General features: G+C 38.5%; 3 protein-coding genes and 1 long non-coding RNA gene across 14 annotated transcripts; 1 reads left to right on the top strand and 3 right to left on the bottom strand.

Moving 5' to 3' along the window:
* Positions 1-2,188: 2,188 nt before the first annotated feature.
* Positions 2,189-20,711, bottom strand: LOC125690795 (opsin-5-like). The gene is made up of 6 exons (XM_048939511.1): positions 20,559-20,711; positions 18,721-18,808; positions 15,734-15,896; positions 14,569-14,696; positions 12,539-12,873; positions 2,189-2,800 (listed from the first exon to the last, which is right to left on the bottom strand). The coding sequence occupies exons 1-6, from the start codon at positions 20,613-20,615 to the stop codon at positions 2,189-2,191; spliced, it is 1,383 nt and encodes a 460-aa protein (XP_048795468.1). The 5' UTR covers positions 20,616-20,711.
* Positions 20,712-51,991: 31,280 nt separating this feature from the next.
* On the bottom strand, positions 51,992-101,072 carry TRAPPC8 (trafficking protein particle complex subunit 8). 4 transcript variants are annotated; one of them, XM_048938498.1, is made up of 31 exons: positions 100,785-101,072; positions 94,760-94,954; positions 92,722-92,805; positions 89,156-89,245; positions 87,636-87,810; positions 87,096-87,249; positions 85,541-85,628; positions 84,529-84,776; positions 82,916-83,031; positions 81,799-81,949; positions 80,554-80,654; positions 79,582-79,687; positions 78,169-78,300; positions 76,802-77,026; positions 74,968-75,076; positions 74,061-74,255; positions 73,765-73,895; positions 72,706-72,780; positions 71,954-72,080; positions 70,803-70,960; positions 69,913-70,355; positions 67,637-67,784; positions 66,547-66,643; positions 65,713-65,781; positions 65,565-65,605; positions 64,113-64,298; positions 63,470-63,571; positions 56,505-56,552; positions 55,030-55,175; positions 53,393-53,482; positions 51,992-53,038 (listed from the first exon to the last, which is right to left on the bottom strand). In XM_048938498.1, exons 1-31 carry the CDS (start codon positions 100,939-100,941, stop codon positions 52,804-52,806), a joined length of 4,422 nt encoding a protein of 1,473 aa, XP_048794455.1. In that variant the 5' UTR covers positions 100,942-101,072; the 3' UTR covers positions 51,992-52,803. The 4 variants fall into 4 exon arrangements, with proteins under 4 accessions (XP_048794455.1, XP_048794456.1, XP_048794457.1 ...); XM_048938499.1 differs by lacking the exon at positions 56,505-56,552; XM_048938500.1 differs by lacking the exon at positions 92,722-92,805.
* Positions 101,073-101,131: 59 nt separating this feature from the next.
* RNF138 (ring finger protein 138) lies at positions 101,132-130,971 on the top strand. Of its 8 annotated transcripts, none has more exons than XM_048938503.1 (13): positions 101,143-101,239; positions 108,771-108,889; positions 111,709-111,791; positions 113,892-113,919; positions 115,410-115,491; positions 116,201-116,319; positions 124,042-124,207; positions 125,221-125,382; positions 125,688-125,803; positions 126,809-126,877; positions 127,368-127,473; positions 128,301-128,408; positions 129,738-130,971. In XM_048938503.1, exons 5-13 carry the CDS (start codon positions 115,489-115,491, stop codon positions 129,804-129,806), a joined length of 918 nt encoding a protein of 305 aa, XP_048794460.1. In that variant the 5' UTR covers positions 101,143-101,239; positions 108,771-108,889; positions 111,709-111,791; positions 113,892-113,919; positions 115,410-115,488; the 3' UTR covers positions 129,807-130,971. The 8 variants fall into 8 exon arrangements, with proteins under 8 accessions (XP_048794459.1, XP_048794462.1, XP_048794461.1 ...); XM_048938508.1 differs by lacking the exon at positions 125,221-125,382 and adding an exon at positions 110,899-111,040; XM_048938502.1 differs by lacking the exon at positions 108,771-108,889 and having other exon boundaries at positions 101,132-101,239.
* Positions 130,972-136,398: 5,427 nt separating this feature from the next.
* On the bottom strand, positions 136,399-139,360 carry LOC125690780 (uncharacterized). The gene is made up of 3 exons (XR_007375791.1): positions 139,318-139,360; positions 138,969-139,063; positions 136,399-137,220 (listed from the first exon to the last, which is right to left on the bottom strand). It is a non-coding gene; the product is annotated as an uncharacterized LOC125690780 (long non-coding RNA).
* Between the last annotated feature and the right edge of the window lie 4,819 nt (positions 139,361-144,179).

Raw genomic sequence — 144,179 nt, 5'->3', positions numbered from 1 at the left:
CCTTGTCCTATTACCACAGACCCTGCTGAAGAGTCTGTTCCCATACCCAGCCTCCCGTCAGCTGGGAGTGATTTTCTGACTTCTCTGGTCAGGATTAGACTTAAACCTTGCTGAGCAACTGAGTTCCCCTAGAAAACTAGTGTCTTTCCTCCAAAAACAATCTGATTTTATCTTTAAAAGCAAACTTTTTTTTCAATTCCAATTATCTACTGACCTTAATTCTTAATATCAGTGAGCTCCTGCAACTGCAGACATTTCATTTACATAAACACTTACTAGCAATAACTTGTGACCAACACAGAAGAACAAATGGGAAAATCCAAAGACTGGCAAGTTTGAGAAGTTTATTGGAGATTGCAGTAGCTGCAGAAAAAGCCACTTAGACAAGAGGGAAACCTTCCCATATAGAGAAGGGAGCAATCCAAGTGCATCATTTCTGATGTCTAAGCATATGGGAAATTCATTGCAAAGACATTATGTTCTTCCTGTTAACTTATAAAAGGAACTGGCACGGGTTCTGTAGTAAGTTTTAAAGCATTACAATTTCTGGCCAAAGCTGAATGCGACCATTTACGCAACTCTTTTACTCTGTACAAAGAGCTGACATAGATTCCAATGTGAATTTGGAAAGATATAGAGTTTTTTATTTTATTCAAGTCAACTAACAGGCATTGTGTAAATATACAGTCACATATTTCCCAGGCTAAAAATGTAGCATCTCACAAGAGTCAATCCTGGCTTCCTCTATAGGGAATGCTGAACTGAAAGTGGCTTTAACTCTCAGCATGGAAACTCTAAAACTTCCTTCCAAACATTATCTCACCTTGATTCTAACCAGTGCCACAGCTCAAAGAACAGTCACAGCGCAAAAATGTCCATTTATGTCTGATTGTTTTAAACAGCTGCATAGTAGAGCTGGGATTTCAAACATCTCTATAGAACCCAAGCACGCAGCCCCTCTGCACAATACAGATTACTGTGGGGTTTTTTTTTTGCCTTTAGATAGTGTGACATTTTTAGACTTTGCAATGACATATCAGTTTGAGCCTCCAAACATGCGACTGTGTTGGTGAATCCTCCAGAGACTTATTCATATATCCAACTTTATGCACTGACGTCAATGGGACTCCATACAGGAAGGACCAAATGACCTTTGAACATCACTTCCAGTCTTGTTTTGCATTGATCCACCACTGGAAAATTTCAGCATAACCTGAAGTTCTCAAAGCTGGATCCTACGTCACTGAGGTCAGTGACAAGTTGCATTGACGGTGCAGGAATTCCTGCAGGAATAGGTTCCCACTTGGGTCCATGTATCTTAGGAAGCCTTGGAGAAATTACACACTGAAAGGGCTTTCTAAGTATTTGAACTCCTGCTGCCTTTTCTGATTGCTTCTTCTTGGTCCTTGAAGAGACAGTACTTTTGACCGTAGAGGATGTGTTTTCTGTAATGCCTTGAAAACCTCTACACTAGTCAATATTCTTGCCCATTACGATATTTCTGGGCCAGGTCTTTGCCATCCTAATGCTGATGTCCAACAGAGGAAACTGGGCATAACAAATAATGTTTTACAGCAACTTCCTCTCAAATTATACCAAAAAGGCAAAAAACAATCTTCAAATTACCAGATATATTGTGATTTCATTCATGTGGAATGTGGTCAGAACCTGCCTGTTCATCTCCAAGCAGCCTGTGACTCCCAGGAAATACAGGATGTGGCCATTTGGCATCCCTTCTTGGAAATGAGGCATTTCAGTTGATATTTCCATTTTCAGTTGTTATAACAAGTAAAACATCATGAGATCATTCTTTTAAAACTCTACATTGAGTTATTTGTTCTAAACACGCAGGATATAAAATACATAAAGACTAGAAGGGGTAATAACTCCACAGAGTTATTTAGTGTGTTCTCTTGAGAATGGAGTACACAGAAGTTGCAACATGCAGAGAGGATTTGTCTGATGTAGTGTTTGCTGTGAATTCATTTATCACAATACACTTAAGTAAGCATGGCAAGAGTCACACATTTATAGCATGTCCGTGTTGCAGCACGTGTGCCATCAAAGAGTGCAATAGAAAGAGGAGGAAGATAGTGTACAAAATGGGATAATAGAATGGCTTTTCCAAAGAAGTTACATTCATAAATCCAGTATAAGATTACTGCCAGATTGTTTCATATAAGCAGCTCTAGAGATCTGTAAATGTACAGTGCACAGGTACTGCTTCCAAGGTGATTTCCAGGTTTTCAAGTTCAGTGCTTTTTTCTTCCTGCTCAGCCACCTTCATTGAATTCCTACTGCCCTGCGTCACTTTCACTTGAAGGTCATTTTCCAAGGACTCACATTCTTGAGGGTGACATCTCATTGTGCTAAACCTCTCCTGGCAGCATTTTGGATAGCTTTTAAAGCATACAAAAGTATGACTGCCCTTTTCAGAGGGGAAATAAGAACATCCTTCCATAATCGGAAGAGCATTACAGCTGGATTCATTTTTGCCCTTAAATGTTCTCAAGCCAGTGTTGAAAGTTGATCTGTAGGTCTGCAGCTCCTTGACACAAAAGCAACACCTGACACATAACTGTTGGAGAACTGTGAAATCTTTGGCAACGATAGTTCGGAAATTGGGCTTCAGAAGAAGATGGATAATGGGATTGTAGAGAGTGGAAGACTTTGCGAAGACAGCTGGAATAGCAAAGGCTAAAGGAGGAATCTTATCTATCGATCCAAAAGCTGCCCACATGGCAATGATGGCATAAGGGCTCCAAGCAGCAAAAAATCCAATGCACATGGCAATACTCAGCTGGTAGACAAAAAAAAGAGAGAGAGAGAGAGAGAAAGCAGTGAATTAAAAAACTGCATGCATGAGAAAAATAGCTGCTGAAATAATATATGAATAAAACACTACCTGCTTAGTCCTCCCAGTATATCTCAACTGCTCTCCAAACATATATTAGCCTGGCAACTTAATTCTGACCAAGACTTAGTTCTGATTATAACTTCTAGAGTTAAAACATATCAGCTTTTACATTCCATTTCTTCTTCACTAAACTATCACTAAAATACATATTATACCAAAATAAAATACAGCATAAAAAAAACAAAAGATACCATTCTGAGGAAACTTTGGACTGTATTGCAAAGTTGTTTGTATTTACTTTCTAGTTCACAAGCAATGCTAGTTTTCCTGACTAGGGAAAGTCTTCCATAATTTTTCTGTTTGTACTCAACTGGAGTCATGTGCAGACATACAGCAGCCAAAAACCAGATTAATCATGAAGGTGAATCAAACTAATGAATTTAAATTAACCTCTATCTCAAAATTATGTGTGCTACTAAGCTTTATCAAAAAAGCTTGACAAAGGCATTAAAAAAAAGTTTTTTGGTATAAATTATCACAGAGATGTGTGAAATGAAACAATAAATATTGGGTTTATAGTAAACTCTGGGAAATCTAAACTAAACTGTAAGCTTGTACAGGCAGATGAACATCCAGGGCATCATTCTAGGCCTGTTTTATAAGTGAAGTACATGTACATTTTATGGACAGAAGTAAGAATATTCATGCTTCTGAAGGAGCTTCAGAAGTCCATGTTTGCCAAAAGTACATATTTACAAATGAGGAAGATAGTAGAGAATGTATTTAGAGTAGTATCAGATATAAAAAAACAGATAAAGGAAGTACTTTTGTTTCAGCTGCTAATTGTGCCACCTGCCTGAGCTGCCCTCTGCAAGTGTGAGTACAGAGCTGCTAACTAACTCCATTAACTGCAAATCGAACACTTTTCTCAGTGAGATACTGGCTGTAGATTAAAGGTTGCAAAAATTGTAGGTTTTTTGATTGTGAGAGATTGCATGGTTGTACTCAGTGCGAGTCTGAGACGGGCATTGAGAGCTGAACACAAGCAGAAGGCACATAAGACTCTTCTAAGGCATAGAAAGCCACTCAAAATGCTATTATTTTCTCCCTGACTTTAGTAGTTTCACAATCTTTATTTTGCAAGAAGAAATGTATGGCGATTATCAAGAAACATATAACAAAAGTTTGCTGAGGAATGTCTGTGGTGACTGTTTTGGCTATCAGGCTAAAATCTGTTCACGAATTTGCATATGTCTCTAGGAAATAATTCACTCCAATAGTTCTGTTGAAGAAATTTCCCTTTCATTGGTAGTAACCACTGGTTCACCTGAATTCCAAAGCTAAATATGGCAGAATTGAGAAACAAGACATTTTGATAGAATGACTAGTTAAAAAAAGGCAAAGACATACGATGGGATTAACTTGATTTTTCTTTCTGCAGTGCTCTATTTCATTACATTAGCTGAAGGTCTGGTTCTACCTGTGGAAAAGCCAGCACCACGTCGATTTTGTGATTCTGAACTATCCATGGCCAGTATAAAAGGCTGAGACAAAAAGCAGTTTCTGTGGTAAGCAATATGCCTCGGCCCTTTAGAGTCACATTAAGAAGAAATGGATATTAGAATTGATTGGTTCATTTCCCAGATGGCTTATTTATGGTAGCAATTAATCTTCAAGATTGCAATAGGTTTTGCTTTGTTTCTGTGAGAAGGCATTTGGCACGTACTTTTAAGGCGCTCTCAGCCAAGTTCCCCGAAGGCATCAGTACAGCATTTAAAACAAAAACATTCATCTTGCATAACTTTGGCTATCCAAAACTTCTGTTCTAAGCCAAAGCCAGTAAAGGTTCTACACAATGTCAAAGGAAAGAGAAAGCAAGTGATATCGTACAAAGATATGTCTAAAATAGAATGTGATGGATGGCTTTCAGGTCTTTGTCACTGTCCAGTTCAAGGATGAACTTAAGACACCTAATTTTAAGTGAAGTGCACCTGAACAAAAGGAAACTTATTTGAGATACTTGAGCATATCAACAATGCGTATGCATAGATGCATCCAGAAAGAGACTTTATTACTATTGTCATGCCACATATTGAAATGTCTTGAGTTTAAAGTGCCTGCACAGCACCTGATACTCTCCCCACAGTAAGAAGTATGAGGAGTGGTCTAATCAGTGATGTCAGCATCACTGGTTAGATGGGATGAGATGGTTAGACTGGTGAGATGGAAAAAAACATCAAGATTTTCATGAGTAGAATAAAAGAGGAGAGTGTTGGTGAGGCAATTATAAAGCAAAATAGTGAGCATTCACAAGAAATACAAGGAAGGATACCTTGATGCTTTTGCAGGCAAATAAACCGACTGTCACTATTGCCACTGCTGAAATGCATCATCCACCATCTCACTGAACTCACATCCACTGTCCGGCCTCCATAAAATTTCAGCACTGATGAATGTCAGTAGGTGACATTTTTTCCACATGGAAGAATTCAATTCCACATTCACTCTTCTATATCAGACACCATTGTGTCAAACTGAGCCTCTGCTGCCATCTGTCACACAGTAACAAAATGTAATGGAATACTGGTGGAAAGGTTCAACCCCTACTGTCACATCACCATCTGCCCCTGACATACTGGGCCAGCATAATAAAATTGGAGGTATTAGTTTTAGATCAGACCCCATAGATGAGGCAGTGAGAAAGCCATTAGAAAAATCTTTTTTTCTTTCCTTTCACTTTTACAGTAATTGCTATGTGTGAAACTATTCTTCTGAGAATAGAAGTCGTTCCTAAGAATTGTTTCTGAAAGGGAGTGTGGAACTGTTTTCAAAATCTGAGATTTGTCCAAATGCATGCTTATAAACAGCAAATTAATTCCTTTGATTCAAATATTTGTATGCCTCAAGGGACTATTACAACCTCTATTTCTTCTTCTGTAAAATAATAAACCAGGGAACCAGTGCATTGCTAAAATGGAGCAAGTAGAAAAAGAGATGAGAGATTCACAGGCTAAGTTTTGAAAATTCATGCTGTGAATTTTACTCCTCCCTTTAATCAACAAAGCACCAAATAATAAAAATTAAAATAAAAATGGTAAAATACTGTTACAGTACCATGACTCAAAGAAATAAATCCCCACCTAATTCATATTGATGTTTGTTCCCAAACAAGTCAATGGGCCTCTTTCCAGTAATCACCCTTCTCTCAGGGACTTGGAACAGACTTTTGGCTGGGCTGTTTTCAAGCAGCCTGGCATTATTTTGTTCACCTTTTGTTTTGTATTTAAGACAGTCTCACGATATCTGCTCAACTTCACAGTGCTGAGTTGTGCGATATGATGGCAATTCTTCAGCTGTCTTGCTAAAATACGATTAAAAACATTCTTAATTCTATCCAATTGCCCAAATTATTTTGGTTGCTTTCTATTTTTTAAGTGAGTCTAATCTTCAGCACACAGCTTACAAAAAGTACACGTAAGTGATAACCCCTCTCCTGTGCTCAGGCTAACACATATTGGCTACAGCTCTCTGTAAAAACAATGTGCTAATATAGCATCAGTTTTTATTTAAAATACATACAGCAGCTATGTATCTTCAGTAAAATCCATAGCTCTTGCTTCATAAAATAAATTGGTCACTATGTGGATGGGCCAGTATACAGAATCACAGATACATACATATAGAATTATGATGAATGAAATACAGAATAAACACAGCCTCCTTTTGCACTGCCCTAGGGCCATTGAAAGCACAAGGGTGAGGAAAATCTGGTTTCTGCTGAGGAGTTAGTGCTAGATCTGGGGCCAGATCACCTCATGGTGGCTTACACCTGCAGAGCTCATCTAACTCTGGATGCTGCCCTCACCATTTTTCATTAAAATACAAAAGAATATAGCGATGTCACTATATCATTCTTTTAGTGTCCTCTTAAAATACCAGGGAGCTGCACACCCCAGAGCAAGGTACAATAAAGTGTGCCATAGAGAAACAACTACTTATCCAAAGTTTCTGAGAAGCGCAGTCATTTCAGTAATGCATGAAAAGGACAGAGGATGCTACTCTGAACCAACTAGCATGGCTGGCATGGAGCACACAGGAGGAAATGCTCCTTGCCCTTTGAGACAGCCTTTCAGCACCCCAGACCTGCCAGCTCATCCCTCAGCCACTGCTAAGATGCTTCCTCCTCCCCACAGTGACTCATAAAGAGTAGTACAGGCTCTACACATCACCTCTCCCCTCTGCTCACTGAATTTATGTTAGGGTCAGGTAGCACAGAGCCTGAACTCAACATCTGGGTCCTTGAAGACTGCACGTGTCACACACATCCAGCCTGGCAGCCCAACTAGGCTAACCTCCTTTAGTAGCACCTTCTTCAAAAGCCTGCAAGAGCAGAAGCCTTCAATTGAAAATGGCAAATTGTCTCACTGAGCATTCAGAAAGAAAAAAAAAACAAACATACCAGAGCCCAGATACAAATATGCAAGAGACAGAAGATAATGAGCTAAGCACCAGGCAAAGAAAGAATGGTTCCTGAGTGTCAGTCTTGTGGCTAATTAGGATTGCTGCAATAGCCTTGGTTTGGTAGTTCAACCTTGCTCCAGTTCTCAACAGTAAGGGAAATATCAGCCCTAACTTCCAATCTGGCAGGATTTCTCTATACAAAAATAATAAAACTAGCCAGCTAAACACTCTGCAGACTGGCAGTTTGTTGACCTGTAAAGCCAAAGTATATTGCAATTTCACCATGCAAAATATCCTGAAGTTACAACGGCAGAATCTGAAAAGCAGCTGACAAAAACAACTTACACCAGAAGGAAAGGACTTAAAATGGTATTTCAACAAGCAGAAGTTTGATAACCTGGGAGATGATTAGAGGCCACCTCACACCCCTGATCTGCAAAACTTCCAAATTTAAAAATAATAATGAAAAAAATTGCATAAAATACCTGGCAATTTTGGGGGTCATTTAGATCTGTAAATCCTAGGGGTTTTATACTCACTATAAATGAATTACTCTTATATGAGCACAGACAAATGAAATCAGCTTTTCCTGGGAGGTCTATAATATTCTGGAAGAGTTTGTTTTTTTGGTTGGTTTTGTTTTTTTAACTGAGCCATGTTCACATAGGCACTTAAAAGCACATGTTTTTGAGCTTTCCACTAGTAATTATAAATTTTTATGCCACACAAAAGTAAAAGCCAATCATAAATGTGATTGTCTATATTACCACAACAGAGTCTCAATTTCACCTTCTCTCCAAATGAAATGTCTGTATTTCATCACAGCAATCCTTGAACACAAGACACATTTAGCACTGATTTAGTAGGTTAACCATGTTCTCCTATACTTGTCAGAAAGCTGCCTCCACCTTGAATCAATATATAGCCAAGAGTGTAATTAATGCAACTGTATGTTTGGAATTAAGACTGTGGCTTCACGCAGGTGCTCTCCCTTCACAGTGGCAAATCCAACGTTCAGAAGCAGCACGCTGACCACTAAACCCTAAATGGCTTTGAAATGCCTGCAACAAATTGTAATGTTGCTGCACCTGAAAACTAAGCATCTATTTGAAGTAAAGAAAATCAAGAGAGGCATTGAACAGCCATAACATGCCTTTAACTTCAGGAGTAGGTTTATCCACTGCAATGAAGCTTTCAAGCCTGGGATCATGTATTCTAAACCATAGGTCATGTTTGAAGAGCAACATTTATCCAGTTTTATTTCCACTGTATTTCACGCTAAGTCCATAGGTCTCCTCAGCCGTAACTAGCTGCAGTTTTCAAATCTGTAACAGTGGATGTGCTTCCAGTTTCAGAAGAGTGTAACAACCTCAGTTTTTTTGTGTGGTAAGAAATCTTAATGATAAATAATTTAATTAGGATTTTTTAAAAGTACTGTAGAAGCCCAGTTTAAGCCTTCTTAACCTCCAGGATGTGTATATTTTATTGTTTCTCTGCCAATCATTGTATTTCATGTTAAGAACAAAATCAAATACTGTTTCCTCAATAAACAATTTTGAATATGAAACAATGCAAATTTTTCAGCCTTCCAGTCTACCAAATGATATTTCAGTATTTTAAATCTTGTGCTTCAAATCCATCACAAATTACAACCTCAAAGGAATAATAGTTACACGCTATAATATCTATCCAAAGGCATGCATAAAGTCTGAATTAGAACAAAAAATTGAACACGACTTCCCAGGCTAAAGGTCTATCCCTTTGTGACTTTAATCTTAGTGTGCTGTAGAGCATTGGGAGATGATATTTGGACAAATATTTGGTGAGATGTGAAGTTACACTCCCAGCATTTTTTCTCATGCAACATACAGGAGGAACTTGGATGTGTTTCTGAAACTGCTTAATCCCAAGGAACTCCTGAAGAAGTGGTAATTTTCTACGTCTCAGCTTGCATTCATAATGTTTATCGGCTTCATCTGTATGCCTAAGAGCCTGCTTTGTCCAGAAACTGACATACTCATGCACTTGTGAAGAAAGCAGATGAGAACAGCGTCCTCTGTATGCATTTTAATTGATATTTACGGTACTCTATAATAATAAAAGCAATTTCAGTAGTTAGCCAACCTTGTAAACTCATGAGCACAAAAACACTAATAGCACTAGACATCTCGCATTTGATTTTCTAAAAATCTTGCTACTGTCATTCTAAAGTAGCACAGAAATAAGCCTAACAGATAGATCTTTTAACGCTGCAAGTACGTTAGTAATAATGAATGCTATCTGCATTTTATTGCTCTTTTTTATTAAAAAAAAAAAATTCAACTACTACTAAAACCAACAAATACATCAAAGTAGGACTGAACTTGATGCTATGACCTAGTTACGTTTACATGGCTTAGTGAAGAGGTAGCAGCTAAGTGTACAGAGCAATATAGATTAAAGCAAACTGCAGGAACCTCAGAAATGCTTTCAGTAACAGAGGAACCTATCAACAGCAATTACTTGGAACCTTGAAGCATCAGCTGCCAAGCTTTAGGAATCATATATGTGGGCTTAGAATTATTGTAACGGTTTAAGTCTTGCTTTAAGCAACCAGATCACTTTCTGGATTTAGTTTTTCAAGACTAACACACAACACTCAAGCTCTTCAGCTGAAGTTGGATCAGGGGTAGAGGTCAGATCTGACTAAGACTCCTAAGTAACACTTCCTTGATTTCAGAGGCAGTATGGTAAGATCAGAAGAAGAATGGGCTTGAAATTGCCACTAAACTGACAGAAACTGCAATTCTTCCAGCTGGAAGATTTACAATTCAACAAATAATCATTCCAAGTTAACCACAACATTGATGTATTTGGGATGGTTTGCTTTTGCAGAATTTCCTAAGCAAAAAATAAACCTAAAGGAGTCCTCTTTTCTCTTCTCTGCTCTTAAGAGTTTGACTTAAATCATCCCTCTATCAAATGTCTCCAAAAGATTATTATTTATGTTAAACTACTTATTTTTTGGATTATTATTTCAGGGTGAGACATCTGCAGATAAGTAGTTTCAGAGCAACCCTTGTCAAAGACTATATAATCTAAAAGTGAAGACCAAAGCAGTTCCCAGGATAAAAAAGTAGATAAAAATAAATAACTAAAAAAATTAGAGATGATAAAGAATAAATACTTGTCAGTAGATGGCAAGCAATATTCCTAGTGATCCAGCATCATACCAGCATTAATCTATATGATATTTCAGAATGAGGTTGTGTTAACATCACAAAGGAAGTGATGGAGAAGACTGTACTCATTTTTCCAGTTTTTATTAGAAGGAACTCATAAGAATGACAAGTAATGCTGAGCAAAATATGCATGACATTTTTGAGCATTTACAAGCCTATAGAGTAAGCAGAATCTAAGTCTCATTGACGAAGATTAGTCAATTAAGCTATGAAGAGTATTAAAAGTTAAAGAATTAAGGGATTGTATCCTGCAGTTCAGTGAAAGATGTCAGAAAACAAATATGTACTGCAAATTTGGACTTGAGGTGGGGATATACATAATATACATAAAAGCTTTAGTAGGAAAATGTTTCATCTAAGGGTTATTGCAAATAACGAGTAGGTAAGACAAGGGAATACTCCTTGGCTCTTAAATTGCTTGTATTGAGGATATTTAGGTTACAAAACCGTGCCATAGACAGGAGGATATCATTTCCCACAAAGATTAAAACCAAGAAACTCAAAGAGCCAGACCAGGCAGACTAAGATGTCTAGAGCAGCTATTCTGGTAATTCGAAGAGAGATGTCAGAGAGTTCAAACTTGTTAACGTGGAAAAGAGAAAGCAGATGGTCTGTGTAGAAGCACATCTCAGAATATCAACATTCCCAAAAACAGTGAAAATATAAAGGCAAGCAGACTCCAAAAAGAAAGTTGATAAGAAAGAATACTTAGCATGTAGAAATAATGAGAGAAATTAGAGAAGGGTTCATGGAAATAAAGAAAAGACAAAGATTAGACACAATTAACAGAATCAAGAAGTAACATTCTCTATCCTTTCAAGAAGCATATTGTCTACAGAATGAACTACACCTAATGCAAAGCTACTCATAATACAGTATATTTATTGTTTAGTTTATTTATTTACTTCCTGGAATGCAGTTTGGCAGCAAGAAACAAATATCCAGAACAAATTCTGTGACTAGATTTAATTTTGCTCTATGAGCCAGTGAAATACAAACCCGAAAAGCCTTTGGTTCAAAAAGTATTTATGAAGATACACTGTTATGTGACTTTTGTCCTGTGTTCAGTTATACAGAAATGAATTTGATTTTGTTTCTATTTTTAACAGTCTTTAATGATAATGGATCCCATGAAATGTCTGTAACTGGGCAAACAGAATTCACTCACTCAGAAACATCATGACTTTCATAAACAATGGTGCATGCTTAGCATAAGGCTGAAACTCTCCTCCAGAGAGGGCTCCAACCTTTCTTTCAATCAGAGATGGCATTACCAGGATTTTATTAAATGATTTTACTAGATGCACACTTTGCTGTCAACACCTGACAGAGTTCCTACTGACATCGATTTTAGAGTATAAATAGATACACTTCTGTGTGAAATGGCTTTTGAAGGTCTACTACAAGAGGGAACGACTGTAAAGCTTTAATAAAATAGGCTCCAGGGAGATGCAAAATAGTAGAAGCTAAAAAGAGGCTGATTATGGGAGACCTCACAAACATGGAGAAATAAAGTATTTTGGGAATATCAAAAAGACAGCCTGAACACCAAGACCCAGCACTAGAGATTCACTGTTAAGAAATGTTCCTTATGCTTATCACTGATATCTGAAAAGGCAGTCTTTTGTACAGTAAAGCACTTACTGTTTCATTTACTGTTTCCAAGTTTCACTCCATGTTCAATCATTTTCAAGGCATTTAAAAGTCTAGATTTTTTACAGAAATGTTCCAAATAATTTCTTTAAGGAAAAGTATTAAATCTCAGTTTTCACCAACAAGGAAGCTTAAGGTGAACTTAATTATCATCCCCCAGAAGCAGCTGTATTACTTGCGTGTTTAGCAATTCACTGCCATAGAGCGAAACTGCACAAGACAATTCTGCTTTCTGAAGTGAAAATACAGTAAGGACTGAATTTTCCTTCTTTATTTTCTTCTCTGGAATTTTTCTTGCTGCCCAATTGCAGCAAAAACAGTTTGTCAAAGACTAACTTTTAGATACCTTGACCGTGATGGTTTGCACGTTATTTATCCTGGTGGGACCAGAGACATGCTGCTCCACTGCTCTCCTGGATTCTTTCACAGTTACCAGAATAAGTGAGTAGGATGTGAGAATTACTCCGCAGGGGAGAACAAAGCAGAAAACAAAAAGGACGACAGTGTAAGACATGGACATGACTTCTACATTGGTGGATTGCCAGTCAATGCAGCAAGCTGTGCCATAGGGCTCCTCTCCATATTCTCCCCAGTGAGCAAGGGGTGAACAGGCAAATATTGCTGCATAGGTCCAAGCACAGGCTATCAATATTTGTCCGTGTTTTCTCCTGAACCTGTTGCCTGGAAGACACAAAACAATCAGTGAAGACCAGCATACAGCAGTACTGTAAGCTCCAGTTAACTGAACAAGTCAAAGGTCGATTGAGAGGATCTTGTATTGCCCACTGGACATTTCCTTTTTTTCTTTTTTCCTTCTCTCAGGAATAATACTCTGTAACCTACAGAATGCTTCTCAAAATATTGTCTGCAAAACAACTAAACACAAGTAATTGATCCACAGAGTACACCAACCATTACACTAAAAGAAACTCTCATTCTTTTTTCTATCTGAATAAGATGTCAGATTGGGTTTTTGTTTTAAACACAAAATTCAAGCATTTTGAAGAGCACAACAGTACAATGGAGCCTTGCTATACAAGTAGAACTCACAATGGACTGCAAACTTCAGAGTTGCAATATGACTGGACCAAGACTAAGATCAGTTTTGGTATTTTTTTGGACACAACTTTCAGAGTCTTTACAAGAAGTGCATATCAGGACTACTTTTTTTTAAATAAGGAAGCAGGACAAAGGTGTAACAGTACCCTCCATTCAAACAGTAGTTTAGAAAAACAAAACTCTCAGCAGAAATGTATTTATTTCCTGACTTAGGGTTAATATTATTAATAATGCATAACTTTGGGAAAAGAAAAAATGAGTTTTTACTATAACAACAGATCTTAAAGATTTGTGTGAATGCTCTAAAGAAGACTTTGTTTCTCAGGTCATGCTTCCAAATTTACACACACACTATTTAAAAAAAAAAAAAAGGCATGTCTTATAAAACTATATGGAAACACTGCTGAAATCTGAGCTCTTGAGAAATGTAAAAGATATAAATAAATATATGAAGATATTTACTAAAACAGAAAAATATTTAAATGCAAGTCTGTACTTGAAGATTGACCTATGCTGTGCTGAGAAAACAAGTGGGTAAAGGTGACAATTAGATTGTCTTTAAATCACTGTTAGCTCTGCATTTCCCTACTTGCAGCTGCTTGCTTCTCAACCACAACAGAGGGCCTCACTGTAACAGACAAGCAAAAAGTATTACCCCTAAAATGTAAGACTTACAGAACATGAGGGATGTGTTGCCAGATGAATGGTGTACCAGAAAAATTTAATCTGTAGCAGTATTTATATTTGATCCAAATTGTTCAGCTGCTAAATCAGCATTTAGAATTCCTATGATCTGCATTCCTCAGATGCTCAAAACCATTAACCAGCTAGCACTTTTCTCTTAAGTAACTCAGTCTGTCTGCCAAAACTCACTGATCCTTTTAGTCTGACTTTTTATTGATTGTGAAGTTCTGTTAAAAAGTAAGGATGTTATTTGGAATAGAGGTTGGCAGAAAGAGGAATAGCACCAGTTGTTATATCAACATAAATCTAAATGACTAAATATCTAAATGTAGCAATGAACTCTGAAAACATTCATTTACTCAGGCTAGCCCTGCTTTCAGCTCAGAACTCATTTCATGCCACCAAATTGACACCCAGAATGAAAAGAGATTTAGAGTGATTACTTGCACATATAATTATGCAAGATGGGCAATAGCTGTTATAGTTAGATCTTAATGATCAGAGGAAAAACACGTTGTTTGACCAGATGTAAAAGAGCTCTGCTATAAAAGTAGTCTCTAGGATACAAAACTTGGAAATGATCATCTATGTTCACATGAAAAACGGAGATCTTAGACAAAAACAGTAACTCACCATAAGATGGAAAGCAAATTTTGAGGCAGCACACAACACTCAGTAATGTCAGTGTCGACAGACTGCAGATCCCAAAGAATACCCCACAGAATGCATAGAACAGGCAAATGTGTTTCCCATACAACCACCTAGCAAATAAACATGAAATTGACAGTTAGATGCTATCCTTCTTTTTCAAGCATAATACAAAAGTGTAGAAATACATTTATAGCTGTTTTCTTAAAAATAAATAAATAAGCTTGCATTATCAAATTATTTGCTGATTGGTAATCAACTACAGAAGAGGCTCTCAGTCGAAAAATCTTACAGCCAGCACAGTGGTCACATCTTCACTTAGTATTATGATTCACACTTAAGCCTTTTTATTTTTAAGAAACAAAGCACTGTTTTAATTATAAAGATTCTGAAAAGAAAAAAAAAAATCAAACTTCTCATCATAGTAGGCCAAGGTTATAAGTTAATACTTCTTTAGGTATTTTTTTTATGTTTCATCAAACCAACAAATTTTGTTGTGAAGGTTTTCCAGAGGAAGAGGAATTTGATCTGAATCACTGCATCTCCTCATTTTCTACTCAGAAATACACAAGATTTGTGGTAGTAGTAATCAAAAGATTGTGAAGACAGACTCCACTTAGCACAATTAGCAATATATTAACCAAGCTTTAAAGAAGATCACAAAAATCAGATGTGTAACAGTGATTGTTGATTGAATTCATGTGGATAAAGAGGAAAGAAGTGGGAAAGGAATTGGAAAGTTCTAAATTCAGAGTGTTGGCTTAAAATATTTTTAAATTTAGGCATAACAAATACATTCCATTTTATTTTCATGCTACCAAATTTTACTGCACAAATTAAGAGGAAAAAAAAAAAAGCATTTCACCATCACTGCCCATGAAAAATAAATGCAGTATGTAGAGGATGCTTAGAACAAAATCTTTGCAGCCTCTCAACCCCGCAGAAATCCAGATGACAGTAATCTCAAATAGATATGAACATTAACACCAATAGCCCACATATCTGCCACTAACATAGCATACTTCTCTCAGTCCCTCCAGTTAATTTCAACTATTACAAGAGAAGTAGCAGAGTAATTTAGTCTTCCTCACAGGCACAGACCTCCAAAGCCTGCAGAGGGTGTTAAATATCACGTGTATAGTGAACAAACCTGTGTGAAAGGCTGGAGGTTACAGCTAGTGGGTACAATGTCAATGTCATTGCAAGGTCACTGATGGCAAGATTAATAATGAAGTATTCTGCTGGTTTCAACAAATGTTTTTTCTTGTAGGAGACATAAAGGAGAATACTGTTCCCACACAAGGAGCATATTCCTGCAGAGAAACATACAACATGGATTTAGAATTGACTGTAGAATCTAGAATTGAACTAGCTTGGATATAAGGCAAAGATTTTTATGGTAAGGGCAGTGAAGTGCTGGAACAGCTTGCCCAAAGAGACAGTGGATGCCCCATCCCTGGAGACGTTCAAGGTCAATGTAGCTGCAGATGTCCCTGTTCTTTGCAAGGGAGTCAGACCAAATGATCTTTAAGGATCCTATCCAACTCAAACAATTCTATGAAACATTTACTTCATCCATCTTTTATTTTCCTGCACAGAAATGATGTATTAGCACAGCCACCATAGTTAGCCACTGTAGTTATTTATTAGATTAACTTGTCTCCTTTATTATGTTTGTGACTGTCTCATCTTTATATTTCAAATATTTTTAGAAATTCCTTACTATCCATCCTGTTTTGTCTAATCTATCTACAGAGAGGTAACCAATAGTATGAGAGTGGCCATAGGTCTTTAATTGAATTTTATCCACTAAATGACCTGTCAAAAAATGCTTTACTATTAAGTTGGAGATGTTACTCAAGTGATGCTGCTAGTGTTTCCCCAGTTTCAGGTCTACAGTTCTCCATATGGTAGCCCTTCCTTTCTCTTTTTGAGACCTCTCAGAGGTGCCTGTAATAGTTTCTAGTAGTAACAAATAATACAGCGAGAATGTTGATTAATACATGAAAGAGAAAAATGTAGTTAAGTAATGTTTTTACTGAGTGCAGATGCAACAATTTTCTCTGGGAGTAGCACTTCCAGTAGGAGACTGCCAAGAAACTTAAGAAAGCTACAAATGGACAACAAAGCTACAACATTAGACAACAGAGGACAAGCCACTCACTCCTTACCTTTAAAGTACCCACTAAACCCTATGAAATTTAGACAATTTCAGAAAATGAGAGAGCAGTCAGAAAGCAGAATTTCAGGCATGCCTAGTGAACTGAAGGATCCTATCATTAATATAGCGTAAAGTTAAGCCACTGAGAAGAGCCCAAGTGCTTTTGTGGACCTGTTTGTTCTGGCTATGGAAAAAATATTGTTTTACCTGTAGAATGCAGGTAAGCATAGATACAGAAATTGAGTTTAGCAAGTTGCCTAGATACCTACAGCACAAACCATTGGCTCTTTATACATATGAGAGAATATGCCTCATTTAATGACACTTTCATAGGAAAAAGATAAGTATTTTCCAGAAGTTCTATAGACTATGATATTTTCTTTTAAATGAAATGTCAGACTAGCAAGTTATGTTAGGCAGTGATTCTGAATTCATCTCCATTTCTGGTCTCTTTAAGCCATTTCTTTTGAATTCTAATTCTGAAACTGTGCAAAAATTTTGCAAATAAATTTATAACAACATTTTTGCTGGTGTCAGCAAACAGATCCAAGTACTCAGTCAGAATCAGGCCACTTTCTGTAGTCTTATAAATGCACTGTATCTGTCTTTTAAGCTTTTCAGAGCTTTGACATGGCTGACAGTAGATGCTGGGGGAAAATCTGACAAGTGACTCAGTTATCTGGATGTGGTTGTTTGCCATGGGATTCAGAAAAAGAAAGTTTAAAAGAAAGTTATGAGGAACACCATGTTGCATGAGTAGCTGCGCACATATGAGGGAGGAGGTACATGGTGTGGGTACAGATGAAATCTTAGCTATTTTAACAGGCAGTTATTTGTTGTTGATATCAAAAACTGAAATAAAGCTACATCAGAAAAATTCAAGTATCTCTGGGAGAAGAAATAGAGTATGATATTTCTGCTGGGAAATTACTTTATTGTTAGCTGAACTAGCTCTGCAAACTCAGGAATGCAAACACTTCAAGAACTTCTCCCTCTAAATTGATCTACACTGTTCAGACAGTTTCCCCTTGAAGTCAACTGTCAGCATACATCTACAGTCTAACAGGAGTAAGGCTTACATTCACTTTTCATTACTGAAAGAACATACTGAAGAACTTGCTAATATTTGAAACCATTAAGATGCCAATATTCATTGACAGCTGATAGGGATTAAAAGTCACAGATTCATTTTTTGTTGGCATATTTATCTTGTATTTGTCCCGTATTTCAGGGTTGATATTAGTAGCATTTTTTTCTTTCCTATTAAGGCATTCATTTAACTTCTACATATTTTTTCACCATCTTGCAAAGCACCAGACAGTAGCCATGCTTTGTGTCCTTAGCCAAGGGGTCAGTCATTGCTCTCCAGATGTCAGGGTTGCCTTTCCTTTCCTCTGACTCATGGTTTATTGACCAATACCATTAGGATTAGATCTGAATTTGTTTTCCTCAATTGGACCAGGACAATGGAGGAGAGATTTGCTTCCTCTGTAACAGCAGAGCCCATTTCCCAGAAATCTCACTTTCTAACTCAGTGTCTGTAAACACTGGCCATAAGCCTGATCTTTCTGGCACCTTATCCAGGCCCGTAATGACTACAGCTCTTGCTATTTTACTTCAGATACTATAAGGAGTCAGGATACACTGTTCTTTGTTTTGCAACAAGGTGTGGAAAATGAAAACTCTCATTTAGATGCAGTGACAGTTATGCAGATACCAAAAAATGCCAGTCTCAAAATCTAGCATACCTGTCCAGTTTTATACACCTAACATTGAATACAGTTTTTATTCCTAAAACAAAACAAAGGATAAAAACTTCTTAATTATGTTACCCTGTGCTTTTTCCCCCTTATAGAATACAGAGAAGCTTGTCTCTTGTCAGAAACAAATCTGACTTTCAAAGTTGTTTATTTCTCTTTGTTGCACCAAACATAACAAAAGTTCTATAAACATATGTCCCATAAAATCAGGCTTACCGAAGACCATATAACATGCTCCAACAACAATATCAGCTGTTTCTGTTATTTTGGACTGGAATGTTGAATTAGCAAAAGATGGGTCCATCTGAAAACAAAAAAAAACAAAACAGGATACAGTATTAGAAATGCAGTAGAAAAGCAAATATCTGCAAGCTCTCTGTAAGGCTATAAGCTGTCCTCTGCATAAAGGACAGGAAGAATTTCATTTTGTTTTTTGAATTAGCAATTAATTTACCTAAATAAAGATTTTGAGGAAGACAGAGCCAGGCTCCTTTCAGTGCCAGGACAAGAGGCAATGGGCACATATACAAGAGGATCTCTCAGAATATCAGGCAGCACTTCTGTGCTGTGCAAGTGGCGAAGCAGCGGCACAGGCTGCCCAGAGGCTGTGTAGGCTCTGCTCCTCAGAGACCTTCAGCAGCTGCCTGAACGTGGGCCCCTGCTCTGGTGTCCCTGATGGAGAGGTGGTTGAGTCTGATGGACTCAGAGGGCACTGCCAGCATCAATCAGCCTGTCTGAAATCACAGATGAAATCACAGCCAAGAACTGATGCCTAGATAAACACATTTCAATTAATTTGAAGGCCTCATCTATATTTGAGATCATCACAATAACACAGCTGCAAATGGTAAAAAGTGCCTTATATATATGTAAGTACTTGTATAAAGTCTTCAGAAAGGAGGCTGTGTCACAAGTCAGTGGGATCTGTTCAACTTTCCCTACTTTGCAAAGACAGTTATACTGATGAAAAAGAGCTTCTGTCAACTGTATTCATGATGGTCTGAGAGACACACTTGGCATAACTCAGAAAAATGCCAGAATTAACATCTTCTGTCATCTGCTATTCCCATATTCCCTTAAGTAGTCTGCTGTGGGGTCAGCCCTGTGACCCAGTCCAGACCTTTCTGCCTATGTGAAGTAGCTCAGTAACAGAGGGAGGGCACTAACTTCTGTACTGCAATACTCGTGCTAGAGGCAGACTCAGCTCTTAGATGCTCTCACAAACAGGGTTTAACATACCATCTAATTCAATGGAAAAGACCTAAGACAAACTTTTCTAGCACAATATGTAGTTATAGTTATATATATGTGTGTGTGTTTTCTCACAGGCAGGTTATTCTCCCTATGGTCCCATCAGTTTTTTTCCCACACAACCCCCTGTTTCCTCAACTGCCCTAATCCAGGGCACTCCTACTACTGACAACAAAGGGCTACATATTTCTTCACCAGGTATTCCACCATGAGGAATGTTAAGCCTACTGCTAACACCACAGAAGTTTATGCTCTAATCCTTTTGCCAATATTTATTCCATTCACTAAGCAGAAACAGGAAGATTTCACATCATAAGCCTCATTGTTTCCTAGTGGCCAGTGCTGCTGCATGTGACTGCCCTCAAGAGACAGCAACTAAAATAGCAATGGGACGTTCAGCTGCTGCTTCCCTGAGGCAAACTCTTCACAAGGAAAAGCCAAGCTCCTGACAGACATTACTACTTCGTTCCCAATGCTTTATCCTATCAAAAGCAATCTTGATATTTAGTAAAAGGAAAAGCAGTCTACCCTATAAAACACAATTCTTCAGCTGATTATGAACTCTTGAAAACTACTGAAACTCTTGGTTTTCCATTGAGCTATGCTCGTTCATCAAAGCTAGGTACTCTTAGATTTTATTCATATTGCTTCTATCACAGCAATACAGACAACAAAATCACACGCTGAGAAAAAGAGAGTTGTCTTCAAAGTGTGCATCCCTGGCTGGGCTGAGGCAGAGCAACATTTAAGCCACAACACTAACGTAAAGAAGGAATAGAAAGACATTTTAAATAAAATCATACCTCCTCAGGATGAATGAAGCCTTTTAAAGTGTGAAATCCCAAGCTCAAAGTCTCCATAAACCTATCCTCTTAAGCAGTATCCAAGCATCTACCTTCTTGACAACTTTTACAGTAATTTTGAAATTAGTTACAGTGATTAATTTTGCACATCAGCAGTCAACAGCTCTGAGGGGGTTACAGAAAGAGAGGCTCTGTGGAAAAGAAAAAGCATCACTTTCAGAAAACGTGGATGAAGCCATCTTCAAAGAGGAACTGAAGAAAGAACAGGACTGCATGCTAACTGCAAGAACCAGTTGACACTTTCTTACATGCTTTGTATGGCAGAAATGTTATGTGCTGGAAAGCAGCAACAAGATTTACTGGCTTTTCTTTTCTTTTTTTTTTTTTTTTTTTTGTCCGAATTTATGAGCTATATAATGATAATTTGGAAAAAATACCCAGATTTTTTCCCTCCATCCCTCACCAGCTAGATTGACTTACCACACAACAGTTGTGCATTTAAACACTAAATGAGCTCCATTAAACTTCTGATAGCATGCTAATGACATAAACCAACTAACAACTAAGGCATCTGCATTCAATGAATCAATTTCAATAAAATGGTCCTTAAGTAAACTATTGTCACTGTGCTTAAATGCCATAAATCTTTTGTTTTCTCCCTTCCAATAGTCTTTTCTTGACTTCGAATACTCTAACCTCAACAAATCACATTTTCCCTACATATTCAATGCTTTTTTCTCTTCCCCCATGCTATACATATTATCATAAAATGATAAGCAAAGCATGATAAGTATTCATCAGATTGCACAGCACAGCAGGATGAGGTTAAAACCAACAGATGAAGAGATTTTAATAACTTATCATTAAACGTAAATGTATTTGTGGTAACTGCTACCAGTTTTATTATATAACAGTATAACAATACTGTTACCAGTATTATTTCATATCACTTAAAACAAGGAGCATACAAAGAGCTTTATCAATAAACATAACAATATTTTGGGTTTTTTTTTTGTCATGGCTATACTGACAAAGACTTTGGATTTTGTAATGTAACTTTGTAAAAATGCATTACACTTTGCTCGCTTGTGTGAATAAAAATTTCTGGCTGCAAATTTCTATTCACTAATTTCGTTCACCCACGTTGCCATTGCAGCTGCAATCATAACATGAGCTGGCTATGCATGCATGCACGGATGCACCGAGATTCCATCATTATTCAGCCTTATGGGGAATTCTCTTGGAAATTAACTTGTTTTTCACTCTGATTATAAAAAGCCATCTTTTTGGAGCCCAGGATTAAAATCATACTCATCTCCAACATCATGTCAGTCCACTGTCTATAAATAACATTTGCTGGAAGGGCTAATTAGAAGTCAGAGAGCATTGTGTCATGTGTGCAGTAGATTATCCATGAATGTATGAAGGCTAGATCTGCCAGAAAATACAAGGAAAATCTGATATTACAAATCAATAATATTTTTCTTTCTTAAGTTGTCCAGTGCCAGCTAATATGCCTCCATTTGTCCTTCTAACAACATTAAAAGCATCCGTATGAATCAAATACATTAAAACAAGTAGAGGTCTACAAAGAGAATGACCACCTACATACGTCTGAATGAAGTGTGGCAGAAGGAGAAATCCCTAATTACCAGTACAGAAACACTGCTACTTTTCCAGACACAGAAAGTAAAGAAAATCTGATAATTAGTAAATAAGAACAAATGAAAATAGAGACAAAAGCTGTTGTGTACTTCAGCATGATCGGAGCAATCTCTATATTCCCTATTTAAACCAAAATCTAAGTCTTACCATGGACTTCCCTATACTAAGATGTTGTCCTAGATTCAGATTTATAAGCGACTTCATAAAAGACCTCTCATAAGAGGTCACAGGGAGTCATACATCAAGATCACTGTATGATGGAAACAATTGGACTTGACAAAATTAAACCAATCACCCAATCCTCACCAAGTCATTTAGAGGGTTAGCTGGGGAAGGATGCAATAATTTGTTTTCACCATTTGTCTAGCTCCAATTTCCAGCACACCAACTTCCACATCATCACAAAATGACCAAAGAGAAGTTTCCCTTAACCTCTCCATGGCAATTTAAATAGCATGAAATTAGGATAGAGTCTATTCCTATTCCAGAAAACTCATTTCACTGACATAAGCTGAAGATCTGGCACTCCAGAATTTGGTCTTTCACTACAGTAGGCTAATCCATTATCAAAAATTTCTTGAGATTTACACCATATCCTCAGAGTGCTGTAGCTACCAACCTACATTTTCAATACCACCTAATGCCTTATTATTAATGCCTCTACGCTCTAGGTTTCCTCTGGTAAAATACATCTGATCAAAATCCTTCAACTTTCAAAACCAGCAGAATGCATGAGCTCTTACTTCTTCCAGGATCACCAATAGACATAAAGTATATTAAAACAGACATCTTCCAGCAATGCAGTGCTATCTGCAGACCAGGCAGGAACTGACCCTGTCACTTTGAGGTATTCTGCCATTTCTTTCAGACCTCAAAACACTTTCTGTCCTTAATTTTACACAAGTACAAATAGCCATCTAGCTTGGAAAATGATATGGAATTTGCTACCTGTTTCAAATCAGTAGCTGGTAAGAATCATGAAATCAATTACAGCTGATCAGAGTAGAGGCACAAAGGGGCATACACCGGGCTATTCCCCAAATTCTTTTCACATGGGGGTCCTCAGTGTAGAGGCCTCAGGTCACACTCTCATTCGGATACCAAAGGGATAATACATGCCAAAGGATATACAGTTCCCATGTGTAATTCCTCTTCTTGTAGTGAATTTGTCACTTTTCACATAACGGCGACAAGAGGGAACTACTAAGCTTAAATGTGAGCATGACAGCTCCCTAATCAACACACACATCTAGATGCAACAGCAACAAAGATACATCATAGAGTTCACTGAGTTACACAACGACTGTGTCACAAACCTTAAAATCCTTTACCAGCTCACGGACCAAGCTTTGAAGTTGCAAAATACCATCTCTACAATGCACACATCCCATTTCTTATAAAACAAATTATTCTTAGCAATACACTTCTCTAGTGCAGTCTGAAATCCTCACCCATTCAGTGGGTTTACATCGAATTTTCCTTTCTGAGTTGCAATGTAACACAATCACAGTAACAAGAAAGTTTACTCTACACTTCAAGTTCACTGGAGACAGGCTCAGAAGCCCCCAAAGTTTCCACTGAACAAAACAATGTTTTGTTTCAGGAATAAAAGTGCAGTCAGTCAGAAAATTTCACAACTGGAATTAACACACAATTAACTAGGAGTTAATTCCTCATCTGATTTAAATTTGTGTAGCTCACATGCTGTAATCAGTGTGTGAATACAGAGATTACACACAGAACAAAGCTGACAATTCAGTGACAAGTTATAGAAGCACTAATTTTGTGTCTGAAGAGATCATAAAGATGACCTGCTACATCACCGTATCTTTTAAGCTGAACCCCCCTTTCTGAAATTTTAAAAAGAAATTATCAGTACTGTATTGCTTGCTAGAAAAAGACCTGACTACAAATTGAAGGAGTGAAACAATATTGATTTGGAGTTCACAGGACAAAAGATCTCATTGACCTTAACTAAGGTCACAGGTATCCAGGTCCATCGGAATTTATTTTCATCCACATTTGGTGAAATCATTGTTATAATGCACACAAATACATGCTGCTCTGTTAACATTTATGTTTTGGCAAACCAGGGAATACAGGAAGAGAAACAAAAAGCAGGGGCTAATGAGAAACGTGACCTCATTACAACAGGCATGAAATGCTATCCTCAAGCACATTCACTAGAGCAGTATGAAATGCTTCTGACAAAATTTTATGAAACGCTCTAGTGAACAACCTCAACATGCATCTTCCTTTATTGATTTATTTATTTGTAAATTATGTAGCTTTCTTACTCTTCTGCTTAATAAACAGCGACGAAGAAAAAGGAAATGAAATAATGGAATATGCTGAATTTAATAGCTTATTATATATGGACATCAAGATCTACTCTTTTATTTTTAAATTACATGCAGAATGCTTTATTTTACTGAAATCATTGAACAACTCGACATGTTTCAGGTTTTCTGTTATTTTGTTGTTGTTGTTTTTTCCCATTACTGCAAAATAAGCTGGAAAAATAAGCACACAAAATTCTTACCTCAAGGCCTGCAGTTCACAGAGGTTACCCATTACATTCTGTAAGGACTTATACTCAGTGGAAGACTCAATATTTGCAGTCTGATTACCTGAGAAGTCTCATCCCTCCCTGCAATAAACGCTTGCAGCAGCAGTGGACTGTTGGTTTTGTTTTGTTGTTTTTTTGTTAATGCCTTTGCTTTAGAGCAGATGGAACAGATCCCACTGTGTTTTGTGCGAGCTCTCCATGACTCTTGGAATCATTTACCTCTGGGTTTGCCACCACCTCAACTGATCAGCTTCTTAAGAACTTACAGATGCATTCTGACTGCCTTCCTTTTCTTCCAGACGTTCATAGACTGGATGGGTTAAACAAGATGAGCTGCTCATACCATCTAAGTAGTTAACGTGGTAAATTCCTGACAGCATTAAGGAAAATTAAATGAAATTACAGATATTTCCAGAGTATTTCATAGTCACACAGATAGTAAAAATACCTAGAATTATTATGAGGAGCCTTAAAAGCGAAATTCAAATCAATCTTTCATTTGCCTATTGAGCACATCTATTGATGTTCCTTATGATTATTCAAATAATGAATTGGTCTGCATTTGCACAAATAGTTTCATTTACTGCAAAGCAGAAATCTGCATCATCTATATTATGTTTATATTTGTACATTATGTTCTTAGTGTAGTATCTCCGACTAACAGTAGTAAACTGACATGACAGGGCAAGGAAAAAGGTCTGATCTAGATGGGCTCTATTTCTTCCCATTTTCACTTTTTCAGGTAAAACTGCCCCTCGAATTATGGTTATTTCTCCTCAGCTCCATAATGTATTCTCCTCATTGCCTTTTTTCTTCTTGCAATCCATTTGTAATGTAGAATTTACTAGGGAAGTCACATCTTCATATTTTTTTCAGTTAGTATTTTCAAAACTTCTTTATGAATCTCGGTTGTTTATGAAGCCAGATGAGAACAGGAGGAATTGAAAAATAAATGCTTTGTTTGTGTATTGCTTCATTATGAATCTGAAGATAAAGCACACAGACAAAAAACATTGCAACAAGACTATAGAAAAAAACATCCATGAATCTACAGCAGGAATGATCCATGCTCATAATAAGGCTTTTTAATAACAGTATTTATATAGGAGTTAACTCCTCATCTGATTTAAATTTTTAGCTCGCATACCGTAACCAGATGGAACCACCAGCCTCCAGGCTAACCTCCTGAATTACGAAGTATAAGCACATTAGCATTTCTGTTTGCAGAAGCTTTGAGATTTGTATCCTTAGTCAGTGTTTTCTGCAGGTTAATTATTCTCAGTACGGATTTTTTTTACATCTCTCTTTTCCCATAATTAACTAGAATTTGTCTAGCATTAACTACCAATCACTGACTTGCATTTTCAAACTCTACCACTGAAAAAAAAACATCTCATATCAGGAATCTGTTCCCCAGATATATATTTGCAAAGCACAATTAAGTCATGTTCATCACTGGGTTTACATAGATTTCTTAATTATCTTATGAGGGAATTTTTTTAAATCCCTCTTGAAGCTTTCTCTGTCTTTTACTCAATTCTTCAGCCTGTATTTCTCTTGCTTGGGACAAGGATTCTAAGCACAAAATACCTTCATGAATGCAGTATCTATTTCCCTTTTAGATATGCAAAGCTATTCTTTCTTCTCAGTCACAGTACTGTGATGGGAACTCATTGGTCAAGCATAAATTACCACTGTCATTAAGCCCTTTTCTAATATTTTGGGCTGTTTGATGCTACATTTGCTTTTGTAGTTGACTAATCCATCTCAACAGATCTGGAATGAAAGGGAATATAATTAAATTTTATGGATGTCAGATTTTTGTCAGCTCTAGTGATGTCCAAGACTCCACTGTGAGCTGACTGTGCTTTCTGTGACAAAGCCCTTAAATTCATCCCATCCAGCCCTGTGAGAAACTGCTGTCTTTATGTGTTTTAAGACAGAGAAACTGCAACATAGCCTCAACCAAGCTGTATACTAGAGTTTCTGTAATTTATTTTTATATCAAATTTGTTTATGCCACAACCACTTCCCAGTTTTTGGCAGAATGCATTGTGTGCATCACACACAGATCTTCAGAAGGCTGCATAATATGCACAATAAATGGAAATACAAAAAAAAAAAAATCCAAAGTGGTTAGAAGATACACCTTTCTGAAGAACATTCAGGCAAAAAAGCATTTTACAACCTTAAAGTACCAGATATATTGCGGAAAAGAAAGAGGTGCAAATACATAAAGAGATGATGAAACATTTCATGGGTCAAAGCCATATGACTCAACCACAAAATGGAAAAGGAAGAAAAAAAAAAAAAAGAGAGATGAAGATGATATTATCAAGGCAAAGTCTGTGTGTTTTTTCATGACTGTGTGGAAGAAATGGAACTGGGGGTATTGGTTGAGGCTCAGGAGGCCAAAGAGTTGAAAACAGGAACAGGGAGGTGATCACCATCCCCCTGTACTCAGCTCTGGTGAGGCTGCACCTTGAATGCTTCATTCAATTTTGGTCCCCTACTACAAGAAAGATAATGAGGCCCTGGAGAACATACAGAGAAAGGCAAGGAAGCTGTGATGGGTCTGGAGCGCAAGTCTTATGGGGAGTGACTAAGGGAACTAGAGTTGTTCAGTCTGGAGAAGGGCCAGGGGAGACTTTATTGCAATTTATAATCACCTGATGGAGGTTGTGGTGAGGTGGAGGTCAGCCTCTTCTCCTGTATAACTAATGATAGGGCAAAAGGGAATGGCTTCAAGTTGTGCCAGGAGAGGTGCAGATTGGATATTTGGAAAAAATTCTTCTCCAGAAGAGTGGTCAGGTGCTGGAATGGGCTGCCCAGGGAGGTAGTAGAGTCACCATTCGTGGAGGTGTTCAAGAAACATTTAGATGTGGTACTGAGACATGGTTTACTGGGGAAATACTGGTGTCATGTGGACAGCTGCACTGGATAATTTTGGAGGCCTTTGCCAACTTTGGTGATTCTAAGATTTCATAAAAGATAATAAGCACCACTGCCATTGCATCCTGTGAACTGGAAAAAAGGTTTATTCCTTTTATTCCTTGAATTGAATGAAACTTGAATCCTCCCCTAAACAGATTTAGAGGGCTGGCATAAAAATGTTTTGCAAGAATTTGTTGCCAGAAGAAACACTGGCATCAATTAAACTGTGTTCGGCCAGCTTTTAGGAGAAAAAAATATATTATGTCATACAATTTGAAATTTTTAATTGAATTAGGTCTGTCTGATCTAAATTGTTGCTCCTGTCTCAAAGTGATTCCAAAAATGGTATAGTATTTTGTGGTTCTACAATCAAGAGATCAGTGACACTCTGGATTGCTCTTTACATGTCTGTGAAACAAAGAATGAAAGTGAATATACAAATATAACCCTCATATTAGAATTCTGTATCTGCTTTAAGAAGAGATTAAAATGTTGGAAGGCCTTATAAAATAAAGAAAAAATAACTTTCAAATTGGCAGTTTCAGGTGCCACAAGACACTTTGACAGCCAAGCTGACAGCAGACAAAATTCAAAGCGTTGTTGGAGAGCTCATATGCTGAAATACCTCATCACAGCTCTGCCCAAAATCTCTAATTTCCCACTAAAAGGTCATTCTTCATCTTAACTTCCCTTTTTCTGCACTGTGTTTTTCCATTAACATTATATAACTTTGTGCTACGAGACAAAAAAACATTATAAAAAAATGTGCCAACACCAAGCAATTTACAACACCACACATACTGGAACAGCATCACTCGAGATTTAAGAGGAAAAAAGATAACATTTTTTAGTTTCATTAAAGCCACTAAAATAAGACTTCAGAATACTTGGAAAGTATTTCACATACATGATTAAAAGTACAGAAAGCAAATGGACTTACTAAGAAGCCCTATAAGTACTTAGTATAGCCAAAACAAGACAAAATCACTCACATTTGGAAAATAAATCCATTGCTGATATTGAAAGCCCTAGCAAGAATAAACTCAACCTTGTGCTGAGCAAAGACAATGTATGGTTTGTTTCAGACACATTAAAACGTGCTGCAGCCCAAAAGCATAGCTCACAGGGGCTGTGTTACTTGCTAATTGCCCTTGGAACAAGGGAGATGTGAAAAAGTGAATACACATCTCATTGTCTTTTTCCTTGCCATAACAATCAAAGAAACATTTGAGCTATGAATTAACATAATCTATCCACTCTATAAAGAAGCACAATACTGTACTGTCAAATAAAGAAATAAATGTCTGTGACAGCAACATCATCACTTTGCAAGCCTACAGTAAGATAAAATTCATCTACAAAAGACCATAATATTAATAATTCATAAATTATTTCTGCAGAAATTTTATTCTGCAAGTACCATTCTGAAAGCAAACTAAGGAGAAAGACAGTAGCTACATGTTTAGATGTTTAGTTTCAAGCCATTAAATGATGCCCTCTAAAGAGGTGGAAGAAATATTATTCAATCATAATGTCACAAAATTTACTGACATGTTTAATTAAATTAAATGAAGAGACACCACTCAAGATAACACTGATTAGTACTCGCTACGGCAGGAAAACTTGGTTCCTGAACAATTTCCTCAGCACACATCACATTACTTTTTCATTCAATAACATTCCTCACAAATGACAATGGAAAATGAATGGAAATTATCTCCTCTCCCCTGCAAAATGAGAATAGAGCAGGGCAGCCTTGCAACTGATATTTTCCCGAGTTGGCAGGTCTCAGATTTACAGATCTCCAAATGCTGTCGTGTTAGGACTACCTTAAGTTAGAAATTGTAACAGAATATTTCCAGCAGCTAGGAAGAATTGTGTATTTCTCAAAGTAGGCCCCAGCATTTCAATCAAAGGAAGAATTCAGGGGTATCATTTCTGTACAGACATCAAAAAACATTTTTGTTTCCAACTAACCTACTGATCAAACACTGAGGAAAGGGGAGAGTTTTCCTAGAAATCAGCAAAAATATTTTGGAAGGAGTTATTACATCACTACCCAAAGTTAAAGCAGACAGAAATGAAGAATTGCAGAGTTGCATGATGAAACTATATGTGTTTTTGTGACTCATGACAAAGTGTTAAAAAAAATGGTTTAATAACATGGCTGTGTTCCAAAAATTTAGAAAGTTACCATTTTTTTTAAACATCAAAAACAAAACCTAAAGGTATTTTCGAGGTTATTGCGGCTCTATATTCTTGCCAGTGTTTTGAATGAATCATTGGAGGAAAGGAATCAAATGAAAAATAGGTAAAAGAAAGCATTTGTGGGGAAAATAAATAGATAGATAGATAGATAGATAGATAGATAGATAGATAGATAAATGTACGTTCACCAATGTGCTGAAGGTATCTGTCAAGTAATACGCATTCCTCCTTCCCAAAGGACTCGGTGCTGTATTGTGATACTCACAAATCATTCTTGTTAAAAAGAACTTATATTGCCTTCTCCTCAGGGACCAGAGGAGACCTCCCAGCTTGGCTATAATGCCAACGAAGTTACTGTGACAAGAGCAAGTGAAAACAAGAGACAATAAATTGTACTGCAGAATCATCTGTTCCATGATTTGCTCCTGGGACAACAAGTGATAACAAGTGGACTTCTCCAATCCTAGGCAGGTGAAATGGAAAAGGACAAAACCTATGCTGCTTTCTCTCCATTCAGCTGGAGTGGAGGCAAAGCGGGTTGCGTGAAGCCTGTTTCTCCCCTCCACAGCATCAAAAACCAAACATTAACCTTAATTTCTTTACTGTTTCAATAATATACTTCCATGTTTGAGTCCCCTGCACGTGTTTGCTGTTAATTATATACTTCAGTGCCAGGAGGATTCCTGAATATTATTGTCCTCCTTCGCTCATCACTGTGGCCTTCTTCATGCTACACATTCTTTCTTGCACTTACCTGTGCAAGCCAGAGAAACACCTGTAGTGAAGAAAGAAAAGCTCTTAGCATGAAAATCACTCAGTCTGCTCTCCTCACCAACACCACTCATCTCCTACATGCCTTCCTAGCACCTTGCACCTTCCTAGCACCTTGGCATCTCTGGAGTGGAAGACGTACTCCATCCACTGCTGGGCTGCAGCTGAGACCTTGTGTCTCTGAACACACTCCCAGATCAGTAATAGTGATTGAGACAGCAGAGTGGAGAGGAAAGAAAATATTTTCACAGCTGTCCTTTCAAATAAACGTTGAGTGTTCTCAGATCTCACCTTTTATGTCTGATCACAGGCAGATCATCTGCCCTGCAGCCCTAATGCCAGGGCAGCCAGGCAGTCTCTATGGGAAAGCACTTGTACAGAATTTATTAAATGTATATAAAAATAAATGGTTCCACCAAACATTCTATTTTTGATTTTCCAGGGGAAAAAAATAAATAGTTCTGCATAAAAATTCTTCTGAGTTAAGCACACTAGCAGGTAAGTGAGAAAAATAGTGTTGAGTCCCTGTTTTCTTTGCTTCACTGGTACATTTACCTCACTTTGCAGAATGTTCAACTCATATTTGTTTTGTTAGGGGATATCTACAACGTATAAAATTAGGCTCATAAAAATGACTCTAGCCCATTAGTTGCAGATAAGCATTAGTCACCCTGTTGTGGGAACAAGAAACAGAATGCCTATACTTGGAAAAAGTACTGCTGTAACTGGATGGTAAAAAAAATTCTTTCCAGTGACTCCAGAGTTAATTTGGCAAATTATCAAAATTGTCATATTTCTATAAACCACCTATAATTTCACTGCCTCTTAACATGTATATACACGTTTTTTTTTCCATATAAAGTCAGCTTATGCTCAACAAAATAATGGCAGAAATGTTTATGCATACTGTGGCATAAATGTATTCCCATCTTTTCTCTCTTTTTTTGATGAAGAAATTTGAAATAATCTTTCATCTTTGGAAACAAAATGAATTCTTTTAGATCTCCCACCATGTGGGCATGCACAACCATGTGGAAAAAAGAAAAGTTTCGGTGCACAGTAGGTGTTCTGAAGGATAGTTCTGAAATACATCACTGAATTTGTGCAAATGGGTGCATTTTTACCAATTGCTCCACAAACACCAGGCATGTTTCTCTTTCTGATCAGAACCACCAACAAAATAAAGTCAAAACATCAGCTATCCTGGGTCTTTTGGATGCCACACACTTAGAAAATGCCAGGAATAGATACAGCTTTTGGAGATGGAAGGGATCAGGAGCTGCTGTATGCACAGATGGAAAATACTAGCTTTAAAGTTAGTCACCTTCAATCAACTGTTCTTTTTTTCCTTTAGAATGTTCACACTAACTCCACTTAATCCCTTTATCCAGTATAAAATCTTTGTTACATTGGCACTGCTTCTTTATCAGGCACAAATTCAGAAATTGTGTGTGCATGTGGGTTTTTTTTAGTCTATTTATAAAAGCTGGAATCTCTGCAATCACTAGTGGCTTTGAAAATAGGCAGTTTTATAGATTTTCCACTCTTTCAGCAAGAGCTTTTTCCCTCCATACATGTTTAAAAGAGATCATTAAAAGAAACAGTGGGTTGTAAACACAAGTACCTCCTGCACTGATCAGATCCCCATCTCTCTGCTGTTAACAGTGCTGATAGATAAACATTGTGTGGAGCTCTGAGAGCAGGCAGCACCCTTGCCACAGTGGCATCAAAGCTTATTTTTTTTCTGAACAGCAGGGCATTTTAAAGCTATTTAAAAAAAAAAAAAAAAGTTGTCTAACTCACAGGATATGTTAGTTATGAGCTGTTCTTTCAATTCTGTTTTCACTATGTCTCAAAAGTTTGTCTCTGCCAACACTACTTGGTGAGGTGAGATTGAACTCTGCTGTTGGCAGTGTCTTCGGCTCTTTATCTAAATGAAATAAATTGGGTCAGCATCCACATCACCTCATTTATTAACCTTGTACAGTAAGAATGAGCTTATTCTGCACACCTCTGCTCTGCCAGAAAGGTCCTTAAATGTACGAGATGGGAAGCACCTTGAGAAAACCTCACAACTCTCAGCAGGGATCTCATACGTCTGTAAAATCACAGAAGGCATCATTTGAAGATGCTTGTAAGTAAGCAGAAATTAATTAGGAAGCGTGTCCAGCACAGAGGTCCACCCACAGCCTACAACCAGGGAATCTGTCCATAAATAATGGTTTTCTCTAGAAGCTTCATAATTTTGGAATCTTGTCCACTGAAAGTAGTGAACGGAGAATACTGAGAAATGGGAGAGGGGTGGGAATAGTGCTACAAGCAAGTTCCTTCTTCTTGTAAGTAATTCTTTCTACAACTTTGATCTTCACTACACCTTTTCCAGTTCTATAATGTACTTTTGGGACATGGAAACCAGAATCACAGTCAGAATCACCAAGATATGGTGGGATTTGCAGTGAAATAATCAAGTTGGTTTTCATACTATGGTAGCTATTCACACTGCTTCAGAATCAGTTTTATTCTCATCATTCATCATTTCCAAATGAAACAAGAAAGGTTGTTCTGTCTGTCTGCCTGCCTTCCATTCTCCTCCCAGGATTAATCTACCTTTGAAAGGTGTGTCCTCTTTCCCTACCAGAAAAACTACACTCTTGTGAAACCATTTTGTGCTTCATTGGTTGGCTCAGTACCAGTATGTTATCATAATTACCCATCACAGTCTAGGGTCACATCTGATTCCTCTGTATCAGCCCCACAATCCCTTTTTGCATCCTCTCCTTCAGAGGGAGAGATGTAGGTTTACTCTCAAGAAGTGAGGTGCCATCCACACATGGCTGTCACCAGGCTGCTAGCAATACCCAACCTAGCCTTTGTTGTTCTCTACATTAAAATGCATTAGCTCTTTTTAGACAGCTAAAATGTACTAAGGCCACTGTCCATCATATTCTCTCTCTAAATCAAAATTGCAAAGCTCAACCCCAGCAAAGCCCTTCCTTTAAAATCAGCCTTTCCTGTTCTGCTAAGCTTTCTCCAGAGAACATCTGATTTATCCTTGTGATTTTTCCTCATTTCTGTGGAGCTCATGGCTGCTTTTCAAGAAAGGACTTTCTTCAGGCACATCTTTCCATCTGTCCTTAGTGACAAAGAAATATCCTTCCCTGTCTGTAGGTGGGTCAAAGCTGCTCTCACACTACGGCTCCTACAGACCTTTAAAAACTTCGTTTAACAGCAAATACTCAGTTTTTCACTTCAAGGTCTTTACGCATATAATCAAGGATTTCTGTTATCTCTCATTTACCTTGTCCAGATTCTTGCCAGGAATTATTCTTTCTAACTGCATCCTTTCTATGTCTGCACGGTCTTCAACTGTTTCTTTCAGCTGTCCCTTAATTTACCTTCTTTCCTCCTGACATATTTTATGTTTTTTCTTCCAATTCACCATTTCATGTGTTAAAGCCAGATGTGACGATCACATACATATCTATCCCTTCTTTTCTCGCACATTGTGCTATTGAAACCTTTTGTTGGCTGTAGTATCTTCATATCATAGGACTCATACCAGATGTTTGGAGAAAAGTGTAAAAAGCTCCAGCTCCATGAGCTTCCCAGCGGCAGCTGTAACAGATCTCCCACATCTTCACAGCATCAGGCTCAGGGGCTTTTGCTGCCTGAAGACTCTTTCCTATGTGGACTAAACAGTGTGACTCAAGTGATTCCTGACTCAGTGACATAGGGAAATGCTACAGAGTGCTAAAGGGAACACACTGCAGACCTACATTAAATCCCATAATAAATTTTCAGCAAAATGAATCCCTTCAGGATTATATTTCCTCCCAAGTGTTTCTGTAGCTATTTCTTGAAGAATTGCTTCCTCAGTTTTGGAGAAGAGGAGAATGGGTAGGGCCATTATGGTCCCTTTCAACCCAGGCCATTCTATGATTCTATGATGAAAGAGCAAATCGATCACAGAACATCCCTGCTGCAGCCTGCACCTGGCTGAGGCCAAGTGCACTTGACACGTGACAGGCAAAGTAATGCATACAGAACTGTTTCCCTCCTTATGATCTGTTTCAGAGCCCTGAGAAAGTTTGCACAGAGCAGCTGTGCACAACTCCCTCATTTCTCACCACCACACAACAGAGATCTTGCTTCTGTATGCAAAACAAAGTTAGAACATATTAATGTAAAAAGTGGTATTGTTGTTTTCCTATAAGACAAGTTGCAGAAAAGTGAAGGGAGACACGAGTACTAGCACTTGCATTTTGCTGATCTTTTATCAGATAGTTTAAAAATTCATGCACTGCTTTGCCCTACAGATCCTGATTTGTTCCAATGCTACACACTCTGCGATGACACCAGCCTTGCAAGAAAGGCTGGACCTGTCCCCAGGATCCCCATATTTCTGAAATACATGGTAGTTGAACCAGCATAGAATCACTTAGCAATATCACTGGTTTAGTCTTGGCATAAAATGTGTATCCAAATCCTTGTGGTTGTTAACTGGGCAATGAACAATTGATTCAATACAAAGACAGTGGTTACCTCCACAAGCCACCACTACCCACACAGGCTGCACCACGCAGTGCTGCACAGCACCCTAATTCAGAAATCACATACTTTCTGACTATCAGAGAAAGGTAGACACTGGCCTGCAGACTAGTACCAAAACCAGTGATTTATCTGTGTAAAGAATAAAACAACAGGTCAAAGCATCACCAAGTTTATGAGGCTGAAGAATGAGAATCATCTGATTTGGCAGGGACCCTTAAAGGTCACTTAACCCAGCTCCCCTGCAATGAACAGGGACATCTACATAAGGAACAAATCCATATTCCATACCTACACTAATCAAATGTCAGCTTCCCTAACAAATGCTCAAAGACTCAGAGAAACAATTTTCAAAGCTGTCACAGGCAGCAACGTATTCAGAATCAAAAGACTCAACACCACTGCAAATAGAATAAATTACAGCGACCCTTCCTCCGAATCTCAGGAGCATTCCACTCATGCACTACAGCTTTCTGCTACCACTTCATTTTGTATAGACCACGGGATTTTCAGAGAGTACATCGCAGATTTTAATTGTTTTGAACCATAAGAAACAACATCCATAGCCCAGTATTTGGCATAAGCTGGACAGATAGCAGCCTACACAAAGTCAATCTAGGGTTTTCCTGCAATTCCCTGAATCCTGGAACTGGCATTCCAAACACGGGAATGCAAACAAATAAATAAATAAACATAAGGATGAAGCAGATGCGCAACACAAAGTATCTGTTTTAAAAGTTCCGTCGCTCCCATACCTGTATCATCGATGCCACGTGTGCCAGCCCTGACTGGCGACAAACGCCCTCCGACCCCTGTGCAGCAGCAGCACCTGTGGAGCCGGCAAGGGTAAGCGTGGAGGAGGTACCGCGGGCTCCGGGCTGGAAGCCGGGCCGCCACCCAGGCACCGCCGCCCCCCGAGGCGCTGACCTCGGGCAGGTAGAGCCGGTCCGCGGCGCTACTGCCGGGCGGAGCGCTGCGGGAGAGTGGGGAGGCAGCGCTCCGCTGCGCTGAGCGGTTTTGGCCGTGTGGCTTGTGCCCGGCTGTGGGGATGTTCCGCTCCTAAAGACACATGACGCGACTCTTGCAAGGCAGATCTGTAGCCGTCCCTATCTCGCTGGGAGAAAAAAAAAAAAAAAAAAAAAAAGAAAAGAAAGAAAGAAAGAAAGAAAAAGTAATAAGAGAAAGAAGAAAAAAAAGAGAGAGAAAAAGGAGAAGAGGAAAAAAAATGAAAAGAGGGAAAAAACAGAAAGGAAAAAAAAGAAAAAGAAGAAAAAAGAGAAAAAAGAAGAAGGAAAAAAAAGAAGAAGGAAAAGAAGGAAAAGAAGGAAAAACAAATCTCGACCCTAAATTTCAGAACACTGGGGTAAAAAAAAAGAAAAAAAGCAAAACCAAACCAAACCAACCCCCTTATGTTCACTGTAAGAAGTGGGATGTTCTCCGTGCTTCTTTAAAGGCTATCCCTCAAGATCATCCACTGCATATGGAGAGGGGAAGAAGCAGCCTATCTGATTGTTATAATCCAAACTCAAGCATGCATGATTCAGACTTTGGCTCTACTCATTGTTAAACAAGGACCCAAATACTCCATTTTGGCTGCAAAGAAACTGAGGCTGCTCACAACCTCTTGCAGGGAGCCGTATTTCACCGAGCACCCAAGCAGCAGTACCTGTAGTCTGCTGAAGACACCTCTTTGGGATTCCCCATGTTCCACAACAGGCCAACCGGTCAAATACAGCAAAACCATGAAAGTGACACTCACACGTCTAGCAGCAGTAAAAACAGCTAGCAGGGGATAATGGAGGGGGTCGTGCCTACCTCATCAACCCCATAGAATCATTTAATAGCATCACAGAACAACTAAGGTTGGAAAAGGCCACTATTATTATCCAGTCCACCCATCAGCCCAACCCCACCATGACCACTAACCATGTTTCTCACTTGCTGCATCCACACAGTTCTGGAACACCTCCAGGGACAGTGACTGCACCACTTTCCTGGGCAGACTGTTCCAACAACTGACAACCCTTTCTGAGAAGAAATTATTCTTAATATCCAACCTGAACCTAATCTAGAGCAACTTAAGTCCGTCACCTCCCATCCTATCATTGTTATCTGGGAGAAGAGGTAGAACCCTCACAACACCAAAACCTCTTGTAAGGTCACCCCAGAGCCTCCTCTTCTCCAGACTGAGCAGTGCCAATTCTCTCAACTGCTGTTCATAAGGCTTTGCTACAGAGCCTTCACAGCTTGATTGCCCTTCTTTGGAGAATCTTTCTGAGTCTCCTCCAAGCAGAATACACAGATACAAATCTTAAATACCTGCTCCTTTTTAGCCATATAGTCCCAAGTAATTTCAAACAACTCCTATTAACTCTACTGCTCTCACACAGATTTCATGGGAAAAAAAATTGCTTATAATATGCATTTATTCCTGTAAAACTCAGATGGTGAAACAGATGAGGATGCTAGCTGGAGCCTTTCTCCACTTCTTTATTTTCTCTCCATTTGGATATGAATTTATCTTAATTAATTCTCACTTCTACAAAGGAAGAAGTCAAGTAGGCTGTTGATGCTACAAAAATAACTAAGGGTTAGCATGCAAGTCCCAAATCCAAGCACATCTCCTAGAAGACATCAATCTTTTTTCAAACCAAGTACACACCTGGGAACTGCTCTGATTCTTCCAACTCTGTCAGCTGCCTCCAAAATACAACCACCCTCTGAACCTCACCTTGCAAATACCCAAACATTCTCTTGCAGCTTTTCACAGGACACCAGCACGCTCACCAGTTTTCCTCCATGCTTCCACACATGGTTTTTCCAGAGCCTTTCCAGATTCCCCAGTCTGTAAAACCAGTTCTCCTTAGATTAGCAGCATTTGTTCCTTCCAAAGTGAGCTTCTTCCTCAATCTCTGCAACTGCAGTGGCTGATGCTTTGCTTCTCCATATCAGACCTTAGCAGGCAGACAGTAACATCTAGATGCTGAGTCTGGATGTGAACAGCAGTTCTCCATCCCATCATGAAATGATTGAGGCAGGCCAAAGGCAGGAGCATGTAGGTGGTTTAAGTCATCTGTGCAAGCAGTTGTGAGATACCAGCCAGAAGGGCAGGTGGGCCTCTGATGTGGAGCAGCTGCCTTCACCCTTCACACTCCTTCACAACTTCACAGAGTTCACTTAAAAATCAGTCCTCAGCAGCATGTCCAAATATGTGGGTAGTCCTGCATAGTTCAGTTCTACACTTTCAGTCATGCAGATTTCGTGCTGTTTCACAGAGGATGATTGCACCCATTGAAATAACACCTACCATTGGCTTTGTGAAATGCAGAATTAGGGGGCTGCTGTTTGTATCAGCAGCAATTCAAAGTCAGCGGTAATTCAACTGAATAAAACAGATGTAAGACTCAAATTAAGTGCATAGCATTCAATCCCAGTTTGCTATTTCTTAACCAGCTTTTCACAGTTTTACCTCTTAAAATGTAATTTGAAAGGCCATGTATGTCTTAGGTAATTTACTTGAAAGTAAAATATCTGAAGTCACATATTTAAGGTGAGAACAAGTAACAAGTCGTTTTTGTTTTGTTTTGTTTTGTTTTTGCTGCTGTAATGTTGCTGAACTTCCAGGCTGAAAATCTGAAGAAAAAAAAGTTAAATGCTGCTTTTTAAGGTCCTTTGGGAGAAAAAGAGATCATAATCATTTACTAAGTTTTAAACAGTTAACAAATCACTGCTATGGAAACGTATATAACCCAGTGCATTGCTTTGAGAAGTATAGTGACATATATACTACTTACAGACTTTGTAATAGAATTGTCAATGTATTTCTACCTTTCAGACCATGAATTACCACAGAGCCAGCATGGTTAGCCATGGAGGAGCTGTGTTTCTGGTAGTTTCATTAAACCAAGTGTAAATTTGGCCTCACTCTTACCAATCCAGATATATATATCAATTTGTATTTCCCTTTTTTAATATAGATTGGTTTTAATGGGAGGTTATATATTTATTGGCTTTTGTGGGAGGATATCCACACACGAACCTATAGCTCATCTCTCAAGCATGCTTCATTTTCAGCCTTTAAAGTCCTGAAGAGTGAAGATCCTTTCATTCACTCACACTGTAGACACCATTCTCAACAAGTACGCTGATGCAGACTATTTAAGATAATTTAGTCAAATTACATTCATTTTCAGTCTATTTGAGGTTACGAAATTGGGATGAATTCCACTATTTAAAAAACTGGGAGGTGAAGAAAGGGTAGGTTTCATAGCCTCAAGCACTAACTTGAAGGTGGTGGTCAGCTAAAGCAGTGCAGGGATATCTGCTCTGCACCTAGCAAGAACTGTCCCGAGGCCAGAAACTCCTGTGTGCTTCAGCCAGCTGAGATTAAGTTCTCCTGTACTTTCCTTCTGGCCTGGGGACCTGTTCTTTCTGTCATAGTAATTGAATTACTTAAACTGCTGCTTTCTTTCCTCCTTCTATAACACAGAGGCACTGACACTCACAATGTGTTAAAGATTTCAGAGGGATGCACGTCATTACCCAGCACGAGAGAACTGATTTGCCAGTGGCCTGTGAGTCCTTATAGTCAGGCATAGAAATACATTTCTATTTGGGGCATGCATCAGTAGCACCTGGAACAAATTGTCTAGCATGTTTTTATTACCTTCTAAATCTATCTAATCTTCACTGGAGAGTAACCAGCCTCAGGTGGTGCTCGCTGTTGTCGCAGATCCTCACATTTCCTCTGGATTTTAAATAATTTCAGAAATAATTAGCTGGAAGTTCTGTACCCTTATTCTCAGAAAACGTGTACAGATAGAGAGCTATTTTCTGCACAGGAGAAAACAGAAGACACATTAGATCCCCCAGAGTGGCTCATGTCACAGGACAGTTACTCCACGTTCCGGTGGACTGTAGCTGGGTTTATCTGAACAAGATTATGTTTGTTGCCAGTCTTCCAGACAGCTATGGATAACCTTACTTCCTTGTAAATTAAACGGTATTTTTCCTATGTTTGTAGATAATTACTTATGTAACTGACTTTCCCATTGTCATAACTTGAGGCTCCACTTTCTTGCTGACTTCCACTTCATTCATGCAGTGCTAATAAGATCAAAATCTCCCATCCATGTGTTCTGTAACCTCCAAGAATAAGATGGCATACATCACAAAATGTTTTGTGTTTTAGACTCTGGTGTGATTTCTCTTATTTAGTACATTTACATTTTTCAAATGCTAAAAAGAGGTTTGAAAGGTTTTAAACCAAAGAGCTATCCACGTTGCTTCTGCTGTTAAGATGATGTACTGCTGATGATGCCATTTTATTCTCATCATTTACCTCTGTTGGATGCATCAGTGTTCAACAGAAACATTAATGGAACAGTCTTTCATTTACTTGAATGATTTTACCAGTTTTTGCCAGCTGAAGATCCGTCTCCTGCCAAATGCAGCAAATGATGAGACATCTGGCATCTGAAGTGGCAATTTTCAGATTTGAATAACTAGACTGTAACAAACAACAACCCGTTTCTCAAGAAAGAGCAAAAATAATACTGCGACTCTATCTTTGGAAGCATTTCAATGATCTTAAAGTCAGAGATCTGAACTATTACTTCTGGACTTTCCTTCTGTGCCCACAACACACAGACAAAATGAAAGAGAGCGCCGTCAGACAAGGATTGGAAGGTTTCCCTGGGGAATATATGCTATACATATTGCTAAAAATTTTTTATATATTGCTGAAGTTAAATATTTTGAATTATTTGGGTGGCCAGTTAATGCTAGATGACATACAAGTAAACAGAACCTACAGTGTCATAGAGAAATACACTGCCTGTGAAGAATAGGTATAGCGAAACTACTTTTCCAGACTAACTGCCAGAGGCTGTAAAGTTCTGTAATTAAAAACAACATTTTCTGGACAGTTACATTAGTAAATACAAGAAATTTTGTGGATTTTTTGCTTTATCACGTGGAGAAAAATAAAGATTTCTTTTGTTCTCTAAATTTAAGTTCAATAGCTTTCTCATTCTCTCTCTGAACATACAGATCCCAGGCCTGAAAATGACAGTTTTCTCTCATATCCTTCTTCGGTTTGAAAGCTTTATGTCACCCAATTTAAGGTACCACCTCTTTTCAGGAGACAGTTCTGTGGTTACAGAAGTCACTACAATTATGTGGTGTGACGAGCAAGGGCACATATTGATTATTTACATATTTGTGGGTTTATATTTAAGTTACTAGGCCCTTAATTTCATTCTTTGGCTAAAGACTTTATTGGACTCGCACATATGAACACAATGTGAAATGGACCTGACTGGTTCTTTGCATATCAGAGGTTGTATACATCCACATGCACATGTTCTTCTCAAGAACACAGAACCAAAATGAGTATCATCATTACAGGCAGTCATTCAATGTGTTAATACTTTTGTTCCACTGTGAAGATCAGAGTGATCTATAGATCCTTTCATTTCACTTTGAGCAATGTTGCATCATACTCTATAAAAAATAACATCTCTACATACAAATATTGAGCTCAGTATAGAACTACTCACAGTACTGTTCTTTCTCAAAAAATATCAACAATTAAAATCAAATATGAAATATGGATCAAGAATTGATTAAAAATAGTTCTGTCTCAGAAATGGCATGTCATTAGCTCTACCTCTATGTTCTTAGCAAAATACAATGCAAGTCATGTCTCTTAAGAAAAGAAAAAGGCAACTAGGGATAAAATCATAGTATAATCTAACAATGTATTTATGTACTTTATAATGTATGCTCAGAACAAGTTCTGTTTTGTGTTTTATTACCATTTGTACTCTGCAACAATTTCCTCAACAATCATATGAGTACTGTAGCTGATCTCTGAGAGAGCCTCTTCTGTCTGTGAAGTTGCATCTCTACACAGTGTAAAGAAAAGGAGCATAAGCTAATGAAAGTTTAAAATGCCTGGCTCATTAAGGTGTTCTTAATCTCAGCCTTTGAATTGAATGAAGAATTACATGCAGAAAAAAAAATCAAGATGTTAGGAAAACAGAAAAAAATTGCTGAAGGGAGAGAATTACTGTGGCTGCACATTGCTCCAAGTCTTGAATATTTTAGTCAACTTCCATTGAGAGAAATCTCCCTTTGAAAAAAACTGAACCAAAGAAAGGACTTGGAATTTCTTCCCCTTGTTGCTTGAAGAAATACAACAAATTTCAAATTCATTTTATAGAAACAGGGACTCTGTCAGTGGCATCCAGTGTCATACCACAGTAGAGTGTCAAAGAGTTGTTTTTCCTTGACAGTTGGACCAGATGATCTTAGAGGTCTTTTCCACCCTTTATGATTCCATGATTCATGCATAAAAACAGGACCTTGAAATGACAATACTGACATTTATTCTCCTCAGCTGGAAGTCAGTGCCCACTGCAGAGCTTTCAGGGTTGGATCTATTTCTCATTTATGTGTCTTTGGAAATGCTACACTGATGGACGCATCTATCATGCAGCTGCTGTGTAAGTAACAGCGTGCTGAAATTGTATCATCATTCCTAAGAAGCCAGACCTGACTAAATCCTCCTAACAAGAATAATTACCTATGTATTTAACTTAACAGTCTACTGCAACAACTTGGATTTTTGCTAAGATAGTTGGTGTAGGACAATCTTAACAAGCAGAGCCATATATATTTTCAGGAGACAGTTTTATTCAGTAAACTGTTCAAACTAATTGAGATTATGGAGAGTACGTTCCCCTTGTATTTACCACCAGACAGAGTAGCAACTAAGGGACAAAGGTTGGTGGGCATGATGATGATTGCATGATGGGTGGACTAGATGATCTCTTCCAACCTTAATGATTCTATAAGCTCTTCAAGCAAGCATAGCTATCTGGACTGCTGTCCCATATGCTCCCAAGCATCCTTAAAGATGGTGTGTTGTTGGATACAGCTGGCTCATTGCAATATAGGCTGAATATAAGAGCAAGATCTTGAGCTCTTGTTTTCATGCTCTTGTTAAATGCTGCTTGGCACTGCAGTGCTTCTGTCACTTCTGTCACTCAGTGTTCTTAATCACACTGAGATTCAGTGCACTGACAGCTCAAGCAAAGCATTACCTCAGATAGATTTAAAACTAACAGACTTCCTATGCACTTAAATTTACAGATTTGCGTTGTATATATTATGTTCAAGACAAAAGAAAATAGGTCAAAAAGGCCTCTTTTTCCTCAAATACCCCTCATTTCTATGAATACCTAGCAGTCAAAGTGAGGAGAAAGACAGTGACTTGTGTAGCAGAGGCATATCAGCTTGCAAAGACCTTCAATGAAACATCAGATTCTCTGAATTCTAGCTTGCAGAGAAAAAATTCCTTATCTGGTAGAAAAAAAACACAATGAAAACCAATTAAGTAAATATTCCCTGTTTCCTTGTGATCTTTTAAGGCCTCATTACTGAAAAATTTTACATACTATTTCAAAATATATGTATCTAACTAAATGGCATTTCAATACGATCTGCTTTAATTTGCATCTATACAAAAATAAAGCAATTTAATAGTGCATATAGCGTAGCTGAGAATAGAGTTCATTCTGAATGCTTAGGGCTCTCTTGACCTATAGATAATCAAAGTGGATTTGAAAAGCAGCCAGAAACAGAACATGAACCTCTGAGGCATCTCCCCCTGTGGTCTGGAGAACAAAACTGATCTTTAAGGACAGATGTAAAGAAGAAAACTTGTATTAGTTGTGATTCCTGAGCCGTCCCCTGAACTCGACTGATGCATTCAATCCATTCTGTCAAAACAGGAAAACATTCTGAGGTCCTCTCTGCTCCTACTCTTCCTCCCAGGCAGAACCAGAAGTGCTTTGGGCCATCACTGCCCTTTGCCTTCTACAGCAGCTCCCTTTGGTTGCCTATGGCAGTGCAACAGGGGGAGATGCTGTGGGTTTGTTTGTTTGCTTGTTTGTTTTTAATTTGTCTTGTGGCCACAGAACTTTTAGTACACTCAAATTGTTTTTTCAAGTGTAAGCATTTATTTTCTTGGTCATAAGTGGCTGTGACTTTCCCTGCAACCTCCTCAACACGCACAAAGTATGTTCAGAATCCTAGGGCTTCAAAATGCCTAGCGCTTGGGAGACATTTGTTTAAGGACTATCACTACATTATTTCCTTCTGGAAGTAAAATCTGGACACAGAGTAGTGAAAGATGTGGGGCACACTACACCTATTCTAACTTAAAAAGATGACAACCCAAGGGACCTACACTGAAAAGCATCAGCTGAATTGATTTACACACTGCTGTGTTCTACAAGCAACATTCTAAAAACATCCATTTTTCACTTTTTCAGCCACTAACAAAGCAATTAGCAGAACTCATTATCCAAGTGACATTTTACAAATTAGTGATTCATTCATGTAAAGTTATAGGAATGCACAGTGAATAAATCTTGATTTAAATGGGACCAGGAAATCACTCCATCCTGGAATATGTTTAATCAGCACTTGTGGTTTGAAGAAACAAAGTGCTCAGATAATGACTATCACAGTAAATGCTGAATTTAAAGATTTTCAGGTTGAACCTCTTGAGTAAAATTGGAAGCCCAGTTTAATATATTTCCTAAATGTATTTGGCAACAATTTTGAAGAGAAATTCTGTCCCAGTTAATCTGAGCATACCTATGGTTTTGCCGCATAGAATTCCATCTCCTCCAAGCAGTTTCTCTGACAGGAGAACTGCTTTCCATCAAGGAGCCATGCTTGCATTTTCCATGAGAAGAATATTGGAAATCTTGATTTTGTGTTTTCACCAGCAGAATGAAAACGTAGATCAGTAAGAAAGCTTTGGCTTATTACTCAGCTTCCTCACAATGCAGAGTTATGATGACCTTAGGTTTAAATAATGAAAGCCAGTCAAAACCAGTATTCTTTCATTTTCATCCTGCTATTTTATGCATTCATTTCTAAATCTATCTGGGAATCTTCTTTCAGGTAAGCTGGACTGCAGGTGAAGTCTTCAAAGCTGCCAAGCTGCTGTCATCTGAACATCAGCAAATGCAAGGGATGCACCCCTTGTCACCTCATGAGACACGAGACTCGGACTCACAGCAATATAGTTGGAGGCTGTCCTACAAGATGACAGCAACGCTGTGCTCCAACTTCAGCTTGAATCACATCCTTCTTTGTGCTAATTTAATTGTACATAAAGAAAATCAACACCCAGAAGCGAAGCTGTACAATGGAGCTGTACTCAGACAATGACTGAGAAGTAAAGGAGGAAACCATGCTGCTGAAGAAAACCTCTTTAAAGGCAACTCCTCTTCCTTTAAGAGCTCCTTTTCTCAGCACATCTTTGCCCCAAACCAGCCAGCCATTCCCACTCCAACTGCCAGGCCTAACTGTCAGCAGTGTCACTTGTGGCAACCCTCAGCCCTACAGCTTCCAGAGACATGGCATGATGGCCCCTGTGGGACAGATAGGATGCCTTGAATTCCAGCCACTGGCATCAGATGTACTCGGTGCATCTTGGCCTCTAGGGGAAGTTGGCAAGAGGCACCCTCATGAGCAACCACAGTGACAGCCCCATCATCCTGCAGCACCCCTGTGAATTGCTTGGTTCTGGTAGGGAGCCAAAGGTATCTGTACCAGGGGAAGGATGTTTTCATCAGCATAAATGCTTTTGAGAGCAGCCTCTTCCCACTCTCCACCCCAGAAGAATTTGAGGCCAAGGAAGACACTGTCAGTGTAGTTGCCTTGTGCGCACAGTGGAAGTTGCAATGGTGGTCAATGGTTGGGTCTACCCGTACTTCAAGAACCTCAACAGGTGGTCTGAAAAGCAGGAGTCAACACTCTTGTGTCTGAACAGTCAAATTCCCATTGCTGCTACTTCAGGAAAGACTCACAGTGCCAGGAGTTCAGCTAAGCGTTCTGCTTACAACACCAGACAGGCTCCAACAATCACATCTTCTTTTGAAAGGAAAAGGGTTACACTTTTACGAATGCCAAGAGCAATACGAGAGAAAGGAGTGTTACTCAGGGTCTATAACTTTACTGCCCTTTCTGTGACTGGCCTGCTTATCAGTGGAACTGGAGATGAACAAGGCAGTGAAGGTAGCAACAAGGACCTGTTCTAAATACAATGGCACCACGAACAGCCACATGTCCAGCCATTAGCTCTACCTCTTTCCACCTGCTGCCCAAAGGTTCCACTAAATTTTGGAGCATCTCAAATCTTATTTTGACTATTATTCTCTGGACTAAATATACTTTGTTCGTATCCTCTAAGGGTGACTTGGTAATGGAAGAACTGACTGTCCTCAAACTCATCTAAAAGCACTGCTTTCCCAGACAATGATTGCTACTTTGTAACCATTAGCAGCTCCCAGATTGCTAATCCAGGATGGACAGTTTTTCTATAGCAGCACTGGTTTGATCAGTAGTGTAGTACAGTTTGCCCTGGAAAACGGCATAGATTTCAAAAACACTGGGATCTTGTTTGAAGAAAAAGAGTGGTTGACCTTACTCAGGACTGCATTCAGAAGTTTTCCTCAGCTGCATGACTTCAATTAACGCAAACTCGGTGTGCCGTTAGCAGTTTGGAAATCTCAGCAATCCTGTGCTGTGGAACTCCTCATAACAGATTTACATAACAAAATCTATTACCTTGACGTGCTATAAAATATATGACTTTGAGCAGTTTATCTCTGCTCAACCTAAATAATAATAATAATGCCTTTAGTGACAGTCACCAATCCCCATGCAGTAGTGTTCAATATATATACACAACAGAAACGGGACTTACACATGATGAAAACATCAGATACATCTTGCATATAATTCTGGAGTAGCAGCATTTCTCTGCATTTGTTGAGGCTGGTTTCCATGATGGCATGGGCAGGGGAGAGCAGTCTTCTGTTGCTGTGGACATCCCTGAAAATACTGTTGGCTGTTACGATGTGAAGTTGCCATGACTTCAGTTATTGCAGTTTCCTGCCCACCTACAAAGCAAATTTGAATTTTTATAAATCTAACCACACATGAAAGAAAGAAAGAGTTTCAGGAAGAAACACTCAGACATAATTTCAGTTATACAGTCAGCCATAGCAGGTATGGCCCACAGTTTCCTGTTAGAGAAAACATACAACAGGATGAACAGATAAAATATAACTTCACAAATCTGGAACAAATCTCTTCTGGCATATTATAAAAATCCTTGGGTGCTTATTCTTGAGCTATAGGAAAATGGTAAATATCAGGATTGTGTCACTGCTGACATCATTTGAAATACATGGAATGCATGACTATGATTATCTTCTGACTGCATATGATGCCAAATGTTTGTCTCAACCTCAAAATTGGATTTCTTTGCTAGCAGAACTGGAGTTGGCAGACCCACATATTGCATGCACCAGAAGAAACTATTTGAGCTGTAAGAATAGGAGCAGGCCTGAGAAGTAGCCCTCAGTCAAATATCAGATTCTTTGTGATAAGAGAATTTTCCCTCTGTGCAATGCTATGCATATTTTTAAAGCCACCGTAGTTGATGCATCTTACTGTGATTTATCCTTAGCCTTCTCAGTATATGTACACAGTGCTTTTCCCATGAGCTGTTAAAGATTTTGGGTAGCACTGGCAGGCAATCTGACTTCATTTGTGATTTTGACAAGATACAACTTACATCATTTATTAGTCTAAAAAAAATGAGAACCAAAAGTCAAAAATAAAAGGGCCAAAAGTCAAAGTATTTTCAGTGTTTGTTTTTTGTTTGCTTGTTTGTTCGTTTTAAGTGCCTGGGACATCTAATTACAAAGTTCCTTTTTGTTTAAGAAAGCTTTGTTGTCATTATATGTACCTGATGGAGAAACTAGCCCAATGTTCCTTTACTAATTAGGAAGATAAAATTCCATTATTTTGAAGATGTAGAAAGAATTCACTTACTATTTTTAATTTGTTAATCAGTTTTCTCCTTTTTCCCCCCCCTCTTGTTCATCATTCTAAACTTGTCCCTGACTCTGTGTTGTCCTACCATTTCACCACAGAGACGGTGTACAAGACTTTCCAATACAACCACATGACTTCAGAAATATGACATATCAGTAAGAATGAAGGCTGTGTGTCAGATCAATTGTCTCCAAATTTCCAAACTCAAAGTTGTAAACAACTAATATGGAGACTACAGCTTTTTCACTTGTGCTCAGTAGCAGAACCTGCCTAATAAATGTATCGTGAAAGCACTTGGTACAATTTCTAAGTCCATCATACAGATGGACTTAATGTACTTAAGGGAAATTGGTAGAAAATACAAAATGGTATAAAAAAGTCATTTTACCTCTAAATCAGCTAATTATTGCTATGAATTTGTAAAATATGACTTTTTCACATTTATTGCTAGTTAAAGCCTTAGTCTATTAAATTGTATGTTTAAAGAAGATTTAAATAATGTACTTGAAAATACAGATATTAAAGATGTGCTTCCATTACAAGTAATTTAGATTGCAATTTAAAGCAGGCTATTTTTCTTATTTTAATGCATAAGAGTTTAATTAAAAAATTAAAACAAGGCAATAAGTTCTGAAATTCCATAGCTATATAAACATAGTCATCACTCTTTGGTTATTCTTTCTGGTGGGATTTTTGCGTTGCTATTTTGTTTTTAAACAAACACAATATACAATTCAAGGAGAATACTCAGTGTTACCTCTATCATTTGACAAGGGATTGATGCTCAACAACAGAAAGGACTCTATACCTTGCTCTAATTTCATAGAATCAAACAATCATCAAGGTTGGAAAAGACCTCTAAAGATCATCCAATCCAGTCACCCATGTACCACCACTGTTTTCCACACTGATCCACATACCTCATACCTCAGCACAACATCTAAACGCTTCTTGAACACCTCTGGGGACAGCAATCTAACCACTTTCCTAGTCAGTTCATTCTAATGCATCACCACTCTTTCTGAGAAGAAATTGTTACTAACATCCAATCTGAATCTCCCATGGTGCAACTTAAGTCCATTCCCTCTCATCCTACTGCTAGTTAACACAGAAGAGGCCAATCCCGCACCTCACCACAACCTCCTTTCAGGTCGTTGTAGAAAATGATAAGGTTTCCTGAGCCTCCTCTTCTCCAGACTCAATCACATCTCCCTCAGCTGCTCCCCATAAGATCCTCATAAGACTTGTGCTCCAAACTCCTCACCAGCTTTGTTACCCTTCTCTGGACACTCTCCAGAACCTCAGTGACTTTTTTGTAGTGAAGGGGACTAAACTGAACACAGGACTCAAGGTGCAGCCTCACCAGAGAAACGATCACTACAGAGAAACAGTCACTTCCCTGCTCCTTCACAGTCGTGTGCCTTACCAGTATTATCTAGGAAATCCTCCTCCAGGTGAACACTGTAACTGAAGCACAGAAGGGAGCCTTCTTGTGAAGCTTACACGGGACATTCTTGCCATTATTCTACCAGCCAGTCCAGTTGCATTTGAACAGCCTTCACTTGCTCACAGAATAAAGGTTTTATTTTTCAGTATGCACCAACTATGATGACTTGTGACTGACAGCCTGAACAACAAATTAGATAGGTCTTCAATATTAATACAAACTTTGAATTTATTTTTTTTTAATTGAGAAAAGGTACTGCATATTGCCTCCCTCACCTTGCCCTTGTGCTGCTCAGTTTGTTTCTTTTTATTTGGTTTCACTAAACTTGCCCCCTTCTTTTTCTCTGGCACACTGCACACTTGTTCACTTTCACTTACCTTACCTGACTGACAGCAATCACCTTCTACCTTCTCTTTTGCAATTACTGCTACAAGATTTTAAGTGCTTTACAGGAGAATTAGGAATACAGAACCAGCTGCCTGAATTACTAAGGAAAGTGAGGAAAAGACTGTAAATGAATTGTTTAGCTGCAATACTGTGAATGCCATTTATTCATATACACAATGGACCCAAATACTAGCATTCCCTCCAGAGGGAAGTGATGGAAGAAGGAGGAAGTGATGCAAAGCATAAAAACCATTAAATGCATGGACTGATGTTCTCTCCAGTCTCAAACTATGCCTTGAAAAGTTGCATGCTTTCTAAGTCTCATTCAGGGCCTATTGAAGATATTACAAAACCTATGAGGTTGAAACAGCTTGTATTACTGCGCTTTGCCAAGCTGAGCAGTCAAGACTACTTAGTACACATAGAAAAAGTTCATGTCTAGATACACAAAGCATCTCCTAAATGCATGTTGAAAACACTGCTAGTTTTATCCGGGCTGCCTGACATAATACTCTAGCTCCTATAACCTACTGCCACATCAGTACAGTAGTTTACCCTAATCCTATAAACACTGAGAAATATGAAGGGTCTGCCTAAGCACTATTTCTTCAAACTAAGCTACATAATCACAGAATGGTCTGGGTTGAAAAGGACCACAATGATCACCTAGTTTCAAACCCTCTGCTATGTGCAGGGCCTCCAACCACCAGACCAGGCTGCCCAGAGCCACATCCAGCCTGGCCTTGAATGCCTCCAGGGATGGGGCATCCACAGCCTCCTTAGGCAACCTGTTCCAGTGCATGGAATAATAATATAATACATCTTATAACAGGGTTTTTTGCTTGCTTGTTTCTCCAGAACCTAGATACACACTAATAGAAACAGTGAGCAGTATTTCACTCAAAGTTAGGATCACTGACAAGTGATAGACCAGGCAAACTCAGCCTGATAGCTTCTGTAGTGCAGCCTCCAGTAAGCCTTCTGTTTAACAACAGTAGAACTTCCAAATCACAAGGAGGTAACATTTTGTTGTGTTTTCTTCAGAGAGTCTGAAAATCAGTTAAATTCTGACTGACATCACAGAACTCTTGTGGAAGCATCCTGTGAATAATGCTACTTCTTCAAAATACTTCAGTGGCGGAAGCGCTGAAAACACATCACCTGTGATCTAAAACACTGCGACCTGTAGCTGCTGAGCACTAACAGGCATGATGATTTCTTTTCTAAAAGGAGTGCCCCAACTCATGACATAGTGCAAGACTGCAATGCCCAGAAACATTTTGAAAGGGTATCCTTCAAATCTGCCCAATAGCAGAACAGCACTCAGTCTCAGAAGCAACACCTTTGTTGTTATATAATATCCACCTATTCCATTGAAGAGTCAGCATAAGCCAGAGTCATTAAGTAAGACTACAGAAGGTCACATACTGTGACCAGATTCAAAGACTTCTCAGGAAGTTTTAAATCCAGGAGACAGTCAAATAGTAGTACTGGTTAAGAGTTGAAAAAAGCATCTAAAAAACTTTTATGAAACAGTCAATCTACCTCCAGAAGTCACTGTCATCCTATGATGGAATCTTCTTCAGCAGCAAGATATGGTAGATAGCCTGAAGTTTAGGTGCCATTAGGTACTTCAGATTTCCTTGTACTCAGGTAATCCATCATAAGCCACACCTCCTAACTCTTCACTGGTTTTGCTGCACTTGACTACTTCACACAGCAACTCCCCATCACAAAACTGACATTCCCCATGCAGAACTGAGGTTTGCTTCCAGAAAGGGCAAATACAGCAACCTCTGTGATTCGCCATGTACACCAATGCTACAATGACAACAGGAAAAGAACTTCACCTGAGCAAACAAGACAAGGATGAAGTAGTACACAATGGAATTCTTATACAAAAAAAAAAATCAGCACCTGTAAATTGCTACAGCTGTATAAAAGGGAAGTAAAAAAATCCAAGGCAACACTCCATACAGTGAATATGATGTATGTTTTATTCTATTTACAGTACATTTGTTATAAATATAATACATTTCTTGAAAATCTTGAGTAGATTTAATTTTTAAAACAGATCAATTGTTATAGTTACATAATAAAGCAGTGACAATTTAAATGACAATCTCATGGTTGTGACATAGTGCATTCTGTGTTGAGATGAGTGAGAAAAATACTGAAACTAGTTGAAAAAATTATTTTTGAAACTTATTTTTGAAACACCCTCGGTGGGACTTGTGAACCTCGAATGGTCACCAGTTTTCATAGACTTGAAAACTCAAAACAAATTTTTAAACCAAAGAATTGAGAAACAGTTTGGAGACACCCTATTAACTCACAGTAAGGTTGGGATTTATTATGACTAATGGCTTTTGACAGGAAAAAGCCAGTGAGGGTTTCTTCCTGAACCATATCCTAATACAGCCACAAATATTAAACACGCCATGCTGGAAGTTGTAACAGCAGCCAAGCTGCATTTTTGACAGGGCATAGGACACAGAACTATGTTCAGATCTGGAGCTGAAGATTACTTTGTGTTATGAATATCTTAATTACCAGAGAAGAAATACATTATACAAAAGGATAAACGTATTTTCAGTCCAACGTGCGTTGCATTGAGAAACAAATTGACAAGTCTGAGTATTTTGCTATTTTCTTTTCTACACGATCTCTAGTAACAAGTTAGATGTTCGAGGTGCTATTTCAAAAAACTGCAGCAAAATGTCAACCAGCAATATAAGAAAAGAATCCAATTTATTTTGTCTTTTAGTATGATTTTTCAGAAGTGGTCAAACATTATTGATAATAATCAGTGCAGGCATAGAGTTCTGCTGACTTGTTTCAAACAAGGTAACTTGGTCCACTAGCTTGGCAAATACTCTAGGGGTTCCAAGATTATAGACACCCGTATGAACGAAGCAAGCTTTCAGCTGCAAGCTATAGACCTCCTGGCTTTTCAGTTGAAGCTTATACTGTGTTTGCCCAAGCCACGTAAAGGATCCATGGATTTCTAGTGCCTCTGGGCTGAAAAAGAAGATGAACATTACTTGTCTGCATTTGAAACATATTCACAGATTATACAAGCCCTTTATTTAACATTTATCCAAAGTTTCAGAAAGTACTTTGTGTCCATCATCAGTTCTTTACAGAAATTTGTTTACATTCTCTCAAAATTTCTTCTCAAAAGTCAGGAATTACAAAACTAAGTTACTACTCCCGCCACCTTCAGATGCAAGAGTGCCAACTGTCAGCCTTCTTTGGAATCCCAGAAGTTACTGAGTCTTTTTGATTGACTGCCTACAATAATTTCCCTTAAAACTTGAAAGACTTCCTAGAACTAAGAAGAAAAAATGTTTGTAATCAACATAAATACATTACCTTGTTGTTTTATGCCGCAAATCAATCATCACATCTACAACAGCCTGGGAACAATTGGAAAGTAGGAGAGTAACAGGGACCAGACAGAGGCTGCAAAGAGAAGTAAGTAGTTGCACATCAAACAGTGCATATGTTTAGTGTTAATTAAAGCCCTTATCCTGAATAGAGCTCATAGGTATGTTTGTCCACAATTAGTATGATTGTTTTTATAAATAATCCTGCAGAAAGAGCAATCCAAGATATTTACAGACAGCGGTACAAACTATTGCAGCTGAAATAGTTATTTATGCAACCAGTGATTTGTTTCACTGGAAGCCCTTGCCATTGCTGAACAGTTAAATATTCTAAACTTGATCAAAAAGAGAAGAGCTACTAGAAAAAATGAGATTTCTTTCTGGTCTTGTTTCTGGAATGATACACGCTTCATAAGTGTCATTAAAATATGCCACCTTATGAAGTGTTGAAAATGTTAAGATTTTGTAAATAAAAAAATACCTCTGGTGGCAACTTACACAGCCAGAAACTAAAGTAAATGCTAGTATAAACACAGCAGAGCTCTCAGAAAAACACAACTCAAATCTAAATAGCTATAATTGCAAATACTTTTTGTGTCTGGAAACGAACTTGAGGAGTTCGTGCACACCATTTTATTTTTGGAAGAGCCCAAGATTTTACAGGCTGCAGCTGATTCACACTAGCATTTTAAACAGATTAATTTTGAGATTATTCCAAGAGACAAGACACAAGTGACCTAAACTGTTACCATTTCCATTTCTAAATGAAGTTCCAGCCATAGTTCAAGTTATCAAGTCTGGTACTGTAGACATAACAGTTCTTAACATAAAACTTAGAATTACCTGCTAGTATTCAAGTAGTTATGCTGCTTCTTCCTTTGACACTCCTCAAAAATACACATAAACTCAGAATATTTATTTTGCTGTTTGAGAACAGTTGTAGTTAAAACTAGAACTGCAAACTGTAATACCACAACCTGTTTTTCTACACTGAACTTGCAATTTACCTATACCTTCCTGAAGCAGCACATTTAGGAACTCAGCAAGCTTTCCCTCCTGCATATCAGAGTTGTAGGGGTTAGAAGGTACCCTCTGGGGATCATCTAGTATAACTTTACTGTTAACTCAGGCTCCCTATAATAGAATCCCTAGGAAAGCATCCAGGCAAGTAGTGAATACCTGAAGGAGATTCCACGAACTCTCTAGGCAGCTTCTTCCAGTGCCCTACCACATTCTAAGTAAAGTAGTTCTTTCTCACACACCTTCAGAAACTTCCCGTGCTCCACTTTCGTGCCCACTGTTCCGTTGCTGTGCACCACAGAAAAGAGTCTGTCCCCACCTACTTGATACCTGTCCTTTAGATATTTACAAGAACTGATAGGAGTCCCCCCTCCAGTCATCTCCAGCTGAACGGTCACAGGTCTCTCAGCCTCTCCTCATAAGGGAGGTGGTCCATGTCTCTCATCATCTTTGCAGCCCTCCACTGAACTCCCCCCCGCCTTCCTTGAACTGAGGCACTCATACTGTTTTATCTTACACATTATGATCTATGTTCATCTCCCAGTAGGATTTATATCAAATTAATTATATTCTCAAAGATTACAAAAAATCCATCCTGCTAACCTCTTTTGGTGGAAAGAGTGATTGAAGGACTCTGGGTAATGAAGACTTGTCTTGATAAGATTGGAAAGCTGCTCTGGTGTTGGTCTTGCAGGTACTGGTGCACTTTCGGGTCGAAAAAACTTTAGGAGTGCTGTTTCTGGTAATTCCTGGAATAAATTCAGAATGACACTTAAAGCATTGAAACAAGGCATTATGAAACAACACAAAAAGTCCAGTCTCAGAATTTACAAGTTTTTAATTATGAACTGTAACTCCAGGAATATAAGCCCATGACATCATAGTAACTTTTTACCAACACATTCTGTATTTAAGCATGCTAAATGAGAAGCAATACAACTTCTGCTACCTTCTCTTTTGAGAGGTTTCACAGGTGCACGTGAACATCTGTGCAAGTTTCACACAAGTATTCTGCTAGAGTTGTGGTGATTTGCTGGGATTTGGTTGTTTTCTTTTTAAGAAACAGGGATAGCATTCAGACAGTTCCCTAGTTCAAAAGCTGTAACTTAAAGAGCCTATCACCTACACTGGGAAGTTAAAAGGAAAGCCAGTAGCCAAGTTTTCCAGACAGATCCACAAGAAAAAAAAACAAAAAACGAAGTTTATGACAACATGCTAACAATGACAGAAGGATTTTAAAAGGCAGACTACCTTACAAATTAGATTTGCAAGAATGTGCTATACAAGTTGCCTTTCCTCATTCCCAGCTGAAAGCCCAAGTAAAGCACGGACACTACTTTAATTCTGCTTGTAAGATTGGGATCCAACCTCTGAAGCAGAAGAAATCAGATGACAGAAAGATGCAACACCAAATGAGTTAATCAGGCTGCATTTGGTCCAGCATTACATCACTACTCTGTTGAACAGCGTTCAACATAATCTATTTTTCAAGCAGGATTTACTGAGAAAAAGGCCTTATGAACCTATTCTGTAAAAAAGTCCACCTTTAGAAAAAAAATTGCAGCAAACAATGCCATTATTAAAGAGAGTGAAGGAAGACTTAGACACACCAATAAGTCAGTACACTGCACAAAGTAATATTTTTCAATTAACACTGCTGAGCTGTACCTTGTAAGTTGACAGACAACAAAACATGACTCAAACATACACACTGGGCTCAATGAAATCAGCAAACAATCTGTAAACCTTTGCTGAAATACTCAGGAAACTAAACCAATCAGGTTTCCAATCACCCCTGCAATCCTTCACTACTGCAAAGAAGATTAGTTTGAAAATGAATGAAATGAGTTTGAAATGTATGAAATACACTTCTCCCCCATCATATAACTTTAATGTTTTAATGAATTGGGTATTTCCTCCCTACCTAATGGGTACCTAATTTGATGGAAATTAACAGAAGGATAAACACTAGCTTCTAGAGTTCACATTACTTTTTTGTTTTGTTTTTTAATCTCAAACTCCCACTTCAACCACATGCCAACATCCTACACACTGTAATGTGCCCTAGAGTGAATTACCTGTTCCAAGTCCTCCCAATCAGAACTCCCGAGTATTTTTTTTAAACCCTACAAGAGACAAATATGAAGGTTTATCTCTACAAATATACAAAGACATCATGAAACACAACAGGAACATTCACTGGTGAAAGTGCAAAATGCTGTTAATATTTCAAAGCCTTTAGTTCCAATACTCCTACTCTGCTGAAAGGCAGCAAGATTAACAATTTACCATAACAGGGCTGAATTTTAATTCCAGTCACCCTCTAGATGTCAGATTCAACTAACAATGTCTGTTCCTGCAATGTGAGCTGCTCAATGTCTAGTTTTTGTAATTTGTTTATTTTTAATCTGGAACAAAGACTACAACAAGACATTTAGCACATATTTCTCTCACCTAATGCTGTTGGAGAGAATTAAGCACTTCCAAATGTTAACCAAGATCTGCATACAGATCAGATAGCTACTTAGAGACATCTAATAAAATGCCAAGTTTAAAGATGCATTAAATTCCTTCCCTACTTTGGAGCTTCACAAATTGAATCAAGGCTGCAAAAAAGATGCCCATATCCACCTGGGACCTATACCTTCCCCTCAAAAATGCATGAAGTAAAAACCTCAAGACATTCAGCTATTTACACTTAGAAGTAAAGCAAAACTAAACTAAAAATTAAACAGGTGGCTTTTTGTTGCTCAGCTCCTAGAACAACAATTCAAATGAAGTTCTGCCTTTAAAAATACAAAAAAAAACAAAAGTTGAGACCTAAAGCCAGCCTCTTAACCTACTCCAGTTTCTTAGGTTCATGGAGGCTTTGCCAGGAGACAGCAAGCACCACATATTCCATACAAGAAGGCCATAACAGTGTTCAAGGTGTTCCCCTTTAAAAATGGTTTAGATGTAATTGGAAAATCTCATCCATACATAATGGTAGTGGCACAGACAAGATTGACCAGAATGTCAAGGTATACAGCAACATTCAAGTTCGTGGGTTTCTTAATTGGAAGCATGAAGTGGACAGTACCAGCAGAACCACAATGTTCCCAAAGTAGTCTCCCAATGGCTACAAATGGTACAATTTGTGCTAGTAAAGCTGTTTTTAAGAAAGCTTTTTGTTGCCCAAAGCCACGATCTACATAGGCCATAATTCAAAGATATGCACTTAAAATAAAAACAAGATTACTGTTTCAAGTACAAGGATTTCCCCACCTTCATATATTCAGTAGTTGCAAAAAAAAAAAAAAAAAAAAAAGACCATAAGTGTTAGAGGTTTTTCGCTACTCTGAAATAAAATTGTGTATTATCATTATTTATACTTCTGAAATCGTGTATTTTTCACATCAGTTTTAGATTTTTCCTGCAACTAGAATACTGAGGTTGGAAGAGTCAAAACCTACACATTAATCAATGCATCTTTTGAATTATATGACAGATTTAATAGGCAACAAAATATATACAGATATACCCATAATATATAGCTCAACCTCAGAGGACACTTCCAACATGAGAATTTCATCCTTTCCAATAGATGCATCAAAATGGTATATTCACATATAAATCATTTTGAAGAGTTTAAGGAATATCAGACAGCCTAAAATTTTCGATTTCAAAAACAATCCTTACAATAATTAGGTTAATGTGCTTTTAAACATGATCAGAACAAAAAATTAAATAATGTTTTCAAATATAGAAATTAAAAAAAAAAAAAAAAAAAATCAAACTCATCCACTTAAACAGATAAAAACCCTGCAGTTTTAAAAAACATATCTGTATCCAATGACAGAAATATCAGTAAGCTCCAAAGGCATAGTTGTCATTACTATTATCAGAAGGAAAGAGGTTTAACATTTATAATTATATACTGAACATCCAGTTCAATATAATTACATACTGAATTCCTAGTTGACAAGCTAGAGTGAAGGGAAGCTAACCAGAGGGACCTGGACAGGCTTGAGAGGCGAGCCCATGCCAATCTCATCAAGTTCAACAAAGCTAAGTGCAAGGTCAGGGAAATCCCAAGCACAGACACAGGTTGGCTTGAGAGCAGTCCTAAGGTGAAGGATTTAGAGGCGTCAGTTGATGAAAGATTCAACATGAGCCAGCAGTATGCACTTGCAGTCCAGAAGGCCAACTATATCCTGGGTTGCATCAAGAGAAGTGTGACCAGCAGGAAGGCAGTTGAGGAAGGTGATTCTGCCCTTATACTCTTCTCTCATGAGACCCCATCTGGAGTACTGCATCTAGTTCTAGAGCCCCCAACAAAAGAAGGACATGGAGCTGTTGAAGTAGGTCCAGAAGAGGGCCACAAAGTGATCAAAACGCTGGAGCACCTCTCCTATGAGGTCAGGGTGAGCTGGGGCTCATCAGTCTGGAGAAAAGAAAACCCTGAGGGGACTTCATAGTGACCTTCCAGTAACTGAAGGGGCCTACAGGAAAGCTAGGGAGGGACTTTTTTTTTTTTTTTTTTTTAAGGGCAGGTAGCAACAAGACAAGGGAAAATGGTTTTAAACTGGAAAAGGAAAGATTTAGACTAGGTAGCAGGAAGAAATTCTTCACTGTGGGGGTGTGAGATATTGGAACAGGTTGCCCAGAGAGGTTGTGGATGCCCTCTCCCTGGAAGCACTCAAGGCCAGGCTGGATGGGGCTCTGAGCAACCTGGTCTAGAGGGAGGCGTCTCTGCCTATAGCAGGGGTGCTTGAACTAGATGATCTTAAAGGCTCCTTCCAACCTCAATCATTCTATGATTCCTATGGGAACAAAACACATACATTTGAGCTTCCAGATAAAGCGCTCACAGAATTTCACTTTACTTTTACCATTTTTAATGCAGGTACATACAGAAATTTTAGCCGGAAGCATTTTAAACCTTTCCTCAACTCTGCTATCTTGTGTTTTACAGAAACCAGACAGGTTTTTTTTTGGTTTTTTGTTTTTTAAATCAAGTACTCTGGCAAGTTGTGCTGTTATGGAAAACAAATAACCACATCATGCTTCCTATTCCATGTCTGTGGTTGTATGCATTAATGTGTTCCACAAAAACCAAACAGAAGTTACCTGTCCTTGCATCTCAGTCAGACTTAACATCATAGCTTAGAAACCTTAAGATGATCATGCACACCAATTACCAGTCTGCCAGCAACAGTCTGAAGAACTTGAGAAACTGTCAAAAAAACACCAAACAAATCTAGTGCTTCTCTACTACAGATGTTTACTAAAGCTTTGTTTTTCTGACAAGTCCTAGAAGTTTGGGCAGATCCAAACCAAACCCCTTAAGGGCAGGCAAAGAATTAGTCACAGAGAGACAACAATTGACAAAGCAGAAGTCATTAAGTACATAGAAATTAACCCTCCCCAAAATTAAGAGCAAGTTATTTGAAGAATCCAGTTAAGATCAGAGTAATTGTTTAGAAGGTTAAAATAAGTAAGATCAAGGGAAATGAGTACTGTCTTATGTTTTCTCCAAATCTACTGTGAGACCGTTCTTGGTTGGTAATTGCTGCACTGCCAGAAGCAACAGTTCTGCTGCTGGTTACTAAAGCATGAAGAAAAAGCTTCCTCAAGTAAAGAATAAAAAAAAAAAAAAAAAAAAAAAATCAAAGAGCAACAATAACAAAGGAAAGCAACAAGAAACGCACAGAGCAACAACGCCTGCATCCTAGTTGACTCCACTGTTCAGAGCTTGCACACAGATTTGTTCTGCAGAACTGAGCAGCCCTTTATCAAACTGTATAAAGTAGAAGTAAAAAGCATGCATCTCCATCTCCCTCTGCTGTCTAATCCTCAGAAAACAGACTACTTCTGTGTCAGCCCAAGACACCCAGGAACAGCCTAGTTTCCAACCTTGCTGGATGACTAGTACAGAACACAGATTTACAAAGATGCTGTTTGACTGTTGGAAGTCTGAAAACATTAAGTCACAAATACAGTTTGAATTTGGGATTTCCCTCATCCCCTTTCACTGCTTGGATAACCTTAATTCAAGAGCTAAGTATTTCAAAGAGAATATGCAAACGTTAACAGATGAAGTATGTTATTTCCTCCGCATAGCCTAATTTAATCCCATTTCAGGGGTTCTTTAAACTCCTTACTTCATTCATTCCACATATTTAACTGCTGCAAAGTATCAATCATTTATTATACAAGATAATCAAGTGATCAGAAGCAGCCAGCACAGGTCTATAAAAGGCAAGTCCTGCCTAACTAACCTAATCTTCTGTGAAATGCTGACCTGCTTACTAGATGAGGAAAAGATTGTGGATGTTATCTGGATATTAGCAACGCTTTCGGAACCATTGTCTCCAGTTTCTCCTCCACAAGAAACTGTCTGCTCACAACTTGGACAAGTATGTAATTTCCTAGGCAAAGTGGCTGGTTGGCCAGGCTCAAAGAGTCATAATGCATAGAGCTCAGTTCAACCACTTGCCAGACACCACTGGCACTCCCCAAAGCTCAGACCTGGGGCTAGTTTAACATTTTTTATCAACAATCTGGATGATGTGATCAAGAGCACCCTCAGTAAGTTTCCAGGTAGTTAGGACTGATGATCTGCTTTAGGGTAGGAGGGCTTTGCAGAGAGGCATCTAAACTGATGAGTTGTCATGTGACTGGACATTTAACATTGCTAAAATGTTGGTATGACTCAACTGTGGGACCCAGCAATTATATTTTATATCTTTCCAACTATACTCTTAGAAAGAGAGGCTAGAAAGTTGGCCAACAGAAAAGAATCTGTAGGTTCTGGTCAACAGTCAATTGAGTATGAGCCAGCAGTGTGCCCAGGTGAATAAGAAGGCCAATGGCATTTTGACCTTCACCAGAAATAGCCTGGCCAGCAGGCCTAGTAAAGCAATTACCCCCTCATACACAGCACAAGAGAGATCAAAGTCTGCATACTGCATAGAGTTTTGGGCTCCTCACTACAAGGGTGAGGAATTACTCAAATGTGTAGAGAGAAGAGCAAAACTGATGAAAAGACTAGAAAAAAAAAGACGACTTATGAGGAGTGGCTGTAGGAATTGAGATTGTTTAATCTGGAGAAGCAACACCTGAGGTGACACCTCATCACTATCTACAACTACTTGAAAGGAGGATTTAGCAAGGAGAGTGTCAGCCTGTTTTCTCAAGTGAAAAATGACAGTAAGTGATCTCAAGTTGTACAAGGGAAGCTTTAGATGTTATAAATAATTTCTTAATGGAGAGGGTGGCTAAGCACTGAAACAGGCTGACTAGGGAACAGGTGCACTCTCTTTCCCTGGGGGATATTTAAGTAATGCATGAATAGGGCAACAAGGGACATGGTTTAGTGATGGAACTTGGTAGGACAGGTTTATGATTGAGCTGGTAATCCTGGATATCTTTTTCAACCTAGATGACTGTAAGGTTCTACTTCATCTTCCATCTCAGGAGTTTCTTTTCTCTCCTGTGACAAAACATGCCAATCAAAACAAAGTGAGTGTAAAAGACTTCAGTTCTCAACAGTCCTGACATTATGAGCTACTGAAGTCTAAGTTCAGACTGAGCTTTGGTTACCATGAGGATGTACCAATTAAGCATATACTATAAGAATAAAACAAAACAACACTATCCTCTTTATAAACTAGATTTCAACTGCATGACAGTGCAGAAAGATTTCTGCTTCAGAGGCACAGAGTGATTCCAAATAAGTTCTGAAAATTGGCTCCTTACACTTAAAGCAAATACATTAATCAATGCAGCTTTTATTTGCAGTTGTAACAAGAACATTGTTGAGAATGTGGTCTCTATAATCTGTAGAACAGTAGCATTCAACCATCAAAATCAACTGTGGATACATCCCGATCCTTTTTGTTGCTGGTGGCAGGATTCATTTCACTTACTTTGAAGTAACTAAATTCAATTAAGCCATCTAGATACAGTCAACATAAAAAAAGCAAGTCCCCATCCCTACATGTCTACTGTTCATGCCATGTTTGTTTTAGGATACAAGTGTGATTCGTTCCTATTGCTTCTCTCCCCAATGACTTGCAAGAACCAGACCTCAATGAGGTCAGGAGCAGAAGTTCACAGCATTCTACTTCCTAACTTCAGATATTTAGTGCTATTGATTGTTCTACATACATCTTAAGAGAAGGAAGAAAACACCAGTAAGAGTAGACGTAATTAGACCAATACAGTAAAATAATGTTCAGCATAGCTTGAGTTCATACATGCAAAGGTTTTGGTTTTTGCTTTTGCAAGAGGAAAAAAAATCCTCTTCAGAAATTCAACCTTGATTTTCCTTTTATCCCCAGTGGGAATTAAGAGCAGGCAATTTAGCTCAAACTACATGTCCCATCCCATCTATTCCATAGTACAAAAGGACTAAAAGGAAAATCCTGTAATGCTGGAAGACATAAGGAAACTGGCACCAAAACAACAAAACTCAGCATTATACTGGTTAGCAGAACTCTAGACATATTGCTCTGCATATTAATCATAATGCAAAAATTGTGTCTAACATACATATTTTTACACCAATTTAACTTCCATTGTTATTACTGTTTCACATAACAAGAAATACCCACAAGTTTCTTACAGATGTTAATTTCTCTACATAAGCAAATAGGCTATGAAATAGTACATATGGAACATGAAATAGTAAACTATTAGTTGATATATTCCATTGAAACTTCCAATGCCTTGCTACTTTCCCCCAGTGTTTCTGCTCTTCTATTTAAGACATTACAATAAAGATCTTCAATTAGAAGCTGTGCATAATAATTTTAATTTTGTAACTCTTAAAACAAATGCATCATTTCACTATCAACTTGACATAATACCACTAATAACCGCCTAGACCCAGCCTGAAATAACAGAGAACAGTTAATGAAACAACCAAACAGTGGCACCTTACTCAAGTCTTATATTTTACAAGAAGTGGTTCCATTTTTTTCCGTTTACAAGGTGGCACATCAAGTCCATTTGGGGGAAAAAAAAGCATCTGCTAAGAAAAAAATTCATAGTAGATTACCTGCTTCTGAGGAAATGAAAACGCCTCCTTCCCAACTGTGTTAAGGGCAATATGATGTTGGCCTTCCAAAATAAGCTGTTTGTTATCTTCCACAACATATGCCTACAAAATACAAAGACATTAGCAGACAATTTTTTTTTAAATGATAAGCTTCTTAATACAGAACTACTGACTTTCTCCAGAAGTGGAAGATGAGTTGTTCCAATGCTAGTATGACTCATGTATTTATGTTTATGCTTTTAACTTTGTAAGCACACATAACTCAGGTTCAGACTGTTAATTGCCATACATATTATTTGTATTCTGAATAATTGTGTCCTCTTTTAAGCAAACTGAGTCACACTCTTACAATTCTCTGATAGAAGCAAGCATAACAAAATTCACAATTTTCAGTTTAATTTTTTAAAAACAGAACATTAAGAACTGGATACATTTAGGACATTGGAAAAATCATTTAAGTACAGTTGGTAAACTAACAATATTAAGACTACCTCTGCTTACTTTAGTTCATTAGTTTTATTTTATACAAAACTTAAAGATACAATTTTTCTAAGCATGCTTGAAAGTTCAAGGTGCCATATTTATTATTTTCTACATCTACCTACTTTCATAACCTACTTCCACAAAACTTAAAAAAACATACCTTCCATAGTACAACAATGTTCAAGTCCACTTCACTGCATCTTTGTATCAATCTGACTGCCTCATCAAATGATTGCTTCACAGCCCTTTGAGATGCGTGAGTTTGAGATTGTACATGAGTTCTTCTCAATTCAGAAGATAAGCTTTGAAAAAAGAAGTCTGCACAGGGACTGGCTGAACTTATTATCTGCAAGAAATAAAGAAAAAGGACTCAGAACAGGATGTAAGCAGACGTAAGTATATCCTTTAACAGGAATCATAGCACTTGAGTTCCAAGCAGCTCTTTGCAAACCTAGAGGATTCCACACATTTTGGTTTCTATGTCTGAGATTAGCACTATGCAGAAACACCTCCAAGGAAACACAGTGGAATACAGCTAAAGATATTGGCCTAAAACCACAAAGACTGGATTTAAAAATAAGATCTTTAATTATTTCCACCAGACATGCCACTACGTGATCAAGTACGGTGAAGAGAGTTGGCGTGTCCCCTATAGGCTAACTCACACGCAAATCATTATTGCTATAATACTTTCTTCAGGTTAATTAACAAGAAGCATTTGCTAGAGTTAGGGATGCACATTTAGCTCACCATAACAGAGACTGCAGAGTATATTTCCTACTGTAAGAAGCACAGCCAGAAGTACTGGGTCATCACTCGCGCTAAGCATTTCCAAACACCAAAAGCTTACTAAAGAACTGGTGGTTTTAAGATTGACAGCAATATTACTTGGACAAAACATGGCAAGTAAACTTCAGGTTCCTAATCCCTCCATTTAGAGGAATTAGATTAGAATATACTGTTGCAAAGCTGCTAATTTCAGCAGAATATTCAAACTCAATGAGAAAATTATGCCAAAAGTAGTTAACTTGCTAGAAAGGAGGGACCCCTCTATAACACCCCAGTGAAGAGAACCTTTTCTTAGAAGAAAGTTGAAGTCCATTAGGGAAGCTTAACTGGATTTTTTAGTCCTAAACTCAATCTGTATGCTTATAAATTAAATTGTAGTAAGCAGTTTGACTTTTAAAAGGCAGATGTACATGTAGAAAACAAGTAGTCTAGTACTGACATCCACCTAATCACATCCACTGTCTCAGTGTAGATTTCTGAACTGATACCAAATGTTCTATTTTCTCAAGTCTTGGAAAAACATTGAGTACCAAGAGTAATCTGAAGTTTTAACTTACCTTAGTAAAAAGATAATTGAGAAAAATGAAATTCAGATTTCTACCAGATAACTACTAGAAAACTGCTCTTAGGAGTTGGAAAAGAAGGAAAAAAGCTAGCATCTCATAGCACTCCTAAAAGACTTCAACTGTTAAGTCAGCAACCAAAAATACCAGACTATCCTATAATCTTCTTTGTGCAAGGAGAGCTGTTCATACTTTTACATTTAAAAAGAGGCTTGCAGTAGGATAGCTGCACAAGTATGTAGTTCCACCAGTTCACTTGCCTGTTCATTTCCAAAGACGATGTCTGCAAACGTGTAGCTTTCTAAGGGATAAGAAAAGAAAGCACCCTCTCAGCATCATGACAAATCCCAATTTCAACACAAGATTGACTATTTTTTCATAAATGTTAGCATATTCAGAAAAACTTACCTTCAGAGTTTTTGCATTTCACTGCTTTAAAGCACAACTTTGCTTTCTCTCTGCTAGCAAGTTTAGTGTCTGAAAGAAAAAGTAGCAAGTTATTTTTTTGCCTCTAACATAATTACATAGAATTCCTTATTAACAAGCCAGCCTTTGAACTTCAGATAAAAAAAACACACTGATCACACTCAAGTAGCATATCTACTCAGGCAAATAATCTTCTGCTAACCTATCCTACCTATATGACTAAAGGAGACTGACAGAAACTGAAAGAACTGAAAGATGACAAAAAGTATGCCTAGTTCACCTTCATTATTAATGTAGTAAGACAACACGTCTAGATTCATTTTTAAGCAGAAAAAGCATCAGCATACATGTAAAGATACCATTTGTTAGATGCAATTAACAGTTGACTTTTTGTTGCCTTCATTTTGTCTTTTCAAAAAGAAACAATTATATTAGCTAAGGGAGGATACACAATGCTAGCAATTGTGCATATTTCTAATAACTGAATAGAAAATTTGTCAAATATTCTACTGATGAGTTAAACACAATGATAATTATAAATAAATTAAAATAAAGGAAGGCTGTGAAACATTACTCCTGTGCGGCAACTTATCAGCCAATCTAGACACGTACTTCTCTATAACAGCTAAATAATTTACCTGTAAATTAAACTCATTTTTTAAAATTAAGGTTTAGCTTAAGGTCACTTCAATATGTTCGAAAGGGACATACAATTTTTACAACTGAATTATTCTCAAAGTTCAGCTCCTTGGAAAACTAGTTTCCTCATCAGGCAGAAGCTGGACTTACTGTCCTTTTGATAATAGGGATACACACCTTTGTCTTCAGAAACGTTCACAGATTTTTGAAGCTTCCAGTGCTTACTATTACTTGAAACTTGTACTACGTGAAATTCTTTAACACCAGTCTCACTCTAAAAAGGAAACAAAAAAGATGTCAGATAAGATCAATCATAGTTGATCAATCAAGTTCTCCATTGCAAAGTAAGCATTTGTCACAAAATGGCACAGCTAGAAACTCTATTTAACTCTTCATTTCAAACCACGTGCAATACAACAATATGCACGAGAGATAAGGAGGGATTGAGGACCCACTACAATGTGAAACAATCTAAGACATTTAATTCTAGTAAATAAAACTACAGAAAGAAAAAAAATCTCAAAGAAAAACTCCCTCCAAGGTGGCATTTTAGCAACTATAAAAAACCTCCAACAGAGACCATTATCCACAACAGCATTTAGTTTCTAAAGATTACTCCAGCATTCTTGCAAGATACTAAATCCCAGGAATTTAGGATTTTTATTACATATGAGAAAAAACAACATTCAGGGTTGGTTTTCTTTCAGGGAAAGGAGATGACAATGGAAAATTAAGTTTCACATAGCGCCATCTGCAAATTTGATAAATGCTTTATAGCACATTCCTTCCTCCTCACCTTAGTAGCTGAAGAAAAACCAAAGCATACACACAACACAAAATGTCAGATCAGCTCTGTGATTCTACCACCATTTATGTGTCCAGGAGTTCTAATAAGCAATGCACTCAACTACTTTGCTTTACGGTTGAAAAAATGGGAACAAATTTTAACCAAAAAAGTTGAGTAAGTTTGAAATAGCATGGTGAGACTGAAGTAATGTCACCTGCTCTGCTAAGAGCTCAAAGAAAAAGGCTCGAGATCACACTTAGGGATAGAAACAGTTACAGCAGATTCCCACAGTTTTGACACACAGCTTTACTGTTGGAAAGAAAGCACTAACATTAATTGGAACAATTAAGTATGAAAGGCTCACTTAATATTTCCAGTCAAAGTTATAGTACAAAAAAGCTTTAAGTATTGGCTCTACTGGGGACATTAACACATGTGCTGAACTGAAGAACAGTATCACTATTAAAAATACGAACTTACAGTATTGATATTTTCTACATCCACAAACACCAACATGTTATCCCCTCTGCCTTCTTCATCTTCAAGTGCATTACTTCTGCAGACAGTAGCTCGAATATGCAGAGACCGGCTAGTACAAATAACTGCAGTGTGCCTTAGTACTCTATGACTAGGAAACGGGAAAGAGAGGAGAAAGACATTCTGAAGAACTGGGACTGGTGTCCAGAGCACTTCACCAAGTCCAGCTTTTACATTTCTCATCAACATTAAGGTCATTAGATTATTTATTTCCCTTAGTCATCAAGACAATATTTTTCTATTACACACTTTTGACAGAAAACTAAACAATCATACTGCACTGGACAGGCACCTATCAAATACACAGATTCTTACCCAGTTCAAAATTACTAGAGAAATGGTGGTTTCATGATACCATGTTGAAAAACACCTTGTTAATATTCCAGGTAAGACACAGGGAAGTGATTAGGCCATTTAACGTTACCACAAAATACAGTTTTTCCAGCAAATAAACCATAGAAGGCCCTCTAGTAATTAGTCACATCTCCTGCAGAAACATTCACTAAAGCTCCCAGAATACTATTGCATTCAACAAATTCTGACAAAAGAGTTTTCAAAGTTTACTTTGAGAGCCAGCACTATTCTGCTTCTTTCCAGATGCAGTCAACCCTGAGGCCAGCAAGACCTTCATAAAAGTTATCTTCCTGTATTACTGAAGATATGTAAACTTCTTGAACCCCATAAAAACACATAAGCTTTTTCACTACAGTAACATTCATATGGAAATAGAGATGTGTATACATTTGACATGTACTGTCTGCTAAATACATGAGTGTAATACTTCTGTCTCAAGAGAATAAAGATATCGCTGGTTTCCTAAACTGCATTTCAATATAGTATCACAATCCATAGGATAAGCTTAAGATTTGCAGACAATCCTCAGTGATATACGGGTGTCAGCATAACTTACAAGTGGTACAAATTAAACCACCCTTCAGAAATTTAAGAATCATGGTCAGTCTACGGAACAATTATTAGACAATTTCACATATTTAAGTCTCCCTGGAAACTTCAACACAGTAGAGAATAAATACAGTCTCTAAGTAACCATATCCCACTCTCTCTAACACCTCACTTCCTGAATTCTATGAAATCAAAGGAGAAATAAGCTCCATTCTTTGGAAAAAAAGCCACAACAAACAAGAAAATCTGTAAGCTGACCTGTAGGAATAAGGAATAAAGCCAAATGAAAATTTGTCTGTATTTTCTGAAATGCCAGTTTTAAGTCTGAAGGAACAACTTGTAATTTAATTCCAGGAAGATGTTGATCTACTCTTGACCATCTTCAGCTTACTTTGCTTTGGTTTACATGATAAAGCAGTCTCACAATGCGAGTTCAGCTTCCTTGTCAGAAATAACCAGGAAAACAAGCTCCAGCCACAAGCTGACATTAAGTACACTGGACTACACCTCACCTAAGGCACCATTATCCTGAAACTGTATAATACGACAGACAGATTCCCAGTCCTGACTCAACCTGCATTCCTTCTAGTCTGTGTTCCTACTTAATGCAGGCTGAGGCACATTTCTCCCAGCAAACAAATCTAACAATCTATGCAGCTCCCCAGTAGAATCATCCTCAGAAAATTAAATAATTACATTTATTAAGTCTGCAACCAGTTTTCCTACAAGGCTGCAAACTAAATAAAGCTTGTTAAAACTTAATTTTCAGCTCTAGACTTGAACTGTAACAACTGTAAGGTAGTCTTGTAAAAACAGTACAGAAGGGTTGAAGAAAGGAGTAAGAGAGTCTTCATTTCTTAATGTAACTGTTCCATAAAACTATGCTATGGCTTTCTAAACGCTGATGTCTTCACTTTCCAGAACAAATAATTATTTACTCCAGAATCTTTGAAGAACTAGTTTCTCGGAAAAGTTCTCCTGAGCCTTTATAGCCTGGGACAAGGACAGAACTTGAGACTAAGTAATAAGTAAATTTTAATTCAGTGAAAATAGTGTTAGCTTGTGTTATCAAACTCAACTGCCCAATGTCTCAAGAACATTAAAAAAAAAATGAAAAAAGAATATTCCATAAAAGCGTGTAAATCACACTTCATGTACAACTTCACACAAATCAAGTAACACTATAGAAATATTATTTTACAATTACAGACAAGCCACTTGAACATCTTCACTGCAACTCATTAAGTTTAAAGCTCATGTTTATGTGCTTATTAACATCCCAGTGAGTAGGTCAGCAAAAGAAGTAGATAACTTACCACATTTTTGAGTGTCTTTTAATACTTTCATAGTAAAATAAAAAGTTTATTTCATGAACTCCTTCTTCATCTGGTCCCCGTAACCACATTGGCAACTGCACTGATGCCCCAGGAAGAAGAATTGAGTCAGGAAGTGGGACATGGATTACCTCAGGCTGACCTCCCATGCCAACCCCAAAGTCTACAGAAGAAGCTGAAGATAGCAGCGCTGTACGCACAGAGGTAGGATCTGTCACAACAGTCTTGTAAGCACTACAGTTTTCAGAAGCTGAAGGACTTAGTGGTGTTAGAACAGCAGTATTTGCACCAAAAGTAAAAAATCCTGGATGCTTGGACACAACTTTCAGCGCTGTAAGAGGACACTTGCTCACATTCACAAACTCTACATATGCTTTTCTGATTTCTCCACAGAGAAGTCCTGTAGGAAAGTTTATAAAGAACACCTGTATTGGAAAGAACAGGAGGAAAAGATTCTGAACATCAAATCAAATTACAAATAGACATAAAAAAATAACAACCAAAACACTTAAACTGTAAGTGCTGTCATTAACCAGGTAGACCACTTTAATAACTCCAAGAAGAACAATCACTTTTTTAATTAACTCACTTGAAGTACTCTGGACATATGGCAAACAAACCAAAAAAACCTTTTCTGCCTCTTGCCTACACCCCATAATAATTTGGCTACAAATACTGCAAACTAAACATTCTAAGACGACTGTGACAATTTCAAAACTTAATTTGAAGGCCATAAGTTTCTCTTGGAAAACAAGATACAGACTTGGCACTAACAGGTCATGAATTAGCAGGAAAAATTTAAACATTAACAAATTTGTGGCTCTACATTCAGCAATTTGCTCCATACTATGAATAGAAAAATAACTGCATACCTCCAACAAAGGCATTTCTTCCGTAATAATGGGATCTAAACGCCGATCAGGTCCATACTTAATAGACGTTTTTTCTTCTTTTGTGTTATTAAGTCGAGGCCCTTGGATTTCTAAGTCTTGTCGTCCTCGTACAGATAACCCATTGGAGACAAATTTCCCTGAAAGAATTTTTAAAAGCTTTTTTTTTTTTTTTAAATACCTCAAGTAACTTTTTCTAAAAAGTGATCAGAACTTCCTTTTTTTTTTTTTTTGTTACTGCAGACTAAGCAGCATCACTGACAAAGAACTACTGTGACACAGAAAGTATTGCTATTGCAAATAAGAGAGCCAGATACACGTTGTAAACTAACTCTGCCCTCTATAAATGCTCACAGTCCTGGCAGCAAAGAGAATAGGAACACCAGATTGAATGGGATAATTAATAAGTGAACATGATTAATTAAATTTTCTAATTTCCAAGCTAGAAGAAACATAGCATCAACCATTTCCTTCCAAAAAGGGGCCAGCACTCTTCAAATGATTTTTATTCCAGAGATTCAGCCATAAGGTTTTCACTTCAGAGATAGTTAATCAAGCTTCATTATTTCTTTTAGACACTTTTAAGTATGTTAATTCAAGTATTTTAATCCTTATTTTATCCAAGAATTAAGTTTTCTTTAGTGTGTCAGATGAATGTCTTAAAGCAGATTAACCAGCATGCAATTAAAGCGTTTATACATTAATATAAAGGAAAGAAAATAAAAAAGAACTATCAGATAAATTTAAGTGTGGTTATTTATACCAAGAACTTTAGTACAACACTGAGACAAAAGTTGAAAAAGGGAAAAAAAAACAAATAAACAGCAAAGGAGTCAAAACTTGTTACAGATACCCTAGATGGAATGTTTGCATTTTGATTTAAATGTTTCAGAATTTCCATAGATTTAAAAGTAGCACAAGAATGCACCTGGCAGAAGTTATTTTCTTTCTCACAGGATTCCTACAGGTGTCAATTCATTAGTTTCCTGTTCCAGTTATTACCCATTTCTGTCTCTTTATCTGAAGACAGACCTCACAACATAATAGTCAAATATTAAACAGGATTTAGTTCTACTCCATGGAATCCACATCTCCCCTTTCCAGAGACACACTCGAGGGAACAATGTACTTACCTGACTGTAATCCAATAGAAGGATCTATCCCATCTAATGTCACAGTACCCTGAATAGTGCCAAGATTATAAACGACTCCCAGAATATGTAGCTCCCCTGTTTGATGGGGAAAGAGCTTTAGTCTCGCCTGTGGAGATACGTTAAATTTTTGTTGTTGTTGCTACTAAAAAAGTATTATTACATTTAAATGTCCAATTATTTAAGCGAATCATGGCTACTTTTGATACTTCATTGTTGCATTAGATGCAACCACAGACAATAACTAAGTCATTTACTGGGAAGTGTCTGTTACATTAAGAAAGAATCCTAAGTTGTCACAAAAATTAACTTGAACAGAGGCAGAAATCAGAATTGCTTTGGTTGGAAGGGACCTCTGGAGGTCACCTAGTCCAACAACTCTGCTTAAGCAGGATCCTCTAGAGCTGCTTGCCCAGTTACGTTGTGAACACCTCTAAGGGAGGCTCCACAACCTCTCTGGGTAGCTTGTGCCAATGCTCTGTCACCTGCACAGTAAAGGGTATTTTCTAATGTTCAGACAGAACACTCTACATTTCAGCTCATGGCCAACACCTCTTGTCCTATTACATTTTCCTTTTGGATATTTATACACATGGATAAGATTTAAAAGATCCAGTTCTTCACATATCAGTAACATTTCCTAAATTTTACCAGGAGTTCAGGTCGCAAGTCTGAACTCTATCTCAAAGTTTTAAAAACAGTCTTTTCAGTATTGAATAGAGTACACTACTCACCATTTTTGTCTCCTCACTATTAATTAGAAATTCTGCTATTGCTTCTGTTCCTATCATATCATCATCACATGTTCCCTGAAAAGAAAAAGCTTTTCAGATATTACTCCTGAGTAGGAAAAGATTAAATATTATTTCTCGCAGTATTCCTAGAACATTTGAGGAAAAAGAAAGCATATATTTCAGATAGCAGACTAGCTCCCTGAATTGAAGCAGCAGCTGAGAACTCAAACTTTTACTTAAGAGAGAAATTTAAGACCTCCTGGTGAAAATGGCTCAAATTTATATTTTCACTGATACAGAAGTATCTGCAGTATCATTGCAGTAGTAGTAGTACAGACCAGATAGAAGGGCAGATGTATGGTAATCATTGAGACTTACTCATACGAAACCCAAAGTGTCTAACCTGCAGCATGTACAGATCACTACATTATAAAAAATTTCATTTAAGAACCCACATTAACAATTTTACTGTAACACTCCATATATTAGAATGCATTAAGATCTTCAAAATATGGTATTCAGAAGAGTCCTTAAAAGAGTTTTGGCAACATTAGTTTAAGTGTCAATTTAAACAGTAATTAGCAGAGCATCCACAATACTAAAAATATTGATTTTAAATTCTAGTAGAAGTATCTAGATATTCCTGTGTTGCACCAGCACCATCTCTCAGAATACAGAGTCTTCACTACATTCAACATAGAGAGTGTAAGAAAGAGGCTTAGATAAAACATTTCTTAACTCTACCAGTCATTTCTGTTGGTCAAGGTGCCTACTTTGACTTCATAGGTATGCCGCACATAGAACAAGATGTTGAAGTATTTTGCTTTACATTAGGCTTTATAATACTCGTTATAGAAAAACTTAAATTGGTTGCTTTGTGCCCTGGGATATGGGAAAATTTAAGTGATTCATAAAAATCCACAGTAATTAACTTCCCTCCTCCCCCTTTTAAATCTACACTTAAGTCAAGTGCTCTTACACCATGAGAATTTGAAAACTTAAATTCCATAAGCGTAGTTGTCAGGTTTAGGTTGAAAAAGACAAAACTCTTTTCCTTACCAGATCTTTTGCTGCTCCCTCATGTTTAGCACTGAAGTCTTTCGGCTGAAACTTCCACAGCAGTGAAAGGTCAGTCAACAACAGTGGAACCTTCAGCGGGTTTCGGAAGGAGACTTCTACAGTTATAGGTTCTATTAAAGTAATGCAAGAAAATAATGAGAACAATCCACCTCCATCACAATCTGAAAGTTCAACAAACTCAAAAGGCCAACTACATAAAAACTTTCAATCTACAGCAGTATAGGAAACACTGTACAAATATAATCCAGGGATAAATGAATAAATTCCAGCTTTACCTTCTACCACAGCAAGTGGAAATCTGGAGTTATCTGAATAACGGTTTAAACAAAACTGCGTCGGTTGAAAGTTTGAAGGTATTACTCCTTTGTTGATCACAGACACAACCTGCTCCTCAAGCTCCTTCCACTGTTGTGATGATTCTGAGTCATATTCCTGATCCAGACTTACATGTGTTGCTGCTTGCTTTTCACCTAGGAAGAATAAGGCAAGCTGAGGCACTCAACAGTTGCCAAAAGGACTGTACTAAAAATTTGGTAAGTATTGTTAGAAAATATTTATTTTCTCAGTCGCCACCACTTTCCACATTATTCAACTAGTCACTGGATTGACAGATATCTTGAAATGCACATATGGAAGACAATACTGCTGATGATTAGAGCATATTTTCATTTTCAAAAAGTGTGGAATCCCATGGTTTTAGCATGCTATGTGGCATACTCAGCTTATGGTTTATTTTCACCTTCTGCCACCATTCAGTCCCACAGACTACATAAGAATTTCTACTCAAGACGCTTTACATTCAGGAATCATAGTGTTCCAAAGATTAAAACTTAAAAGTTAACTTGAAAGCTCATTTCTAGTACTGGCACTAGCACTTAGCATTTGCTCAACATTATAAATCAATTTCATGAAGTTCATTGTAAGCTTGCATTGAAGTCTAAAGGCTTTGAAAAAGAATAGCATTCAGCACATTTGCATATGTGGATTTCATATCCATACAGGAAGTCTGAAGACATTTAGAGAGCAGTTACTAAGCTGAAGCTTTTCTTTTTGGAATCCTACTTAAGTTACCTTGCTACAATAGTTTTTATGTAACAGATTATTATTATTTTTTTTAAAGAACTTGCATATGTTTTACTTCTACAGATAAGGGACTTAAAGCTGTTAACAAAATTTTCTAACCTTCTGCTGGTCTTCGATCATGCCCAAAGAAAACACGTGTTGCTGAGCTGTTAATATATGGCAAAGGAAGTTGTGGTAAAGGACCATCAGGTGACAGCTGGGTTACATTCTGGAGTAAAGGAGGAAAACAGTGTCATGTCATCATACGTACCTGATGTACATGCTGCACGCTGGCAGCATTTGAATGATAAGGAGATTGAGTTTTATGCAATTGATGTTTAAGCAAAAAATACTTTTATTTAAATCATTTCATATTAACTGCTTTGAGAGTTCATTTTGCCTTGACACTCTTTAAATAACATTTTTTCTCAATAGCATCTTAAAGCTCAAGAAGTCCATACCAAAAAAAAAAAAAAAACCAAAAAAAACAAGATTTGAATCCAGCACTCTAATCAATGTTGTGGATCCATGGCTGTTGCAAGCTTAATGATGTGAAGCTTGTCTAACACGAGACCGGAAAAGCTATGTTCACTATACCACCACCATTATATAGACTCTGAGCACAGCTGACTTGTGGGCTTTAAATGCTAATCTCAAGAAGGGTCTACCACAAATTAGCAAACATGACAAATTCTATTTGTAAGGTTTAAGAAAGTAGCTGCAAGGCTACAAGTTGCATAGAGTTATCATTACTAAATACCCTGTAAGGCATATGGCATACACTGCAATGTATAATCACCCATGAACTTCCACATTAATTCAATTACTTACTTAAGTTTAAGATAGATTAATTTTACTACAACAGGGATAGGGAGCACTTTGTAGTACCAGAGGAGGTTGGCTGGATTCAACTCAGGTTTTTTTTTGTTTTGTTTTTTAAAAACAGCAATATTCATGCTAATCTCTTGCTGCTGAATTGGTAAGGGGCTGCCATAAAGCATGTTCATGGGCAAACAACTGTGTCTGTAACCAAAACCCATACTTTGGATAGGTGGTGGTTATTATTAGCAGTTGCAACCATTTTGTAGCCTGCCAGGTAAAAATTCAAGGTATCAAAAAAAGAAAAAAAAAAAAAAAGCCAAGTTCACATCAATGCACTAAAAAGGTGGCATCCTCCTGCTGAGACTACACTTCGAGAGGAAAAAGAAAGCAAGACTGCTGCCCATGAATTTGTTTACCTGTAAAAAAAAAAAAAAAATCTAAGAATTGCTTTTCCTATCTACTGAGAAAGTAGATCAGAAATTATTTGCCTTAAGCAAATAATCAAAATGCAGCAGCTTTAAGAACAACCACTTTTCCCAATTTTCAGCACCAATCAGAATTACGCTAAGTAATAAATAATTGAAAGACAGTTCATAATTCAGAAAACCTGCTACTATTGTGAAGCTTAAAACCACATGTGAGAGGAACAGGGGATAAACAGGCACCATAAGATCTGTCAAGAATCAAAACCAAATATTTTATCAGTGGCATCAGCAAGTAACACATCTATCTAGTCTTTAACAAAGATATACTATCAAAAAACCCTAAATCTTCTATAAAGAGATCAAAATAAAACAGACCCCTTTCCTCTAGGGAAGATCTGTCACAAGGTGCAATTCAGCCTTGAACCTCAAAATGAAACATTAACTGAGTAAGAACATTATAGGAGCCACACTAGTACTCCAGTGGAAATGAACTTAGTGCACACATCAGATACAGCAAGTTTGTTTTTTAAAATCTAAAAAAAAAAAAAAAAAAAAAAAAAAAAAAAAAAAAAAGAAACATATCAACTGGAGAAAAAATATGACCCTGGCACAAAGCAGGTATGACAGAAAATCATTTGATAACATAATATAGAACTGCTGTAAACAGAATTGCTGACGATTCCAGGAATTGAAAGAAAAGATATTACCTTATAAACATAGAGATACTCTCTTAAAAAAGCTCCCTGCTGAGCTGGAGGTTGTTTACTATCATTGATCAAAATATGCCTGAAGGCAGACACTGCGTTATCAAGCTGATGAAGCGTAAATGACTGACGACCAATAGTGAAGTTAATATGATCTTCTGCAAGAGACCAGCCTTTTCCTTTGTAAACCTGCATGGCTTGGCAGTAGCAACGTAAGGCATGCTTTTTCTGCAAAAGAAAAAAAAAAAAAAGTAAAATTATTAACCAAACATTGTAATTGTAGTGTCAGGAGGACTGAACAGAACGTCAGAAGTATTTACCAACCACACTATGCTAAGCACAGTGTTTGCAGAACTGTACCTCAGTGTCTGGTCAATGTTAACTTAAGCACAGAAGTACTGTTGCCTCCTACAGTACAGTGCCTACCTTGCACAAAGTTCATGTTTTTAAACAGTAGTAACAGGCAGGAAGTTAAAACAAATAAGAGAAGACCACTTTATAAAAAGCGTTCTGTGTTGCTTTAGAATAGACTGCTAGAGTTTGCAGAGCTCTATTGCCAAGCTTCAAGACCTAGCTATATTTAATACATTTCATTCACTAAATGAACTTACATTTCCATTCAACTGCTGTCTTACAAAAAAAAAAACTTAACACATAAAACAAAACACACAGCAAGTTAAGCAACAGCCCTGCAGTACATGCAAAACAAGATTACAGCTTCAGAACTGAACTCTAGTGACTAACCTCAAAAGAAATCAAACACATGTTGTCTGTAGAGGCCATTAAACAACTGAGACAAATATAAAGCATATAAGACATGTTCAAATTCAGTTTATCACAGAGTTAAAGCTGCATACACAGTAATATGAGTGAACGTAAAACCCATTTGCATTGGTTTAATTGTTAATTGAGTCTAAGCAGCTGTAACTAGATGCCAGTTTGTTGCATACTAACTATTCATACACACTGACCTCTCCACTGCATATAGGTAAGACACCAGGAAAACAGGCTAGATTTTGTTATTAGAATAAGGGTTCTTATTATTATTAGGGTTAGCAAAACCTTATTTCTGCAACTCTATCATTTCATGAGTAGAGATTCTACTTCATATAGTATGAGATTTTTTTTATTCGGGTATAAAGTTGAAACCCAGAAATCAAAAACACATCACTAAGTTTCAAGTCAGTGATTTTCAGCATCATTTTAAATACAGATGTAAAAGATTAATGCAGAAATCATTTTTAGATGATTACTGAGCTCAATACTTCTAACAAAAACACCAGAAGCTAAGCATCTTTTCCCATAATAACATTCTATTCAGATGAAGTACAAAAAAATTGGTATTATCCATCTGGAAAGATAATACTCACCTGTCCTGCTTTACTAAACCTATGGCCAGCCAGTATCATATGAAATGCAAACTTTCTGACCATGGGACTTTTCATGTTTATAAAGCAATGTGCTGCCTGCTCTAACAGAAGCGCACTACGAAGATCTGAATCCTATTTAAAAGAAAAAAAAAAAAAGAGAATTAACCTCAAAGTCAAATATAAACATAAATATGTCTGTAGTCTTGTTCTAATGTTAACAGGAAAAGCTGTAACTGCTATAAAATTGAGAAGCATTTTACATTTGAACATTGTATGTATGCTTATAAAAGAAATTAAGACTAAAAGTATTTTTCACTTTGTTACAGGTACAATCATTGTCATAACCAGATGTGCTACTATTTCCCCAAAGGAGATTTATCAACCTGCTTCTTTATGAATGGCAAGACAAAACTTTCTTCCTCTTCAGTTACTCACGCCACAGTTTCTAACCCAAATCTGAAGCATTCTACCTTTTCCCCTCCCTCTGCAGATACTAGAAACAAACAGTAAGTTTAATAGGATTAAGGAAAAAACATTAAGTGTAACTCAGTGAATTTAGATGACAAGAACAAGAATTCCTTCCTATAGGGAAACACACTTCTTACCATTACCACCTTCTCCTCTCATGCCAAGACAAGCTATATTACTCTAACCAATCCAAACAGGATCTACTTATCACTACTGATCTACTTAAGACTACTGTTAACAACTTCCAAATACATGTCCGAACTACAAATACACTAAGAGACAGCTTTACAGAATCCTATAAAGATCTCCCTTGCTTCTGCCAAACAGCAACGCAAGCACACCACATAAAATTTAAAGTAGTAAAATGGCTGCATACAACTTGCAGCATTTAAATTCCTTACTTCAATAACATATATGCTCACCTAGAAATTCTGGTACCAAATTTAAGTTGGAAGGGCCAAAATACAGCTACAAAGACACTCAAGAGAATAACCTACAGAATTAAGCAAATTTATTCCAAACTTAACAAATTCTGGGGAAAGTCTCACAAGTACCACGCTTGGTGCAGCTGGCTACAAAGCCAGAATCAACTACCAGTTAAGACTTTCCTCCAAGCTATACAGAAGATGCTTGAAAAAAATGCAAACATAATACCAGTAGTAACAGAAGACGACCCTTTGTGGACAATTCAGAGCTATTTCCACACTTTAAATCAATCAATACGACAGAAGCATTCAGGCTAACTTTCACCTACACAGTAAAATTCTAAAGATTCACAGTAATTAAGCTGCAGTTTTAGCTTTGTTACTTAAACAATTTATACCTGGTCATTTGCTATCTTGGATAGCAAGTATCCTGGAACAAGAATTAAAATGTCACCAAGAAGCGTTTGTGTAGAAGGAAGACAAGAGTGGGAAAAAAAAGTGGAAAAAGCTAGTGTTTTACCTCACTGGTTAAACGAATCAGAAGAGCAGCTGCTTCTGAATACTTGCTCTGACTTTTTAAGATTTCAGCACTAAGTAGTACACAGCGTTCAGCCAGAACCATGTTCCTGAAGCAGAAAACAACGTTAATAAATACTTCTCAAAAAGAAACTATGAAAAACTTTGCCCCTGCAAAACACATATTGACACTTGTACCATTAAGTTTGTCATCCTACTAAAAGAAGGGCATTTATTTTTACAGTTCAAAGCCAGGAAGTGTTTTTGGATGCATTAAGTTTACAGAACGCCAAGTAAAATAGCCCAGCCAACTAAACGATCTGACGAAAGAGAAATCAGACAATGAGAAATAAGTTTAATAAGTACTCTGTTAAGAACACCACACATCTCCTTCCTAGATAAGCTAACATATCTTACTCAAAGAGGTTATTGACCTCTGATTTATTTATTTATTTTTAGGGCTGGAGTACCACCTCTATGAAGACAGGTTTAGGGAGCTGGGCTTGTTCAGCCTGGAGAAGGCTGTGGGATGACCTCATTGCAGCCTTTCAGTACCTAAAAGGAATCTATAAACAGGAAGTGAGTCAGCTCACTTCTACCCTTCAAGGTTAGATAATAGCAGGACAAGGTGAAACGGTTTTAAGTTGAGAGAGGGAAGATTTATGCTGGATATGAGGGGGAAGTTCTTTACCAAGAAAGTGATGAAGTGCTGGAACAGGCTGCCCAAAGAGTTTGTGGATGCCCCATCCTTGGAAGTGTTTAAAGCCAGGTTGGATGGGGCTCTGGGCAGTCTGATTTAGTATTAGGATATGGAGGTTGGCAGCCTTGCTTGATGACCCTCGAGTTCCCTTCCAACCCAAGCTATTCTATGATTTTATGATATGATTTATTTGGCACTACCAGTGTGCAGGGAAAGAAAGCTAAACCACCAGGAATTTAATCTTCCGTTAGGTTAATATAAAAATAAACAACGTACTTGCAGATATCTCGGTAAGTCTGAATTGCTGTTTCCATATAATGAGCAGGATAAGGCCTAGGAGCTCCTGGCTGAAGAAACGCTGATACTGCTGCCATTTCCTACAAAGACAAGTCAGCACAGTCACCACAGTTGTTTTCAACAAATTGCAGATATCAAAATACTGAGAAACATTTCAACAGCTACTAGCTCAACATATCTAATCAATTGCTGACATACACTGTGCAGAGCACAGTGTAGAGCACATACACTTTTATAGCTGATATAAGGTTTAAGCAATAGTCTATTTATGACTCTGCTTGGAATTAATCAGGCAGCAGCACAACTTACGCACTTACAGAAGATTTTCAGTCGACAGCACACAACAGTATGAAGAAACAATGATTAAGCACTACTTTGTAAGTTCAAGAGTCAATTTCCTATTGCAGGAATTATTTTTCTGATAACATTACATCTCTTTTAAAATGAGGATCATCCAAGTTTTCTTAAAAGACATTACATTCTTTTGCTTCCAAGGAAATTTTAGTTTTATTCTACTCTAATAGCTCCTTTCTTACGGGGACATAATAGCAAAGTTCTTCTACAGTTAAAGATTTTAAGTTTCAAAATCTAATTATCAAGAGCTCTATCAGCCATTTATTTAGTAATTAAGATAACTTCTGAGATTAGCAAAATGCAATGCAACTCTTTGTACTGCAAAAAATATACTATATGTTACTGTTTTAATTCAAAATAGGACTGTGAAAAGAATGCTTTCATAGATCTACAAAGTAAAATTTTAAATCTGAGTTAATCAGGCTGAAGTTCCAGAAAACAGCTTCTCAGAACTCAAAGAACATCCCACAAAGCTCAGTATAAAAAATAATAATAAATGGTACACTACCACAGTTAGAGAGATGTATTTGTCAAGAAGTCAATGTTTTGCTAAAAAGAAGCACTATAAAATTATTTCCCACTTAAACTTGCCTCTTGTCTAATAACTCAAGAATAAGATCTATTTTTCCTGGAGCTTGCATTACAGATAGTCTCCTTTCTGTATTTCACATTTTAAAGAATTAAATCTCCAATTTTTCCCATCATAAAATAGCAGCTATCAGTTTTGAGTGTACCTTCAGGCTTGCTGAAGATACAGCAAGTTCAGCAAAACCTTTATAGATGGTAGACAGAAGGGATTGCACTTTGTTACTTTCAGACAAATAATAGGGATTACTATGAAAATACATTTAGGTTATATGAAATACCAACCAACGCTCCAGCTGCATAAAGCATTGCCTGATCGTTTAAGAAGTCCTTCTTTGCTGTATGGTAACAGCTATATGCAAGTTCATAGTGTTGCACCAAAAAGCATAAGTCTGCCATTTTCCGGATTTGAAGCTCTGGTGCTTCTGGGGGATACCTATGAATACAAATGTTTGAATTTAAAGTTGTAATTGCATCAAAGAAAGCAAGATATACCTTATTCTCATCTTAATTTCCATTCAAAGACAAGCAATAAGATCAGCATTGCTTTAATGTTACCCAAAAGTAACTTATCAAGAGAAGTAAAGCTACTTCCTTTCTGCCATGTTAACTGGTTACTTGGTTAATCAGCAAGAAAGCAGTGAAACAAGATAGATCCCACTAACTTTTAAAGAAATCATTCCTTTGAATGAAACTCTAAAACAAGTACGCAGTTATCATTGAAAATGCTCAGTATTATTAACTGCTAGAGCTAAAGAAATCTGTAAAAGGAAGAATAAAACTTTACAGCCTTTGAAACTGACAATTGTCTTAAGGCTCACGAGCAAACTAAGCGCATAAATTTAAAGTTGTATTCAAGTTTCGGGAACGTTGAGTTTGGCTCAACAAATACCTTCGCAAAATTTAAGACATGTATTTAGCGTAAAACCAGCTGTATGAAGTGTGATATGCCCCTTAATTTAGCTCTAGAATGCACCTGCATAAGTAACGTATTCAATACTCCACTGGGTTAAGTCACATAACCACACGAACAACCCATTACATGGTGTTTGGCTTAAACAACAGAAAATACTTATATGGATTTTTAAATATCTTATGGGACGCCATATTATCCCATTTATTAGTATTAATCTGAAAAATACGTACTTTGTACCTTACAAAGGTTCATTATAAATATAGAAGATGGCTCAGTAAACATTTTCTCTTATCCCTCTTAAGTTCTTGCTACACCTTTATCATTCAAAGGCAGGCATAACACTTATGACTTCTCGACCATTCCAAGTCTTTTACAGTATGGCTGCTTCAGTTTGCTTTGCAGAATACCATTAATACAGGCTTTCCCTCAGAAGAAAGAGAGGCATTCCCATTTTTGGATTTAAAGGTAATGACTGAAACAACTTACAGCAAACCAGAAGTATTCTTCAGTTCATTTATGCTCTTCTCTGGAACCTTACTTCCACTAAACCATTTTTTAGTAGCAGAAAACAATGATCGGCTTAAGCCTTTCCTGGATATTAGCTGCAAAGAGACAATGAATTACGAGTACTACATGGCAAAAAGAAATATTAACATAAGTTAAGCTCAACTACAAACCCAAGCCTTATTAAGACTTCCCAAATTGTTGTTTTTTTCCCCTTAGAAAGCAGAAAAAAAAAACCACACTACATTGAGTGAATGAATCAGACACAGATTGAAGCTGCAATTCACATACATAATGAACCTCAGCTGTCTGAAACTGACTACTGCTGCTGTAAACTTCAGACACGACCTCAAATCTAGATGATCTTAAAGGCTCTTATCAACCCAAACCATTCTTTGATTCTACAACATTCCAATCAAGAAAAAAAAGCAAAGATTTGATGTATTTGCTAGAATCTAACAGTATCAAATTTTGGTATTGGTTAATCTGAAATCAACACTAAATAATATCTATCAACAGAGAACATTATTCACATCATCATCTGAAGTACCTATCACCACATTGCAAACAGGGAATTACCACTCCCCTTGTCTAATAAAGCTACATCTCTCTTAAAAAGTAATTAAAAAAAAAAAAAAAGAAACATTAACATCATGTTTTCCCTACAGTTATTAGGAATATATTACTACAATCCTACCCGTAAGGCCATTTGCTATGTTTTATTTCATCCTAAAACTTCCACAGTGTAAGACAGCAGCTAGCATAAACGAAATCCCAGAACTCAAATCAGAGCAGCTGTGTAGTATCAACAAGCTTCACAGTGTAAACTATAGAAGAACCAGACAACTCATTTAAAACTGAGATTTCAGTTAGCAGGCTGATATTTTCCTACAAGTCAACTGCTAAATCCAGTAATTTGATGGTACTAATTTAAGTCAATCGATTGGTTCAGTCCTTTAAGACCAAATAGAAGTGAAATGTCTACAAAAGAAAGGATCTTACTGTGACGAGAACAATTTTAATGCACGTCCTTGCCTTAACATAGGCATGGCATTAGTTAAGATACTACAATTCCAAAGAAAGACTCCAAGGTACCACAGTTCTGAAAAACATAGTTTGAGAAATTAATTCTCAGCTAGTGATACCTGAATAGAATTGCATGATTTAGGATGTCCATGCATTTCTCTTGGAAGTTAAAGCATGCAGCTTTTCTAGAGACAATTACTGATGGAGAAACACGTCCCTGCTTTGTCAGTGTGTTCAAATGTTGAAGTACATTTTGGTCCTCATACTAGAGTAGTCCAGTAGAAGCAAAGATTTTAGAAGCACAGAAATAACCCTGCAACAGCTCAGGCAAGCTTCCACAATGAGCCACCTTGCAATGAAGTTCTGTTGGTACAGGCGTTTTTTTTTCAGCAGTGCGTTGTTTTTAAAGTAAACCAAACAAAAACTTGAATCTATTTCTCTTCAATTTCCTTACAGCTTTCACTAAAATAATTGAATCATTAGGTGCACAAGGAAGTAATATTTCAAGAGATTGTTGGGTAGCTGGAGTTATACTACTGTTGCTTTTGATTACAAGACTAAATGCTGACCTGATCATTAAGTTGCCGAATTGTCTTCTCTATATGTGGCAAAAGTCCCCTGAATGTGAATTCCTGTATGAACTGCCTGATTCGGTCATGATCCGTGAGTGTTAAACAAGCACCATGAGGCATTCCAGAGTTTGATTTCTTTGATTCCTGCAACGACGTTGTAGCCTTCACATAATCAGTGCTATCCAAACTGCTGCTGGGATGATCCAGTTGAAGGGGATGAGTCTTGAAGTTGTTTGACAGGCCATCTATGAAAAGATTAAACATCAAAACCCTCGTAAATATTGTTACTTACACATTCGCAGTTTTAAACGTCATTTTTATTACATTCACTTCATTCAGTGCATTTCAGAATTCAGCACTATTCAGAATTCAGCAAAGAACACAATGAAAGCATTCAATTCAAAGTCCAGCATTCATGAAAAGATGGAAATGCAGCAATTGCTACAGGGGACACACTGCAACCAATCACTTCTATATTCCTATTAAAAACCTTCATTTTACATGCCTTTCTTTTCCTTCAAAAAGAAAAAAGGAAATGCAACTTACATCACAGTATACAAGTGTAGACAAGCCTAACTATCTCATTTTATGGAAATATCTCATGAGGTCCATCTCCAAATTAAATCAATGTAGTAGACAAATAACTGTTTTGCTTTGTGGACAAGTTTACATACCTTTGTGCATTTAGAAAATTACTATTTGTAATTATTAAGAGAAAATAAGCAATGTTTGTAGTCTATAAGCTAAAAATCGGAAAAAAAAAATAGGAACTACCTTACATTTATTCTATACCTTGATTTAGCTTCTAGACTTCAAACACTTATCTTAATGTATTAAATTACTTTCAAAAAGTTACTCATGAAGTTCCAAACAGTTTAACTCTTGTAACGTACCACTACATTTAAGTGCACATCCGAACTCAACCACCACTCAGAATGATTGCTATTGCATGCAAGGCAGCTTTACAAAAGCTATCGCAGTAAAGTTTTGAAGGAAGTTATAAAAATACCTTTAATTTCATTATCTAAGCCATCTGATATTAAGTGATCAGTATTCTTGTTTGAAATGACAGTATAAGTACAGTCTTCGTAGCAATCCTACCAGAAGGGAAAAAGAAGTTAGGACTAAGAATGTGAGAACATCCTTCAAAAAAAAAAAAAAAAAAACAGTAATTAGCAGCTGTTAACTTAAAGTTCACTAGAAAAGAAAGCACACTCAGCTAGATGTTCATATATATTCACTGAAGCAGTTTGTTGAGTCCTTAAGGTCCCATACTATTGTACAGATATAATCAACAGAAAGCAAGTATCTTCTGGTTTGCTCAAAATAGTAACACTGTCAACTAAAGCAAGCAGCTTCAGTAACTGACTGGAGCCCTTACATAGTAATGCCTACAACAGTAAATATATGTTCCTTAAAACAACTCCTGAACAAGCTTGGGGGAAAAAAAAAAAAAAAAAAAAAAAAAAAAAAAAAAAAAAAAAAAAAAAAAAAACACCAACACAATGTAGTACAGTTGACATGGAAAAAATACCAAAACTAATTCATGGTGGAACATTGCTTACTGGCCCTCTTAATATCTTACAGAATGCAAACGGCTTTGACACTACCAACTAGATTTGGTAAGGAACTATGATTCATGCATTTTTTAAGTTGTGTACAGTTAGAAAGCCAAGACAGTAAAGGGAAAATTCAGAAGGATTATTTTTGGCCTTGAAGTTAAAAATACAGACTTTTATGGCAAACAGAAACAAATAATCTGAACTAGCATACACTATCATTTGCCACTCTTGAAAATGAGATACTAGATTTGACTGCAAGAAACAACCATAAAAGGAACCATGTAGCAAACTACAGGACAGCAGGAAAAACAAGAACTTTGAAACTGAAGAAATTAATCAAAATGAAGGTATGAACGGACACTTCTGCTATCCATCATAGGCAACCTCAGGAATTATTTCAGTTTTCCTTTCATTCTGTTATTTCAGGTAGTCTCTCCTTGAAGTCAGGTAGTGACTTTAAGGTGCACTGAGGACAGCTCTTTAGAAGAGGACTTGCCTTACATCCTCACACCAAGGTCAAGTTTAAAAAAAAAAAAAATCTGAACTTTACACAGCTTGACAACCTATTCTGTGGAAACACATACATAAAGCTAAAGAAAAATTTAACTGAACTAAAAATCATAAAACGATGAAGGTTGGAAAAGACCTCTAAGATCATCCAGCCCAACCATCCACCTCCACCAATATTTCCGCATTATATCATGTCTCTCAGCGTAACACCTAAATGTTTCCTGAACACCTCCAGGGGAGGCATTCTGTTCCAGCACCTGACTGCTTTCAGAGATTTTTTTCTCACATTCAACCTGAATCTCCCCTGGCACAACTTGAGGTTATTCCCTCTCATCCTGTCTCTTATGTGGGAGAAGAGGTCAACCTCCACCTCACCACAACCTCCTTTCAGATCATTGCAGAGAGCTATAACGTCTCCCCTGCCTTCCAGAAGAAACAATCCTATGGGCATTTGTATTCACATTATAAGTTGTTTTTGAAACACTGCAGTACCTGGTTCTGAATGGAGTTTTTCTGAAGATACTGGCTCCAAGGGTCTGGTATCTGCTCATCTGTTCCTCTGTTAGATACTCGAGAATTTATTTTCAGCAAATAGCAACCCTGAGTTCCATACCTCTGCTTCATCTCTTCATAAATGGAGTCAGCTCTGAAAAAAGAAACAGTAACATATAGCCTGTCTTGATATTCAACCAATTCCATTTGAAGTGTTTACCACAAGCTACGCTAGGCTATTTACCCACAGAATTTAGAATAAAAATTTATGTATTTAAACTGCTTCCTGGCACAAGAATAAAACCAACAATTTCTGAGAACTAAATCGACAAGCCAGCAAACAAACCTTCTACTTCAAGAAGCCAAAACTAATTATTTTTATCGTATATAAAATAAAAATTAGATAAAAAAAATACTACTTGAAGGCTGCCATGATAACTGCACACAGGTTAACAGATAATGTTGCATGTCTAATCCCAGCAGCAATTTATAAACATACACATTTTAGTTCAATAGTTAATCTAAAGGCAGACCACCTACCTTTGCTCTTCTCCTGAGCTTACATCATGCAATAACACATAGTACTTAAGTGTGTTTGGTATAAACCATTTTGGATAAGAGTATTCACTACTATGTTGAATACGATGTTGTTCTTGCGACAGCTTCAGAAATTGCTCCACAGGCTCTGGTTCACTCGAAGAAACTACAAGCATACCTAAACTCATGTTAAGGTCATTAACCCAAAAAACTCAAGAGCAGCCAATGATGATAAAATAGGCAATGTATAAAATAAACATTGCACACATCCTGTTTATCTTATGCCCATAAAACACATTACCATAAGAGCAGGTTTAACTTGAATTCCTTCTAAATTTCAATAGAAACAGTATTTAGATGGTTGTTTAGCTAACATTTGTAACTGAAACAAGAACTTTGTTCCAGTTTTGAAACTGAATCCGTGTTTAAGCTGATACACAACAGCTAATACTTTTCTGTAATATTTCAGATCCAGATCAAACATGAAACCTGTTTTTTTGTACAAAAAACAGATGTTCACTTCCAGTGCACTTCATTTTCAAATGCTCAAAGAGAATGCAGCTTCCTTAAGGTATCACCTCAGCAATAATAACAGCCAGCATTCATAAAGATAGCAACACCTGCTGTATAAAAAGCAGATGCGTTCCAATTTTTACCTTAATGCAACTCCATTATCACTAATAAGGAACAACCTGCTCTGCCACATCTGTTCACCAAACTAAAGACATTAAATCAAAGATGACAGAAAGCAACCTGTAGTCTAATTGTTACTGCAATGTAGTAGTCAAGGGTCAGAATCTTTTTTTTTTTTTTTTTGCCAGATTAATTCTGTATAAGATTCTCTCAAATGTGACCAACATATCTATTCCACTACAGTGGAATAGCCTAGTAGATTCATAGTAATGAGTTACTTATTAATTAGAAACAGAGTAAGTGTTATGAAAACCACAGCATTATCCTTAAAGTAAAGCTTAACAGCAGCTACAACATAAAACACTGTATATTTTCACTATTTTCACTTTCCCTGCAGACAAGCAAGTCAGGTTTAAGCCATGGTAACGAAAATCCTGTGAACACATTTAGGCATCTTTTTCAGACTTCTTTTTGCCTCAAACAGCTGAAAGTCTGTTTAGTTTTTTTTTGTTTGTTTGTTTTTGGTATACCCTTTCTAATCTCCCTCCCTCCATCTGCTAGCAATGCTATGAAAGGCCACAGGTACATCCCAAGCACATAGATCTTTGCTGTGATTGAGGTATAGCCAGCAGATACCTAAATAGCTACAGCACAAAATATTCTAGGATGAGTAAGCTTAAGTAACATGTATAAGCTTAGAGTTCAGTTTGACATACAAAGAAGTGTGCATTTTATTACAAAGAAAACCCCAAACTCTTAACAAAATTATCCTGTATACTCAGACATATCAAAAAGGGCATATTTCAAAGCACTGTGGCAAAAAAGCAATTCTAAAATTTCAAAGTTTCCTGCATTACTGCAGCCAGATTTGTGTAATGCTTAAAGGATACATGCAACATAGTGGTTTAGGAACTCATGATCTGATGCAGGCATGGACTGAAGAAAGCATTCTCTGTAAGACTCAAACCAAGGAGTAGTAGCTGAAATACACAATAAAGTAATACTAAATGTAATTACTTAGCCAAATTTCAGTTTAGTCATTTATAAAAAAGGAAACATGAAATACTACACCTGAAAGTAAAACTTGCAAACAGTCAGAATTTGCATGGCAAATAAAGAAAGAGAACAATCTAAAAAAGAAATCTCAAAATACACACTGGGAGGAAAAATTAACTCTTTGAATCAAATCCTGTGAAACTGAACAGCATTTTAAGTACCAACTTCTACAGTATTTAGGCTCACCTATTCAGTTTGTGTAAGAACTCCTTACCACCCTCCAAAAACAGAGACTTGGGAAAGTAAAAAAAAAACAAAAAAAAAACCAAAAAAAAACCAAAAAAAAAAAACACACAACGAAGTTCTTCTATCATTGTATTTGCCTACTGTAGGAATGTTAACAACTGAGAAGCAAAGTTAAAAATTAACTGTGTAAAAGAACCAAGAATTACCAAAGCCCTATCCTGACAGCTTTTCTGAAGCTTTTTGAAAGTGTTGTGACTTGGCTTGACAGCAGTCCTCTTCCATTCTCCTGGCTAAAATAAATAGCAACAGTTTAGTTGTCAGCTGACCAAGCAGAAATCCAAAAAGCTAACAGTTCAGATCTACGCTGTCCATTGGTGCCTTACTATATTAACCGGTCATGTATAAACACCCTTTTACAATAGAGACTTTAATGTTTAAGAATATCATCTTAAGGGAAGCAAAGCATATCTGGGATATTCAAAGAACATAAACTTTAGAAACTTGTCTGATTCTTCCTACAACAATATAGCCATGAAATACTTGCTCCTTTCAGAATTGCTTTACTGTCATCTTAACTCTGCATCTCCTTCGCCTACACAGAAAAAAAAAAAAAGACCCTAGAGATAAACTAGTAAATTTTTAATGACCTGACTTTACTCTGGATTCTGAACTTTCAGTGTAAACTTACCTGCAAATTAGAAAACAATAGCTGGTACAGAAAAACACATTAATTTCTGAAGGTATTTGTTTTCCTTATAGGGCACCAAGAATAACTATTGCTCAATTCAACTCATGTAAAGACTCTCTAAAACTGACCTCCTCCTGCCACCTCCCAAACCTTTAATTTTCTGGCAGACTTCAACAAAACTGAATTCAATTTGTATGTTGCAATTATCTTCTAATGCACTAAGTTAATGCTTTTTGCTTCATCTTATATTATCCAGCCATCCAGCTGTGCATCAGCTTCATGCACAGAAGAATCAGATATACTCACATCTTACAACTGAACCCAGTCTACTATTCAGTACATCTCACATTACAAGTGGATCAATAGAAGGCAAATTTCTAGTGTTCACATATCATCTTTCTAACTAATTGCTCTTTGATTTACGGTATAAGAAAAGCTTTCGGTTTTACTAAGCCTCTCATGTGTGCATAAATATATATATATATACACTTTTTTTTTTCCAGGTATTTGAATAAAGAAAAATAGTTTGTTACTAAAACAAGCCATGAGAAAGTGACTCACACATTTTTCAGAAGTATAATAAAGCCTTGTAGTGAGAGTTCAAATAAAACAAAGTTAAACTAGACCCCACCTTGAGTACTGTGTTCAGTTTTGGGCACCTCAGTACAGAGAGGACATCAAGGTGCTGGAGCAGGTCCAAAGAAGGGCAACAAGGCTTGTGAAGGGCTTGAAAATGTGCCCTATGAGGAGTGACTGAGGAATGGGGCTGTTTTTAGTCTGGGGCAGAGGAGGCTGAGAGGAAACATTATTGCTCTCTTCAAACACTTGAGAGGTGATTGTAGCGAGAGCAGGATTGGTCTCACTGGAGACAGGATGAGGGGAAATGGCCTCAAGTTGCACCAGGGTAAGTTTAGGTTGGGTATCGGGAAAAACTTCTTTACAGAAAGAGTGGTTAAACACCGGAATAGGCTGCCCAGGTGATTGAATCACCATCCCTGGATGTTTAAAAACCATTCGGAAGTGATGCTCAGGGACATGATTTAGTGGTGGGCTGTTAAGAGTTACAGTGGTATGGTCAGGTTGCGGTTCAACCTGATGATCTTTAAGGTCTTTTCCAACCTCAGCAATTCTATGATTCTGTGATTAGGGTAAAAATTATAGAATGTAAGTATCACAGGACTCCTTGGGTTGGAAGAGACCTTAAAAGCCCAGCCAGTTTCACCCCCATGCCATAGGCAGGGCTGCCACCCACCACGTCAGCTGCCCAGGGCCCCATCCAACCTGGCCTTGAATCCCTTCAGAGATGGGGCACCTGCAGCTTTTCCAACTCATATTTTAAGTTAATCCAAATGTTAACTGCATTTTCATTTCAAGCTCTAATTTCAGTCTTCTCCTTTTGTTGAATTCAAGCACAGAAGTTTAAGAAATCTGACAGATCCACAAACAGGAATGCACCACATCTATTTCTCACCCTTTCAAATTCAGCCTAAAATGTAACTGAATTCCCTCAACATACCTACAATAAACTTAAACAGTATTCACTCAGGGCTGTAACTATTTATAAGACATTTAAATAAACATGCACCCTACTGAAAATAAAAACAGTATTAGAGGAAAAACTTCATATTTAACATTACAGCAATGCACAGCAACACTGTCATTCAGGAACACAGGTCTGTATTTTCAGTTTTCCAGTTTATGGGAGGTTAAACAAGAGGAGCTGAAATTTAAGTACCCTGCTAATTTGTTCAGACCTGTGGTTTTTTTTTTGTTACTTCACAAAACAACATGAATTTGATGGATACCAGTATCCTAGCATATTTAGAAAGTATTTGGCAGCACATCAGTAAGACACTTTTGAAACAATAGCTATTACTAACCAAAGGCATAAGACGTCTATTTAAAACTGAAAAACACCAAAATCTGGCCATTTTATAGATCAAAACATCAAGCTTTCCTTAGGTTCAGAGGTCAATAGCCAATGCATTTTGGTAGAAACAAGTCTTACAGATGTGCCACAAAGCTTTTTGTTTTTTAAAGGAAGTCTTACACTAGAAAGAATGTCAACATAGAGAGATGTGCTCTGGTACAGTTCATAGTTCAGTTTCAGTTTGCAAAGCACCTCTATCCAGTAAGAGGGGGGGGGGGAAAAAAAAATAAAATCTATGGAGAAGCAGGAAAACGTGTTTGAAATACAGAACAGTGACTGTATACATTTCCATAGGACCAAACAAGGCAGTGCTTTTATAGCTTCAAATCACTTTCCTCGCCACACCACTACACACTCATAGGACTCTATGGAAAGGCCAAATGATTTAGGTTAACAGCAGCAGAAATTCAGTTTAAAGAAAAGTTAATCAACCACCACCAGCACTTCAAATTCATTTATTTTAGGGAAAAAATGGAGGAACACACATCTACAGCAAGGTAAGTGCTAAACAGTTGTAGAAGATGGTAAGAAGAGGTGGATGGAGCACATAGAAAAAGGAATATAAAGGGCAATTTGGCACCAACCACAAAAGATACCTGAATAAACCGTGGATGTGTTCAGTTCCATGAAAGTCTCTTTCCAATTATTGTACCAAGGAACACTAGCTTTAACTGAGCGATCTGATAGAAAAAACATGGTATTATTACACTAAAATAGGTCAGGTTCAAACACTCTATTGGCTTTTACGCTCTGGTAGCATGAAGGAGAAAAATCTCTATATAAAAATCTATCTATATAATCTATTCAGGACCATCAGGGACAGACATTTAATTCCAGATAATTTAAGTCATGAACATTTCAGGATCCTCCACATTTCACAATGTGAAATAGTTATATGTAAATACAATTGTATATTTCTAGTAGGACTAAGGCACCAATTTCTGAAATCTCTCAGCTTGTGATAATACAGTTAAAAGGTTTGCTGCTGGTTGGCTGCCTGCTTCAAGCTGTGCCAGGGGAGATTTAGGCTGGACATCAGGAAAAACTTTTCTGAGAGTGGACAGGCACTGGAATGGGCTTCTCAGAGAGCTGGTGCAGTCACTGACCCTGGAGGTGTTCAAGGAACATCTGGATTTTGTGTTGAGGGACATGGTTTAGTGAGAACTATTGGTGGTAGGTGGATGGTTGGACTGGGTGATCTTGAAGATCTTTTCCAACCTTGGTGATTCTGTGAATGGAAATAAGAACCTAACGATTGAGAGACAATATGTGAGAATTATTTACTGCTGGAGCCTCAGATGTGATATGGAAAACAAATGGAAAGATATTTTCTTCCAACACTACAAAGAATGGCATGATAAAGTCACAATCATTCTATTCCCCTGCTTTAAAACCGAGGCTAACAGGAATATTAAGACACATTCTCTGCACTAAAACAATTTTGCTTTCCTGGGAGTCTTCCAGTCTCCCGAACTCAAACAGACAAAGATTTTCAAATTAAAACAGCAAGCAAATAACCCAACTTCTCAGATAAGGAGGCATGGAAACTAGAAAACAGCTCTCAAAAATAAGAGTGTTTTCAGAGCCAAGTCTTACTATTGATACATCAAATCAAGTTGAAGATGTAGCTTCTCACATTAGGAATTGAAGTTGTAGAATTACGCATTTTTCATTATCAACATTAAAAAAAATACAGTATCAGCTACTAATCTTCATGAATTTGCTGTTAAAAAGAAATTATGAAAACTCTGTCTTTTCCTATAAGAGACTCAACTTCCTCACTGCATGCCTAACTATGCACAAGTAAGCCAAACTATGTACAACAAATGACTTATATTTAAATAGGGCAATGCATACATGCTTTGAATTAAGTATGTACTCAAAGGCTTTAATGGATTAGGATTTAAATTGGGAGGAGTTTAATCTTCTCAGCTCTCAAGATCAGATCTCAATTGCTGTTATTCACTATGTCTTACCCTTGGAGATTGGGGAAAAAAAAAAAACAACATTGCTAAAACATTCTTCTGATCATTCTGACAGTGAGATACAAAGCACTGAGTTCAACAGAAAAAAAAACAACAGTGAGGCAAAAATTTGCTCATTTTTCCTCAAAACTTCTTTATCCATCAATTGTTCGTGACGACTTTATGAACTGTAAGCATTAAGCAGGAGTGGACCAACAAAATAAGCCAGGAGGTCTCACTTCAAAGTAAGCCCATACATTAGTAATAACCTTGTTGGTATTCATCCAACCAAACGTAAGTACTGCAGATTTGTCAAAAAAAAAAAAAAAAATCCTCTAATCTGATAAGCTAATTAGAAAACCAAATTGAGACCGTTTTCTATAGCATAACTTTTTTTTTTTTTTTTTTTTTTTTTTTTTTACAGAAGTTCACAAGAACTACAACACCAGGAAACAAATTTAACCTAGGAATTACTAATTGCATTCAACTATTCTTTTGAAGTGTATAAAAACAAAGCTACCCGAGTCAATTTTTATACTGAAAACTGCAATTATCAAACTGATCAATTCTGAAAGCAACTTTAACGTATGCTACAAACTTGATAGCAAGATTAGAAACCTTACAGTACAAACTAATTTGAATTACAGAAAAATACAACATCATTACTTACCGCTAATGTTGAGATCATAATCTCCAGCTGTGATTACGTTAGCTACTAGTCCTTCAGCAGGCTGACTGATAGACACAACATCATTCAGAAGCTTTCGAATGGCACCATGCTGAGGTGGCTGAGTAATGATGTTGTTGACAGCAATCTTCAGATTTTTAATTACGTGAAGCTGATTATTAGGATCTCTCATGTGAACTGAAAGAAAGAAAAGAGTACAGTTGTTGCAATAGTTAACATAAATTAGCATTTCTCCAGCAAACTTTCTTCAAGGTTTCTCCATTGAACTTCACTACCAATTTAATATCTCAGTCCATAATAACTAAGCGCCAAAGAATGAAGTAGGGATTAGGGAGAAGGAAAAAGTTACTTAATGCTCAACATCAAGTTCATTTAGACAAACTGAAAAAGGTAAGCAGAGCTTAGTTCAGAAGCCTTCCAGAAGGAAATGATATGAACTTTAAATACTGGTTTCAAAATTACGCAGAAGCCTGCACAAAACAGTGGATTGTTGCATGCAGCCACAAAAACACAGGGAAAGTGTCCACAGATACAACATTTGTGCAAGAACCACAAACAAATGACAAGTGTTTAAGTTAGTTCAGAGAGACTGCTTGTCTAGAGAAAATTAAGTAGATGCTTGCCAATAAAAGTACTCCAAAAGATAAGTGGACTCACTATTAAAATGAGCCTTATGTTAACATCACACCATGGTTTATGCTGCCTGGGCTTTGTGTTACTTATCCCCAAAACGATGTCCTCTTTTTAAGAGGTACTTCTCTAAGAAATCCACCAGACAGAGAACATTGTGAAAGAAATCGTCCCAAATCCACAGGAAACAAGCATCTGAATTCTAGTACCAAGCCTAGAGGACAAGTTAAAGTTCAACAAAGTTGATTATCAAACAAGAATATTTCATAGAAGGTTAATGTTGAAATGGCACACAAATGCATGTATGTAGTTTCCTTTGTTTTCCATATAATAAACGCTAAACTATCACAGGTAGAGATCACACTTTCTTCCTCTAATAATATGGAATTACTTTTAATCCCCATGTCCCTGCTTTTGTTTTGTGGTTTCCTGTTTTTTTGGGGTTTTTTTTGGTGTTTTTTTTTTTTCTGTTTGTTTGTTTGCTTTTTTTAGTTATTGTTTATTTGGTTTAGTAAGGGGAGGGCACTGGAGTGGGCATCAGAAGACCTGTCAGTGTCCTGAAAAGCAAGAAAACCCTTCACAAGAAAGTTAGTCTTTACACTTATCTTTATCGGTCCACCTTCCAGTTTAAGGTCTAGCTTATTCATTCCTTCTAGAAAAATGACCAGGCTACAATCTCTCCTCTATCTTATAGATAGCACTACATTTTACCAGAAGCAATAATTGAGCTTCATATAATTTGTAAACGCAGAGCTCCATTTGTAAAATTGTACTTTCCTCTTCCCCCTCCCCCACCATATCAGATAGATGAATTATTAATCCTCAAATTACTAACACTACAGCCACATGATTGCTGAAAAGATTAAAAGCAAGAGGAACCAGCAGGGACACAGAACTAAGAGACCAACTTGTCTTTACCAGTGTAGCTATAAGAAAGCTCATCCCTGCTATCCTTCCTACAGCCATAAACATGGGAAACATAGAAATGCACATACAAGATATAGATGAGTCTTTTGGCATACGTGCAACCCTAAGCACTACCAGGAAGAACATAACTGGACATTCAGAATTCCTGCCTTAATCCCTAATAAAAATCTATTACAATATTGTATCTATAATATTACAATCTATTACAATAGATTGTGGACTACTGAAGGAAATATATAATGAGATCTCAGACAATCTTTTGTCCAAGGTAGTAATGTGCACTAGAATATCTTTCCTATCAGAAGTCGAGAAAACTCAAGCACTGGCTAAAATGCTCACTAAAAGAATTTTAACATCAAACTAAGCTCACCAAATAAACAGCCTTCCCCCTACACTTCCTTATTTAAAGCTTAGAATCAGACAGCTATGAGAAGTTCCCCCCTTACACTTCAAGGGCAAAAAAATGATTTGGCTAAAAAGTAACCACAGCTATCTTGAAAGGACACCTGTTCCTTGAGCTATATACTACTACTTCCACCAAGACAGCATTAATTCACATAACATTTTTAGAGCACCACAAAAAAAAAAAAAAAGAGGTGCTATGTTAAACAAAACTTGCCTACACAAAATGTGTTTGTTAAATTCAATAGCAACCATCACCAACAAACATGGCAGTTAAAAAAACATACTGCTGCTTTGAGAATAAGTATGAAGGTATAAAATCTACAATACACCTTGTAATAGCCCTTATTACTTTCAAGAAAGAAAGCTTGGGATTTTGTTTTTGTCTAAAGTCAAAATTTAACTGGAAAAATGAAGTTGCTCTCTCAATATATATTTTTTTAAATTATTTATCATTCAATAACAAGAGTAGTTTATTATGAACATCTATACTACTACACTTAGAAGCACTCTTAACTTGCACTCAGGATTCCCTAACATCACTACTTGCTTATGTTGATGTAGCCAAAAATATCCTTGCAACCCATCAAGTCATTCAGGGGCAGAAGTTCATCAGTCAATTAGTACTGACCAGTACTTAGCACAGAGGGCCACTGCATCTATCCTGTATGTTTGTGGGCTTCTGTTTGAAATTAGCTGATCTCCTTGGGCTCAGCAACAGCAAGAAGCAAATGGTTCAATACCACCTGAATAGCCAAGCAGCAGTCTGTGCCTTCATCTCTCTTAATGTTTGAAGAATGAGCAACAAGTGCACAGCAGAAAGTCCAGCTTTGTTTTGACGAACAACTATTCTGAACATAGAGCAGGACTTTCTCTAAGGGAGAGCACTGATGAACATGCAGTCTTTGGTAAACTACAGAAACCCCAGACTACAGAGAAGAATCTATACTGTAACTGAACTAAGAACACAGAAGCAAACCAGTAAAGGACCTTCTCAATTAACAGAAGAGTTCAAGAACCAACATAAGTGTACTAATGACGTGCATGAATACAAAAGCTTATATTACAAATTCAGTGAAGTCATCACCAGGTAAAGGAATAAGTACTAATAAGAAAACTACACCCTATTTCCTTCCCTATTAAGAAAATTAGTGCTTAAAACTGAAGTCAGCAAAACAATCATAAATAGTAAAACAGTCATTGGAGGCAGGTGCACATGCACACAATCTGCTATACTATACGTTGTCTCTCTCTCTCTCTCTCTCTCCATTGGCAATGAAAAACACCATGGAAAAATGCTAATGGCTGGCCAAACCTACTATCACATAGCAATACAAAAACCTTTACTGTTTCCAGAATCTCATATATGGGATACAGTTAGCAGAATTCATACAACAGTGATTGTGCAGACTGCAACAGGCACACTTTCCTGTCACTGACATCCTTGTACTTGGAAGATAAGTGAAACTATTTACTATTGTGCAAACTCTACAACAACTTTACTGCACTTAACTAGTTCTCTGTCTGAAGAAAAAGTACTTATTACCAATCTGCCCACCCTCACACCCTCACATGCATACCAGCTTCCACCATGAGAAGTTGCTTACTGCACACAGCAATGCATTTTCCATGAAGCTGGCAGAAAAAGCCAGACTTGAAGTGAGTAACTGCAATCCAGCCAGCAGTGTGCTGAACACTGTGACCAGCACATATAGTAGGGTGGTCACAAACCTCACTGCACCCACTTCAGTGTATGAGTCCTCCCAGCCTGGGTAAGGCCTTCAGAAGGGTACTTTTCACTATCAGTTTGGCAGCTTAGAGAGAACAGTAAGGATGTCTTTTCCCAAACGTTCCTCCTGACAATCTCACACCTGTGCTTAAGAAATGAAAACTGGATCACAGTGATTTAGATAAAAACAAGCATGTTTGTTTGTTTATACAACTACTCTATAGAACCTACAGAACACCTATCACAGAAATATCAAGTCATGAGTTAATAAAATTTAAATAGTAGAGCTTTCCTACGCAAGCTTTCAGAGAAATACAGAAAAGCATTACCAGTATACCAACTAACAAGATCAAAGTCTTACAGCACATGGAGGGAATTTAAACTTTAGCCATAACCAACTCCTTAGAGAGTAAAAATAGGAGGAACAACAGTTCAGTTTATAGGCACTGATATGGCATAGGGATCTACACTTACACCGAAATACCGTGGATGAATGAGATTTGAAGGTTCCTTAACTGCTACAGTAGTCAGAACAAAAATAGTTACAACTGAGCAACAAGAAAACTGAAAGTCCTTCAGAATGATTGCTTCACTTAGAGCAGTATGCCTTGTTTTATTTTCTACTTTTTATCAAGGAACCAAAACAGATGTTTAATAATATTAGGAACTTCAAAACTTCAAGGCTCTCATCTTCTGCCTTTGTGGTTTTGTTTTTGTTTAATCTGTGCTGCATTCCACATAGCTCAGGAGTGCTAAGATCACAGAACCATAGAATGGCCTGGGTTAAAAAGGACCACAATGATCACCTAGTTTCAACCCCCTGCTATGTGCAAGGTCACCAATCACCAGACCAGGCTGCCCAGAGCCACATCCCTTGAATGCCTCCAGGGATGGGGCATCCACAGCCTCCTTGGACAACCTGTTCCAGTGCATCACCACCCTCTGTGTGAAAAACTTACTCCTAATATCTAATCTAAACCTCCCCTGTCTCAGATTAAAACCACTCCCCCTTGTCTATCACTATCCACCCTCGTAAACAGCTGTTCCCACTCCTGTTTATATACTCCCTACTTTAAAAAAATATATATATAAAAAGACAAAAAAAATTATAGTGAAGTAATGCTCAAATATGACTATTATGATTTCTAGGCTTGCCAGAAAATAAAGGTAAACTTTCACATATACTGGCTTTCAAGTTGTTGCTATTCACTTAAACAACAACACAAAACACCTATCTTCAGAGACAGCACAAGCCTCATCTTCTTGCTCTGTTTTCTCAACACAAGACACAAAGCTGAAGTCTCTCTGAGCTAAGCGTCTGCCAAAAACCTAATATGACAAAAACCACCGCACTGCTACACTGATGAGCAGTTCTGCAGTTCTTTTCTGATAAAGAATGGACTGAAAAGCATAGATTAGATTAAGTTAATACCTGTTTTACATATTAAAAAACCTGATTTTTTTTCTTTGAAACAGTCAATTCCTAGTTTTACTGGAATTCTATACAGCTGTTTTTATCTATGACATATAACCAGTTCAGTTCTCCCCTTCTGTCTGCACAGCCCCCACTCACAGGAGCATCAACAAAGAAGTACATATGACAAAACAAGAGGTGAAAGAATCATAGAATGGCTTGAGTTGGAAAGGACTCCAAGGGTCATCAAGTTCCAGCTCCCTTGCCTCTTGGCAGGGCTGTCAGCTGCTAGATCAAATACTAGACCAACTACCCAGGGCCCACCCAACCTGGCCTTAAACACTTCTAGAGATAGGGCATCCACAGTCTCCCTGAGTAACCCATCCCAGCAGCATCTCACCATTCTCTCAGTAAAGAGCTTCCCCACCAGCATCTACTCTAAATCTCCCTCCCTTTAGTTTTAAACCGTTTCCCCCTGTCCTACCACTATCTACCCGTGTAAACTCCTTCCAGAATGCTGGTTGTGACTTCAGCTGCAAGACCAGCCATGCTTTCCGAAGCTGGGTAGCAAGAAGGCACACAGCCAGAGCACCCGCTCCAAACATAAGGCAGACAGCAACTCGGACGAACACGCTTTAAAGATACCTTTTCCCTCGACCCTGCCGCCTTTTGCCATGCCTCCAAGAATAGCCTGACTTCCAAGGTTACACAGAGCAAAAAGAAAAAAAAAAAAAAAAAGCCCAACAAATGGAAGCAGCCCAGCCAAAGGGCAACCCGGCCAGCCCGGGACGCCCGGGCCCCGCGCCGGTAGCCCGGAGTAAGGCTGCTCCTCCCCGCCCTGCCCCTCGCCCCCGCGGGAGAAAGGGAGCGGCGGCGACTTCCCCACCCCCCCGGCCGGCACCGACCTTCCGAGGTGAGGCGGCAGAAGGGCTTCACCAGCTCGGCGAAGCTCAGGTTGTTCCTGCGGGTCAGCCGCTCCGCCTCCTCGCTGCACAACGCGGCCACCAAGGGCACGAACGAGTCCTGGATGAACTCCTGCACCGACTGCACGCACTGTGCCATCGCCGCCGCCGTCGGGGAGCCCAAGCAGGACCCGTCACCTCGTTCCGCCGAGCTCCGCTTCTCCTGCTGAGGCCGTAGCCGGCCGAACGCTCAGCAGGCGGCCCGCGCCGCCATGTCGCGCCTCGGGTAGCGCCCGTCCCGGCGGCCCCCGCGCTCGCTCATGTGATTGGCCGCGAGGGGCGGGGCCGAGGGGGAGGCGACGGTGGCCGCGGGGTGGCCGAGGCTCAGCCCCACACGACGGGGCTGTCGGAGCGCTCCGATGGGGCGGAAGCCGCCGGCGACCGCCGCTTTCTGGCAGGTAGCGACGGGATCTCGTGAGGCGGGTGGTAGTCGAGGCCGTGGTCGCGGTTACAAGCTGGAGGAGGTCAGGGAGCGCTTGAGCACCGTTCTCCTTATTCTGCGGTTTAAGTGTGTGATCTTTTAAAAACAAAAAGAAGATGAGGTTATTTCTGTTGATAGTACAGAATGAATCCATCCTGGTTGAAAACCCATTCCCAGCTCAGCTGCCCAGGGCCCCATTCAACCTGGCCTTGAGTGCCTCCAGGGATGGGGCACCACAGCTTCTCTGCGCAGCTGTGCCAGTACCTCACCACCCTGTGTGTAAAGGATTTCCTCCTTATATCTAACCTAAATCTCCTCCCTTTTAGTTTAAAGCCATTCCCTCTTGTCTTGTCACTATCAGACTATGTAAAAAGTCAGTCCCCCTCCAGCTTATGAGTTCCCCTCAAGTACGGAAGGCTGCAATGAGGTCTCTTCAGAGCTTTCTGTTCTCCAGACTAATCAACCCCATCTCCCTCACCCTGTGTTCATAGGAGAGATGCTCCAGTCCTCCAGTCATCTTCATGGCTCTCCTCTGGGCACTCTTCAACAGCTGATCCTGGAAATGCTATCCAAAAGCTACTCAAGATGGCACTAAAAATATTTTGGTTTTGATGGATACTAGAAAAAGTCAAAGGCCAACTTTCTGCAAATATTTATGGTTCGTCCATGTTTGGAAGCTCTCCAAAGAGATAGTCCAAAATAATGTTTCCAGAGATAAAATGGGACCTCCACCTGGCATGTGGAAACAACAGTGCATTTCCCCCATCCCACTTAATCCTGTGCTTTAGAACAGCACACAGACTACATCTGGTAGATTGATATGGAGCAAAGAAGTCCCAGTCCTAACCACAACTGATTTGACATTAAAAGCTATTTTTAAATATTGAACATCCTGGTGCCTTTTTAGCAGAGGTTCAGTTTCACTTCCCATGTTTTCCCATGGCTTAGAACCTTTGATTCAGCCTCTGACTTGTTTGCTCTACCAAAGAGACAGTAACACCCCCGACTTCAAGGAACACAGTAGCTCAGGGTGTTTGTATCTCAGATCTGTTTGCTAAAAATACCACTGTCAGAGGATTAAAATAACATCATTTACAAGGCAGAAGGTACATCTGAAGAAATGTAATATATCATCTTTAATTACTTCTATAATTCCCAAGCCTGTCAATTTGGGCGCAAAATTTTGCTTTTAAAGTCAGCCTACTAATATGTAGGATTAACAGTTGATAGAATTACAGAGGGATTGATAAGAAGTCATAATCATAATCCCAAATTCTAGCCATCTGGATTATTTAGCTGAAAATACTGCTTCTTTTGCAGAGGAGAAACAGAAGTGGAGTTATGTGGGAAAGAAGTGAGACTGTGTAATGTGATAGGGTGGGACAGGGATGTCTAGATAAGAGAATGAAAAAGTAAGAAAGGGTGTCTTGAATAAAGCAGAACAAAGAAAATCATGGAGACAAAAATATGTCCACTCTCTCAATTGTAAAAATAAAGAAGGCATTACTGAAAAAAACTGATCTTGAAAGTGCATAGGCTCTACTGCTGTTGCTTTGCTGCTGCAGGTTTGATTTTTCACTCCCTTCCACCCTGCCATGCCAGGTGTGGAAAATGGTACACTTTAGCATACTTGACAGAAGTCATTAGCAGGTGATTTTGCAAGCAAGTCCACATCAGGCAGCTAGACCAGTTGCTTAGGCTGTGGATTTGCTCCCTGCCAAAGCTGGGGCCACAGCCACTGCCCCAGCACCTACAGGTCTTTCACACACACATGGGCACATGGCTAGTGATGCAAAATCACATCCTCACATCGTAGGTTTAGAGATAGGACAAGAAAGGATGATATATGTCCTATGTGTATTTGGGTAAGAAACTGATACAGCTCATGCAAACATAAAGGTGAGACAGAGGAAGAGGTAAAGCTTGTTGTTAGTTTACTGGGGGGGGGGAGGGAGGCCTGGCTGGTTGGAGTTTGTTTTGTTTTTGCTTTATTTTGTCTTTTACTTCAAGACAAAGTAGAACTACAAACTTCAGCCAGTCTGGAGCAACCACTATCAATAAACCTGCTGCCAACTGGGAGAAATAATACTTCTATCGATGCATCTCAGTGGGGATAAATTTCAGAAACAGCCCTGCAGCTTCACTTTCTCTTTAGGAAGGTAGCAACATGCATATACAAGATCCTGGATTTGTGCCAGTCACACAAGGACAAAAATTAAGTTTGACACACTGTGTCTAGTACTGACATACAGCAGAAGATATAATTTCCTTGAGCTACATGCTGTAGCTTTTAATGTAGTCAGTTTTGATTGTGGTTTAAGACCAGATACTATATTTCTAGCATATGCATTGTTGCTACCCTAGTCCACAGGGAAGCCGAAAATTTTCATGTTATTTGTGTGTGCTTTCTGGAAGATTTGAGGTGCTGAACTTAAACATTTTTGCTATTCAGTTAAACTTCAGTATTCTGAGTAAGACAGCAATGTTCTTAGGACAGAGGAACTTGCAAAGGTTCCTTAACAGTAATCTTTCTCTGAAAAGAGAATAGTGTCTCACTATTGTTTTATTGAAACAGATTTTCTAGTTCTCCTTTTCTACGTATTTAAGTACTGTTGGAGGCATAAGGAGAAAATTAAAATGATTCGAACAGTAGATTCTCAGTTAACAATCAACTATTTCCTGGATCACATAGGGCATTTTTCCTAGGTATTTAGTTACATAAATAAAGCTCTGTGTACTGTAAAATCCTACAATAATAATAAATGCATCAGAACAATACTGGCAATTTTCTATTGTTCACCAGATATTACTCCTGGGGATAAAATCAATTTGAGATTTCCTGTGTTTTGTATGATAAGAATCTCCTGTCTGTCCACAAACAGATTACTTTTCACAGCATTACAAATCCATCAATCAATAAAATAGACCAAACCAAGCAAACATGTTAAACATACTTTTCCTCAAAAATAATATTAATAAAAAAATCTATACTTAAAGCAGTGGTGGAATTTTTAACTGCAAAATGTATCTTAATACACAGCAAGCAGTTAAACAGTCATAGAAAGGTCATCTCAATATTACTAGTATTTAATAGTCCTAACAGTCAGGCAGATGATTCATCTATCAGACCTCAGGCCAACTGAGGAGAAAGAAATACAAATTTAAACAAAGCAAAGAAAAAAAACAGCCTCTATTGTATGCAAAAAGATGGGACAAGTAATATTTTCAAGTAACCATTTTGTTATCTGAGTTTGCACCATTCCTTGACAGCACTCTGTTTAGATTCCTTGTGAGTGAAAATCATTACTTTTTTGGGGAAAAAAAAATATAGAAAAGAGAAAGAGAAACATGGAAATTTTTCAGATTAAGGTCATGATCCTATTTCTCTTGGGAAAAGTTCTTCTAAGTTCCGTGTTCTCTGCATTTTTTTGTGTCTAGAGAGTTTAGGGAGAGCTTGAAACAGTCCAAATAGCATGTAAAACCTTTGAGCTATGCCCTGTTTAATAATTCTTTCAACCCTAGTTGTAGCTGAATCAAATCAACAATAAAAGTAACTACAGGGCGTTCCTATTTATCTTCAGAGCCACCATGTGCATATCTACTTAAGGAGCGGATTCACAAAGGAATTCAAGCCAATCTTAGCCTCATTTACTGATTAAGAAAACAAAACAAAACAAAACTTTTTACCTCCATAAATCTGGCTCTGCTTCTCAAGTGGATGTACAGCGCACCATCGGCTGAAGAAAAGAACTAAGACATCTGAAAATTAACCCTGTTTTTAAAGTGTTCCAGCTTACCACTTGACCAGAGCTGCGCCAAACTGTGGCTGAGCAGTGGCTCAGAGCAGGAGCTGGGACCAGGTCTTGCAAAGGAAACCTGGGCTGTGAGCAACCTCAGCCATCTGCAGAAACAGCAGGGAGCTGATGAAACCTTACATGGCATGAAATGGGCATGCAGGGACAACATAGAGGACATAACTTTGTCACAGTTTCGGTTTGAATGAGAAGCAAGCATGCTTTGGGTTCGTGTGAAGGAATGATTTTAGATGTAACTGAACTATAAAGTGCTTTCTATGGGCGCAGTCATTACGTTCACTCAGCCCAGAAGGCAAAAAGTATCAGCTGATCCAGTCTACAAAATTCACTTCCAGGCTGCACTAATTGTAAATATAGACATAGCTATGCCTTCCATTCTGGGGTGACTTCAGTCATTTACTGCTGCCTGCACTGAAAGCACTGCTGCTGTTTGCTCAGCCAAAAAGCTGACAACAGAGAGGCAGTGTGTGTGTAATTCTGTTTATTAATATTTATCTTTCCCCATAAGTCTTCCTGCTGAATGAAGGAAATGTTACTTATATTGTTCTATACTATTCAAGTTCTGGAGATGCACTTTCACCTGAAGCATAAAGGAATTAACTCTGGTCTGAATTGTTTTGTCTCTGGTATTTGTCGGAATGTAGTTCTCAGCTTGGGAAGAGATGGAAGGCAGGGAGAAAGAGTAAATATCCTCTTTCAGCAGCTTTCAGATAGCATATTGCCTACAAGAGAGTCATCTACACTGTTAGGAACTAGAACTGAACAGATAATTATTATTTTTCTATTTGGGAAAGAAAGGAAACAGAGGAAGGAAAAGCGTGTTGGAGTCTGATAGTGCTGGCTCCTAAACTGGAAAAGCACGACCACAGGATATAATGTCTTTCTTCCACTTCTTGTTTTTGTAACAGACATGACAAGGTGAAGTCTGAAAGAAAACCAAGTGATTTGTTACATTTGTTACATTTATTCTTCAAATTGATCAAAAAAGTGCTGATCAGGCAATACTATATAAATAAAACAAAAGGAGGCATAGGAAGAAAAAGAAACAAAGAAACACCAAGAAAAACAAGAACAACAACAAAACGGCGTACAAAGCTGTATCTGGGCAGTACTGCCAGGAAAAAGCATTGGATCCAAATCTCCGATTAGATGAACAGGGCATAGTAATGGTTTCAGGTTAGAAAGATTAAACCTGATGGGAAGTCCTTGTGGCTGAGGTGGGAAGTTTGGTGGTTCTATATGGAAGCCCCAGATACAGTCTGCATCAGACAAAAGGAACTGAGAAAAGTACTAAAGAAGGTTTTTAAAGTTAGTTGGCTTTCAATAGATTATTTTTCTGTATGCTGACAACCAACAATAAATTTCAGGTACTGCTTTTTTTCATTACTACTTCATGAAAGAAGCATGGAAATTAAGTAATTTCATGAATTAACCAAAAGATTTTATCCTTTCTCTTAAAATGCTAACAATTAAAGTGTACGTAGCAGGATTTTCCCTAGTTCTTCAAGGCACAAGGGCATGTTAGAGATTACAGTTATTTTATAAAACCAATGTAATGGCTACACATGCTGTCACCTGGCAGTATGCATCTAACTGATCTTACTCAATTACTTAATTTTATGACTCACTTTAGCAAAGGTTAAGACATTAATGTTTTAGAAGGCTATGCTGAATAATATAATTGTTGGAGATTACTTTCTCATATAATAGCTTCATTAAAAGCAGGTAAATAGAGGAAGAGTCATCCCCTCAGGATGCTCACTGAAACTGAATAAATATCCTATTTCAAAGCAACAGCATTACTGTCTTATGTACGTATGTTTTCTAGTGTCTCCTGTTTTGAAGTGGGAAATACTTGCTTCATTTTGACCTGCATAAATGACAGTAAACTCAAGTGAGAAACTCCTCTACTATTTTAGCATTTTTAAGCATGACAGGGAACAAGAAGGAAAGGCAGCTCAGTGGGCTCTTTGTAAGCCTGTCAACAAATATTTGTACTTCGACAGTATTTTCAACTGCAAAACCATGGCTTATGTGTGGGTGGGAAAATGTGCTGTGGTTCAGAAGCAATATTCACTATATGCATGTGCAAGATATACAAAGGAAAATTTATTCCAGAGCCTTTGCTACGGAGCAATCTCTCTGTATCCAGTCCCATTCTGTTATCCCAGTTTCCTTAATGCACTTTTAGTCAGACAATCTGTGGTCATAGGCTGAGTAAAGTATTCTAGTCCTTGACTGAAGGGACTTCTGAAGCCACATTTAGGGATCAGGAGGGAACAATGTGCCGTGTTTTTTCATACAGCCCTGTGTTGTTATGATGTTTCCAGTTCTTCTCTGTCAAGGTGATGCTCACATACCTTCACAGGAAACTACATTCTGTAAATATCATGGCTTTGATAACCATTGTTGATGTGTCATCCTAGCAGGCAAATATCAGTATCTTCAAGATATTGCCTGCTAGAACCTTCTCATCCTTTCATTGTATTTGGCTACTTCTTACCCTTTTAGAACTAAAGTATATGAGCTTACATTTGGCTACTTCAGAAGGCATGATAGTTGAATGAGCCCAGTTTATCCTGGAAACCGGATTGATTCTGTAATGTCAGTTGTCATCACCATTTATTACTTCTTCTGCACTTTTGGCTCTGCAAAAACAGACCCAAAAAACCCCAAAACATTATTTTAATTTTTAAATTTGTTTCCAGATTATTCATGAAATTATTACCAGCTACTGGGTTTTTAAGGTTTTGATGCTATTTTGTAAGATCTGTAATATAACATTTTTTTCCAATGTGCCTTATTAACATTATACAATACTAATTCATTTTAGTTTGAAGACCACAAAGTATCAAGTTAAATACTGTTGCTAAGTGTATTACCTCAGCACAGTTGCAAACATCAATATATTTTTAAGTTCAGCAAAGAATAACCCGAGTTCAGCTGATGAGGCCTTTTTCCAAAACTCTTAGAGAGTGTTAATATGCTTTTATTGACTGAACTTCATCTTTTACATTTTATAAATTATGAGGTCAACCATGTTGTATGAGTTCAACTTTGCAGGATTTCCATTGTACGCTCAGCAAGGCAGAAAACTCCTCAGCTAGATCTTCTACAATTATTGACTGAAAGATATCTGTGCACTCTTGGTTTAGTATTTAGCTTGTAGACTGGCAAATTGTACAATATTCTGATCAGATATAAATACTTCATTTTCTCCTTACCAAATACCACTAAGCAGCTAACGACTGAACACATTTTGCATCATTAGCTTTCTTATGTTAACCTAGTACCAAGCATTTACTGATGTTTTCACTTATTTTCACAAAACCACAGGAGTCGCCATCACCTCTCTGCGCAGCTTTTTCCAGTGCTTCTTCACTCTAACAATAAAGAAGTTTATTGTGTTTACACTTTAGGTTTCCTTCTATTGTCTCTAGTTTTACTAGACTTGAATTTTCTTTGGCTTTGTTTGGGTGTTTTTTATTGTCATGTTTATGATTGCTATCTACTTTTAATTATTGGCATTCCTTCCTTTTCCAGAAAGAGCTTTTAATAAAACAGCATTTTTTAATATCTAAGATACTGTGGAACAATTACCATGTAATTGAATCTTCTGATATACATCCTAATTTTTGTTAAGACCATAATGTTTCTTGACCTTTTTTTTTTCTTTTCTTTTTTTTTTAATAGAAAACAAATCAGGCAGATGTAGAGAATTTATCTACATATGTGCCTATGTGTATCTCACTGTAAGGTAACTGTTGAATCACAGCCTGAAGCACTGATAGAGCACCTGAGGAAATGACCAGGTTAGTCCCAGGAGCACAGGTGAAGGCAATTCACCTGTGCAACCAGAAGGGGTGGAGCCTGGCTGCATTTCTCTTAGACCTCATTTAAGGGCTGACTGCCACTGGGGAAGGATCTCTTCCTGGAGATCTCCTTGGTGGAGTCTTTCTGTGTGAACCTGTAATCTTCTGATGTGTGTGAACAATCACCTTCCCTCCCTTTATAGCACCTTTCTATTGTGCCCTTCCATCATTAGACCTCTGGTATAGTACCTTTCCCATGATACTAATCTGTCCAATTGCTACACCCAGTAAATACAAACACATAAGTAATGCTTACTCATATATAATCACATATGTGTATGAAAGAGTGTGGCTGAGCCTGTGCTCTGTCTGCCTTTGTTTGACGTAATCAGTTGTGACCACTTTTCTTCAGGCAATCACAAGCTTCCAGCCTAGCAAATGTTCTACCTCTACCCACCACGCTCAGGTCTGTGTGTGTGGTACCTATTTTGTGCTGAAAAATTGTTGCTAGTAACTCCTGAAAACTCCAATGCTCCAATTACCACTGTCTTCATGGCACTTCTTCATATATCAGTGATTATAATGCCAGTTTTACTTTCACATAGCATTGACAGGCACTTAAGGGATTATTTGCTTTTTAAAAAAAATATATTTTGCTTTTAGCACTGATGACTAAATGCTTTCCATACATTATTCATATTTATATTACATCAAACTGTAAATTTGTGACATACTGGAAAAACTACAGTTTTGACCCCTGATTGATTTTTCTTTCATAGCTTTTGTTTCATTATCTTTCAGTGGTTAATGATACTTTATGGCATTATATTATTAATGTAGTGATACAAATTAAATTTGTATGTAACTGAAATCTAAATCTTAACCAAGTGGCACCAAAAGTAACACAACAATAGACAAGATAAGAATTCAACCTTGGTATTACAATTTTCCTCATGTTGCATTTGGTGCTAAAGATAAGCAGTAACTTACAAAAAAAAAAATTGATTGACTTGATTCCATCTGACAAGATTTCACATATGCTGGAACATATTTTGTTGCAGTTTCTGTAAAAATGGATACTGTTGTTTAGCTTTATTTAAAATTATTTTTTGTTTTACCTAAGATATTCTAAGATGTTCTTACATTTGCTTTTATTATTCATCAGCAGGTAACTTATGAGTAAAAAGTGCACAGGAAATATTGCTATCCTTCTGTTGTTATTACAAATTTGATTTGGCATGTTAATAACATGACTGTCAAAACTGTTTATATTTAAAAGTTCAGCAGAGATAATCATCACTATGGAGTTTGGGCTCAAAAAAGGGTGACATCTGCCTCCAGAAGCAAATCTGTGATGGAAATTTCCATGCAGATCACTTGACAGGAGATTACAAGTTTTACTGCAGGCCAGATACAAACTGAGAGATACAGAACATGCAGATGCTTTCATCTTGGGGTTACCAAATCTACTGTATTTCCTTCTCGCTTTCTTACTCAAAACCCACTCAAAAGTGGGTCATACCCAATTTTGCTTCAGTAAAAGCATTTAAGTAACAAAATATGCATTGGATTCTGAAAAGTATATACTGAGACACACACAGTTATTGGTCATTCTTAGTAATACTACATTCAAATTTTCCCAGTATTAAAGAAAAATATCTTTTCATAATAAATAATACACTGCCCCAAAGATATTGAAACACACCCTAACTGTACCTAACAGAGTAGGTGTAACCTTCAGTCAAACGAGAAAAACCTAGATAGATTCCAGCTCAACTACGTGCATCATCAAATGTATCATGACATTGCCAGTCCTTGTAGAAATAGTTGGCAATGCTACTTCTGTTCTTCAGGCGCTCACGTAATTGAGGACACTTAAAAGGAATGTATTCTTATTTCTACTCATCACAGGCAAATATAACCCAACAGTTTCTTTGGCAGGTTGCTTTGACAGCTGCATTAAGGCCTCTATGTGATGTTTGTTGGTTTGTTTTTTTTTTTACCTCTAGGTTTTCACTGGAACAAATAAAGCATAGAAATAAACTGGGTGGTTTATCTTCTATTGTTGAAATTGAAGTTCATCCTAATTGTTTTTACAGTCAGTAGAACAAATCACTGACTAATAACAACGGTCAGTGACAGCACTCAGGTGTAAGTGTTCTTTATCTTCCCTTACATCTTTTACATTACCTTTATTTTCTTGCTACTCACAGTTTAGGGGGAGGGCTAACAAACTGCCAAGGATGGTCTGTATGTTTTGAGACATTAAAAGGGGAAAGCTCTCACACAGCAAGTGTAGTCTTTCTATAGAGTACTTAGAGAACACAAAGAAACTTTTTCAACCCTATCTAAAGTACAGAACTAATCCAAGTTAAAACCTGCCTGCAGGCAAATCGTGTAACAATTCAGAGTTTATCCTTGGACAGAGAGCATGTTGGGTCTTGGCTGTACTCTCCTTGCACTTTGTGCAATAATTTGTGCTCCTGCAAAAATACACCACCTGTCTGACTGGGGATTTAGTTGTCTTTTACAGAGTTCAATGGGGCTATCCAAAGAAGGCTTCCAAAGAAGATATCACACCTAGAACCCTATTGTAATGGATCACAGGCTGTTTGGCATGTTGGAAATTGGCAGAAAAGCTTTGGCAAGCTGTTTCATAGTGGAAAGAAGGTTTTGCTTCCAACTCCAGTCCTCTGCTGGAGTTACTGTCTGCACAGTAATGGGGGAATGCAGACCTTTGACTTAGCAGCTCTGGTGCAAAGGTTAAAACATTCACCTTTGCTAAAGGTTAAAGCTGAAATATTTTTCTGGCAATGCAGGTGGATTTGCACTAAAACATCAAAGAAAGAGAAGTACTTGATTCCTTTGCTGCTCTGCAGGTTGGGAAGAGGAGACAGAAAAGGTGGGTGGCTTTCCATGAGGTGTAGCAAAGAAGGGTGAGAACTGCAGCATCCAAAATTGACTCAACGTAACAACTGGTGGTGGTGGAGTGACTGGCAAATGACCACAGTGATTTATGTGGATTAAGTGTCTCTCTTCTGTAAGATACTGCATTTAAATTGCTAAGCAGAAGTGCCTAAACAGATGTTCCCACTTGTTACCTATTTCAGTGCAATTCCAACAGCTTACTTATATGAAGTTTTGTGTGGCTGGACTTGCAAACAAGTTTTGCTCCTGCCATGTTTCCTTCAGGATAGTAATATATAGCAGAGGGGCACACATGCAGGTTTATCAGAGGTGTAAGGACTTTTGCCACCACCCAGTTTGTCTGTGCCTGTCATCCCCACACTCATCCTGGCTGAGTAACATGCTCACTGCTGGCTCTATGCAGTCTGGCATAGCAGCTTCTTCAGCCCCACCAGTTGGGCAACTGGCAGTCAGTATACATCCTTGCCTTGTTAACCTTAAGCTGCGTCTGTAGCTGAGACCCTTCTGTTTCCTGTCCTGACTGGGCAGGAAATTAACGTGGTTTTGTTTCTTTCTACATAGAGATTCTGTCCCTCCTGTATTTCTGCAAGTTGAAAGAACAATACGTGGTCTTGATCTTACTGCCAAGCTTGTTGCCTTTCTGAAGGAATCCCAGCTGTTGATGTTGCCAAGAAAATGACAAAGATACATGAAAATTGCACAGAATGTGGAGCATGGGTAGAAGACTTACATTTCTGATTCTTGCTAGACTTATCAAGTTCCAAATCTAAAACTGCTCCAAAATATCCTGCTGGTGCCACTGCAAAAATTAAGCTCGAGTCTAAGCCCATGCAAAGGAATCTTCATGACTGTACATTGGCTTGGCTGGAGAAATAGCAAATGGCCCAATTGTAAGCTTCTTGGCTACACCCAGACTTATTAAACTTCATAAATATATAAAATTGAGTAATTTTTTTTATTCCCACTATTTGGTAAGTTTATATAAAGCCTTTGAAACTTCACTTACTCATGCAAATGTTTAAAATGCAGCTGTTCAAACTGGAACGCGTACATTCATCAAAACAAGGTACAGAGCAAATGGTAAAGAAGACATTGTGGTGGAGGACAGGGCATACATCAATAGGAAAACAGTTAATTAAGATTTAATTCATATATATTTACTTGAACATGTATTTAAAGCCAAGTATTTCCTCCCATATCTTTGAATACATATTTGTGTCTTTCTGTTTAATGAACTTTTCAGTCCTCTCACTTCCCCATACTTTTATACACGTTATTTTTTTTTGTGCTGCTTATGAGCTTATGTGCTGACTCCTTATTTTTCCTCTGTATTCACATCCGTATTTTATCATTTTGTTTGTCTGGCTAGCTGCAAAGCAATACTCTCCAATCTTGCTAGTCTGTCAGCAGTGTGAAAATACCATGAAATGTAAACCACCAGCAAATGTGTGAACTACTGGAACTACTGAAAGCTGCTGTTTGCTGAGTTGTGAACTACAGAGAGCATAAAAGCAGCAAAATTTTTTTGTTGTTAACACTGTTGATTCTTTCCTTTTTTTTTTTTTTAATTTGTTTGTTTTTTGTTCTTGCCATGGATTTTGTAGGGGGTAAGATTTGCTTAAAAATAACAGTGAATTGCGTAAACACCTTGATATTAACAGTAGTTAAATATTGACTTCAATTTCAATATTTTAAAAATCATGTTTCACAGAATGTATCTTTGTATATTGTTCCTGATATTTGGCAGATCGCTCTTGGCAAATGCTCCTGTTGTGCCTCAATCACATCAATGCACAGATTGCTGTGTTGCCATAAAACTAATTTCATTTGCAATTTCCACATGGGGTGAGGAAATTGCAATTAAGTGACTGAGACACGAGCGTGTTTCATTCTGCTGCATCTGCAGTCAGGATGATTGTCTGTATTGGAGTGACAGTACAGACACATGGGTCAGTATTATTTGAAATTTCTTTACCAAGATTCAACAAGTCTGTTAATCAATGTTTAAAATATGACTATAGAATAACATTAATATATTATACTTAATGTTTATTATCTCTCTTCTGCTGCTCAGAGGACTAACTGGCGTTCATCAGGGATTGGTGAGCAATTTCTTGTGCATTACTTGTTATATACATTCATATATATATATATATATATATATATATATATATATATATATATATATGGATAGATAGATATTTGTCAGCAATTATCCTTTTCCCTTTCTCTATCTTAGTAAATAGCTCTATTTTCAATTCTCTCCCCATCTCCCTGGGAACACAGTGGAGCAAACAAACAACTGTGTGGTGCTGAACTGCTGCTGGGTTAAACCACAGCACTCATGACTGTGCTTCACAAGATCTGTCATGCACAGGTTACAGGAAATGGGATAGCTTGCAGCAGCAACACAAAACCCAAATCTTATCTTCAATGAATCTGTGAAATGTTTTGCTGCTGACTTCACTGAGGTCAGAAGTGGACTGCCTAATTGGGAAACTTGTTTTTAACAGTCATCTAGATTTTCACCATTAAAAACAGGGGAAGATGTGAGCTTGGAGGATCTACTCCTCAAACGAGAAATGTATCCTTACAACCTCCAAAATTTCATTCTGCAATATTAAGGGCCAATGTAAGGAACAAACAAATTCACTACAAAATAATAATTATTTCATTCCCTTTGATTTCATAAGCTCAATGCTCCTGTTGGATAGTATATTTGAGTAATGATTGAGGAATTGTGCCAGTAGTAGAAGGAAGCACATATTCTTCCCTAGTTACAGCTGTAATGTTGATATAAGGCTTTTAACCAATGGTCCAGACAATGTGTGAATGAGTCATAGGTATAAAACATAACAAGCTACTACTTCTCATTTCTTAGCTATGTCTGAGTGAAATGAGAGTTCATGTGAGAACTTGTAAACAATAATAGGAAAATATGGACCTGTATAGAAGCTTAGAAATTCTGTACCAAGATTATGACATTGCAAAGTGTGTTTGTTAACCCAACATAGTAAAGCTAAACTGGTTGAATAATTATCTGATTTTTATTTTTTAATTAAAACTTGTTAGTGTTTTGTAGATTTCAATATCAATCTAGTACTAATATTTTAAAATCATAATGCTCAAGTAGTACTTAAAATGGAGCTATTTTTGGCAGTAATTACATTTTTCGATAGAACTTAGCTCCATGTGGCCTCTTTGTAGAAAAAATAGTATTTTGTTAAGTTAGCAGCTTTTTGCTATCTTTCTTGGGGGAAAAGTATGATTGTTTAAAAAAAAAAATCCTCAAAAGTATTATTTTCAGAATGAACAGGACAATAATCTAAATATAGTCTAAATAATAATATTATAATAATAATCTAAATATATGCTGACTTGCTGGCATACATAAGCAAGGCTGACCTTTTGCTAGCACAGCATATGTCACATCTATATGCATGTTAAACACTTATGCTATGTTTTGGCTATATAAAAGAAGTTTATCGTATCTGGCCAAAGAAGCCAGAATACTTTTTCAAATTACTTGTACTATTAAAGACCTATCAGTTACATCTGCAGCTACTAACAATCTTGTATCTCTTATTACCAGATATTCCTGTCATTTTTGCCAGTGCAGATGAGGATGACCTGTTGGATCATTGTCTCACTTACTACAGACTAGAAAGGATATGGTAAGGTGCATAAATACATTGAGTATTCACAGACAAATTCTGTGATTCTGTGATTCTGTGATATCTAGAGGTCTCTTCTAAGCCCTACAATTGTCTGCTTTTAAGTCATGCGTGTGCTATTTCTTTACACTGAAATAACTCAGATTCATGTGCCGCCTTTGCTGCGTATTCTAATTTGGGTTTTTGTGTTATGCACAGTCAACAAATGTACAGTTGGAAAAGTAGAATGGCTAGGATATTACTTCATAGGTGAAAATATTATTATGGTGGAAAAGAGACAATCAAAAATGAAATGCTCACCCATATCCAAAGAGCTAGACTCACAGTGGAAAACTCCAAAAAGGAGGGATCTCTAGAAAGGCAGCCTTCCCTGGTGGCAGTCAGCCCTTAAATGGGGTCTAGCCTTCCTCCACCCCTTGTAAGTCACACAGGTGAATCACCTGGTCTAGTAAAATAGCACTAGTACTAGATACAGGTCTAGTAAAAATCACCTGTGCTCCCAAAGCTGACCCAGTCCTTACCTCAGGTGATCAATCAGTGCTTCAGGCCATGACTCAAAACAGTTCCCATACATGTTATTATTTGAGAATTGCTTATACATGCAGCCTCATACAGGAGTCTTTCATAGATTTGTTTGGGGTTTTTTTTGTTGGTTTTTTTTTTGAGTGTATGTTTTATTTGTAGTTGTTTTATTTGTTTTGTTTTTTAGGCTAAGATAACTTCACATAGGTGGCTTAATTCTGAATGTCTACAAAAGCTGAAAGGTCTTACTGTGATCCTCTTTGTACAGTTGAAGCCCACTGAGTGTGCAGAATCAGATCTCAACAGGTATATGGGTTATTTGTTATTAATTTATTATTGGGATGATAAACAAATGGGTGATAAAGGAATAAGCAAATAGTTTGAATGACAAACAGATTTTATTTCCGATAAAACAAAAGCAGAATTTGCAAGTCCAATCTCTTTGCTAGTCAAAGTGAATATATTAACCATAAAATATACATAGACTAACAATACTTGGGATGTGGGCAGATACAAATTCATAGCTGGGATTAGCATAATCCCTACATTTATGTTCAACATTCATAAATATTGTGTATACACATAATATATGTGTATATAATATACACATAAATAATATGTGTATATATTTATATATATTTTCATGTGGAAAAGCACCAAGAAAATGGTGTTTGAGTGGAGGGCAGAGGTTATGAACCATCTTCATAATTTGAATTTATAACTCATGCACAGAATGGAAACAGAACCATATATGATAGCACTTTATTGATTCATTAATATTTATTTATATACACAGTAATATACTATGCATCAACAAATTGGACTCTTTAATAAATAGTATTAACATTGCTTGTTTTTGCATAATCAGTTAATGTTTCTGCATTTGACATTCTCATTTATTTCATTTATTTCATGTTGCATAATGACTTATCTTGTTCTGTGCTGCAGTGTTTACTCCTAAGAAGTAGAAAGTTAAACAGTAAACTTTGTTAAACAGTATTTTGTTGCCCAGTAGCTCAAGTAATCAAAGTGAAATCTATTAACAATTAATTAGTATCTTAATATTCAATTAAATACCCTTTTTTTTCTTTTGGGGGGCATAAACATTACTGCAGAAGTTATTATTGCAGAAGTTCCAGACAGATAATTCTTAAAGTATGTGCATGTGAATCCTGTAAATAGCACATAAGGAGCACTGAATAACAGCAGAAGCACGTGATTTGTAGGTAAATATGGACAATAAAATTTAGCCTTTTGCAATTAATGGGGTGTTGACAATCTGATCAGACTTTTTTTTCTTAAGCATAGTTCTAGTTTTATATAAAACTTTTAAATTAAATTGAAATTTAATTCAAATCTCCCATATCCTGTAACAATAAAAGCAAATACTATCAGTTTCTCTACAAAAAAAAACAAAGGTCATGAACTCTGATAGTCCAGTATATAAATAAACTGGCTTTTATAGCATCCTCTCCCATTTGATTGCAGCTCCATTCCAGGAGCATGCTGCTCTAATGAATATCCATAATGACAAAATAGCGCTGAAGGCAGGTGACAAAGCACTAAACAAATTGGAACAAAAAAATCATAGGCTCACAGAATGGCCCAGGTTGGGAAGGGACCTCAAGGATCATGAATCTCCAACCCCCCTGCCACAGGCAGGGCCATCAAGCTCCACACTGAATACTAGACCAGGCTGCCCAGGTCTAATAAAATAAAAAAAAAAGCAGTATCAGGCATGGTGGCTGCTGTCAAGAGTAGTATTACTGACCTCATAAGAAAGCACCTGAGTTTCCACTTACAATGTATGCAAGACAGGGCTCAGAGTTAACCAGGTTTGTAAGTGAAATCCATCTTTTAAAAAAAAACAACAAAAAATGAAGTAATATTCACTTGGTATTTTTTCTATTTATTTGTGGGAACATCTGAGAAATTAAATTTCTGTCCTAGAAGCAAAATGAAGAAATAGATTGATCCAAATGATTGCACTTCTGGTTTCCTGCACACCTAAAACAAAACAAAAAAAAATAAAAACAAAAACATTGAGAACTTTTTGTATATAGGAATAAAGTAAGCACTGGTGAAGAATTCCTCTTAGTTCTATCAATGGCTGCAGGCATTCCTTGTAGGTAGTACACCTGGCAAAAGCAACACAGTTTTCTCTTTCCTCTTCTGCTTATGTGTCTCCGATGGCTCCAACAGAACTTTATGTAGCTGCCCACTGTACACTGAGTAGGAGGTGCACTCTTCTTGCATCAGCAGCAGTGAGGAAAGCTACCAAAATAATAGTTGTACAAAGCAGCTACTGTACAAAAAGTAGTTATACAAAGTTGTACAACAGCTGTGCAAAAAATGATCTAAAATGTCTTTCAGTGACAGTTGCCCCCAGAAAACTGCAAAATTTGATGACCAATTCTACAAGTTGTCACCTTTGAGATTTCATTTCACAAGCACTTTTCATTATGAGGAATAAAAAACTGGCAAGACCATTGATTTCATCTAAAATTTGATTTAAAATGCTTTGCTTCAAATAAATGTGTTTCATGATGTTCAACTGCCTGATTTCTTTTTACATGTTGTCGATGTCAATGGCAAAAACTGCCTAAGATTTACCATGCTGGTTCCGTCGCTATATATTGCTCCATGGCATACTAGTTGTCAACTCCAAGGTCACAGCTTTATTAAAGGATCAAGATTTACAATAATGTTAGCTCCAGCATGAATGCCTTCACACACATCTTCCCCTACTTTACTTCTCTGAGGTCACCAGCCCAATTTCTATCCCTGCCAAAGCTACTAATCCATAAATACTGCAGTCTTCTGAACAAAGTTCAAATGGACCTATCATCATCTTTGAGTAATAAATCTTTACTTTTGTTTAACACCTGCCATCAGAGAATGCAAGCCTCTTTACTTGCAGTAATTAATTTACCTTCACCACAGCCTTATTTGGTGATTAAAAACTGCTCCCCTTTTAGAGACTGAGGAACTGAGGCGCGATGACATGCTTGACTGCAGTCCAATAGGAAGACTGAGAAGACTTGGGAGCCTGTGTCTACACATAAGTCTTGAATGCTGAAGCTGAAAGCTGTGCTATATCCCTCCCAGTCCTGTAGTGTCTAAACTGAGGCCTCTGTAACTCTCCTCTTAGTATAGTTTCATGGCATTGATGTGGCAAACCTGAAGTTGGCCATATGGGAGTGTATAGTCCTAACTGATGCACGTAAACATAAAAAAGTGTTCTGCAGACACTTTACCACTCAAGGTGTGGTTGGGTATATTCTGGCTGTGCTTGTAGATTTGAAGGAGTTACTGCTTCCAACCACAGTTCATCACCTTTTATGCCTTCTCAGATTCACAGGCCTGGCTTCCTACTTCGTTTCAGACAAGACCAGTTAATTACTTCAAGCAGCAGTTCTTTGCCAGCTGATGAAAAGCTCAGCTAACTCATAGCAGCCTCCAACAGATGAGTACACGACAGCAGTTACCTCAGGTGCCAGAAGAGTCCCAGGTACAAAAATATACCTCATCTCAGTGACTAAGCTTCCCAGCTCTGTCCTCTCCTGTGAGTCCTATGCACAAGGAGTCCTGCTGTTGGCACTGGACTTTCTCCTGAGCTGAAACACGTGCAGTAAATATCCCAGCCCAGATGACTTTGCTCTTAAATTGCTTATAAGAGTGGATGAACTTCACAACTCCTAGTATATAAAGGCCTTCAAATCTTGCTGTGGTATGATTGATATGATCTAAAAAGGAAGTATTTGGGACAGTTTTTAGCATTATCTGGGTCTTAGCTTTTGTTTGGAAGGACAGCAGCATTTTTAGTTAGTCATAACTGAGATCCTGAATAAGAAAACAGAGCCAGCATCCTTCACAAGATCACAGAATAGTTCATCCTCTACCCTCATCTAAAGTGAGACATGAACTTTAGCTTCACTTCCTTTTCTCTCTTTCCTCTCCAAAGTATGGGACCAAATAATGGGGGCATTGCCTTGCTGCTGATCCCTAGCAGATACTGATACAGATACAGCAGCCCTGAGGAATAGCTGAAGCCTAGTTTTGAAATCCTGGTGGCTGAAGGAGTAAGTGAACCACAAGGCTTAATGTTTTGTATTTTCTCTTCCCTGAAAACATAATTTCAGGCTACAGAGAGTTTCCTACCTAGCAATCTCCTCTAGACATCTGCTTGTGGTATAGACAGTTGCATTCCCAAAGAGGAAAGAAATCTGAAAGTGAAGGAACCATTTATCTTCAGCCTATGGCACACATTTTTGATATGAGAGGAAAGACCAGGCCCGAGCTGAATCTTAGTTTTATTATGAACCAATATAATTTCCACAAATTAATATACTTTGAAACAAACACAGTCTCTGTGAGTTGGTTTCTTTTAAAAGTATTGCCAGCATTTTCTTTGTTGTTCATCTGCCAAGAGTTACATTTGAGGCAGTCAGTGCTAGATGGGCTAAGCAAGTCCAAATTCTTCTCTACCTAGAGAGATTTGTTGGCATAACTACATTAACATAGTGGTCTTCTTACAATTCCTTATTCTGGAAGAAAAGTGCACAGTAATGCTGCTGGATTACTTTAAAATTTTTTGTCAGTCTCATTCAGTAAGCGGAAATTTTAAACAAAATATTATTAATAGCACTAAAACTACACACATAAATGCTGCTGTCATTAGTCAGTCTGCATAAATCAATCAGTCTATAAAACAGGGAAATTTTTGTTGATGCATTTTTTTTTTCTTACTGTAAGAAATTAATTCTTTGAAACAACACAGTAAAAAAACTTATCTGACATAAGTGAATATGTGGGTATGCATGTATGGAAAGTGCTCCATACACAGAACAATGTAACAGAAAATAAATCACTCATCCTGATCGTCTTTTTCGCTCAGTACTAAAATGCTGTTTCCTTTCTCATCCCATAACATCCAAATGACCACATTGAGACATCAGATACATTCCTGAGTTGCCTGTGCAAAGCTTCCCATAAGCCATCCTCTGAACGTTGCTCTGTAGCTGATGTTGTTGGCACAGCCACATCTGTACTATGCAGTGTGTTCACCAGTAATGTCTTACAGCAGAACGACATGCACACGTTTTGTTTTGTGTAGGCTTATACTTTCATTTGGCTGAGGTGCCACAGAGTCAGCTTTCTCAGTATGCTATGCTGCAGCTGCCTAATGTACACCATAGAATAATCTGAGTTGGAAAGGACCCTAAAGATCACCAAGCCCAACTCCCCTGCAATGGACAGGTACACCAACAGCTAGAACAGGTTGCTCAGCGCTCTGTCCAGCCTGACTTTGAATGTCTCCAGGGATGGGGCATCCACCTGTCTGGGTAACTTGTACCAGTTTTTCACTATTCTTATTGTAAAACACCTTTCCCTTATAACCCGTCTAAATCTCCTGTTTTAGTTTGAAACCTTATCACAACAGACTTTGCTAACAAGTCTGTTCCCTTCCTTTTTATAGTCCCCTTTTAGAAGGCTATGAGGTCTCCCTGGAGCCTTCTCTTCTCCAGGTTGAACAGCCCCAGCTCTCTCAGCCTGTCCTCACAGGAGAGGTGTTCCACCCCCTGGATCGTGTGTCTGGCCCTCCTCCTCCAGCAGGTTTATGTTCCTTCTGTACTGTATACGCAACTTAAGTTTCCCAACATGAACTGCTAAATTTATTAGTGCTAGAAAGGGTAGCAGAAAACATTCACCTAGTTAATAATCAAAGCTTCTGAATGTTACAATGTATCTTAAGTGTGTTTAATGCTTTGTGAATACCCCCATGTTTGAACCGCTACTTTATCATCAAGAAGAGTGCAGAAACGTCGTCACCATTCATGCAGAAGGCACTTGCAAACACTTTCCTCTGATTTCATACTGTCCGCAAAAGTCAGACTGTCTGCCTGCTACTGCTACTTGAATGAAAGGTGCCAATGGCTCAGCTGGGTTAGCCATGGACTTGTACTCTCCGAGAGCCTGTACTACATCCACTTGCTAACCTGTAGCACTTCCCCTAGCCACTTTGGGGACCAGCATTTCGTGGCGTTTCTCCACATCTGCATTTGCAGCATACTCGACATGGGCACGATGACGGGGGACAGGGACATACAGTAGGGCAGGATCGCCAGCAGCACCCGCAGGGCCCCAAGCGGACATCTGGACGTCAAGACCTTTCCCAGATACGGATTCTCTTAACTCTAGAAACTTTGGGAGCCGAGAAGCTTTAACAGCAGAGCAGGATTAGGTGCGGGCGCAGCGCGCTGCCACAGGACCAGGCTCACAGCTGAGCTCTCCCACACGCCGCCACAGAGGTCGCGGCCTCCGACCAGCGGCGCCCGCTCGCGGCCGGGCTCGGCGGGACGAAGCTCCCCTTGGTCGGCCGGCGCCAATCGGGGCGGAGCCGCATCTCGGGGCCGCTACGGCCCGAAACCCAACGCCGTACCGCCACCGGAAGAAGGGAAAAGGGAAGAGACGCTCGGCTCGCCGCGTCCCTCCGCCGCGGGTACGCCCGCGGGACAAGGGAGAGAGAAAGGAGGCGGTGGCGCCGGGCAGGGCGGGGCGAGGCCGCCCCGCAGTATCGTAATAGTCCCGCCGGGCCGGGAGGCGATCGCCATGGAAACACCGGCCCGCCCCGGGCCCGCCCCTGGCCCCCGGGTGACGGCGGCGGCGGGGCCTGGGCGCTGTTCGGCGGCGGTCCGCAGCGGCGGTTGAATCCGCCGATCTCCGTCCGCGGGCTGGGGCAGGTAACAGCAGGGCCGGACGGCGGGAGGGAACGGACGGCGGCGGCGGCGCTCCCCGGGCCGGCGCCGGAGGGGCGGGGCGGGCGGCGCGCAGGCCCGGGCCCCTTCCCCTCCCCTCCCGTCCTCTCCCCTCCCCCCGCCGTCGCCGCACCCGGCGCCCACCTGGCGCCAGGTGCCCCCGCCATCTTCCTGCAGTCCTTCGGCCCGGCCCCGCGGGAGCGGAGCGGAGCTGGCCGGGTAGGACTGGCGTCTCATCCCCGCTCCGCACAGACCGACCCCGACGTGTTGCCATGGCTGAGGAAGCCGCCGCCGCGCGCTTCAGCGAGGACGACTTTTACTGTCCCATCTGCCAGGAGGTGTTCAAAACGCCCGTGAGGACTATGAACTGCCAGCACGTGTGGGTATCCCTCCTCCCGCCCCCCTCCTTCCTACCGAAGCGCTCGCCTCACCTTCTCCGCCTTCCTGCCTTTATTTATTTCTCTGCCTTCTCCCCCGGTCGGTTTGCAGGTGCGGGGCCGGGGATGGGACGCAGCGCAGCCTCCGCCGGCCGGCCCACCTCTTTCCTCGCCTGTTTCTTTTGTAGCGAGCGGGGCCGTCCGTGAGCAGAGGCACGCCCCGGAACGAGCCCCCCGCGTCTCTCCAGCGTCGGGCTGTGCTGCAGTTGGAAGCAACTTCCAAACATGACTGAAATTGCATTTTTAGCTTTATTTATAGCTTCCTACTCGTTTTCAAAGCGATCGTAGCGGAGTTGTCTCCTGCAGTTCCTGCGTTCGTAGTGGAAAGCTGGGCATGCTTTTAGGAACGTGTAATCGCCAAGTGCTGGCTGGTAGAAATGCAAAATAGCTTGGGTGATTGATACATTGCTTCGAGGAAAAGAGGCCAGAGCAGATCCGGGAAAGCTAATGAAGTGAAGTCTTCGGGAAAACGGCAGGAATGCAGCTTTGCAGTATTTTTGGCTCCACTGAAGGACAATAAACAGAAGTTACTCTGATAAGATTTCCAGCACCACGTGTCTACTGCACCATTTAATATCTCATTAATGATCAATCTAGTGTCCGGCTCAGGAATAGTAGACAGAAAATAGTCAGTTTTTACCAAAAATTCCCCTAATTTCCATATACTTCTTTTTAAGCTGTTATTTCACTTTCCTGATGTTTATCTTGTAAAGATTTTCTGTTTAGTTGGGGGTTAAACCTCCTTTTCAGGTGTTCATCACTCATCCCTTTTCAGGGACAAAGTATCGAATTTTCTTCACTTTACTAATCTGCTTGGTAACTTTTTAATTCAGATTTTGCAGGAAGTGCTTCTTGACAGCTATGCGGGAAAGTGGAACTCATTGTCCTCTCTGCCGGGGGAGTGTGACTAAAAAAGAAAGATCATATCCCAAAAGGGCTCTAGATGTCGAAAACAGTATGAAGAAAGCTTCCGGGGGCTGTAGATGCTGTGAGAAGCAGGTAGAGTAAAACTTTACAGAAATGGAATAATAATTTTCTTAGTTTTAACCAGATGCTTCTGCTGTGTGCCATTCATGTATTGGAGCTAACATAGCCTATAGTGTTTTTTCTTTGTATGGCTTATGCATGTAGCAGGTGCACAGTGCCTGCCATCAGTTATCAGTTGGGTGTGCTTGATGTAGAAGAGGACCTTGAATTCTCTACATGACTGAGTGGAGTGCCAGTTTTCCCCACAACAATGAGAAAACTGCATACAGCTATAAAACTGTTACGAGTGAGTTAGCTTACTGAAAGTGAAAGCTGGAGATATAGGGAAAACCTCAGAAACTTTCACTGTGGAAGTAAAAGCAATCACAGCCACTCTTATTATTTTATTTATATAAATTTATTAAAATTTAATTTTAGGATGACAAACATGAGTTGGTTGCTCTATGTGTATCTATGTTCACATGAAGTTTCTCCCTGCCCTGTATTAAATCAGGCTGTTTACTATGCCTTTGTAAAGCAGATATTATTTTCAGAACATTGAGTGAAATTCTGACTCCATTGAGCTCTAGAGTAATCTATCTTCTAATATGAATGGATCCCAGATTTTAGCCACATATTTAATTTACCAGCCCAGGTAGCCTTCCTGTCAGCTTGGTATCACTTAGAGCGTCGGTCTGACAGTTTGGAAAGAGGAGCTTCTTGCCTTGTTCCTAAGGATACATTGTTATGTAAAAGCTGGGAGAAAGAAACACTAACAAGTTGATAAATCAAAAGGGAGAACCGAGCAGATTCCTGGATGAACTCTAGGCCCAGACTCATGCTGTTGTTTTATTTAGCTTCTAAATCTGTAGCACTTCTGACAGTGCTACTGAACCTGAAGTTCTGATATGGGCCTTGTCCAGAACATTCAAATTCCGACAAAATGCAGGCAACTCATCACCGTCTTACCTTGCATGTATGTTAGATAGGCATCCTTAAGCTGGTGTTCATTCCCCTCTTTTTTTTTTCCTTTTTTCCTCAAATAGAAAAATTATATATTATCAGAACACAATATAAAACAATTTTGCTCTGCACAAAATAGGAGTGGACTAGAGAAGGATGAAGGAGCAGTTGTGCATTATCCCATCCTCATGGCCCGTCTCTGTGGTAGCTCCTCAGTGATTGATCTTCAGCGTGAGAGTTTGAAGGTCCTGCAACTTTGTTTCAATCAAATGGAGTTTACAGGCAGGTTTCACAGCTAAGAGCTCTCAAAGTTGTCCGGCTGCTAAGGGTGTGGGGGGTGGGAATGCTCCCCAGTCTCGTAGGGTGACAGAGAAGATCTTATCTTTGGGAAGAAGGCATTCATCCTGAGAGGAGAGACAAAAGTTAGTTTTTCTGTTGCGTGTGACGCCTAAATAATCCCTGCACACGTTACTTTCTGTTTGCAGAATTATTTTCCTTCTATCCTTGGATTATTTAGTATAATTTCAGTAATTTGGCATTTCATTTACAGGTTAGGTTTTCGTGGATGAGACAGCATTATAAAACGTGTAAGAAGTATCAGGATGAATACGGTGTTCCTTCTGTTATTCCAAAATTACAGATTACCCAGGATTCAACAGGGAACAGGTAATCATGGTGATTTCTGTGTAACAATGCATTTCTTTCTCCTAGCAGAAATTGTTTTATTTGTTTGTTTTTGGTGGTGGTGGTTTGTTTGTTTGTTTGTTTTTCCAGGACATGTTTTCTTCTATAATAATTATTGCCTGTGTTCTTAGGCTTAAAAAAATGTCAGTTTTTCCAGATATTTTTCTTTATTCAGCAAGCAGAAGAAAGCCTTTCTACATGATGGTTTGGAATGTCTTCTAAGGGTCTCTTCTAGAAATGGTATAATATTTCCAGCTTACTTGCTTTGCTTTGACAGCACTTGAGCAGCTTGCTTTGTAGCAGATCTCATAATATCTTGCCCCAAGGAAGTTCCCTTCTCCTTTTGTTCCTCTCTCTCCTTTCCCAGCTCTGTTTTAGTGGTTATCCTGTTTCAAAACATTATTGTGTAAGCTTCTGTTTTCAGATTGACTTTGCTTAAAGCTGATCCTTTATGAAAAGTATAAGGAACCTTCAGCATATTACACACCATAATTCAGATACCATTTACCAATTTGCTTTCAGACAGTAAAACTGAAGAACTTTCTTCCTCATACCTTCTTACTGATGTGTTTTGGCTTGGGTGTGGGGTTATTATTTTTGTTTGTTTGCTTTTGGTTTATTTTTCAAGACCTTTTTTATATACTGTTTTCATTGACCTTTTATTATATATAGATTGTGCTTTATGCACTGTGTTGACAGTCTGTTTTTAGCAGGCTGAACTTCTATGCAGTTTTCAGCCCATCAGTATATTGCAGAAGTTCATTCCAACTGCTACCAGAACTAGTTGCAGCAGTGTTTAACTGAAACACCTGAATATTGTTATGTGATTAATTAGTGACTACACCATAGCAGAATATTAGTGTAATATGTTTCGTCTTGAAATTCATATTTTCTGGTATTAATGAATTTTAAGAACTTTTGATAGTGAAGTACAATAACACCAGTTTTCTTTTTTTTTTTCTCTTTTTTTTTCTCCTTCAAATAAAGTAGCAGGAATGATGCAGTATCAGCTAATGGAGAGATGGCTACTAATCAAATGCGCCAAGGAAATACAAGGTAAGCTGCTTATTTTCCTATAGTTATTATTAATCTAACTATAGCGTAAGCTTATGCTATCTAAAACAAGCAAAACTGCAACAGATTATGTTTTTAAAAAGTATTTAGTTTCTTCTTTGTTTGCATCCATACATTAGGATTTTTCACTACTTTCTTGAAAGATTTGAACGCAGAAGTATTACCAGCAAGTAAGAGCAAGATGCAGTTGCAATTGGATAAAAAATATTTTGTGAAGTTCACGTCTCAGTAGGATGCATTTAGACATACAGACAATAAAATTGCAATAAATATTTAGAAGTAGTGATGATAGATGCTCTGTTAGGTCTGCTATTAAATCAATAAAAGTGGTCTTTTTTGTTGTTATCAAAATATGGGAAAGTAATGACAAGCTGACAGACGAATTAGGCTTTCTGTAATACTACTTCCAAAACTTTTGTCTTTATTTATTTTCTTTTTTCCTTTGTTTAACACTGTGTATTTCTGCTTACAGTGGACATCCAACTTTCAAATGCCCCTTGTGTCAGGAAGCCAATTTTACCAGACAACGCTTGCTGGATCACTGTAATAATAGGCATCTTTATCAGATAGTTCCTGTAGTAAGTAGTTATTTTTTTTTTTTTAAATAAGTTTTTACTTGTATATAATTCTTTCTATTTTCATTCTGATTATATGAGGGATTTTAAGTCTGCAGCATCTATTCTGTATCGTAATAGACCACTGTGATCTGAGAAAGTCATAATACTTAAAGCACTGCATATAAATAGAGGAATGGCTTTCATTTGAAAATGCTTCTTGTCCGGCACCTGATGGGTTTTAGGGCATTTCTCACGCAGCTGCCTCATTTAGCTCAATTTGAAACAAACTCAGCTTTTATGCTTGACATGCACTCCTCTTCTTCATTTAGTAACTGAGTTATGTTTTTATAGGATTCCATTTGTAACATAACTGTTGTTTTATTTGAAACATACAGTTAGAAAGTAACCTTAAGGTAATCAATGGAAGAAGACGAGAAAAATCTGTTTGGTTTTCTATTCTTTTCATCTGTAGAGGATGAGTTTTCTTTACGCTAGCTTGATCATCTCAGGTGCATGAAAATCCTTGTAAACAGTGTCAGATGTAGCAATTACTTTCTTTTCCAAATTTTATACAACAGGAATTAATAGAGTGGCAGACAGAAGTGTGATAGTCCTCCACTCCTTAGACAAGCACTAACAAACTTGGAAAGCTGTAATGTAATCTTGAATATTACTCCCCTGAGATAAAGAATATCTAAAGCTATATTTCTGTGTAACTGTAGTAAGACGTAGTTCTACTTTAGACTGGTTATTCCTGTAGAACGTGTTTTTAATGCATTCTGTATTATTACCAGTAGCTTTTTAAAAATTTCTTTGTTGTGTTTTTTTTTTTTTTCCCCCAAATTCAGATCTGTCCTATTTGTGTATCTCTCCCTTGGGCAGATTCTAGCCAGGTTACCAGAAATCTTGTTAGCCATCTAAATCTAAGACACCAGTTTGACTATGGAGAATTTGTGGTAAGCTTTTCCTTCTTTGTTAAGCAGGGGAGTAAATGGTAATTTTTTTATTAGAAATGCAAATGCTAAAAAAAGAAAATTGGTTATGCACTTTGTTTCTGCTCTGGACAGAAGCTGGAAGTAGTGTTCTTAACTTCCTGCTATCAACATGAAACGTTGCCAGGAGTAGATGTTGCCAGCAGTTAAATAAGCACAACTCCAAGCTGTTAACTTAAGCATTCTCAAGCTGAACATTTTTTTTTTTTTTCCTGTAACAGTTCATTTTCCTCAGGAGAAGGAATAATATAATGGGTGATACTCTGTTTTATTTGACATTTTTTTTACCTAATGTGGCACCAGAGTTTAAACCATAGTTTTCAAGACTCAAAGTTCAGCTTGAAGAGCTGGTAGGCTGCTACAGCCTCTCTTTCAATGTGTTGTGAAAGGGGCTGCAACGTAAAAAAGAGGTGTAGAGTTGGTATTCTTATGGGCTTATTTTGATTAAATGGACATTGAGTGGATTAAAAGGTGCATACCCATATGTAGTCACTGGGTGGATCGTAACTGAAGCCAACCAGTTGAGTCCTACACATGAGCTTAGAGATTTTGGAGAGTTCATTCTGTAGTTTCAAGAGTGTTAACAAAGTTCAGGATATGCTTTGTTAGCCTCGTATAGAAGGAACATAGTATTTGAGACATAGGCAGCCTCACAGGTTAAGGAAGGCAAAGATTCAGTATGTACTTTGTGGTGAGTCATCTGTGATGAAGGCATGGAAGAGATTGACACAGGGAATTGAGATGTTGAGCTTGAGTGCATCTTGAGTGCTTGAGGATGCAGACCTACTGATTGGAATAATGATTTGGGAAACCTGCCAGAGTTGTACCAAAGAGATGTATTACTCTGTAATTCACTTACAGTGATATAGTAACATCTTAGAATACATCTCTTCAAAAGAAGCAGGATTACCCACACATCTTTTGCAATACATGTGATACAATCTATGATTACTGTAGTCTGGGGATAAGGTTTTATGTCTATTAATGGAAAAGGTTATGGCTAGTTGGGAGCCCAGGTAGAAGAGTTGTGTGATGCAGTCAGCTTTCCTGAGCTGACTGTTCTGCAATGTAACTCAGCCAGGAAGAGTAGGTGGGCCCTTCTGCTCAATGAGCTTATCCTGCTCATCTGAGTTCTGTCTCCTGGTTCTTGGTTAAAAAAAGGATACCGTGCAACATAAACAAAGCAAATACTTAGAGAAATAAAGAGCCTGAAGTGGGGAAAATGAGTTATTGAACTAGAGATTGTGGTACTTGATTATTTGACTATTTTAATGACATTTTCATTTTGTTTAGAATTATCAGCTTGATGAAGAAGCCCAGTACCGAAATGCAGTTCAAGAATCCTGTCATGTGAACTTTTAAAGAATGGATTTCTGTCTTACTGGTTATCCTAGAGGAAAAATTACATGATTTGTTGGTAATCTGAAACCTGTATTAATAACAAATGGCTTAATTTTTTCCATGTTGATAAGAACTTTTTATATATGGTTTTACTGAAACTCAAACTTGATATTTTTAATAAGATCAGGCTCTTGGAATCAGAGACCTTCCTGGAACAACTTTGTCTTCATTGTTTCTAACTTCTACTACTCTTAATCACAGTTTCTTTTACTAATGCTGGATATTCTGATTGACCAATAACAACTTTGAAAACAGCATTTTTAGAGATGCAAAGATGCTCTGTTGCACTGTTGAATTTAAGTTCATCTTTTGTCTCTAAGATAGCTGCAGGTTAACAATTTGTGTTGTCCTCCTGCCTGAGGACAAAGTTTTATTTGATGTTGTGATTTGTTCCTTGCCATTACTATGTAAATGAAAACAGTGCCAGTGTAAGAAATCAAAATACTTGTTTTGTATAGATTAGCAATGCAGAGGTTTCTTTCACTAAGAAAGAATGGTGCCATTGCCTGGGAATGATTGCATCTATTTTCTTCCCCTTTTTGAGCATAACTGAAGTAGGACACTTGATTAGACAACTGAATGGAGAGTTTTCTCCATCCTCCTAACTATCAGTCAAGGTAGCCCCCCTGCTATAGAATCACAGAATCACAGAATTGTAGGGGTTGGAAGGGACCTCCAGAGATCATCGAGTCCAACCCCCCTGCCAAAGCAGGTTCCCTACAGTAGGGAACAGTACATACTTTCTGAGCAATTCATGATGGCATGCAAGAGGTGTACTTTCTTGGTATGTGAGTATGTGACTAGCTAGTTTTTTGTTTCATTGGAGGTTTTTAAAAACTTCAGTAGTTTTAGGAATTTAAGTCACCGTCTGTGCTGTCTCTCACAGCAGACTGTGTAAGTAGAGCATTTATTGGCTTCGGACAAATTGGTGCTCAGAAATGAACTTGTTTATTTTGGTAAAGCTGTTTAATATGTGGACATCTGCTGCATTCAAAGGCTTGAAAAAACAGTTGAGGAGAATCTTGCTGTAAATTAATTACTAACATTCTGTTATTCTTGATATCCACGTTCTCAGCAAGACTGCCATTAAAATTGGTGGGGAAAAAAAAAAAAAAAAAAGAGAAAACCACCAATTTTGAATTTAAATAGGAAATGCATTTTTAAAAGAAATTCCAGATCTTTAATATTAACAGGAGGAAGGGGAAATAAAAAAAAAAAAAAATAAGTCATCTGCACAGATGACATTTTTGGGGATTTAGACAGAGACATTTCTGAATGTATACCTTTGAGGACTGAACCTTCATGCTACGTGACTATGACCCAACGTCAAACTGTTCTTAATGCGTACTGTATGTGTGGTGAAGTACACACCTGGTCTATTTTTTTTTTTACTTATGCCTAGTTGGTGATTTATATGTAACGATAACCATTATGCAGAAGTACAACCTCCAAATCCTGTCTGAGTATTCTCACTCAGTCTGTTTTTGTGCTCTTTTGACCACATAAAGCTTTGGAGCACTTCACTGAAAGCAATGAGAAAAGTTTATTTTGATTTTTCTTTTTTTTTTTTTTTTCCTTCCCCTTTGTTCCTCTGCAAAGCCAACTATAAAACAGGGCAAAGGAATTTCAATGTAGCCTGATACTGAAGATTTAATTTTTTACAAGAAAATGATCATGGTGTGTATTTTTTATTGCTGTGTAGATTTGCAAATTAATTTAATTAGTTATGTGAAAGTTTGGTTAACTTCTTTAGATTCAGTAAGTTATTTATATAATCTGGCACTAACTGCCTATAGCCAATACAGATTCAGAACACCTCGTGGACACTGGAACTGGTTATTTCTGTTACTTGAGCACACTTGGAAAATCGCAAACAGAATTACATCAACTTTAAAAGTCTGGGAAGCGAGTTCTTCTATAGCAATAATTAGTTGCCACTTGATACATGGTTGCTGAAGTAGCATTTTGTTTGCATTTAAACAGAGAGGCTTGAATGCATATGTTAAAGCAACAAATGTGTGTCAATGCAATATTAAAAAAAAAAAAAAAAAAAAAGAAACTTGCACGGTGTTTATTCTCTTTATTTGCATATGGTGATATCTGTATTGGTAGGCACTGCCTTGCTTTTGATATTTTAAACTTATAATATGAAGAGAGTGCATCCAGCACATTCACTAGGTAAGCATTTCTTGAAAATGAAGCAGTCTGTTTAAACACACTGCTTCTGGTCATGATCTTTCTTACTGAAACTCAAACATGCATAAAACGTTGTGTATTTGTAATGAGCCATGCTTGTACTCGAAACATAAAACCTCTACTAAGACATTGCTATTAAATAATATGTTCATGTTGCATTGTGTATAGCTGAAATATGCTACGTTATGTTTAAATTTTTCCTTTATTATTTTTTCTTCTATTAAAGTATCTTATTTTCTATTTGTTTCTTTGTTGCATAATAAAGATGATCAGTCCGTTTGCTGCTATTTCTTTTTCAGATGCTTTTTAAACTCCAGTTCGCAGTCATTTATATGCTTTCATAGTTTTAAGTTGTGAAATAGTGTGTATGTTACTGAAACTAATGGTTTGTGGCCTTAGCTCACAATCCTCTCATGTCCTGACAGGCTGCTTTACATCACATCTTAAGATCTTTTCATGAAGCAAAACTAAAAAAAAATGATAGGTTGGACAAAACTATTCCTAATACATCTTTTTTTCCCTCTCCTGTTAGTATATTGCTGTCCCATGCAAAGTTAATAGAGATGAACCTCCTAAAAGGAAGAAAGATTTACTTAACACTTGCTGCCAATAGCAAACCTTGTTATTTAGATAGATTTAGTGAGAAGAACTAAGGTGGGGTTTTGTTTGTTTTTTTTTCTTTGTTTTTTTTTTTTTTTTTTTCCTGTGAAAAGAATTTCTGGTTGCATTATTGGACCAGCATGGTGGTATGCAGGTGTTTGTCCTTCTGCCCCTGTGTTTCTGAGCTGAAAAACCCTTCCACTGTTTTTTGTTTTTTATATTTCTAAGGTCATACGCAGAATAATATGGTTATGATATTTAAGATCTTATTTTGAGTGATAGAAGTTGGCAAGATGTATAAATTTACTTTTTGTTATTGGTTTAGTGTTCTTTCTCCTTGTGAGCTCTAACTAGATTATTGTACTACTGAAACATGGTTACAAGCCCTTTGTTAGAGATTCCATTTAATTTTGTTTTACTGTAACAAAGTGTATCCCATTATTTAGAGAGAATGCACTTAGTGTGTTTATTTCTCCTTGGCTGCATATTCATAATACAATAAGTGAGCTCTGTAGAATTCCTCTGTGTCCTGCTCCAGTCCTTACTCAGGATTTCATTCCCAGGAAGAGAGACATCTCTCTGTCTGGGTCATCTTCTGACGAGTAGTCAGGCCTAGAAGGTATCCATATTGCAAAGCATTTTTGGATTCTTGACATGTTATTTTTCAGACCAATGAGACTTGAACACATGAGTTTGTTAGAACTACTATAAATATATGTAACATATTTTTAGGGTATATTTTTAATATTTTTTGTTTTACTGGGCACAAACTGGAACAGTGGAGGCTCCCTCTGGGCACCTGGCAGCACCTCTGTGTTGTAGGGGTGATGGAGCACTGGCACAGATTGCCCAGAGGCTGTTTGTGGGATTTTTTCCTGACCCCATGCTCTGGGTGTCCCTGCTAGAGCAGCAGTTGGGCCTGGTGGACCCAGAGGTGCCCAGAGAAGCACCTTCCAGGTTCTTTTAGAATTGTTGGAACTAGCAATTTAATGACACAAACTCCGCATAGTTTCTTCTCAGTACAGAATGCGTTGAAGCTAGATCTAGATACCAGGTCTCTTCTGTGTCCTGTTACGTACACGTTTGAATGTATGTAGAAGACAAAGTTCAGGACCACTACTATAAAAAGGCTTTTGCAGCGTGTTGTAATTGCCACTTTCCAGTGAATTGCCAGCCTGACTTTGCTTTTTTTTTTTTCTTCATGCATAAAGTTGGTTTGGATTGTTATGGTGCTTAAACTCTATGTCTGCTTTGGGAAGGGCCAGCGTTCTCCCTTTCATTTTCTAGCCTTAAACTCCATTGTTTTGTCTGTGAGACTTATTTTTTCCTCATTATCATATATCTCTGTCTTCATGGTCAGATCAGAGCTAAAATAGAATATAATCACTGCCAAATGCATTCAATAGAAAGCATCTAATTCCATTTTACATCTTGAAATCTTCTCTGTATATTTAAAATGAATTTTTCAGTTCTGTGGAGCTGCAGGCCATTTTCCAGGGCTTAGTAATACAGTGCTGTTCTTATGCACTTGCTTTAGCCTATGGGAATGCTTAGTCTGAGAAAACTGTTTTCACTATTACTTTATATTCTCTTTCTTTATTTTTGGATTTCTCTCTGTCTCTTTTTTCCCTCTACATATCTTTCCTTGCAGCAACTCTCATGAGATTTCCCTATCTAAGTATTCTTCCCATTGTCCTGTTTTTTATTCAGCAATTACACAGATAGGATTTTATTTCTTAACTTGTAAGTATTGTCTCCTATTCCGTATACTTCAGAAGCTCCTCTGGCTGTGCCCTCAGTATCTTGGAGCTGATGTGGACCTCAGGAGTAAATAGAATAACTAAGAAATTTAGCATCAATAACTTTCAGGGTTAGCCTGCTAAGGTCTGTTTCCATGACTTTTTTTTTCATTTCATTTCTTCATTTTATTTCTTAAGATGTCTTACCAGTCAGATTTCATATTCAGAGTTGTTTTTTTATCTCCTTTCACCTCTTCAAACTAAAAGTATTTGTGTGTGTGTGTGTGTGTGTGTGTGTTTTTCTTGGGAGGATATCCTTTTGGGTTGTGTACATTAGGATTTTGCTTAAAAACAAACACATTTCATAAAGACCAGCCCATTAGCAGTGACAGGCACGTGTTTTGTAAAAAACCTTGTGCTGAGTGTTCTGTTTCTGCAAGTGTGCATCAAAGGCAAAAAGAAATCAGTGGCTTTTTCCTCAGAATGGCTGAGGCTGGCAGGGTCCTCTGGGCTCAGCCCCTGCTCCATCAGGGATACCGGAGCAGGAGCCCAGGCCCACATCCAGGCAGCTGCTGAAGGTCTCTGAGGAGCAGAGCCCAGACACAGCCTCTGGGCAGCCTGTGCCAGCGCTCCGTCACCTGCACAGCACAGAAGGTCTTTAAACTAGGTAAGAAGGGGGAAGGAGACAAAATGAGGGCTGCTGAGGTTGTGCAGGTAGTTCAAGGTTCAAAAGAGAACTTGATTGTTGATGAGGGTGGAGTTTGAAGGGATGGAGTGTGGCAGGGGAATGCTGCTTCCCTGAAGTGTCTATACACTAATGGAAGTGTGGGATAGATGAGTGGACAGTGAGGTGGGTTGAAAACTGGCTGACTGGCAGAGCGCAGAGGGTCGTCGTTGGCGGTGCAGAATCCGGTTGGAGGCCTGTAACCAGCGGTGTTCCTCAGGGGTCGGTGCTTGGTCCGGTCTTGTTCAACATCTTCATCAGTGACCTTGATGAGGGGATAATGGCCACCCTCAGCAAGTTTGCTGATGATACGAAGTTGGGAGGATTGGCTGACATGCCTGAAGGCCGTGCTGCCATTCAGCGAGACCTGGACAGGCTGGAGAGCTGGGCAGAAAAAAACCAGATGAGGTTTAACAAAAGCAAATGTAGAGTCTTGCATCTGGGGAGGAATAATTCCATGCACCAGTACAGGTTGGGGGATGAGCTGCTGGAGGGGAGCTCTGCAGATAGGGACCTGGGTGTCCTGGTGAATGACAGGCTGGCCATGAGCCAGCAGTGTGCCCTTGTGGCCAAAAAGGCCAATGGCATCCTGGGGTGCATTGAAAAGAGCGTGGCCAACGGGTCGAGGGAGGTGATCCTCCCCCTCTACTCTGCCCTGGTAAAGCCTCATCTGGAGTACTGCGTCCAGTTCTGGGCTCCCCAGTACAAAAAAGACAGGGATCTCTTGGAAAGAGTCCAGCGGAGGGCCACAAAGATGGTGAAGGGCCTGGAGCATCTCCCCTATGAGGAAAGGCTGAGTGAACTGGGTCTGTTCAGCCTTGAGAAAAGAAGACTGAGAGGGGACCTGATCCAGGTCTATAAGTATCTAAGGTGTGGGGGGCAGAATGACGAGGCCGGACTGTTTTCAGTGGTGAGTGGAGACAGGAAAAGGGGAAACGGCCAGAAACTGGAGCATAGGAAGTTCTGCACAAATGTGGGCAAGAACTTCTTTACAGTGAGGTGACGGAGCACTGGAACAGGCTGCCCAGGGAGGTGGTGGAGTCTCCTTCTCTGGAGATATTCAAGACCTGCCTGGATGCCTACCTGTGTGACCTGCTGTAGGGAACCTGCTTTGGCAGGGGCGTTGGACTCGATGATCTCTGGAGGTCCCTTCCAACCCCTACAATTCTGTGATTCTGTGAAGTGCTCCTGATGCTCTGAGGGAACACCCCGTGTTCCAGGTTGTGCCCATTGCTTCTTAGTCTGGCAGTAGGCACCACTACAAAGAGCCTGGCTCTATCCCAGCAGATAGACTTAGCTGGGACCCCTCAGCCTCCTCTTCCACTGGCTGAACAGTCCCAGCTCTCAGCCTCTCCTCACATGCTCTGGGTCTTTCAACAGGCCTTTCTCCAGGGTCATGTTTGTGGCACCAGTGTTGCGGAAGATGTGATGGATGTGCCACCTCAGCTGTGAGACTGTTCAAACTTCAGTAGTTCCTTTTATGATTTTTTCTTCTTTCTTAACGTAAGCCACAAGAGGGCACTGAATATTTTCAGGTTGTCTCTGAGTATAGTACTTAAGAATGCTGATTTAGTCAGTACTTGTACTCCTTGACACTTTTAGTTGTAGGATATTTCTACTCAGATATTTCATAAAGCGTAATACATCTTAAATGGTTTAGGAGTTAAGAGACTTTATTGTGGATTGGAATGATCCCAGCAAGAATGTTTCTGATATGCTTTGAAGCCTCAAACGTAAAGCTGTACCTGTGCGTTTTATCTTCGGGGCTGTGTCTACCGAGGGAGAAGTGAGTGCTCCCTACTTCACAGTGGGACATAAAGTGCAACATAGCCATGCAAACTCTTTCTTTGCGATTCCTCTCCTTCCCTAAAAATTATTCTTCATAAGTCAAGATGAAAGAGTTGCAGTGCAGCTGGAAATCACCAGGGGGCATCTGAGGACTGTTGCTGTCTGTGCTAGGAGCAATGAGGCTGGTGCTGATTTTGACTTCGCGCTTCACGGAGCTGCGCTTTCGCCATCCACCCAGCTAACGGCTTAGCTGCTGCAGTGATGAGGTGTCAAGTCCAGGTACGCCTCGTCCCTGTGGTCTTATAAGCTTTGAAGTTGCCTCAGGCCTCTGGAATGAAGAGAGAGGTTCCCCTAGTGAAAGCTCCCACATCTCACATCCCTAGAGTGAGCTCCTGGAGCTGTAGTATGATATGGCCAGCTACAGTTGCTTTGGGGTGCACACTGGTCACAGTTAGTTTCTCAGTGTAAGCCCACTCATAAAACATGATTGTGAGAAAACACGTCAGATGTAGTTCAGGTTCTAGTGCAGGGGAAGAGGTGTAATCTTGTGAAAGAAATTATCTTGCTTACAAAAGACAGTTTTCTCACATAAATGACAAGATAGCAGTTAAAGTACACCTGAAGTGGCAACGGGCAGTAGAGTGTGAAATGCTGTACACCTGAGTTTCCTCCAGTTGTTTTTTTAAGTTGCTTTTTAAATTTACATTTAACTAAGCAGTGGGAAGGAAATGAAAGGTTTATTTCCTTTTCTTGATAACTCCTCATCAAAGCAAACATGTCACATTTGCTCCTCTGTAAGAAGGTGGAATCTATTATAATTTTCACTTTGTTATGTTATTTCCTCATGGCTCCAGCAAGATTTGTAAACGTTGGAGTTGTGTAACTTGGCATACTTAGGTGTCTGACTTGAAATACCTTGGATTTGATTGAGGGTCTCTTATCTTCTAGGTTTATCTGACTGCTCTTATCTTTGTTGGTGCTTGTGCCTCATCAACTAACATGGTAGTTTTGCAGTGTTATCCCCTCTCATGAAATTAACTGAAAAAAAGTGGAACAGATTTGTGCAAGATAACACATGAAGTCTGAGACAGAACAAGGAACATCCAGCTATCTGAGAATGATGGACCATGTGAACATCATCCCGCTTTTTAGAAACAGATCTGTAAGCACTGCTAAGTGAAGTACATAATGCTCTACAACAGCCAGCAATTTCCAAGATTATTTAATTAATTGATCTCATCTAAGTTCACATTGAAACTCAGTCAGGTTTCACCTAAATGTCAACAAGCAGCTCTGACTCTCAGTTGCTCACTGCACTATACAGATGCAAAATTATTAAAGTGTCTGTGCTGAAGTACAGAGCAACAAAACTAGCCAAGTATAAAAGTACCAAAAAATGCTAGAAAATCTTTGTCCATATAGAGCTATTATTTTGACTTTTAAGTGGTTCTTTAGAGTTTACCATGAATTTAAGTTGCTCTGATGTCATAAAGAGCATGTGCAAAGATAGAAAGATATTTTAGTGCTCTCCCACACTCATTTTTTTTCCCCCAGTATCTCTGCCCAGCATTATTATCCCCAGATATAGCTTTAGTAAGCAGGTGTAGCCTTCTGTCTGCACTGGAAAATGCCTGATGAACATTCATTATTCTGCAATAAAGCCACAAGATACAAACTGCAGAATTATTATTACTATGCATGCTACAGTAATGCCCAGCTTTGATGGTGCAGACATAAAAAGACAGTGCCTCTTCAAGGGAATGTGTAGCCTACTCTGCATTGCTGCCCATCTGTCTGGTGCTTGAGATCTTCCTGGTCACTGCAGTAGATTTGTAGCAACCTCCACATAGATTTCTAATGTCTTTCCTTGTAATTGCTTGTACTAGCAGCATGGGAATATGTGGGTCTGCGGAGAAAGAAATTTAAATGACTAGCAAAAGCCTAGATTTTGCAGGTGTCTCTTATATTTACTACGGCTTATTAGATAGCTTAGCACCCATAGAAGTTGTAAAACATGTTTAAAGGCAAAGAACTGTTTAAAAAAAAAAAAAAAAAAAAAAAAAAAAAAAAAGCAACCTGCTAAAGACCTGTTCCTTCTTCTTTGTGTTGAATGTTTTTTCCTCAAATATAGAGCTTCTAGTCAGGACACTGGACTCTACTTGCAGATTAAACTGAAAATACAAACAACATCCTTGTAATCCACAGGTCCCTGACTGTATCAAGAGAGAACATGAGTTACTTTTGGCTATTATAGGTCTTGGTAATTGTAGAATAAATGCACAATTTAAAACTGCCACTCTTTTTATTCATCGGAAAAATACACGCTGTATAATCAATGGATATTAAGATATTACAATCACAAAATAAACAAGAGAGTTAGGTGAAGTAGACTGTGATAACGAAAGAAAATAAATGGAAGGCTTACCCTTATGCTGGGCTCACCCACAAAAAACACCAGAAGAGGCGATCTCCAGATGAGATCCTTCCCTACTGGTAGCCTGCTCTTAAATAGGTCTAGCAGGAGTGGAGCCAGGCTCCACCCCTTCCAGCAGCACAGGTGAATTGCCTTCAGCTGTGCTCCTCTGGCTGACTCATGGCTCGCCTCAGGTGATCAGAGGTTCAGGCCGTGACTCAGCAGTTCCCATACACTCCACCCCTTCACGGCATGAACCAATGATCAGGTTAACTAAAGGGTAAGCTTTCCCTAATACAGAGATCCAGTATATCGCGACGCTTGTACAATTTTATCACGACATATGTTGGTACAGTTCAAGACAAGTGATGATCAGTGGATGTCCATACTCTTCTATGGGCCAGTGCTCGATGATGTGACTGGAGGCATGAGGTCCTGAGGTGCAGGTCCGTTCTATGTTCCATCAGTCCCATGTAGACCATCACCGGCTGTTGTACGTGATCTGACAGCAACACTGGAACGCTTGATGGCATTTTGTTCCTTCTGGTGGTCCTGAAGGCTCACAGACTCATGGGGAGCAATACAGATGTTTCAGAGGTACCAGGAGGGGAAGGTCTGCTCTCCAGGGTAAGATACAGGCCGTATTTCTATCCTGGGTCAACACTTCGCCTGTACTGGGGCACGTCCTGACCGCCTGTACCACACCTTTTGGCCGGATATCTGCGGCTGCATAATGATATCAGGCACCAAAGGTGGTGTCCTGATCTGCCACAGGGACATGATGGGGGTCCCTTTAGCAATAAAGATCGGAGTGTTGACCACAATATCAGTAGGCCATGTACCTATTACTGGAGGGACTACTGAGCCTCCCACCTCCAATAGTCTCCCCCAAGGTGCAAGTAGGCCACACCACTTGGGTCCTACCTGCACCTTCCAGGGCCATTTTATTTCATGGGTACCCAGATCTAAATTCTCAGGGGCAGGGAGCAGAAGATTATTTTCGTTACCAATCTGGGGTCTTACCTGATGATCAGTGCCCGTAATTTGGATCCTAAGCGGGGTGGCCCATGTCGTCTGCAACATTCTCAGGGCACTGGGTCTGCCGCCTTGAGGTCTTTCATTCAGGTCCCCCAAGGTTTCATACAGTCTTTTCGTCCATCCCTGCAGGGACTGGGAGTCTGTCTTCAGGGCAGCCTTAAGAATACCGTTATAACGTTCAATGAGGCCTGCCCCTGTTGGATTATACGGCAGGTGGAATCGCCATTCGATGTTATTTTCTTCTGCCCAGCACTGTATCGTTGCACCAGTAAAATGAGTCCCTTGGTCGCTCTCAATGACTTGAGGTATCCTGTAGGCAGACATCAGTTTAGTGAGTGCTTTGATGGTATATGCCTGGTTTGCTTTCAGTATTGGATAGGCCTGCAGCAGCCCACTTGCAGTGTCGACACAGGTCAGGGCATATCTTGCCCCTTCGGAGCGAGAAAGGGGCCCCGATGTAATCGACCTGCCATCGCTGGAGAGGATTGTGTCCCCTAGCAAGATGGGCTGTTGTTTTGGGCAATGATCTTGGTCTCATCTTGGAGCAGGCGTCGCAATCCTGGCATGCCTGGATGATATCAGATAGTTGTATGGGCAGTCCCCATGCTTTAGCAGCTGCCCACATTGTCTTTTGTCCAGCATGCCGTAGCTTCTGATGTAACCAGCGGGCGATGTTCTCAGATGGTGAATTCTCAATCCATCGAACTCGGGCCAATGTGTCAGCTTCATCGTTTCCCGGTGACTATAGGGGCTGATGACCAGAAACATGGTAGACACGTACAGTCCTGTGTTTGACCGTATTCCATATATCTAACCACATGTCTTTGCCCCAGATCGGTCGGGCGTGGATAGTCCATTCCTGGGTGGCCCACTGTGCAATCCAAAGAGTGAGCCCCTGGTACACAGCCCAACTATCTGTGCAGATGTTCAGGATACCATCACAGGGTTCCTTGGTTATAACCATCCACACAGCTCACAGTTCTGCCCATTGGCTGCTCTGACCATCCCCCTCATCAAACCAGATTGTCTCGGTGGAAGGATGGTATGCTATTGCTCTCCACTTGCTCGGGTTGCCCTTGCTGGACCCATCTGTGTACCAGGCATCTTCAGGGATAGGATATTTTCCCTCCTGAATGGGACTCTTCTCTGGTGGAGCGACCAGTATTTCTTTTGGTGCATCACTGTGATATGTAACTGGGCCTAGGATCTTCTGGAGTTCTTCTTTCAAGGGTGATGAAGACAGACTGCTCCTTTGGCTGAGATAGGCGACCCATCATGCCACTGTTTGTCCTTGGGCCACCCTTGTCCTAGGAAGATGGGTCAGATCTTTCACCCACCCCTGAATTGGCAGAGTGGTCTTGACTATAACTTCAGCTGTTTGAGTTATTGGCTCTACTGCCTGTGATGCTGAATAGGCAGCCAATAACTGTTTTTCAATCATACTGTATCTTTCTTCTGCTCCGTGCCAAACCTGAGACCAGAAACCAATGGGGGTTCGAACAGAACTCTGGCGTTGCCACAGGCCCCAACTACCTGTCCTACTACCTCCAGTGAGTCGGATGTCAACAGGAGATCATCAATATAATGATATAGGTTAACATCATCAGGTTTTCTCCAATCAGCCAGATCACGCACCACAAGATTATGACAATAAGCTGGTGAATGCATGTACCCCTGTGGCAGGACCTGAAAGGTCCACTGCCTGCCTCCCCACGTAAATGCAAACTGATCTTGCGATTCCTCAGCAATTGGGATACTGAAGAATGCATTTGCTAGATCTAGGACACAATGATAGGTTTTTATCTCCCTACCCAATGTGTCCATTAGGGAGGCAATATTGGGTACGGCTGCATGAATAAGCAGCGTGACCTTATTTAATTCTCTGTAATCTACTGTCATTCTCCATGTGCCATCCGACTTTTGCACTGGCCATATGGGGGAGTTATATGGGCTGTGTGCAGGTCTTATAATACCCACTTTTTCTAATTCCTGCACCGTTCTCGATATTTCATCTTGCCCACCTGGGAGTCTATACTGTCTAACATTAGTAATCTGGTGTGGTTTCAGCAGGCAAACAGGCTCATGTTTCGCATGGCCTCTTAATATTGCCTGCACCGCCCGGATACTGATACATCTCTGTTGAAGTCTGAACTCTCCCACAGTTGTTTGGAGAGCCAGACCCCACAGAATATCTATGCCCAGGATGTATTCTTGGACTGGGGCAATAGACACCTTGTACTCCCGGGGTGGGAGACGCCCAACCCCCAATTTTAACCATGTTTGGGTGACAGGAATAGTCTGCCCCCCAAAACCACCAATCATCACTCTGTCCCCATCAAATTTCCTTGGATCTCCATAGATAATTGATGTTTCTGCTCCCATGTCTACCAATGCCATAACTCTCTGAATATTTTTTCAGGACCAATAAATCATTAATTCTACACAGGGCCTCCGGTCCCGTCTGGAGGCCCTAAGGGGACTAACGTCCCTTGTCACGCCATGAATTGTGCTATGGCCAATTCTTTTGCTTCTGGTGGCTCAGGCATTGTGGTCCAAGACACCTGAGGTGGCTTTTTTTTTTTCCTATTTGGAACAACAAAATCTTCTAGATTCCATGTTGTTGTTGGTACCCTCTCTATAACCCTCACCCTTGATTTCTTAGGGTAATTCTGGAATTTTTGATTGTCCTTTAGTTGTTTCCAGAGCTGGAGAAGGACATGGTTGGGCTGGCAGTCAGTCTTAGCAATTTGGACCCCAGCCCGAATTAAATCATTAAACATTTGTTTTCGGGATACCCTTATGGGTCCCAATGGAGGAGCTTGAGTAGCTGGCATTTTGGTTTTATTTACTGGCAGGACCTCTGCTTCTTCCAATAGCCGAATATTGCGCCTAGTCCGCAGGCGTTCTGTTCCTCCCAAGTCGGCAACTAACTGGGCAGCCTGCTGGACTACGGCTTCTGATGCTACAAGGGGATTTAATATGGAAACTAGGGCGCCGTACAGATGGGAGGGAGCTTGCTGTAAAATTAAATCTCTCATCCCTGCTGAAAATTTAACCATATCAGGGCCATCAGATGTGTCTTCATAGATGGCCTCTCTTACACCCAATTCACGGATATAATTTTGAAGGTCCTCCATGGAGGACCACATGCCTGTATGTAAAGGTATGTCCGATTTATTCGGCCATACCATACGGCAGGCTGCCATTAACCATTCTAGTGTGGAATGGTTTTCATCACGATATTGATTACCTACGTATAACCTCTGTCTGAGAGCAGGATGATCAGTCATGGTGGCCAATTTCTGGGCCATTCACCAAGACACTTTCTGCCCCAGAATCCCACAGTCTTAATAACCAAGCCAGCACACTTTCTCTAGGCTTCTGCCAAAATCACTGTACTAAATCCATTAGTTCTGTTGCTCCGAATGGCTGGGCCATTACATGTAAATGAGTCTGGGCAGGGGGCCACTGATTAGGCGGCACCCCTGCCAGTCTGTCCCGCACTTTTTTTGTTTTCTGGATTACAACAGGACGGACTTCTAGTGGATTGGTCAGAATTGGATATTCAAGATCTAATTTAGACGTTTTGTTTTCCTGATCAACAAAGTCTGTTGATTCAGGAGTCTGGTCATTTTTTATTGAAATGTTACAAACTTGGCCTATGGGAAGATGTAGAATTGGCTTCTTCCCTGTTAAAACACCAAGTTCATGCTCCAGTTTTTCAATGCAATCTTTCAAAAGTTGATTTTCAGTCTTTAAAGTATTATTTCTTATATCCGCATGATTTAAGGCACTTAATAGTGGCCATACCACCGTGGAGGCAGCCAGTTGCCTTA

Source organism: Lagopus muta, chromosome 3 (assembly GCF_023343835.1).
Source record: "Lagopus muta isolate bLagMut1 chromosome 3, bLagMut1 primary, whole genome shotgun sequence".
Lineage (NCBI taxonomy): Eukaryota > Metazoa > Chordata > Aves > Galliformes > Phasianidae > Lagopus > Lagopus muta.
The sequence above is the reverse complement of the archived record's forward strand: the minus strand, read 5'-3'. Positions and strand labels throughout refer to the sequence as shown.

Excerpts from the sequence above, each read along its gene's own strand:
- LOC125690795 (XM_048939511.1), bottom strand. The coding sequence starts at position 20,615 with ATGGAGACTTTGAGCTTGGGATTTCACACTTTAAAAGGCTTCATTCAT. Across the intron at positions 14,697-15,733 it reads ACCTCCAGCCTTTCACACAG|GTGGTTGTATGGGAAACACA; the intron begins GTTTGTTCACTA and ends TTTATTTGCTAG. Across the intron at positions 2,801-12,538 it reads TGCAAACCATCACGGTCAAG|CTGAGTATTGCCATGTGCAT; the intron begins GTATCTAAAAGT and ends TTTGTCTACCAG.
- TRAPPC8 (XM_048938498.1), bottom strand. The coding sequence starts at position 100,941 with ATGGCACAGTGCGTGCAGTCGGTGCAGGAGTTCATCCAGGACTCGTTC. Across the intron at positions 72,781-73,764 it reads AGGGAGCAGCAAAAGATCTG|GGAACATGTGATGATGATAT; the intron begins GTAAGGAAAAGA and ends TTTTCTTTTCAG. Across the intron at positions 70,961-71,953 it reads TTCTATTGGATTACAGTCAG|GGAAATTTGTCTCCAATGGG; the intron begins GTAAGTACATTG and ends AAATTCTTTCAG.
- RNF138 (XM_048938505.1), top strand. Across the intron at positions 116,320-124,041 it reads GCAGAATCAGATCTCAACAG|ATTTTGCAGGAAGTGCTTCT; the intron begins GTATATGGGTTA and ends TTTTTAATTCAG. Across the intron at positions 126,878-127,367 it reads ATGCGCCAAGGAAATACAAG|TGGACATCCAACTTTCAAAT; the intron begins GTAAGCTGCTTA and ends TTCTGCTTACAG.